Source organism: Medicago truncatula, chromosome 7 (assembly GCF_003473485.1).
Source record: "Medicago truncatula cultivar Jemalong A17 chromosome 7, MtrunA17r5.0-ANR, whole genome shotgun sequence".
Classification (NCBI taxonomy): domain Eukaryota; kingdom Viridiplantae; phylum Streptophyta; class Magnoliopsida; order Fabales; family Fabaceae; genus Medicago; species Medicago truncatula.
The window spans coordinates 6,774,519-6,898,985 of NC_053048.1; the positions used below are offsets into that span (position 1 = coordinate 6,774,519).

Consider the following 124,467-nt stretch of genomic DNA (forward strand, 5'->3'; position numbering starts at 1 on the left):
ATCACTCGCGAGGCGAGGATCATCACTCGCCGTGGCGAGCGATGAACAGAAGCACGGGCAGACTAGGGTTTTTCTCAAAAATCCATCACACAACATGGTTCAAAGCCTAATTTTGATTCCATAATCCATCCTAAACATGTTCTAAGGTTAAAGGACGGTTTCTACATCAATCTAAACAAGTTTTACCGTTTGATCATCAATTTTTAGGGTTTTGACCTAATTCCAAAACTTCTCTAAATCAATCCTAACTTTGTCAACTAATCATCAGAATTACAGTAAATAACATTATTGAATTATTAGTCTCACCCTTACCTTGTTTGAAGAAAATCGCAGCACTCTTGGTCTCTTGCTCCTCTCTAAGCTTTTCTCCTTTTTTCCAAAAGTTTTCACGTACAATGGTTTTCTAAAGATATTAGGTCTTCCCTATTTATACCTCTTTCTAATAACTTATCTTATCTCACTTTCTCCCCCAAAACTATCTAAAATATCAAAACAGCCCTCAACTAAATATTTTATATTATTTTCAAATCTTTATTCTATTTAACAATAAAATAAATCTCATATCATAATCAAATCCTCCAAAACTCATAACTTATCACGTCATCAATCAAATCATCATAAATCATCAAAACATACCAAAATCATGCACATATTATATAATTATAATATAATCACCTAAACTTGAATAAATAAACGATTAAACGAAAGTGGGCGTTACATGGCGGGTGGCAGTGGCGTAGGGCTTTGTGGGTGTGGGAGGAGGAGCTTTTAGAGGAGTGTAGGTTGTTACTTACTAATGTTTCTTTGCAGCCTCTTTCTTTTGATATGTGGCAATGGCAACCGGATCCTGTCACTGGTTACTCGGTTCGTGGTGTGTATGATATGCTCACTAATCAGGAGATTCCGCAGGATATGCGTTTGGACGATTTGGTTTGGCATAAGCATGTTCCGATTAAGGTGTCTATTTTTGCTTGGCGGTTGCTTCGTGATCGACTTCCCACTAAGTCTAACTTAGCAACCTGTGGTATTTTGGATTTTCAGGTGTGTTTATGTGTATCAGGGTGTGGCTTGATGGAAGATGCACGACATCTATTTTTGTCTTGCAGCTACTTTGGTACTTTATGGCCTTTAGTGAGGTCTTGGATTGGCTTTGATGGGGTTGATCATTGTGATATTTTAAATCATTGTGCTCAATTTTTACATTATACAGGTGGTTTGAAAGCTCGGAGATCCTTTCTTCAGCTCATTTGGTTACTCACGACGTGAGTTATATGGAATGAAAGAAATCATCGGATTTTTCAACACAAAGAAAATTCTATTGATCAATTATTAGATAAAGTAAAATACTATTCATTATGGTGGTTGAAAGTACATAAGGTTGTTTTTACGTTTGGTGATCATTTGTGGTGGTCGAGCCCTATGTCGTGTTTAGGCATTGGGTAACCACTTCTTGTAATTTCTTAGACCAATTTGTATCTTTTATAGTAGTCTTTTCGGTACATCTTGTGCTGTGAAGATTGCTATGACAGTGTTAATATATTCCATTTTTGCTTGTTCAAAACAAAATAAAATAAAATGGAGGTATCGGAGTTCGAATCCGGTCATGACCTCCAACCTAAAAATTTTGACATTTTTACCAGTTGAGCTAGGACTTATGAGATTAGTAAGATGTTTATAGAGCGGAAATGGATTTTTTTTATATGGAGTTGGATGTTACTATATTTGTAGGAAAGAGAAATAAACTAACTCATGCCATGCATAAATGACATGCGTAAATAAGTTTTTATGGAGCGGAAATGAATTCTCTTGTTTGGCTAGTTATTTAAGATGCCATTTGATAAAAACGTTAAATATAAATCATTTTCATTTTAAATTCATTGGAGAGTGACTCTTTTGAAAAGCAAAAACAAAGCGTTGAAAAATAACTTTGCAACATCTTGCCGGGCACTGACCCAATTTATACTTTGTGGGACACATGACGAATTAAACGTTTAATACGAATATTTATTTATTTAATATTTATGTTTCAAGTATAAAACGGGTTCTACAAACAACAATTACAAACAGAATAGTAACTTCAAGCACATCAAGTCACAAGTTGGCAGCCTCCAATCCAAGGGTATGTGAAATGTAATATACACCGTCGATACATTCGTCAGTTTGAAGCCTTGATTGTTCTTCGTAAATATTCATTCTTCATATTATTTTAAATTTGGTTTTGCGCTCGTACGAGGATTCGCTGAGTTGTGCACGTGATCAACAAATTTTGTTAGGATTTGTTAGGCCACTTGGTCTGTTTATCATTGTATATTCCCGTTTAGGTTGTACCTGATTCAGGTCTAATATCCTCCCGATCTCTATATTTCTTCCTTTTTATTTATTGGGTTAAATATGTTTTTGGTCCCTATAAATATACCAACTTTTCATTTTAGTCCCTCTAAAATTTTCCTTCAACTTTTAGTCCCTATAAAATTTTCAATCACTACTTTTGGTCCCTATTTTTAAGTTAATTTTAGTATTTTTTTAATGAAATTGTGCAGAAATGTGTAGAATATTGTAAAAATATTTTCTAAAAAAAATTAATTTTTTTTAACAAAACATAAATTTAATATGAATTTTTAACCATAAAAAATATAAAAATTCATATTAAATTCATGTTTTGTTAAAAGCTTCTAAAATTTTTTTGGAAAGATTCTTATAATATTATGAATTTTTCTGCAAAATTTCATTCAAAAATATGCATTCTACATGAGTTTACTTTAAAGGAGGGATCAAAAGTGAAAATGGAAAAATTTTGAGGGACTAAAAGTTGAAGGGAAATTTTAGAGGGATTAAAACGAAAAGTTGGTATATTTATAGGACCAAAAACTTATTTAACCCTTATTTATTTTAATCTTCCTTTTGCCTAAAAAAGTGCAATCAATTATTTGAAAATACTCATTACAATATGTTATAAATTTCAAATGAACATTTTACAACAAAAACTAGAACTTGATTTAGCAAACAAACAAATTGTTCTAAAGCAAGCTACCCATACCCAATTTTACTTGGTTTATTGAAGGGTTTCAAACGTATTAAACCACACACAAACGCGTCTGTCTTTTATCATATGCTGACATGGAAAACACCCAAATACTAACTAACTAGTTATATAAAGGTGAATAACTTGTAGATAAAGAAAGAGGATTTTGCACTTATTAATTTCAAATACACACTTTTTACCACAAAATAAATAATTTATCATACAGAAAAAAAGACTTCCACTTCCACACACACTTATCAAAATCAATTCAGCAAGAAGAAAAGCATGCAATTAATTATTTTACAATAGCTATTATAGTTTATTTCAAATTTCAAAAGAACATTTTACATATTACAACATCATGATAAAAAATAGAAACTCATTTATCAAAAACAATAACAACAAAATAAAAATACAACATATAAGCAAGATACACATAGAAATTTTACTTAATCAAATGCAAATAATTTCTCTAGACTGGTAACTTTGAATTGCCACTTTGAGTCTCACCCTCAAAAACATTCTTGATCCTTTGTGGAATCATTTGATAGAGTTCTTTTTTATTCTCATAGCACATCAAAGCAAAGAGTAAGATCCACAAGCCCAAAAAAATCCAAGCAATTGTAGGAGAAATCATCATCAAAGCTAGAACTGAAACAACACTTCCAAGTAAAACAATAACCATCATGAATGGAAGGAAGTTCTTGATGTGAAGCTGTAGCATTGTCACAAGCACCAAAACCAAGTAGTAAAGAGCAACCATGAAAACCAAAGCCATCAGAAGTGGTGATTTTTCGATACTTGTATTCGTTGTTGCAAACCCAATTATTGCGAACAATAGCTCAAAAAATTGGCTTAATAGTTTTCCAACTTCATTCAAGCTAGAAAGGGTTGAATAAATTCAAGAAAATAAAATGTTAGCAATAGTATATTTAATAACTTGAATGTAGAAGAGTTACCAAATAAAAAAGAGAAACATAGCAAGTTAATGTTTTAGTAGTGAATTATGAGCTGAGAATTGAACTAATTTACCTTGTTGAAGTTGAATTGAACACGGTTGCATATGATGTTGTGGTTCCTTGTGCCATTGTTCCTCTTACTGTGAGCTCAACACAAATTTCAGTATTGTTATGAAGCATGGCATCCATGGAAGGAAAAGAGAAAAGCTTGTATTGATAGTAATGAGAAAGTATATTACAAAATGAGAAATTAAAGTTGGTTACAATGTGACAGCTTAAACCTATTTATACAAGACTTAAGGTTTGTATTACATTGGACTGTCTTTGTTGAAGAAAAAGCATAGAAAAAGAGCTTTGACATAATTTGGGTTAACTCATGTGATAGTGACCCATAAAACGTTTAATACGAATTCGTTTTATACGTCTAAGGCTGGCTATACTTTATATGTACACAGAGAAAGGGAAGGTTTAGGACTTTTATATTTAAATGCTTAGAAACTTCGAACATTGAAGCTATGAGATGAGACTTGGAACATTATCACTGAAAGTGACACCATAAAAACCGTTTAATACGAATTCATTTTATGCTGTATATATATATTCAGTTGAAAAAAAGATTGAACTTGCCCTACCCAATTTTTATATTCAGAATATTGGTCTTTAATATTTTAAATGTTTGATATTTTTCAACTTGTGAATTTGATGCGGATTTTTTTTTATTAAGGTAAGGCGAGTTGCGAAACACATCGAAGAGAAGAAAATATCTACAAAGCGGAAGCACAACCACAACATAAATAAAAAGAAAAAGAAAAAAAAAAAGCTTTTAAATTGATTGTGGTTCAACACTTCATGCATAAATCCACAATTTCAACATAAAATTGTATTCCTCAACATGTAATTTTTGCACAAACAAAATTGCTAACTCTCTCAAAAAAAATAAAAATTGCTAACTCTTTCAACTACTCATTTTACCATAAGAAATTGGTTCTTTTTTTAAATCAGACCTAATGAGCTCAATGTAATGATCCGACTTAGCGAGGATCTCACTCATGGTTTAACATTGCTATCAGAGTCATGATTCAATTTGATTGATGAGTTGGTGTGGGATCAAGAACATAGATAGTTTCACACTTGAGAGAGACGATGCTATGATAAGTATGAGTAACAAACCCACATTGAATGAAAAAATTATGATTGAACAACACACAATTGAGAAGACTCATAAATTCAATGTCTTACGATTTGAAGTTAAGATGTGTTGATCATTTTACACCATTATATGACACATTTTCTAAAATATGTTACATCATAATATTTTTTTTTAATCTTTTAATCAATGCGATAGACTAAAGAAAGGTTAGACAAGTTCACAAACTAAGAGATTAGACAATTTCATTGCTGTAAAAAAAATTGTGCTGACCAACTTGTCTAATCTCTACTATAAAGAAAATGACAATTTCATTGAGGACCAGAATAAATTGACCTTCCATAAATAATAGTTTAACCAAAAATTTAAAACGTATAAAACCCCGAATTGAATTGAGTGTATATATATAGCACAAAGTTCATATTAAACGTTCAATTGGGTCGGTGATTCACAAAACATAAAATGCGTATTGAATCAACAACTGGGTCATTGCTTGACAAAGATGTTGCTAAGTTATTTTTCAACGCTTAGAATATGCTTTTTCAACAGAGTGAGTTTAATGCAAACTGAACACGCTTTATATATTTAAGATTTTTTTTTTGACGCAAATATATTTAAGATTTAAATCCCTTTAATATTATAAAAATATTTTTTATTTTCATATCTTAAAAATTGTATTAATTTTATTTGTTAATATTAGACTTGTTCGTGAGTGTTGTGAAAGTGACTAAAAATTGATGTTTTAGAATTTGTCAAAATCGAGCCTCGATTTTGGGTGTAGTTTTGGGAGTTTTGCTTCTGGAACAATCGAGTTTCGATTGGGAGAAATTGAGCCTCGGTAAACAAAACGTATTTTCAGCACATATTTGTTTCAAATTTTGAGGGTTTTATTTCTCTATAAATATAAACCTTGTATCAGATGTAAACATTGAGATAGAGAGGACTGAAAACAAGGGTTTAGAAGTAAAAAAGAAAACTAGGGTTTGTATCGAGTTTGCTCTTGGCAACAAACATTAGGGTTGAGGTTGATTGGTCACGGGAAAAGATTGAGACTTTGGGTAGAATTAGGCGGGAGACTTATTATTGTAACCCATTGATATCTCTTTTGTAAAATTACTCATCATTACAGTGGAACGGAATCATTACAGTGGAACGGAGAGTTGCTCTCTCCCCAACTAGGTTAGTATTAGATCGAACTGGGTAAACAAATTTCCTGTTCTCTCTTTCTTTCTCTCGCTATTTTCTACTTTTGCTTGTGTTTATAACTTCCGTACACTTTGTTTTGGTTGCTTGATTATTACTTGCTCCATACGTCAAGTATTTATTGGTGTGAGTTTTGAACGATTTCACAACAATTGAATCCCGAATTTTCTGTTTATTCATTTTAAGAGTTAAATTCAAATCCTCTAAAATTTCCATTGTAAATACTTACACAATTCAATCCCTCTCCGATTGTAAATTCTTCCACAGACATCCGTTTCCCATTGTAAATACTTCCACATCTAGTCTTTTTCTATATAGGAATTTTGATTCACAAAACCTCTTCCCATTTTCTCTTGGAATTGTACTTCTAGCTGTATTGTGCATCCACAAATTAGTCATGACATTGTCACATTGACTTATGGCTTTCCAGTCCTCTAATAATACTCTTAACTTTGGTGGCATATTTGTTGTGTTTCTTTGACTTCCCCTTTTGGGAAATGTCAATTGGTTTGCTAACCAATCTTTGGTCATCAACCCGTGTTGGTTTGTTATAGTTCATTCTATAATGTCTAACATATTCATCACAATGAGGCCGCAACAAGTTTCATTTTGGAGTCGACGGAAAACATGAGATTTTGTGGTGGCAAGTTTTGTTGCAGAAAGATTAACATATTAATAGGTAAAGTATAAAGACCATGAACATGAGAAATCCCTTGTTCAAAGGGGTTCTGTGTTTACATTCATACCTTACTTTGGTTTGTTAGAAAATTTTAATCTTCCTTCCATCAAATATATTTGAATTAAATTCTTGAAACGCGCACATTTATTAGTGACATAGCAAAACATGCTGTGAAATTTACAATATTTGCTGGCTTGTCTATCTTCATGCTTTATGATTTTATGATCTTCAGACAATTTTAACTATTTATATGTCAAATATCTTATCAACCTTAGTTATGTCAAATATATAGATTTTGGTGTTAATGTGATTTAATTTCTCTTTCTTTCCACGTCGACATAAGGTTTGGTATGTGATGATAATTAGTCATACAAAGTTTTTAGTGTCCCTGAGTAATTTTGTGAGTCTTTGGGTGAGTTTGTGCTTGTTTGATCTTTGCAACAAATTGAAGAATTTTCTCTATGTGAAAATAGCTTGAAACCATATCAAATCACCCAAACCAAACAACTTTGTGGTCGCGGTAAGCTTTCTATAAGATGTGTCAAGTGACCTCTAGAGGTATAATCACTACAAACGTTAGAGTGATAAGAAATGGACAAGAAGTGAATAAAAATTCGATTAATTGTTGAAATTGACTCTATAATATACACGAAGTCTGAACAATGACTCTTTAAAATTAAAAACACATATTCTAAACATGTAATTTGAGATTCTTATTATTTATGACCCTATAATATACGTAAAGTCCAAGTGATATCGTTGTCACCTTAAATTTTCCTCAACTCTTTCTATTCTTGTGCGGGTCATACCATTATCATCATGTCAATTATGCAGGTTGCATATATCTCTATAACAGAAGAGGGAAAACGATGGAGAAAATGGAATTTCTTTATTACTAACTCTCTCTCTTTAACCTCTGTTGTAACCGTTAAGAATGGAAGAAGAAGAAAGATTACTTGAGAAGCAAGTAACTTGACATAGCTCTAACTAACTTGCCACATAAGCTTAGATTCTGTTATGGCAGTTAGAGAGAGTTATGATAGAGTGCAGTTAGTCTATGGTAGGTAAACGCTTAAGCATTTTACCAAACTCAGTTAGTGAAATAATGAATTTTCCCTCTTCTATTCTCTTCATTTCTCTCTGTTTTACTTTCTTATTAATAGTAACAAACACAGTGTTAATACCAACTACTCATTGAGCACAGTGTTCATAATCTTAGGATTCAGATCCTTTTCATCGGCTATGTCCCGTGCAGTAAGCTTAAAAAATGGTAGCTACCATAAGAATAAAAATCATGGCCGTTGGTATTCAAATAAAACTAGTCAGGATGATCAACTTCATGGAAATCAAGATAACCAGGCCAGCAAGAAAGGGGATAACTAATCTATTTATTAGAAAGGCAGCAGTATCGAAAGCAAGAACCCCGGCATACAAGAAGCAAGGCAGGTGAGCATAAAGATAAGTGTTGGTATTTAGTCTCTCTCTGTAACTATATTTTTGTTATGTTTTTTCAGAGCTGAATGTGATCTAAATTTTTAATTCTTCTCAAATGATAATATTTTTAAATTGTATATTCAAAGAGCAAGTAATGTTCGACCAGTCTCAACTCTCAACTATCTGCCTTTGTTTCCTATGGATCGTACCATTTTGATGAGAGGGATGAGGACAGGTTATTCTATATAAGATACCTATATCGGTTAGCAATTTAGAAAAGGACCTGAACTCACCACCCCCATCAGATTGAACTCATTATATAGTTGTAGAAAATTGGTTTTTGACTAAGGCTGGGAACTGAGAAAAAGCGCATAATGCATCAGATTTGTCTATGAGAAAATATAGCAAATTGAACTTTGTGGAATCATATGGACAAACCAAGTCCCACTTATCTTAAAGATTATAAAGAGACACTCCTCACTTTACAAGTAGATATGCTGAATATATAAAAACCTAATATGGTATAGAGTCTATCAATCCGGACCACCCACAATTTATATCCAGTATCCACGGACGTGAGTGGGTGTATTGCAAAAAACAAGTTCCACATATTTTAAAGATAAGACCTGACTGAAGTTTATAATTAATGAGACGCCCCTCACCTTACAAGCCGATTTTATAAAGATTAGTTTGACCCAATATATAAGAACCTAATAGCATCTACAAAGAATATACAAAGGTGTAACTAAAATGTGATGGCTCAGGAGTAGGGCTCCGTAATTTTGTGTGAATTACTTCAAATAATTTAGAATGAATAGTAATGGAAAGTGGAGTATGTAATCGATGTGATTTACCAACACAGCAAGAATTACAAAAACCATAAAGTTCTTTACTAGCAATTGGTATATTACAGATGGAAATTACATTTTTGACAATTGACCATTAGCATGGCCTAGCTAGCATACCAAATGGATTTACTTGATACCAAAGTAGAATCATAGTTTGCATTTTATTACAAATGACAGAATTATTATTTGACGTAACGCCTAAAGTATAAGGAGATGAATGCAGTGAGAGCTTAGTCACATGGCAGGAAGATCCTTTGATAACATTGAGATGTGAGAAGTATACAAGCCATTGCACCTAGGGATCCACGAGCGCTTGCTTTGTTGCGTGTGATTTCACAAACACACTGCATTATTCTTAGCAAATTTAGACATTGACATCAAATTTTTGGTAAAAGAAGCAACATGAAGATAAAGAAGTTGATTTAAATAACACAGAAATATAAAAAAAATTAAATCGAGGCTTTAATTGCGGTCATGACTGCAATTTAAAACCATGTTGAGGTCTACTTCATTTGCTTTGCGGGTGGCGTCGCATGTAGTAGCTGTAAGCCTGATAAAGGATAGTCACCACAGCAACAACAAATCCGCAAGCAGACAAAAACATGGCGGTGAAGAGAAAGAAAAGTGTCGCGGTTGGAATCCATATGGGACTAGTTAGGATGATCAATGGCATAAAAATCGAGCTGATTAAGCCAGCAAGAACGAGAATCACTGTGAAACGGAAATACCATGAAGGCGGGAATGTAATCTGAGTTGAACCAAGGACAAGCTGTTGAACCTTTCGAAGAAACGATGTTGCAAGAGATATTGGGTTTACAAGATTGTTGAGTGGATTTACTAAGGAGTTTGTGATTGTGGTGAGTGGTGATGAAATGTTTGAGGAAATGGATTTGATAGTTTCTAACGGATTAGCATTTTTGATTGTGATGAGTGGTGATGAAATATGTGAGGAAATGGTGTTGAATGTTTCTAAAGGAGTAGTGTTTATAATTGTGCTGAGTGGTGATGAAATGTTTGAGGAAATAGATTTGATGGTTTCTAATGGAGTAGTGTTTGTGATTGTGGTTAGTGGTGATAAAATGTTAGAGGAAATGGATTTGATAGTTTCTAATGGATTAGTGTTTGTGATTGTGGTGAGTGGTTTTGAAATGTTTGAGGAAATGGTGTTGTTAGTCTCTAAAGGATTAGTGTTTGATATGATTTTGGAAGTGTTTGAGGAAATGATTTGAGAAACATCTTGCAACAAAGAGTCTTGTGAGGATGCAATATTGGTTATGACTGGAATGGTGGAATGAACTGCTGTGGTGAGATCTTTTGTTAAGTTCTTCAACATCTTTGTTATGATTGATAATGTGGAAGGAGAAGAAAGTGGTTAAGGTTAACTACAAGAATCTAAACATAGGATGCTAGCTAGATGTTGGAGTTGGTTGGAACTACCTAGTATACTTATATTTAAACCATTTATCAAGTAGCTAATCCATGTGTTTTTTATGTTTGAATGAATCTTTTTATAATGCCTATTTGTTTATCACAAAAGTTAAATTTGCCATTCTAATAAAAACAATTTTCTTCTTTTGTTTATAGGGAATCTCGTGCAAAGAATAATAAGAATTTGTTAAGGTGTATGGGATTTATTTAAGATGCCAACCTCTCACAAAAGTTTATGGCATATTCTATTGAGAAATGATATTTGTACAACCATTTTTTGACAATTTTGTGATAACTTTCTCTCTCATATTTATATTATACTCTTATTCTCTTTTTTTTTTTTTTTTCTCTCTTCATTGTTTTTAACCAATGAAAAAAGAGAAAAAAAGAAATTGTCACAAAAGTTGTATCAAATAGTTTTTCAAATATCACTACTCTATTCTATTAGGTGCTCGTTATTCAGAAAAAGGGGACGACTGAGATATGGGAAAGGAGGAGGATCAGTGTGGTGGTAGAATTTTAATATGATCATGGAAGGTGTAGGTGTGGGAGAGTTAGGGTGGTTGCCCGATAATATTAAGCGTGTGGGGAGGGATGGGTCCAATAATTTGTTTTGGCGGGACTCTTGGTTGGATTTATTTCTTTTAATGTTAGGTTCAAAAGGTTTTTTGAGTTAGATGAAAATAAATTGACAACTGTAGCTCAAATGCATTCTCTAGGGTGAGGAGAGAGTGAGGGGGCGTGATTCGCGAAAATGGCGTATGAGGTTGTTCGCTTAGGAGGAGGAGTAGACGGGGGAGTGTGTTGAGCTGCTACCATAAATTTTTTTTTTGCAGGTTGATGTGGAGGATCGTTGGATTTAGAAGTTACATGCTTTTTAGTGTTACACTGTGGGTAGTGTTTATAACAATTTAACTACAATTCCGCAATCATCTTCATACTAAGGACAATTTGGCAAGGCGAAGGATTATTACTACTAAGATTCAATTGTTTAGGTAACTGCAGTTCTCTTGAAGACAATGATCATTTATTCGTGAGATGTGATTTCTATGGTAACCATTGACCTTTAATATCAAGCTGAATAGGATTCTCATCGACATTTCACGACACTTTATTAGACCATCATTCTCAATTTTGTGGTTTAAGGGGCTTCTCGAAAACGTTCGATTGGTTTTTCATATTGGTTGGCTATTAGTTGTGTGGGTTATTTGGAAATAGTGAAATAGACATATTTTTTTAGAACAAGGAGAACCATTTTCAATCTTTAAATGAAAAAGTTAAGCTTCAGTGTCTTTTTAATGGTTGAAATCAAAATATGTTACGTTTAATTTGACTATCATTATTGGAGTTTTAACCCTATTTCTCGTCTTACAACAGTAACTTAGCTAATTTCTTCTTTTTTGTCTTTATATTTGTTTTGATACATCTTGTGTTGGAAGGACTTGTTTAATTTAGTAATATATTTCATTTTCACCATTAAAAAACAAAATAAAATGCAAGGTGGGCAAAGAAAGAGAGAGTTGTATTTGAGAAATCCAATTCCAATTTCAAACAATGTTGATTATTGAAAATTAATGAGTGTGTCAATTTAGTCGGATTTAGTTTGTCCCATTAAATCATATTGCAATTGGTTACGTTTGCATGGAAATTGATACCTATAATTATTGAATCTTCCACCTAACACCAATGTTTTATGTACCGAGTCAGTTGTTAACTTGGTAACGATATTGGATTAAACCACTAAATTATTGGTTGAACTGTTAATTAAATTGAATGATTGAATTAGATGACTTGATCATATTATTCACTCTCTATAACAAATTTGTCTTTGTATTGAACAAGGTGACTCGATCTCAAAAGAATTCAAAAAATTAATGACAATAAAAGAAAAATATCACCACATTTTTTTTAATAATTCACATAAAGTGTATCACCACATAAATTAATATAACTATATGAATTTCATACCTAATTTTTTTTTTTTAAACAAGGAAAAATGAGATATATTATTAACTCAAAGGTGAATCATTGCGCACAAGACGTGCTACGAGATAGAACACCACAAAACAGATACAAAGTCATCGGTGCCGAAAAAAGACAAGCACCGTCAAAAAACAAGAATAATTAGATGAAGTCGTTAAGCTACGACCCCCATACATAATAGAGGGTGTCACCACCAATCATAAGGCACAAACAAAAGATGATAAGTGAGCCTTTAACCACAAAAAGGATTGCAGCTCTACTTTGTCAAGAAAAATAAGAGGATCGGAAGTCTTGTTGTTGAAGACGCGATAATAATTCACATCATAGTTTTAGGATTCATTTTCGAATACGTGTCTGTAATCAAGTAAAATGCTAATAATTTTATATTTAAAATAGATATAAACTTTATATATAAGTCTAATATTGATACCCTAATTAAGAAAGTTTTTTTTTGCTTACTATACCCTAAGAAAAGTCAGATATAAATAAATATTATTATATTATGTAAGTACATTTTTTTATCTGTCTAGCTAATAAATTAAATTTGTAAATGTGCAATAGAAAACGTGGCATAACTAGCATTTTATTTATAGAAAATTGGCGCAAAATTTTGGGAGTTGTTGTCTCCAAATATTAATAAGTATTACTCGGGGTATACAATATCAATATGTTTCAACGTTCAAGAACTATCCACTGGCCTAGTGGTTGCTCTTGTACTTAGGCTAATCTTGAAATTATAGAATACATCACTCGTGTACTGCGTGGGTTATCGTTCGTCTTTTTATTAGTTACATGAGAGGAAGATAAAAATTCGGCTTTTTTAAATTAGGTTTAATTACCTTTTTGGTCATCTAACTATTTAATTGGTATCGGATTGGTCCTCTAATTAAAAATTGATTTATTTCGGTCCTCTAAGTTTTTTACCGTTACTACATTTAGTCATTTTTGTTAGTTTTATTCAAATAAAGTTAGATTTTGTGTTATATGGGTCCTCTAACTTTATTTATTAGTATCATTTTGGTCCTATATCTCGTTAAGATATTATGATTAAATAGTGACTGATATTATTGGTAATTGTTATGTTTCATTTGTATGTGTGAAATAGGAGGTCAGACACCCACATAGCACAAACCTTGACGTTTATTTGAATAAAACTAACAGAAATGACTAAATATAGTAACAGTGAGAAACTTAGAGGACCGAAATAAATCAATTTTTAGTTAGAGGACCAATCCGATACCAATTAAATAGTTACATGACCAAAAAGGTAATTAAGCCTTTAAGTTACATGAGAGATAAATAAATAAGGCTAAATTACCTTTTTGGTCCTCTAACTATTTAATTGGTATCAGATTGATCCTCTAACTAAAAATTGATTTATTTCGGACCTCTAAGTTTCTTACCGTTACTACATTTAGTCCTTTTTGTTAGTTTTATTCAAATAAAGTTAGATTTTGTGTTACGTGGGTCCTCTAACTTTATTTATTAGTATCATTTTGGTCCTATATTATGATTAAATAGTGACTGATATTATTGGTAATTGTTATGTTTCATTTGTATGTGTGAAATAGGAGGTCAGACACCCACATAGCACAAACCTTGACGTTTATTTGAATAAAACTAACAGAAAGGACTAAATGTAGTAACAGTGAGAAACTTAGAGGACCGAAATAAATCAATTTTTAGTTAGAGGACCAATCCGATACCAATTAAATAGTTATAGGACCAAAAAGGTAATTAAGCCTTTAAGTTACATGAGAGATAAATAAATAAGGCTAAATTACCTTTTTGGTCCTCTAACTATTTAATTGGTATCAGATTGGTCCTCTAACTAAAAATTGATTTATTTCGGTCCTCTAAGTTTTTCACCGTTACTACATTTAGTCCTTTCTGTTAGTTTTATTCAAATAAATGTTAGGGTTTGTGTTATGTGGGTCCTCTAACTTTATTTATTAGTATCATTTTGGTTCTATTCCTTGTTAAGGTATTATGATTAAACAGTGATTGATATTATTGATAACTGTTATGGTTCATATGTATGTGTGAAAGAGGAGGTCAGGTATCCACATAGCACAAACCCTAACGTTTATTTGAATAAAACTAACAGAAATGACTAAATGTAGTAACAGTGAGAAACTTAGAGGACCGAAATAAATCAATTTTTAGTTAGAGGACCAATCCGATACTAACTAAATAATTAGAGGATCAAAAATGTAATTAAGCCAATAAATAAAAAGGTCTTGTTAACGGGTGATTAGCTTTGGCAAAATAAAGCTACACTACATATTAATGGAGACTTCTAATGTATCAGATAACAACGCCAACGAAAGACAAGACAATGACTCGTGTACCATTATAAGAGATTTTGTATGATTAGCTTTGGCAAGAATACCCACACAAGAATGTGGTTAATGGAGATATTTCAATCCTCAATCAAAGAGCTTTTGAATTAATTTCAAGAGGTTACCATATTGATGAAACCTCAGAGTTTCCTTCGCCACTAATTGTACGACATGAAAGGTGTAAGAAAAATCCGAGAGTGATTCATATTAACAACACTTGAATCTTTGTATGTAAAATATTGAAAAAACTCATACTATCATAAAAATCAAACTGAAAATGTCCATCAGAGTTGCGCACCAAACCAAAATAATATGTTTGTCCCAGGTTCCTTAATGCACTACCATTAACATTTAGTGTCAAAGTATTGTTGTCAACATGTTTCCAACAAACTTGGAGTTACCAAATGCTCGTTGTGAGATATAGAGCTGGGAAAAGATCGAATCGATTGTAGAATCAGTCACAATCTTAGTTTCTTCAAAAACAAATTTATTCATTGTACACCACAAGTTCCACATAATCAAAGTAGCTATGTTTCCTTCTTCGACAACCATATTTTGCAAGGCATCTAAAATCTTCAAACTATCTGACTCAAGAATTCTTCGAGGAACTTTCAAGGAACCACATGTACGCAAAATAGACACAGTTCGCAGGCAAAGCAATAGGAAATGAATATTAGTTTCGATGTCACCAACACATAACGGAAGGTAGAAGAAATTGTTGGAACATGTATATTGCAATTCCAACAGAAATCTTAACACCTCGACGTTGCAGAACATATTTAGTTGGAAGATAGTTAATATTACCACACACCAGCCAAATAAAAAATTAAGCTGCTGATGTATGCACATATGACTAATATTGTACACTTAAATATTACAATGGCAAGACATAAATATTTTTACTGAAGAAGCTGAACTTGCCCACCTAAAGACATTGAGGAGAATCGAACTTGAGACATTGAGGAGCAACAGAAATCAATATTAAAGAGATTGCAGATTTTTTTCCAAAGGTTTATGCTTCAAAACATAAATTAGTTGATAATGATATGGGGATTACAGACCACTCACAAGGTTAAGCTTATGGGGATTTACACATTTTGTTTTAGATACGGTTATGATGTTTTTGTGGATTTGACTCTCTCGTAATGTATCTCTGAAGTAAGATCTCTTTGTTCCTCCTGTTTGCATGTAATGCTTATACCATTTGTGACGTCTTATTATCCCATTTCTTTGTTATTTTTCTAATCATGATTTTATCATATAGCTGCATGCTTTGCCCAATTCAGTGTTGGCTTTTGAGGGAAAGATAGCATCAGTAGGTGATTTGCAGCATGTACCCAAAGGAACTGAGGTATGTGTTTTTTTTTTATTTTTTTTATCTCGTCTAAGTAGAAGTTACCATTTGCAATAATAAGTTCACTTATAGAGCAAGAAATGTCATTCAAAGATTATTTATGCATACTCAGCAAAACTTGGATTCGAGACCTTTTTTTTTTTTTTTTTTTCTTCTTGATCTGTCTAAACTGAAGATGGAAAATCATTCCAATGCCAAGAATGTGGGTTAGTTAGGTACAAGGAATAGATAAAGCAAATTTCAACCGGAATAAAATCACTTTCAAAAGAAGCTTCTAATCCTTCTTCTAGTAACAATATCATTTAACATTTCTGACTATAACTTGTACCTGCTTCTACTCCTTTTTATGTCTTACCCTTTCTGTATATTCTTTGATCCATGTACAAATGAAATTGATTTACAGTTTATGTCGATGAAGTCAGATCCTTGAGTATATGCAGATTATCAAGAAGCTATATCCATATATAAAAGGATTGAGAAACTGCAAATCAATTGATGCAAACACGAGAGACGTTTTGAATTTAAGCTCGTCCTTGTAATTCTCTCTATTTACTACTGTTATTATTTCGTTATTAAATATATTGTTTGATACCTTCAAGCATTACAGAAATCTCGATCCAATAACCTAATCCCTTCGTTTTTCCACTCATAATCGTTGTACATCAGCTGCCTCCAACAACACCAGCAGCAATACCTTCGTTGTTGGCACCATCATTGTGATTGTCATCAGCACACACCAGTCACTCAAATTCACAAGTAAAATTTATCCTGCCTGGTGTATTCATATAAACGCTTTGTTCCTTGTATATGACCTGACCGGCTTCAATGACACAAAGGCTTGTCCCATCAAAACTGATCAAAATTTCAATTCTTAGATTAGGCAAGATCAACTTATATTCAACTAATATTCCAAGCTCTTTCTAGCGAACATTTTTGGAATGACCTCCCATGCTTGATGGGATGTTTTCACATTGCCTAAGGCAGTGCAATGATAATGCTAGGATCGACTAAATTGAAAATTGCATGCAAGAAAAGTTGATCTTGCCTAATTCTGTTGTGAATTCGGTCAATTCCAAACTTCACATCAATACAAACTATGATGTGTGGAGCAAGTATCAATGGGAACCAACAACCAAAGTAAACCACAAGCAACAACAATAATATATACCTAGTCTATAAACCAAGTGCATAGCAAAACCACAATCCAACTTAAGGAATAAACAAGATAAAGAAAGCAAATGAAAAGATAACAACACCAAGAAATTGTTGACCCAGTTCGATCCAACTTGACCTAATATGGGGAAGAGATTGATCTCTCCAATCAACTATCAATGAGTTCTTACAAAGAGATACAAATGGGTTACAAGAAATTAGCTTCAACAAGCTCACCAATGAACAAGTCACTCATGATTTTCATTCTCCCAAGGTGTTTAAAATTGTTTCCCAACTCTAGAATCTAACCCCCAAAAGAGAACCAACCCTTAGCCTTTGATTTCACTAAGGATCTTCTCTTTTGATTTCACAAGACTCACCCAAGTTGCTCACAAATGACTCTCCACTCATGTGTTTTCCAACCCCATGAATCTTCTCCAAAAGGCACCAACCCTTTTCACAAGAGCCCCCTCTTTTGGTTCTCCAAGATTCACATCTTGAAACTTTTAACCTCACCCAAAGACCCTCAACCTTTAATATCTAAAACCCTAAAAGTTCTCTCCTTTGGTTTCCATGAGATTCACCAAGCTTACCCAACAAATGGGTCAAAGAATGCTTATAATGTGTTCAGATCCGGACAAAATCGTGTCACAATTTCCCAAATCGTGACACGTTTGGTGCGTACGACCCAAGATACGACCAACATTATCCTGAAAACTTGCCCAACAAGCCGAAAATCGTGTCACGTTTCCCCAAAATCGTGTCACAATTGGGCACCCTGCAAAACAGCTCTCGACATTGCAAAATTGCGACACGCTTCACAAATCGTGTCACTATTCCAGGTTTTTTCCAAACCTTCATTTATGAGTCACATCTCAACAAATTCAATAGTTGAAATTTTGATCAGTTTTGATGGAACACGCCTTTGTGCCATTGATGAAGCTAGTTAGGTTTCATCTGAACATCAAAGGTGTTGCTGCTGCTGTTGTTGGAGGAAGTTAATGTCCTCGTGATTATGAGGGGAAACAAATGAAGGGAGTAAGCCACTGGATCAAAATTGCTGCAAAAACCTATGCGGCTGAGACCATATAACAGGAACAATATTTCAGGTTTGAACGAATTGTATTGCTAAACATAAGGTTACATATATTCTGCCTTCCAATACTATAATCATGGAGATATCTTACCTACTCTAGCTGCAAGTGAGTTGGCCGTGAGTGTGCACAATCAAGTATACAATGTTGATCTGCTTGCAAGTGTGCTAACATTAATATTGTGAGCTAGCTGCAGTGTGCTATGATATCATTGAAGTGTGCAGGTGCTAACTAAGTGTAAATATCTGTACATTAATTACAAATAATATTTGTTAGGATTATCCAATATATCAAGTAGAACCTCTACATACATGTTGTTACTTGGTATAACTCCAAATTGTTGCATCGAAGGCACATGGAAACAATGAAGTGTATAGTTCATTCATGCAATCGTTGATGTTTCAACTGTGAATTGAATTAATGAATCTAAAGACCTGGTATTTTGTTATTTTGTCCTCTGCAGTCATTAATGAAGCTGGAATATTGGAGAAGCATTAGAATACTGTAAATTGACCATACCATTCTATAAAAGTATGTCATATTGAAACTTCTTCTATCAATAATGATGCAATAATAAGTTTCCTTCATGTATTTGCTAATTTTTCTTTTTTCTTGATTGAATTAAAAAATGAAAATTCCTGAGTTTATCAAAAGGGATGTAAGGCATTTGGAATTAAAGAAGATTAACTTCATAATGAAAAGGTCAAGGTACCAAGTCAGGTGTTAAACGTCCCAAAACGTTTCAATTACATTAGTGCTATGCACAATATTTTGATATAATATCTAAATAGAGTAATGTTTTTAGAGGGAAAAAGAGCAAATAGAATGGAGAATTCTAGAAGAATGATACACAATGAAGTCTTCAAACAGAGACAATTTCCTATATTTGCCGCGCATTGTGCTACATATTGAGTGATCTAAAATTGTAGCCACAGTTTCCTTCAATAATTTACATGGAATCTTGAGACCTTTGGGTTTAACCAATCGAAAGTAGCTTTATGTTGTGAATTTTTACTACCTTCTTAGTCGCGTCTACAAAAAATCATTTGTTCTACTATGTTCTATTCAATACAAAAAGAGTGACGATTAAAGAATTGACACCAAAACTGCTTCTAAAATATACATTCTATAGCCTAAAATTTTCTAAAATTTTGTGTTCTTTAAACTCGGGTGATTAGAATTTTCTGAATTGTAAAATTATATAAAGCAGAACAAACCATATATTCAAAGGAAGAACCACATTTAACAATGTAAGAATAACTTCAGTCAGGAAAAGATTATAAAACGTCAAAATGGTTTTGGCATAAGGCCGCAACTAAACGTCTTCTGAGATTAGGGAAATGGGAAGCAGAAACTACCGAGCAAATGCCACCTATAAGATCAAAGAGGACAAACACTCTAAACATAATCTCATCATACCAAATGGTGATAACATTATTTGTTGATGTTGAACCAATAAGCTATTACAAGAAGTATGGCAAAATGCTATAGAGGAAGAAATTGAAGCAATAGAGAGAAATAATACATGGAATTTGGCTACTTGTCCTGCAAGCAAGAAACCAATAGTTGTCAAACAGGTCTATAAAGTGAAGCATCTTCCTGATGGATTTATTGCTAAGTAGAAAGCAAGATTAGTTGCAATAGGATTCTAGCAGAAACATGGTTTGGACATACATAGATCTTTGCTCCAGTTGCAAGAATAGAAATAGTACGATTAGTAGTTGTTATATCAAACTACTATCAATTGAAGTTTGTTCAACTTGATGTCAAGTCTGCATTTCTCGATTGCAAACTTGAGGAGGAAGTATATGTTGGAAAACCACAGGGCTTCATAGTCAAAGATGAAGAAGATAAGGTATTGAAGCCTAATAAAGATTTATATAGCTTAAAGCAAGCACCAAGAGCCTATAATTAGAATTGATGAGTTTCTCAAGGAAAATGGCTACTCATAATGCACAGTTGAGCATGGAATCTATGTCAAAGGTGCCAATCAGAACAATGTCAACATAGTTTGCTTATAAGTTAATGATTTGCTTATAATGCAAGTAACTAACCATGTGAGTTTGTTACATAGTATTTGGCCTATTCACATATCATACATAGGCAACAATTTTCTATATCTACACTTAATAGAAGAATCAATTTGTTTGACGTTAATCAAACTCAACGGCTATTTTACCTATTCACATATTTTAAAGATACCCAACCCTATAATTTTAGGGAGCGAATTGAGATCTAGTGCTGGTATGAATCTATGTTCAAACTCTCAATCATGCAAAAACAAAACTCTGCAAACATGATTCAATGAATACAAATGTGAAACCAAACACATACATGCTACAGCAATGTGCATATTTGTAGCGTTATTATTGAAGCTTATCCTAGTGGGGCACTTGAAGGGTAAGATGTTACATCAAGAATAGTGTATGAGGAAATTGTCAAGACAATAAAGACACAAATTTTGGTTTTATATAGCCACCAACTTATCATTTGGTTTTATTCGCCACCCATAAGTCCAATGAGTTTTTGTGAGAGGAAATAAAATGATTGTAATGAGTGTATATTAACGGTAAATCATTTGTGAAAATTTAAGTTTAAGTAGATAGTTAAATTTTATTTATTTTTAAAAGAACCTTAAATTGTTAGAACTTATTATTTATTTTCTTAAAGTTAGAGGGTTAAAAAGAAAACATCCATAATAAAGATAATTGATAATAACCAGAAAATATGTCGATTGATGTGATGGAAAGGTTTGTGGTGCATTGTAAATTTTTAAACAATAATTTACATAGGGTTCAAGACAGTTTTTTTTTTTTTTTTTTTTTGTAATTTCATGTCATAATATTTCTTTATTTAACATTTGCACAAATATTTATTGTAAAAGAACTAAATACTTGAAAGAAAGAAAATAGCTCTCTATATTAAAAACATTAATCAAATTTGATATTAAAGAGAAAAATGATTTACAATACATGTGCACATCATCATAGCTTAAAATTACAAGTCAGATGAAAATTCAGTTGGAGGAAAAAATCTACCTTATGTGTCACGTAAGTTCTTTAACAAAGATTACTTACGGTTGAACGGCGGTGAAAACATCACACCAATAATATAGTAAAAAATAAAAATTACAAGCCATAATACATATAAAATCGATAATTGATAAATGTATATAAAAATTATTTCATTTGTCAATTTGTGTGCAAATGAAGTCTTCTTTCTTCTGCTGATCTCACACCCTCCATCTTCAACATATCTAACAAGAAATCACTCCATGTGTCAATAGGTCCAGGCAAGCACCAATGCACACAATCATTATACAATGTCACATTCTCATTAGGCCAATGTCCATATTTACTAGGGTGCCCATCTGGCCTCAACATTGTTGCTTGTGTTGTATCATATAACCTAAATTTCAATCCCTTTTTTCTTGCTTCCTTTTCAGCAATTTTGAACTCTTCCAATTGAATCATATAAAACTCTAAATTAAATCCCTCTAATTGTGTTTCATTGCTTCTAAATGGCTTAGTTCTAACACAATTCCCACCTTGATTCCATAACCCATTTTCAAAATGTGAGGGTGAAAATGTCCTAAGAAATGTTATGCCCTTAAAATTCTGTAAATTATTTATGGCTTTAAATGCAGTCCTAAATGCTCTTCTATAACCATGGTACATGGTTAAATCAGGGACATTTTCTAAGAGACAATAATGACATCCAACAATTTTTTGTTTCTCATAGAATACCATTGATCTTGTAAACCAATGTCCTCCATTGAGAATAACATAGTTAAAATCTTCAATTTGAGTTATCCAATTTTCATCTGGCTCATCAATGTAAAGATCGAAGAGTCCAGTTGAACCTGGACCTTTTAAATCTGATTCTTTTGATCTTACCAAATGGGGTGTCCAAAAAGAGGCCATTGTGAAATTGTAGGTTGGGTAGTGCCACCTCATGAAATAATCATTTTGTGAGTGTGATACAACTACGGGCCATTCCACCTGAAAGTAATAAAGATTAATCAAAAAGATGAAATTTTGTGGTAATACTAATCATAATATATTTGTAGAAAAAATAAATAAATAACCAACCATATAAATATAATCTACCAAAAATATAAACAATGACATCTAAAGATAAAATGTGTAGATTCTCTTAAAAATAAGAGTAAATATGCAGATAATGAAAAGAAGAAAAGGTTAAGGAAATGCTTTAGTTGTTTGAAATGCTATTACTTGTCTTTTTCATTGTACAATAATAAGATAAGATATTAAAAAATAAATTAAAGGAAGATAATATAAAGTTATCAATCATGTAATTTATTTAATTTAGCTGAATTTATTTGTTAATTTTTATTCATTTAATAACAAACGACTAAATCTTGATGAATTTATGTATAAAGTTAGCTATATAAATTATGTTGGCTTTGTAGAAAAAGATATTAAAAATTTAAATTTGAAGTACTATTTGAAAAATTCATTAGAAAGTAATTTTTGATAAATAGAAATCTAATATATTCTCACGCAGCCTGCCACCCTTAATTAAAAAATTATAGTTTTTTTTTTCTTTTTCTGAATAATATTAAAATACTCAAAGTTTCAAATTAATATATTATTTTTCAATAAGTAAAGTAATTTATCAAATGAATAAAACATCACATGGAACATCAACTTGCTAGACAATCAAACAAGAAAGTGAGTACAAGCACAAGTTTTCACCACTCCAAAACAAATACACCACTTTCAAATTAGGATTGCTCTCTTTATTCCCAATCTAGGTACTGTAGCACCTTGAAACTCAAACTTGAGCCAAGCTTTTCAAATTATTTTATGATTAATTAACTGAATAACATAACCTTTTAAACAATTCCTTTTAGCCTACTTTATTATTTTAAGCCATGCTTTTCTGTTCCCAAGTGAAAAAGAAAAAAAAACCCTGCATGCATGTTACAAACTTGGAAAATCCAGCACATAGTATTGTTTACATGTGAATTTTTCCGCATAAGACACACAATATGATGACTAATCTCATTAATAATGCTGCCAATAATACATATCTAAATATCTAAATAAAATAATTGAGTGGTCCCCTCACGTAACATCTAGGATTCCTTTCAAACTAATTAACACTAATTATGTGGACTTTTGTTTTCATTTCCTTCCATGCAAAATAATATTGCATTAAGTACATGTACAAAGAAGAGATTAAATTTCTTATATTGTTGGTGTAGACAAATTTATACATGGATAAATCATAATCATTTGCATGTGTGACTTTAAAAATAGTTATACTTAAAGTCAAATATTTTTAATGATTTTATAGTTATGAATAGTTAATAGTAGTATAGAAATTTTTTATATTGGCTATGTATATAAATTAATTTATGCAAACAATGGTTAATTAGCATCCAGCTAGACATGCACAAAGCATATTGCTTATTGCTTATTTTTCTACTCTAAGGAATGTGACCTCTCAACCATTTCTATTAGTTTAGTTTAGCTATAATTTCAACGTTAATTGTTGAAGCCTCTATGCCAAATTTAGGTTCATTCTCATATGGAATTTCATACTACAACTATTAATAGCTGTATGATTTTATTTTCTTTGTTTATATGTATAGAATCAAACATATAGTATCAAACAAGAACTTAGCCATATGCAAATTAATAGGAATATTGTAAAAGACAATGATTTGATATAAAACTACAAAAAGATGGGCCATCTTGTGTTTTATTTCCCTGTATATAAAATATTAGCAAAATGTCTCAATTCTCAACTGTTCTACTTGTGGTTTAGTTAGTACTTTGTACAATTATAAACTTAAGTGCAAATTTAGGTGACGTTCATGTCTAGTAATTCAAAGAGGTGGCTAGTTAAATATTAAAATATTACTAACTACTACTACTACTACATCATATTTTAGTGAAGCATTTGAATTAGTGGTATTTTTTATCTTTTATTTTTTAGAGCTTTAATCCAACGGTGAATTTGTTGCATGGAATTACAAATTCTAATATGGTTCAAATTTTTAGGGTTTATAATATGGTTCAAATTCTATTTCACGTGGTGGATAAGGACGTGGAGGACAGGGTCAAATAAAATTAATGTGATGGGCACACTTAACAGGGAAAATTAAGATTCCTTTTACATGCATATGGACATGGTTGATGCTTTTATGCATGTTACTTTTCCATTTGATGATTTATTTACCTAATACGATTGGATCGAATTATGGGCTTAGGTGAACCAACCATGCCATTAGGAAGATGGCAAAATAGGTCTAATCCAAACAAGACCAAAGACAACGACTTTTGGAGCAAAGACAATATACAGCTGGTTAATTAGGACTTTTGTTTACATCTTAGTCCCCCATATTTTCACATGTATGATACAAATTAAAAAAAAGATATCTTATGTTTTATTTTTGACGGTGAGATATCTTATGTTTTTGGTACAAAGATAAAGATGTCTTTAATACTACTACTATATGAAACAAGTTGTTATAAGAAAAAGTAGAGTAAGATTAAACAATTAAACATGATGTCAATAAAATATTTAACTTATTGATCAAGTAATACGACACATATTTGTGTGTGTGAAAATAAGACTAAATTTCTGTCAAAAAAAGAAAATAAGACTAAACTATAGATTTAGAATAAAACAATACAGCTAGCTAATTGATCAAATATGTAAAAGTAGTAATTAATGATGGCTTTTTCCTAGTTTTGAAATCATGGTTTTTGACCAAATACATCAACAACACAAAATATTAATTATTGCTTATATGTTAGGGACAAAAGGGGTACAATTTTTCGCTTGGAACACTATGGCTTTTTTAGGATTCTCTGCATGTGATGTAACTTAAAAAATTAATCTCTTTGAAGATCTAGAGGGTATTTGAATATTATTATTCCACTAAAGTGATAAATATTTTGTACGCATAAATCAAAGATTAAATTATTGACCCTTTTTTTTAGGGGAATAATTGTTTATCACTTATTTGATAAATCTGAGCTATATACCTATAAAATTTATAAATTTTGCTTAAAAAATAATAGTAAAACAAACTTATAATAAATAAATAAATAAAATAATCACTTTCTTTTTACTTTTTTATTATTATATTTAACAAAATTTTAAAACAAAAATATAAAGTAAAAAATTAGAAACTTTTTTAGAAATTGTTAATAAAAACTCTAAAATAAAAACACAATTCTAAGAAAATTTATACAAACCCTTGTTTTTTTCTTTAACTATTTAATAAATATTGTTGGCTCTGAATTTAAGGTAAAGATAAAGACTTTGCATGTTAGTATCAAATTCTGAATTAAGGTAATCTAAAGGTGATGGAAACCACTCTATTTTTGAATATCTAAAGAAAGATAGATACAAAGAGTATACTTCTAGATGATTAAAAATTTAACAGAAAATTAATAACTAGTGTGATATTAACAAAAGCTATACTTTAAAATTTCAACAATTCACATCAATTATAATATTTAAACATTGAAAAGGTCAAAGGATGAAGTGTTACCCTTGATAGTAGGCAAATCATGGACTGCATCTGATTTCTACCAACTGAGTCTCCAACAAAAGCCATAGATTTTCCCCTCACAATTTCAAGAAATTGAAAAGGATTGAATATAGGAAGCTCACAACCATTAGGTTTCCACTTCCATTTCAAGTAATCAGAATCTGGTCTTCCATACTTCATACAATTTTGGTGTTCATGAATTGCCCAACATGTTTTATTTGTGTAATATGGTCCTTTTGGATTTGGAACCCACTCACCTGTGAAAATGTCACACTTTTTTATAGAAGTTGAAGGCAAACTTGCTGATTCATTTAAATCATCAAATGCAGTGGATGGTTGATTGGTTTTTTTAATGTTTTTCAAGGATGAAGGATTTCTAAATAAAGGGTAGGAAAGTGGTGTGACAGTGAAGACAAGTATTGCAAAAATTGCTAGTAATGTTACTTTTGGAATCATTTGTTTTGGTGTGTTTTTACCAAAGAGAAGTTCCATAGCTTGGAACTTCATTTAGAGAGAAAGAGTGACAAGAATATAAAAGGGTAAGGGATGAAGACTTGTGGAAGTTTTAGTTTTATATATATTGTGTTAGCAAAATAAATTATATAATGATATAATTCTCTTGATTTGGTCTAGATTATGGTTGAGCATTGATTTTTCTATCTATTATTAATATAATGTATCCCTAAGATTTTACCACCTGCATGGTATATAATTTGAGATTTTTTTATCTCTTTATCTCGTGACAACCCCACCATGTTTGATAAGTTGCTATATAATATATTGGAATTTTTCTGTTCTTTCTATTTGACATATTAATGTGATGGATTAATGCACAGATAAATAATTTGTTAGACACAACTTCAGATAAAAAATATATTAGTTCACACACAAATTAAAATTAAAATTAAAAGAAATAATTTATTCATACCACTTAATATGTTTTCTTTTAATTTCTATTATTTATGTGTATGTGTCAAAATAAATTTTATTTAGGGTTGTGTTTAAACAAGAGTTTCTCTATTCCACAAGTCCAATTGTAATGTGTGGCATAACATAATAATTGACTAGTTTATGTTGTAGGTTTATAGCCCAAAAGATCAAACCATTGAATTCAAATTATCAAACTCATTATAACCTATGTGTGTGATGAATCCTCATTATGTAATGTTTTTTAGTATGTTATCGCATCTCTTTCTTATCATTTGAGGACTTTTTAAATGTTTTAGAGTGAATTACTCGTGGTTTAAAAAATATTTTGTTTTGAGTTATTGTAATTCTCTTTCTTCCCTAACCAAAAATTATAGGCGTTTTAAATCTTTTTTGGTATAAATCATGAAAGTAAGTCAACCAAGATATCTCTTGAAAGTTATGGAAGCCAGAAGATCAATACAATGAAACATATGAAGACCAAATAACTTGGGGGAACTTTGTCCCTAAGTCCCAAGCTCATATCAAGGATGAAATAAACAAGAAGAATGAAGAAAACAATGGAAAAAGCCTCTGATCCATGCACCCCACACACAGACCCAGTGCGCCCCACACATGTTGAAGCTTACAGAGCATAATTTGCTCTCTGCTCCCCGCCACGCTGCTAAGGAAAAAAATGTTGTTGTTTTTATGCCATGTGCCCGGTGCATAGTGCACCCATTTATGCTTTTGCATGCCTTGTGCAAAAATTTGTTCTTTCAAATCGTTGTAAGAACCAATTATCAATTTTCATATCACAGCTCCCAACGACACAAATCGAAGAATCAATTTGTTTGACGTTAATCAAACTCAACGACTATTTTACCTATTCACATACTTTAAAGATACCAAACCCTATTATTTAAGGGAGCGAATTGAGATTAGGTGCTCGTATGAATCTGCGTTCAAACTCAGAAACATGCGAAAACAAAACTCTACAAATCGGAGCGTATGCTTTTTAGAATGAAAATGCCTTGTGAACTGTTTACTGTGTGCAAACATGAGTCTGCGATTATGAGATATCTCAAAGGTACAAGTGATTATGATGTGTTATATATCCTAAGGAAAATGACGAAGGAAATAAACTAATAGACTATTGTGACTAAGACAGGTCTAGAGATCGAGTTGAAAGAAGGAGCATAATGGGATACATGTCTTGAATTTTCAATTCAAAGAAATGAACAATTGAAGCATTGTCAAAAAAATAAAATTACAAGTCAGATTACATGTAAAATTGATAAAAAAATAAAATTAAAAATTAAACAATGTAAAATTGATAATTAATAAATGTATATAAAAACTATTTCATTTGTCAATTTTTGTGCAAATGAAGTCTTTTTTCTTCAGCTGATCTCACCCTCCCTCCATCTTCAACATATCTAACAAGAAATCACTCCATGTGTCAATAGGTCCAGGCAAGCACCAATGCACACAATCATTATACAATGTCACATTCTCATTAGGCCAATGTCCATATTTACTAGGGTGCCCATCTGGCCTCAACATTGTTGCTTTTGTTGTATCATATAACCTAAATTTCAAACCTTTTTTTCTTGCTTCCTTTTCAGCAATTTTGAACTCTTCCAATTGAATCATATACAACTCTAAATTAAATCCCTCTAATTGTGTTTCATTGCTTCTAAATGGCTTAGTTCTAACACAATTCCCACCTTGATTCCATAACCCATTTTCAAAATGTGATGGTGAAAGTGTCCTAAGAAATGTTATGCCCTTAAAATTCTTTAAATTATTGATGGCTTTAAATGCAGTCCTAAATGCTCTTCTATAACCATGGTACATGGTTAAATCAGGGACATTTTCTAAGAGACAATAATGACATCCAACAATTTTTTGTTTCTCATAGAATACCATTGATCTTGCAAACCAATGTCCTCCATTGAGAATAACAAAGTCAAAATCTTCAATTTGAGTTATCCAATTTTCATCTGGCTCATCGATGTAAAGATTGAATAGTCCAGTTGAACTTGGACCTTTTAAATCTGATTTTTTTGATCTTACCAAAAAAGGTGTCCAAAAAGAGGCCATTGTGAAATTGTAGCTTGGGTAGTTCCACCTCATGAAATAATTATTTTGTGAGTGTGATACAACTACGGGCTATTCCACCTGAAAGTATTAAAGATTAAACAAAAAGATGCAATTTTGTGTTAATACTAATCATAATATATTTGTAGATAAATAAATAAATAACCAACCATACAATATAATCTACCAATAATATAAACAATGATTTATAAAAGTAAATCCGTAGATTCTGTTTAGATGAGTTTATTACCTTTATGATTTTGTTTCGTTGAAGAAATAAGAAACAGTTTTAGAGAATGAGAAAGATAGAAAGAGATTAAGAGAATTAAGGAACTAAATGTATTAGATTTAGTATTCAACAATGATTTTTCATTTATTCACCTAATCCCTCAAGTAGTGGAATCTAGGCTCAACTGGTTTTCTTTTATCATGTGTAATAGGATTCTTAGCAAGATTAATTGTTGACTTGTTATCAATTATAAGAAGCTTGATATGGTGCTTCAGTTTGATCATTAGATCTTCAATTACATTCTGCAATCAGTTTTCTTGACAAGCTGTAGAGGAGCCTGCAACATACTCAGCTTCACAACTTGAAAGTACAACAATAGATTGTTTTTTCAGATGACCAGGAAATAGATGCTCCTTTTGTCTATTTTATCCCCACACCAATCAGCATATGAGTAGCCTATCATGTTGAGCTGCTCAGTTGCTTGTGCCATATGAAATAGAACAGAAAACATGTAGTGCTCCTTTTGTCTATTATATATCTTAGAATTTTCTTAGATGGTAAGAAATGAGTTTTAAAAGGGTTACTCATAAACCTGCTAACAATTCCAACTGACTAACTTATGGCTGGTCTGATTTGACATAAGTACCTCAATGAACCAATGAACATTATGAACAATGTTGGATTAACACCTTTTCTAGTTGTTACATATAAGTGATACATAGGCCAAACTTTTCTAGATGTTACTATAATTAATCTGATAGTTTCATGTTTTTGCAATTGGTGAGAAAACTTCAGTGTAATCAAAGCCTTCATTCTATAAGAAACCTCTAGCCACAAGTCTTGCTTTTTGATTCACAATCTTCCCGTCAGGGTTCAATTTAAACTTGAAGACCCATTTGACATCTATTGCTTTCTTTCAATCTAGAAGCTGAAACGGTTCCCAAGTCTTATTCTTCTCAATAGATTTTAGTTCATCTATTATAGCTTCCTTCCATTTCTTATCACATAGTGCAGCTTTATAATCTAATGGCTCAGTGTCTGCTAGCATTGCGAAATGCACCAATTCACCATCACTGCCTACTTCATCATCACTAGTTACCTAACAATCTTCCAATCTCCTTGGAACTTCTTAGATTATGGATCAAGCAACATATATGCTCCAATATTGTGATAACCAACTAAGATCATAACTTCACTCTTGTCCTCCAACTTCTTTCTTCTTGTATCAGGGACATGCTTATAGCTTATTGAGCCAAACATCTTCAAATGACTGATTGATGGTTTTCTACCCGACCAAACCTCTTCAGGAACTTGATTCTTCAATTTCTTTATTTAAGATATAAGCTACAGTATTCACTGCTTCACCCCAGAATTCATGAGGTAGCTTTTTCTCTTTCAGCATATTTCTAGCCATATCGAGTAGACTCTTATTCCTTCTTTCAACAAGACCATTGTGTTGAGGAGTGTAATTAGTTGTCACTTCATGAATTATACTCTAACTTGTGCAATAAGATTAAAAATCTCTAGAAGTATATTCACCACCTCCATCTGTTTTGAGAATTTTAAGCTTCAAACCACTTTGTTTCTCGGCTGAACTTTGAATTTCTGAAAAATTTCTGATTATGTTGTTGCTTATGTTATTAAAAGATGGTGAATATGTTGTTACTTATGTTATTATAAGATGATGATTATGTTGTGTTGTTTATGTGATTATGAGGAGATGATTATGTTGTGTTGTTTATATTATTATGAGAAGATGTTTATGATATGATGAATTATGATGTTATATGATGATGATTATGTTGTGTTGTTTATGTGATTATGAGGAGATGATTATGTTGTGTTGTTTATATTATTATGAGAAGATGTTTATGATATGATGAATTATGATGTTATATGATGATGATTATGTTGTCTTGTTTATGTGATTATGAGGAGATGATTATGTTGAGTTGTTTATATTATTATGAGATGATGATTATGTTGTTGTTTTTATTTGTTATGAGTTAATGATGATTAGAAGTGGATTGGACTATTAATGAAGCACTATATGAGGAATTATTATTATTAATTAACAATGTTTATGATGTTGAATTTAATTGTTGGATTATATGCTTAATATTATTGTTTGTGAAATCTCACCCCTTCTGCTTGGAAATGTTGTTCTTCGAATGAGTAACTTGCAGGTGATCAAGTTTAAGCTGTTGTTAGATTGCTGTCGTGAGTGGACTATCTCTCACGTGTGTCTTTAGGTGCTCTGATACATAACGGAATGAGAACTTTGTTGCATGCTTTTCTTTTCCTTACGTATTACTTTATGAAGTTTATGACTATGTTTTTAGACTGGATTTCTATGAGAAATTTATGATGAGGCCTCGTGCTCAAGACTACTATTTTTAGATGTTGAAATAAATTCCGCTACGAAGTTTTGAATATTTATGTTAATGAATTTTGAAGGATATTTAGTTAATTATTCCATTTATGATTTTTAAGAAAAGAAGTGTGACATTCCGTTTATGTCGATTACTCTGATTATTTTAATGAAATTTTTATGTTCGAAAAACGGGGTGTTACAATTGGTATCAGAGCAGGTCGGTCCGTCCGGCCAAGTAGTTGAGTCGTTTGTGTCGTGTGACAGTTGAATATTGTCGTTGCGTTTTTCTAATTAATGATTATGTTTTTTTTATGTGATCATGTTTGACTGACTAATTTAATGTGATTTTTGTGTATTGTTGAAGTTTCCATTTTGTTATATAGTTTAAGATATTTAAGTGATAACTGAATTCATTTTTCTTGTGCTTTGAATTTCGAGGACGAAATTCTTTTAAGGGGGTAGAGTTGTAACGCACTCTTTAGTTATTTAATTATTTTATAAAATTTAGAGTCCACTTTGATAATTTATGTGATTTTATATGATTATGTGATGTGTTGATATTTTATTTAAACTGAATAGCATTTGTATGATTTAGATGCAGATTAATAATGAGCAATGGACAGATGATTCGAAAAATCTAATAATTTCCCTATGTCAAAACCAAGTTTATTTTTCAGTTATTTATTTATCATTGCAATCAAAACCAATTTGCCTAGGCAACCCCCTATTTACATACATCTTGAATATTAATGAAATTGCCAAGTAGAGATTAGAACAGTCCCTTTGGATACGAATTAAATTATTACTTCGATATAAATTAGTATACTTGCTAAAATTGTATCAATAGGATTAGGAATGACACCATTAGAGAGAGAGTGGGGGTAGCACCTATAGTAGAAAAGTTGGTAGAAAATAGGCTTAGATGGTTTGAGCATGTAGAGAGAAGACCAGTAGATGCTGTGGTAAGAAGGGTAGATCAAATGTAGGAGAATCAAGTTAAAAGAGGTAGAGGAAGATCTAGGAAAACTATTAGAGAAACCATTAGAAAGAATTTAGAGGTCAGTGAGTTGGATCCAAATTTAGTGTATGATAGAACACTATGGCGTCATTTGATCCATGTAGCCGACCCCACTTAGTGGGATAAGGCTTGGTTGTTGTCGTTGTTGTTATAGTTATGAATAGTTAATAGTAGTATAGAAAAACTTTATATTGACTATTAGCATCCAACACGAGTCGTCACATCAATAGCTGGACATGCACAAAGCATATTGCTTATTTTTCTACTTTAAGATTGTGACCTCTCAACCATTTCTATTAGTTTGGTTTAGCTGGAATTCCAACGTTAATTGTTGAAGCCTCTAGGCTAATTTTAGGTTCATTCTCACATGAAATTTCATACTATAATAACCGAATGATTTTATTTTATTTGTTTATATGTAGAATCAAACATGTAGTATCAAACAAGAACTTAGCCATATGCAAATTAATAGGAATATTGTAAAAGACAATGATTTGATATAAAACTACAAAAAGATGGGCCATCTTGTGTTTCATTTCCCTTTATATAAAATATTAGCAAAATGTCTCAATTCTCAACTGTTCTACTTTGTGGTTTAGTTAGTACATTGTACAATTATAAACTTAAGTGCAAATTTAGGTGACGTTCAAGTCTAGTAATTCAAAGAGAAGAGGCTAGTTTAAAAAAAATTGAAGGAGGAAGAATAGTTAAATATTAAAATATTACCATATATCATATTTTAGTCAAGCATTTGAATTAGATGTATTTTTTATAATGTTTTGAGAGCCTTAACCCAACGGTGAATTTGTTGCATGAAATTACAAATTCTAATATGGTTCAAATTTTTAGGGTTTATAATATGGTTCAAATTCTGTTTCACGTGGTGGATAAGGACGTGGAGGGAAAATTAAGATTCCCTTTACATACATATGAACATGGTTGATGCTTTTATACATGTTACTTTTCCATTTGATGATTTATTTACTCGATATGTCTCTATATTTAAACACTGATTTGATTTTATTTTTGTCCCTAACTCTAAATTTTTTTTTAAATTATTAGATGTATTTATTATTTTTTTCCTAAACATACTCCTAATTAATAATATTAAACTTGTCTTAAAATTTGAAAAGTTAAATTTAATACACATACAAACAAATGACAATTTAGTAATATTAACACACAAAACAGAGACATTAATTACACTAACAATTTTTCTTAAGAAATGTGAAAAAAGTGGGCTTACATATAGGGACGGAGGGAGTACCTAATACGATTGGATCGGATTATGGCTCGGAATTTAAGGTAAAGATAAAGACTTGTATGTTAACAAATTCTGAATTAAGGTAATTTAATTTATGTTTAATATGTTTGGTCCTTTATGTTTATTTTAGGTTTTAAGTTGGTTCTTTATGTTTTAAAAGTTTTAAGTTGGTCCCTTAGGTTTTAAAAGTTTCAAGTTGATTCAAAACGTTTCTCACATTTGAATAAGTTAGTCTCTTTTGTCACTTGTCCGTTTAAAGATTTTGGTTGGCAATGTGGGTGATGAAATTTAACTTATTTAGAAAATCAATTTTAAAACTTTTTTTTTTTTTTTATCAAACTCAATATCATGTCGCGGAAGGGACTAACTTATTTTAACGTGAATAACGTTTTGGACTAACTTAAAAACTTTAAAACGTAAGATACCAACCTAAAGCTTTTAAAACATAAATGACCAACTTAAAACCTAAAATAAACATAACGGATCAAACTTGCAATTAAACATTTAATTTAAAGGTGATGGAAACCACTCTTTTCCTCAAAAGAAATGAAATTTTATACATCCAAAGAGAGATAGATTCAAAGAATATATTTATAGATGATTAAAAATTTACCAAAAACTACTACAGTGGTAAAAAGCATAGTTAGAGGATGAAGAGTTACCCTTGATAGAAGGCAAATCATGGACTGCATCTGATTTCTACCAACTGAGTCTCCAACAAAAGCCATAGATTTTCCCCTCACAATTTCAAGAAACTGAAAAGGATTGAATATAGGAAGCTCACAACCATTAGGTTTCCACTTCCATTTCAAGTAATCAGAATCTGGTCTTCCATACTTCATACAATTTTGGTCTTCATGAATTGCCCAACATGTTTTATTTGTGTAATATGGTGCTTTTGGATTTGGAACCCATTCACCTGTAAAAATGTCACACTTTTTTGTAGAAGTTGAAGGCAAACTTGCTGATTCATTTAAAAGATCAAATGCAGTGGATGGTTGATTGGATTGTTTAATGTTTTTCATGGATGAAGGATTTCTAAATAAAGGGTAGGAAAATGGTGTGACAGTGAAGACAAGTATTGCAAAAATTGCTAATAATGTTACTTTTGGAATCATTTGTTTTGATGTGTTTTTACCAAAGAGAAGTTCCATAGCTTCGAACTTCATTTAGAGAGAAAGAGTGACTAGAATAGAAAAGGGAATGGGATGAAGACTTGTGGATATTTAGTTTTATATATATTGTGTTAGCAAAATAAATTATAATGTTAACATGTCTTTACCCCCTCTAATATAGGTCATTTTCGAATTTCTCCCTTGTAAATATAGTTTTTTATTCACCTTCTGTAAAAACAAAAAAAGAAAATAATTTACCTCTCTAATAGGCCATTCAAAAACCAAAATTTCTAAAGGAAAAAAAAATAGTTTTTGAATGACCTATTAGGGGGTATTCTGGAGATTTTTTTTTACAGAGGGTAAATAAAAAAAAATTACAGGAGAGAAAATCGAAAATAACATATATTACAGATGGTAAAATCTACTGACCCTAAATTATATAATGATAATTCTCTTGATTTTCTTTAAATTATGGTTGAGAATTGATTTTTTTATCGTTATTTAAATCAGCCATCTATTATTAATATATTTGAGGTTCTACAGTACTATAAATTATTGTATCCCTAGGATTTTACCATCTGCATGGTATAGAATTAGAGATTTTTAACTAAAAGTTCTAACTCAACTGGTAAAATGCCGAAATTGTTAGGCCGGATGTCATGATCGTGGTTCAACCCCGATACCTCCACTTATGTGTGTGAGTTTATAATGGCTTTACCATTTCGTCTATCTATCCAAAAAAAAAAAAAATTAGAGATTTTTTTATCTCTTTTTCTCGTGACAACCCCATGTTTGGTAGCTTGCTATATAATATTGGGATTTTTATTTTCTTTCTATTTAACATATTAATGGATGGATTCTTGCGGGGAGAAATACTTAGTTAGACACAACTCTAGATAAAAAATATCAATCTATACGTAAATGAAAAGGAGTTAAAAGATAAATAATTTAGTCACACCACTTATCGTTTCTTTTAATTTCTATCATTTATATGTATGTGTCAAAATAAATTTTATTTGAGATTGTGTTCAAACAAGAGTTCTTCTATTGCACAAGTTCAATTGAAATGTGTGGCATAGCATAATAATTGACTAGTTTATGTTTTAGGTCTATAGCACAAAAGATCAAACCACTGCATTCAAATTATCAACCTCTTATGTGTGTGATGACTCTCCATCATGTGATATTTTCAGTATGTTATCGAGCCTTTTTCTTGTCATTTGAGGACTTTCTAAATGTTTTAGAGTGAGTTATTACTCGTGGTTTAAGAAATGATTTGTTTTTAATCGTTGTAATTCTCTTTCTTTCCTAACCCTACTCTATAGATGTTTTGAGTCTTTTTTAGTATAAATCATGAAAGTAAGTCAACCAAGACATCTCTTGAAAGTTATGGGAGCTAGAAGATCAATACAATGAAACATATGAAGACTAAATAATTTGGGGGAATTTTGTCCCAAATCCAAAGCTCATATCAAGGATGAAATAAACATGAAGAATGAAGAAAACAAGGGAAAAAAAACCTCAAGTTCATGCATCTCATACACAAACCCAATGCACCTCGCGCATGTTGAAGCTTGCAGAGCGCGATTTGCTTTCTGCTCATGCACCCCACCACGTTGTTAAGGAAAAATCTTATGCTGTTCTTATTCCATGCGCCTTGTAGCATGGTGCACCCATTTATGGTTTTGCATGCTTTGTGAAATTTTTTGCCTATTTAAAGCCTATTTTCATCTGGATTTATCTATTCAGAATCATGACGACTCATAGGCTAAGAAGTGTGACTAGAGCAACCAAAAGGGGTGTTTTTCAAACCCCTTTAACTTGTTATTGTGTATATACACTTTTATTTCTCTTTGATGATGTATTCAGTTACCATGAGTAACTAAACACTTTGGATTTAGATTTCGGAGATGAACCTCTATTGATCTGTTAGATATTTTTCTCGTGGTAAATTATTTTCTCGATAATACGTCAATTATGTTAATTTAATATCTATCACACTTAATGCTTTTCAATTCCTTTGATCTTGAAACGAATCTAGGTAGAAATTTCTATTGGATTAACCTTTCGAACAGGAACCGATATCTATTACTTACTAATGTAGTTTGCCGAGAGATCGGGAACTCATATTGCATGACTTTACTTAACGTGTCTTAACACATGTCTGTATATAAGTCCGCTACTAACCCTAGGGAGCATTATTGCACGAAAGGACCTTGAACCGTAATTGGATCGAATAGCTCTTACTTTTAGTCGTTGTGTGCATAAACCTCAAATATCAATTAAACTAGGAACATGTTCTATCTAGCAAGGAGTTATAGGGGATTCAAACAATCTTATTCTCTGTTATCACATCTGATTCATTGTTACTTTCATTTTCTTGCAAAACAATAGCTCTTGTGAATCTCGCCATTACTGTTTGTAAGTAGTTTAGTTTAACTTCTGAGTAGGGTCGTCCCTGTGAAATATGAGGCTCGGCTCACTTTTTAAAATAGGCCCATAGTAAAATAAAACGTAATTTTTTTGTGTAGTTAAACTTCATTAAAAAAAATCAGAATCGAAAGAACTTCTAAATATGAAAGGAATTAAAAAAAATTAAGTGAAAGAGGTGAAATTTATCCAACAATGTCGTTTGGATTTGTCACTCCTCTGTTGTGGAAAAGGGTAAAACGAATGGTTTATGCGAAGAAAAATATGATTGTTGTGATTCTTTCAATGAAATAGACTTCCAAATTGATTGATTAAGTGATTATACAAATTAGGGGTGGTTTGATAGGATCAGATTCATGTACAAAAAGAAGAACTAGAGTCTAGAAAAAAAACTCAAACGTGTACTAAAGAAATAAAATGATATAACATATATTTTTTTATTTAAGTAGGGAGTGGATATTAGACTTAATTTTTTGTTTGAGGCCTGTGGTATTTGGAGGCCCGGCCTGGTTAAGCACCTTGCGCTCCCTCAAAGCCGGGCCTACTTCTGAGTTGAAAATAACAATCAATGTGGAGACGATAATGTAGTACTTTATTACTTAGAAAAATTTGGTGCACTTGTTGAATTTGCCATTAAGTATTTGGTGTTGTTGTTACAAATTGTTGATCTTTTTGAACAAGGCAACTAACCTTACTTAATCTATCTTTATTTTTCTAAAAAAATTTCTTTCATATATTCAAAAACTCAAAAAATATTTCCTTGTTATTTTGTTTAGCTTTATTTTTTAGTCATACATTTGTTCCTAATTTCTTCTGTTTATATTTTAAAATACATAAAAAATACGTGTTTCTATTTTATTTTGTTATCTTATATAATAATAATAATAATAAATACAAAAAATATTTAATTATTGCTCGATCGTGTCAATTTTTCCGTGCAGTGTTATTGAAAGATTGTTTGTTGTTTAAGTTTTATTATAAGAGGTGTAGGTTCAGGTGTGTTCTTCTTTGACTCGGGGATCGAAAGAACTGATAGATTCATCCAAAAAGCTACTCAATTAGCCAAATATAAGGAAAAAAACAAGAGTAGCGATAATCCCACTTCCAGACGATAGTTATTTATCATTCGACGATTCTAAGATGGGAGACATCCAGCACATCACCTTATGAGGCTATGGAAGGCTCATAACATGGAAGAGGTGCCCTTCGATCGGCTCCGATTAGCGAATCCAGCTGTATTTTACATTAAAAAATTTATCCTCAATGCTTTGAAGGACAACCAGTTCTCCGGGAATTAAGGACTCAGAAGACTGCATGGAACATCTAACACATTTCTTGGAGGCTTGCAACACTCAAAACCCTGATGGCGTATCAAAATCAGACAAAAGGCTCATATTGTTTGGTTACTCACTTGCTGACCGACAAAAGATTGGCTTAAAGCACTTCCAACTGGCACTATCACTATCTAGGTCCAACTGAAGATGAAGTTTTTCGATTACTTCTTTGCAATAACCAAATATTTGGTGAGGAAGCAAGAGGGTTGCCAGTTTTAACCAGCAATATGGTGAGTCTCTTCTTGAAGCTTAAGAGATATTTAAAATGCTTCTCAATTGGTTTTTGGGGAACAACTATGACGAGATGGAGACCATGCAAATGTTCACTGTCGGTTTGAAGGCGTGGACATGCATCATCCTGTGGTACTATGACGATAAAAATCATGTAGAGGTAGGGCCGGCCCATAGCCCGTCGAGGCTGGGCTATGCCACCGGACCTTGATTTCTTTGGGGCCCAAAACATTTTTTTATATGTAAGGCACTTAATTGATATTTATATATAGGTAATGCGAAAATATGATAAACAAATCTTAATGCTTCAGTGGCGTGCCTCTCTAAGATGGAGTGCGTGGTTGAGCACCAAAGTGTTTTTTATTAGTAATTTTTTTTATATTGCCTTATTTAGTTTTTTGGGTCCAAAATTTAAAAATTTTGTCAACCCTTAAAATCTAAAACGGGGTCAACAAATTTGTTAAGACGGCCCTGCGTAGAGGTGAGGGAATTGATTGACAACATGGCCCTTAAGAAATATCAGTCGCAAAGTAATGATAGGGCTATTCCAAAAAGAATAGGTTTATTAGACCATGATGTGTTGCTAGCTAGTAACAAACTTATAAGCATCCTGCTGGAAACCATTACAATAAAATAAATTAATCAACGGAGTTAGCACAAATGTCATCCAATGGTCTAGTTTGTGATTTTTGCAAACAGGCAACTGTAAGTAGTGCATGCCTTCCAACAAGTTTGAAGTTATAAGAAGAACATGTGAAGTACATGGGCATGCACATACACCAAGCATTGTAAGAAGTCCTACTTTAACACTTATAGCATTGTAAATTATCTTGAAGAAACAATTATGACTTGCAACCAACTCCAACTATGCAGCAATCTCAACAAGCAAGGCCTACCTTTGAAGAAATTGTTGTTGGTACATGTAAGTTTGATAGAGACATGTCCCATGCTAGATTTCCAGGTAATACCTTTGACAACCCCAACAATGAGACTTGCAAGGTGATTGAGTTGAGAAGTAGAACAGTCCACAAACCAGTGAGTTCTAAGACCATAATTAAAGAAGAAAGAGTCTAAAGTAGTAGAAAGAGAAGTAGTTGAGGGAGAAGTTAAAAATAACTTTGAAGTTGAAAAAATGGGAGAAACAATATGGGAACTTATAGATAAAGACTCCATTTTAAGAAATTCTAATTAGTCGATTTCAGTCAAAATTTATTTTTTTGTTGTGTCGTAGGTATACACCATATGATGACGTACTGTTTTCTAATTTTTAATGTTGCATATTTGATTTGCAACAAAATCATAATATTTCCAATTCAAATTGAAATATATTTTTGTTCAGATAGTTGTTCATAACACCAAGGCGAAAGGCTAGGTTGCTTCCAAAAGTTCAAAAGTGTTGTGATTAAGGGGCATGATGCGCAACCCACATTCATAAAAATCACCAATTCTTCTATTATATAACAAAACCGGTGAGACTCTAATCCAATTATACTCCACTATCTACGGTATTTCTTCTGCATATGAGTGTCCATATTTGAATGTTTATTTTCCTCAAAGCATTACTTTTCTACGAACTATTGGTCATATTTTCATATACACAAGGGGCATTGTTAGGTACTCTAAACCTTTTTAAGCCACCCTAATATTATTTTATCCTTTTCTAACCCAATTTTATCCTAAAATGATTTATGTATCTTTGATTTCTTTAGAGTTAGATCGAATTTCAAGTTTACTTGATATATTGTTTGAAACTAAGTGTTGGATTGCTCTTTTGAATTAGCAACATCTTTAGTTTGAGGTGGGGTACTAGTAGAACTTGGTTACTTTAAAACAAAATGAAAAAATGAAGGAAAAATGTAGACCAAAAACATCTAAAAAAATTAGAAAAATAATAGCCAAGAAATCAAAAAATTTATCTCTTAAAAAATTTTTTGAATAATTTGTTCAGTTGGTCATGTTTTAACATTTAGGAATCCGTAGTAGATATCTAACTCCATGTTGTTTGTTAGCATACTTTTCCCAAATTTATCTCTTCTTAACATAAACCATGTTATAAATTCGAATGACTTATAAATTGTGTATTTTTATGCTTGACTTTCAATGAATATTTAGAATCTCTTTAATTTTATAGTAAAATGACATTAAAATGTTGATTTAGGGAATTAACCCACACCTTTATATATGAGATTTGGTGAGGAAAAGAATAGGGGATTCGAGTGTGGATGAAACCATGGATTATCTTCTTCAAATATTTCAATTCCTTGAAAATGGAAGTTACAAGTTAGTCGGAAGTGGGACAAAATGAAGATCTGAACACCTTGTCGAAAAGGTATGTTATTTCCTTGGTTGAAAATTTGAATGTACGGCCATTTCTTTACTTGAGGATAAACAACGGTATAAGTTTGAGGTTATGATGACTTCTCATCATATGATGTTTTTCAGTATGTAATCAAGTCTTTTTCTTGTCGTTTAAGGAGTTTCTAGTAGTTTTATAGTGAGTTACTCATGGTTTGAGAAAGTGTAACATTTTGTTTTGAGTTGTTGTAATTCTCATTCTTCCCTAACTAGGAAACTCTAGAAGCATATTGAGCCTTTTTGGGTGTATAAATGATTGAAGTAAGTCAACCAAGTCATCTTATGGAAGTTATGGAAGTTAAAAGACCAAGTACAACGAAGCATATAAAGACCAAATAACTTGGAGAAATTTTGTCCCAAGTTCATATCAATGATGAAAAATACATGAAAAATGAAGAGAACAAGGAGAAAAATTCTCTCGTCCATGCATCCCACGCATGAAAAATGAAGAGAACAAGGATTTTTATTTTTCTGTTTATTGCATCCATTATCATAAAAAAAGATTTTTCTTCTTTCTCTTGGTTGCATATTGTTTTTGTTCTTTTTTTATTTGTCTCTTTTTCAGTAATACCAAGGTTATAGATAAACACTTATAGCATAAACACTTATCATTGTAAATGTTTATGCATAAGCTATTTTTTGAGAGCTTATACATGCCATAAGCTTGTTTCCATAAGCTCTCTCAAAAGACTCTAATACAAATAGTTGTCTACTTTAATATGGCAAATATGGCTTGTTTGTATAAAACAACTTCATTTGCAGCTTATAGCATAACCACTTATTAGGATAGACGAAATGGCAAAGTCATTATAAACTCACACACATAAGTGGAGGCACCGGGGTTCGAACCCCGTCATGGCGTCCGGCCTAACAATTTCGGTATTTTACCAGTTGAGCTAGGACTTCTGGACAGAAATGCAAAATTTTATTCTCTTCTTTTCTTTTTAATATTTTGTTAATTTTCGTTGATTGTAATTAGATACTCATTTTAATTTTTTATCATATCTAATTTTTGCTTAAGGACATTGATGTCGTTTTATAAATACACATATTTATTTTCTCTCTTCTTTTTACTTTAATTTTCTCTCATATCAAACTACTAAATAATGTCTATGTGAGCTTAACTCAGTTAATAAGGACAATGCATAATATATGCAAGGTCTGGGGTTCGAACCCTAGACACCACCAAAAAAAAACTACTAAATAATATTTTATTTTCAATTCAATTTTTCTTCTTTAAATATATTTCATCATCAATCAAACAAAAAACATATGAAGTAAATTGTCTCAATTTATTTTTCTCATGAACTAAAATTTATTTATATTTCCTCAGCTCTTAAATTGGGTCTCATAGTTTTTCTCTTTGACAAAATTGAACATTACTCTAAAAATAAAGTATCTTTTTCGAATGAAAAAATAAAGTATCAAAAGTAAAATTTTCTAGCAAAACTATCATCAACATCCACCATATATTGCTCATTTCATTATCTAAAATGCATTATTTATTTGTTTAAAAAAAAAAGGTTTAGATTCTATATATTCCTCACCATATGCGTGGTCCTTTCTCCGTGCTCTTAATGCTTACCATTTCACACTCTCTCACATAGTCATAACTACTTAGACATCATTCATTTCCTCATCCGTACTTGTTTCCATTACCATATTTAATTGACTAAAGATCTTCTCCCTCTTTTAAAAAAGATTTAATTGCACTTTTGGTCCTATGTTTGAAGAAGTTACAATTTTGACCCCTTAACTAAATAAACTACAAAACCGTCCTTTAAGTATTGACTTTTTTGCAGTTTTGGCCCCCTAAGCCAATTTCGAAAAAGTCAATACACACATGGGCGCCACGTGTGTATTTATTTATTTTTAAAATATTTTTTTAATTAAAAAAATTATATATTTTTTAATTAAAAAATAAAAAAATTAAATATTTCTTATTTTTTCATAATTAAAAAATAAATACATATGTGGTGTCCACGTCATCTTTGACTTGGTCAAAATTGACATGGGGTCAAAACCGTAAAAAAGTCAATACTTAGAGACAGTTTTGTAGTTTATTTAGTTAGGAGACTAAAATTGCAATTTCTTAAAACATAGGGGACCAAAACTGCAATTAAACCTTTAAATAAATTAAATATGTCATTAAAAAATATATGAACACAAAAAAAATAGATATCGTATCCTACCACTAAAACCATCTCATAAATATTTTATTTTTAAAAATATTTTTATATCTTTACCTCTTTAAATAGAATAAATGAATAGATTATCTATCCTTCCAATTCTCTCTCTCAACACATAACAATTAACAACATTGCATACATCACATATTTTCCTAATATATATAGTCATCGCACACACACCTTTTATTATTTAACATATATTGTTTTACTTTTAGCATCCTTACTCGGTGGAGTGAAGAGTGTTTTGTTTCCAAACAGAACACTACAACAAGGTATGTTTCTCTTCTTTTCTCTTCCTTAATATTTTCATTTTTATCAATAATTTTTCTTCTTCTTACCCTTCATTGATTTTCACCAGAAACATCAAATCAAGAAAGGGATTATGGGTCTTGGAAGATTGGTAGGAACACTAAAATCCAAAATAAAATCATTGAAATTGAAGAAGCCATATGATAAGATGGAGAAGAGTGAGAGTATGAGAGTGGAGATAAAGAGCAGAAAAGCAAGAAAGCTTATTGAAGAGACTCTCAAAATTGCTGATTCACCAAAGACAAAATCTTTCAACTTCTGATGCTAGCTATATCTACCTTAATCATGTTTGATGTATGTAGCAAACATCTTAAGGTTCTTTTCTTTTCTTTGTAATTTAATTAAATTTCAATAAGATAAACAATTAGCTTTTTCTTTTTCTTTTGCTTTTAGTCTTTCCATCAAGAACATGCATCCACCAAGAGCTAGTAACAAACATAGTCTATGTTTTTTGCTTCTTCCATCAAAAAAGTAAATAAAAATTGGTCTATGTTTGGAATGACATCGTAATTTTGTTAAAGTTATTAGGGGTAAAACTTGCCAGAATTATGAATGCTCAATGTGATTCTGTAAAATTCATGGTCGATGTGAATATGAATTTTAGCATGGTGAATAGGATCGGTTGGACTATTATGGCTAAGTCAAAGAATAACTATTGATTTAATAGTAATTAATAAATGTAATTTTCAAGATTTAATATGACTGATATATTGATCATATTTGAGAGATATTGGTGCAATACAATCTCGGTTTTATACGAGACAATTTACTTTTTCAGTTTATTGAATAACCAATATATTTAGTTTAAACATAAACCAAATAATACTTATTGGGTGAATAGATAAAAAAAATTTCTAATATAATTATTTTTTGAAACAATTTTTCTTATATAATAAGAAACCGATGTATTATATGTTAATTTTGACACTTTTATATGTTTATGCTCAAATTAATGATTTTCTGGTCTATTAAGATTAAGCATCACACATGAGATTGGTACTCCTATTAAGCATGCAAAGAACTTGCAATACATGGCTAAATTGGGTGTGAAACTCCATATGCTTAGATAAAAATGGAAGCTAGTAAAAAATACTCCCTCCGTCTCTAATTATAAGACTCTTTTGAGAATTTTTTTTGTCCCTTTTTATAAGACCCCTTTGTTATTTCCAACTACATTAATTATTTCTTTACATACATGCCCCTATTTATTATACATTTTTTTCTTCAATCAACAATAAATAAAATGTTGAAAACATAAACTAACCTTCTTTCTTAAAGGATAAAATTGTAAAAACAATAGTGATTACAAACAACTTTAATACAAATATCTACTATCTTAATTCCCGTGATTTTGGCAAAAGGGTCTTATATATAGGGACGGAGGGAGTAGCATGGTAATAAAAATAAGAAAAATGTTAACAAATGTCGTTAGGGTATTGTTTAGTAACTTTAAATAGTACTTCCTCCATTCCTTTTCTTTTGATGTTTTAGCTCTTGACACAAGTTTTAAGGAGTAATTAAAGTATATAAACATTTGTGTATTTTTTACTTAAATGTCCTTATTTATCATTAAATTCACATGTGATAAACCAAATGTCACAACTACTTTAATAGTTTATTGTGTTTTCCAACAAGGGTAAACTTGATAAAACAATAACAAATTCACTAAAACATCAAAAGTTTTGGAATATAGTTGCAGTTCTAAAACATCAAAAGAAAAGGAATGGAGGGAGTAAGTATTTGTTAAAATTTATAAAATTAATGTATTGGAAATTGAAGTTTTTGACTTTTTTAAAGAATAATTTCTTTATTATGAATCCTTAAAGAGTGTCTTAAAGGCACTTGTTAACAAGACCCTAAAAATAAAATGGAAAAAAGAGTAAAAAATTGAGGGGGAAATATTTGTTTTTATTGTGAGTTGTGGATATTCATTGAGCACCGATCGTTTTCATATTTATTGTGTGTATTAACATCAGGTCTGTTTTGGTTGGACCATCTAGAAACAAGAGTACAAGGGTAATTATGTCACATTAACTCTTATTTTTGGTTTATATTCATCACTAGATGGAAGATAAAAAACGTTTAAATACTTTGAAAATAAAAAGTTTGACATTTGACATTACATCAGCAAGTGTAGACATCTTAAATTTAATGGCCTAGAAGTCTCATCAGTTTGGGAAGTGGTTAATGGCTTAATGCTTAGATATGAGAATTAATGAAGGAAAAGAATATCCTACGAACGAGGATTATTAGATACTCTTTTTTAAAATGGATTATTATGATTTTTAAGTTTTCTTTTTCATTAATTTTTTTGTCATGATAATGATATTAAAAATGAAAATTAAGTTAAAATAATTTAATTAAGAAAACTAAAAGATCGAAAGTTGTTGTTTTTTTTTTTGGTAGATAGTTGTTGTTTATTTTTATTAGTTGTATGGTTAAATATGTTTTTTTTATCTCTATAAATATCTTAACTTTTTGTTTTACCCTTTTTAATTTTTGGTCACCAAAATTTTTCCAGTTCATACTTTTAAGTTAGTTCATGAAACCCTAATTTTAACAAAAATTTTGAATTAAATATGAATTTTATGCCGACAACATAAAATTTTATATTTAATTTATGTTTTATTAAAAAAATAAAAACATTAAAAGCGAGATATGTCATACTGATGGATGTGAGGCTACGGCTTAGTTATGTAAGACTTCAGGGTCAGACCTTTTTTAATAATATATTTTTAGAAGTCAAATTTTTAAAATTAAAAAAAAGGAAATAAAGGACAAGAAAAATAAATTAAGAAGTCTTTTGCCTAAACACTTCGGAGGTATCCGTGAGTAGAATATTATCTAACTGAGAAGGGGAAGAAATCCACATATTCAAGAAATCAGTAACACTAAACATAACCAACCAATCAACACATTTGTTGTCTTCTCTTAATTTATTAGTAAAAGAGACCACCCAAGGAAAAAGAGAGAGCTTCACAATTGGGAAAGTAAATTTGCATGGGGATGAAAATCATTATGCTTAGTATCAATGATCAAACAAAAAGCTAACTAAAAGTCAAATTTTATGATAATAGATTGGTAACCAAGATCTCAAACCAATTAAAAGGCTCTCAAAATGACCGAAAATTCAGGTAATAAGTTTTGAGCTCTATCACAACATCGAGAAAAATTGTAAATTCAAATTCTCCAATTGTTTCTCAAGAAGCCTCCAAAATATGAAATAAGTGCGAGAATTAACGAAAGAAGAGTTGTTCACATTTACTTTAAAATAGTCTTCAAGGGGTTTCTACATGGCATGCTTTATAAAGTCAAATTAACTAAATATAAATAATACTTCCTCCGTTTAAAAATGAGTACGTCGTTTTAGCCAATTGCACATATATTAAGGATTAAATAAGGATAACTAAAAATTAAGGACGAGAGTGTTACATAAAATTATGTTATGAAACGAATTGTATAATTTTGTCTTTCTTTTGTGTATTCTTTTAACAATGTACTCCCTCCATTCATTTTGTTTTGATGTTTTAGAACTTCAACTATATTCCAAAACTTTTGATGTTTTAGTGAATTTATTATTGTTTTCTCAAGTTTACTCTTGTTGGAAAACACAATAAACTATTAAAGTAGTTGTGACATTTGATTTATCACATAATGATAAATAAGGACATTTAAGTAAAAAACACACAAATATTTATATACTTTAACTACTTCTTAAAACTTGTGTCAAGAGTTAAAACATCAAAAGAAAAAGAATTGAGGGAGTATTTGAAACACTTTTTAGCATTGATTCTTAAAATAAATTTATGAAGGACAACTAACAAATCAGATCTAAGCCTTTAATATTTTGACCAAGTCAAACTTAGTCTTTACAAAACCTAACTTATTTGGCCTATTACGACTCTACGCATGAGTTAAATATTAAACAAAACTGAAATATAGAATTTATCCATTTTATGGACCACATTTATCATTAAATGAATGAACCTAAAAAGTGAATTTTGCTTATATTTTGAAACGGAGGTAGTAACTAATTTAGTGTAACTAATATTCTTTTCTTTTTTATGTAAATTCATTGTTTTTGAATTTAATATCTCTTATTAATACAATGAAAAACTGAATCAAGTGATTAACATGCAACTATAACTATTCATATCTCTTATTAATACATTTTTAAAAATACAATGAAAACTGAAAAAGTTAAACAGTTGTTTTATGTCTTGTTAATGATTGTCGGTATAAACATTTCTTTAATCTCATTTAAAATTATGAAACTAAAAAGTTCACTGAAATAAATATTTCATTTGAACAAGCTACATACTTTGTTGTAGCTAACACCTAACTAACTGTAAAAGATATAATTCAGATATTAACCCATCAAAATGAACCAAGCAGTCCATAACTGAAAAGAGTATAGGTTCAATAGTCAAGAAGGTATCAAACCAAGTGTGAAACATCCCATATTAGGAAGGATGAACAAAAGATTAATAAGTAGCTATAAAGGTCAAGTAAGAATGTTGATTGAATTATAGATTGTGGGGCTGCAATATTCTCATTGTTTGTCATTTAAGGTTATACACTTTGTAAGAAAATAAATATACTTTTTTGAGAGGAAGAAAATAAATATACTAATTTTTTGGTAAAATAAATTTGTGAATAAAATGTATGAACAATTTTCAATCTTACAAATTTTATATATATTGATGACTTCATGTGAAGGGGAGTATATTATTGTATTGACATTATTATTAAATAATAGAATTATCCATTTTAATGATAGTTCAAGATAATATTAATTTTTCAGTGATAATATTACTTAAATAAAAGTAAAAATATTATATAAACAAAAATTAGTTAAATGTAAACGATAATTTAAAAAATAAATGGGGGAATAGTTAATTATAAAGCTAAAAATAAAATACCGTTATTAGCAGTTAGTGTAGTGGGTAGCCACCACACAAAGAGAAAGTGAGAGAATAAGGTTGAAAATGTCTGATGTGGAAATTGGCTACATGTGAACCATATGAGATGTGGGGATGACGATGAAGATAGGAAATTGTTTCTGATTTGGCTATTATTTGCACATGAAATTGAATTCTACAATGCATAAGGACACTTTGTAGAAGAAAATGACTTTTGAGAGAGTTGCTTACTCCAAAAGTAACTAAGTCCAAATCATTATACCTGCATCACATATTATTTTTGTTTTTTTATTGATAATATTTTTCCAAGATTGTGATTGGTTACTAAATTTATAAGGGTAGATAGATATTTTAATTTGACAAAACTTACCTATATGACCTAGGACCGTATCTAAGGCAGGGCGAAGAGGACAACCGTCCTAAGGTCCAAAAAAATAAGTATAAAATTTAGGCCTCAAATTTATATTTTAGTGTCTATTAGACCTTAAAAAAATTGTTTAATTTTTTATATTAAATTTGATGTTTATATATTTATTAGTTATAATCAAAATTATAGGTTTGCTTTATGCCATCAAAATTTCAAAAACGGCCCTAAAGGTAAGTGATTTTTTGGAATATAAACGTTCTTTACGTAACTGTATTAGCATCATTGTCTTTGATATTTCAACATGTATGCAATACCATTGAAATATGTTACTTTTTTTTTTTTTTTTAAGGGGTTGAAATATGTTACTTCTATGAGTTTAATTTTGATAAGTTTCCTCTCGAAAGAAAAAAAAATTATGATTTTATAATGACAAAATTATCTTTCAATTTATTTTAGGCTTATCAAATGAGTTCCTTCGTCAAATCTAAACGTTAGACACGTCAATATGTAACGTTGTAATATGGTATGCTTGTCCACATCATGTTTCAAGTTTGCATAGACCAATTTCATAGTGAAATCTCTTGTTGTAAATACCTAACAACTTCATTTCTTTATCATCTTCTTCATCAATATATTTTTTTTTTGTCTTGTTAACTCTTTAAGCATTCTAAATTAAGAAATTATTCTTTCAAAACTTAAAAGTTTTCAATTTCCGTTGCATCAATTACACAGACTTTTATAAAAAGATACTTCCTCCGTTCCTTAATAAGTGATCTATTTGTAAAAAATATTTGTCCCACAATACTTTACCTTCTCAGATTTCTAAGCAAAATTTGACAGATTTACCCCTTATAAATACTTTTTGTGGTCCCCATGTTAAAGTTTGTAGTGGAACAAAGAAATTAATCATTACTTAAAAGTGAAAAAGTTTCAAAATAATGACAAGGGCAACTTAGTAAAAGTATCACTCTCTTTCTTTCATCTTTACACTTTTCTTAATCTGTGTGAAATGGTAAAATATGTCACTTATTCAAGGACGGAGGGAGTATTATTTAAGGCTCTTAACCAGTATTCCAGAGGCACTAGTTAACATTTCCCTTTAAAAAAACCCAACAACTTTTTCTCTTTATCATCTTCATCATCCTCTTCTTCATTTTGTTCCAAACACCTAATTAAAATTGTAAGAATTAATTTATTTCTCGTCTTTTAGAGTTTTCATCAACCCAAAGAATTAAAATCCAGAAAATCTCAAATTCAAGGATTTTAAATTGTGTTGATGAATGGTGTGTTTGGAACAACGGTGGATTTTCCACAAACGCGCGTCTAGCTCGATCCTACAATTTTTGGCTTCTTTAAATTCACTTTTTACTTGCATAGCGACGCGAGAATATATGGCCACACGCCAATCCAAATACTGCAGAAGACTATGAAGAGAAAAAAAGCTAACTGTTACAATTTAAATTTAGGAATTTTGAAGAAGAGGAGGATGATAAAGAGATGAAGTTGTTGAATTTTTGAAATATATAGTTTAAGATTAGCATATATATATATATATATATATTTGAAGAAGAAGATGAAGAGATGAAGTTGAGTTTTTATAACAACAAATTTTGCTATTAAATTGATCCTTGAAAATTATGATGTAGACGAGCACATCAGAGTCTAACGTTACACGTCAGTGTGTGCAATTTTTAGATTTGACGGAGGGCTCATTTATTGAATGACATCTTATCTATTTAAAAATATTTAATGACAAATCAAGTTGACAGATGGTAACAATTTCTAGGACGAAGTAGCTTATTCACTCCAAACCTTTCATTGTATACAATAATATGGTATTTTTATGAAATTAAGTTTGATACAATACCATTGTCAATGTAAATACTTTTAAATTGTCAACAAATCACAATCAATCGTATTCGTAACTTTAGAATTGGTTATGATCAAAGTGAACTATTTTTAAATTTTTTTTGACAGTTGTAATGATTAACAATAGTGTAAAAAAATTTACACCGACATGTATATGAATTAAATTCTATTTCTAAAACATGTCTTTTCTTTTTTCTATGGTCCAGTTTACCACACATCTTAGCAACAAGTCAATGTGCACAAAACCAAAGACCGCTTAAATACATCCAAGACAGAAAGAGAGTTTTATTACAACCATAGGCCAAATACCAGGGTACTTTGTGAGGGCAATTGGCAAACCAGAAAACCAAACTGGGTCCTAGATTATGTCCTCCCCGTGACCCCTTGAATTTCTTTTTGAGGCTACTTTCTCTACCTGCAACATCAGTTCAAAGTTATGTATCTAGAAAAATCAACAATTTTTGTTCTTCCGAATAATTTGTACGTCTCGGATGCACACTTCTGAAAACATGAAGGGTTTTTTAGTAGCGAGGGCGTGGAGAAAGAAACCGACATTTCTTTTACAACAGGGTCGTTAGAATTGTCGACTTTGATCACATTCTCAAAAACGAATTCATAAGATTCTTTTTCAATTGAGTCGTTAGAATTGTCGACTTAGATCACATTCTTAAAAACTAAGTCATAAGATAGTGTTATCTAAATACAACTTTAATATCCACTTTCACGTCTAGTTTAAGTATGAGTCCATTTCTCACATGTTTTACAAAATCCGACTTTGAAATCATGTTAAAATACTTGGAAACAACTAGCTTGTGAAACCAAAATCCAAATCCATTTAAAGCAACCGTCACCAAATTCAAAACAATCAGCAAAAGAACAGACAAACAACAACATATTATGAACCAGCAGAAAGCAACTCTACAGAATGTAAGGAAACACATTTTGGTTGTGAATGTTCTCTTAAAATGAGACAGTGGGGGCCATGTGATCCAAACACATGTTCTCTTAGTTGGAATTTGAATCATAATTCAAAACAACAACACATATGTAAAAAGGAAATTATTTTTTTCCCTTTTAAAATTGTTCATTCCTTTGATCTAGCAGGAGTTAACTCACGCTCGGCATTTGTCTGCGATAGTTAACTCACGCTGACATTTTTAAGATCAATTGACCCATCTTAAAAGGTGATTGAACCGATCTAATACGTGTTAGCGTGAGTTAACTACCGCTAAAAAATGTCAAGCGTGAGTTAACTTCCGTTGGAGCAAGAGAATAAACAATTTTAAAAAGGAGAAGAATAATTTTCATGGAAAAATACTTGGTATTATCACTATGATGTAACTCTAATTGTACTAAGGCCCCGTTTAGATTGGCTTATTTTGAGCTTATGTGGGCTTATCTATTCCCATAAGCCTTTTTAAAGGTGTTTGGATAAATAAATAAAAATAGTTTATCATGGTTTCATAAGCTGCTTATGCCATATTTCAATAAGCCTAAATTTTCAGTTTACCCTCCGGCTTAACAAGGAGCTTATGAATTTATGTGACCTCCTTCGATTCTCTCTGGAGCCACTTTTTCCAAACATATATTTTAATTATAATTATCTTTGGCGGTGCATAAGTAACAAAATTGTTATATACTTATCTTACTAAAGTAACACACGTAACTAAGATTTTTATTATTATTTTTTTGAAGGAAGATTTTTATTATTTTTTGTTACGTAACAAAATTAAACTGAATAGAAAAAACAAACTTTTCGTTTTTTTTTAAGGAAGATTTTATTATTATTTGTTATCTTGATATTTTTTTTAAGGACAAATATTGATTATACTATATAGGGTTGAATATGTTTTTGGTCCCTACAAATATACCAACTTTTCATTTTAGCCCCTCTAAAATTTTCCTTCAACTTTTAGTCCCTATAAAATTTTCAATCACTACTTTTGGTCCCTATTTTTAAGTTAATTTTAGTTTTTTTTTTTTAATGAAATTGTGCAGAAATGTGTAGAATATTTTTCAAAAAAAAATTAGAATTTTTTAACATAACATAAATTTAATATGAATTTTTAACCATCAAAATATAAAAATTTATATTAAATTTATGTTTTGTTAAAAAATTCTAAATTTTTTTTGCGAGATTCTTATAATATTATGAATTTTATTCAAAAATATGAATTATACATATGAGTTTACTTTAAAAGAGGGACCAAAAGTGAAGATGGAAAATTTTAGAGGGACTAAAACGAAAAGTTGGTATATATATAGGGACTAAAAACATATTTAACCCTACTATATATATAATTATAATTAATATATTATAATATTGTTTTTTACATCTTGATTATTTTTATCAAAAAAATCTTGATAATTATGGTTCGATTCTCTGATTTTTATGTGAAATTAAAAATATTTAAAATTTTGATAATTGGTTATGTAATGTCACATCCAAACACTTCAATTTATGTAAGTACTTTTTAGTGTATATATCCAAACATAAATAGCTTATCAAGTATAAGAGCTTATGATGTAATCTCTAATGATATAAGCTCTAATGCTATAAGCATCTATATAAGCTGTTTATCCAAACGGGACCTAAATATATTATCACATGAGGAGTTTACACTGCCCCAACTTCAATTCATTGTGGTGACATGCACACTTCAAATAGTGATGAGGAGTCAGACTCAACCTATCAACAAAATTACAAAGACAAATATACAACATATTGGAAGATTCCAATAATAAACAACTTGATACAACTACTATACCTTCTTGTACCTAATTTCCTAAAGTTCTTATCTCTAAGATTTTAAAAACTTCACTTTTGAGTAATTATGTTAAATTATATATTCGTAAAAAGAAGTGTTATATTATATGCTCAGTAGCATTGGTACATGGTCTATGAATGTCCAAAATCTTTGCCTCTGATGCAGACATGTGAAGCAACAACCTCTGTATTGTGTTTGTTTTGTAAGCATGTACTTACAGAGGAACACCGAACAGTTGCAATCAATTGGGTAACATCCTTGTCATAATTCACAAATAAATTCAGTTGGTTTTTCTTATTCTTGTTGCCTATTTGGATAAAAAAAATTAATTAAGTATTTATAGCATAAAAAATTATTATACAAGTGTTTATGTATAAAATATTTAATAAAAGATAAAATAAAGTAAATTATTTTCATATAATTATAAGTTTTTTTTACCGGATAAAAATTATAAGTAGTTTTGGATAGTTTATGGACGTGTCTGACTTTTATAAGCTCTTACAAAAATCTCACAAATGTTTGTCAGTAGACAACTTCTTGGAGAGTTTATGAAAATGTTTATGGACATGTCATAAACTGATTTTATAAGCTCTCACCGACATCTCATAAATGTTTATGTCAGTGGATAACTTGGAATACATAAATCTCACAATTGAATTGCTCCAAAATGAGAAAGCCTTTTCCAACAAGTTCAACACAAATGCAATCAAACCATTTCAGCTTGTCCATACTAATATTTATGGTCTAACCTAATCATTATCTTATGGTAAAAAAAAATTCTTGCAAAACTTGGGTTTATTTTTTTAATCGGAAGGATTAAGCACTTAGACATATTCAAAAAGTTCAAATCTCAAGTAGAAAATGAGAATGGGTTTGCCATGAAAGTTTGACAACTAATAGATGACGAGAGTTCACTTTCATGGAGTTCAACAAATTTGAGAAGCTAACTGAATTCACCCAATTCTCAAACTTCACTAAAAAGTCCTCAAGAATTTGGAGTAGCAATAAGGATAATGTCTCAAACTTCATTAAATGAGATAATGAGATTAGATGACAATGGTAAAAAGTAAATAATTTCGAGCTCGTACATATACCAACTATTATTAACAAAATTGTCGAATATATGATGGCAAAAGTGGATCCAAATCTTAGGAGTCTCTAGTTGGAAGGAGAAGTTAATTAATTTGCATAAGATCAATCATTTTCTTTAATATAGGAGTTACACGTCTTCCGAAATTATATAAATTACAAGTTAAAAGGAAGATATAGAAATACATAGGTGTTGATTGCTTCACACACAAAGATAGATGTCGATTGATACTTTCATGAGATTTACTCTCAAGTAGCACTAGACAGAAAGATCCACACATTCAGATCCTATCTGACTTGAGTGACCATATATATGATTGGCATGGCATTTCAAAACTCAATCTCATCTCCTAGCAGGGTTTACACCTCGAGCAGCATCGTATCCACCACCGCCTACATTACGAGTAGGAGGTGTAGTGGACCCATACTGCATGATGTTCATCGGAGGAACTTGTCCCTGTGGACCAGCAACACCTCTTGATTGTGCATCATAGCCAGCTGCTGCTCTTGATGGATCATAAGCAGGTCCTCTCTGTGCTTCATAACCCATACCTCTTTGTGGATCATAGCCCGTTCTTTGAGCGTCAAACATTTGTCCTCTCATTGTATCGTAAGCAGATCCTCTAAATGCATCGTAACCAGTCGACCTCTGTGGGTCATAAGTAGAAGCGCTCTGTGTGCTGTAAGTAGGCCCTGCTGATGCAATGTAACCGGGCCCTCCTCTGGGAGCCTCATAACCAGTCCCAGCAGAAGCTGGACCAGGTTGAGCTCCAGCAGGAGCAGTTGTAGTAGCACTGCCGCCGCCACCACTAGCAGTAGGTTGAGAACCACGTCCCTGTCAAAATATTTATGATGGAGCATTAATATTTTATTTTAACATGGACGATAAAGCATATATATCCCTTCAAAATGGTAATCCTTCAGTTCCAGCAGCACACTAAAATCTCTTTTTATGGTTGTTTAAATTATACTAGCAGTATATTTTTTTTAGCACGTTACATAACATAGCAATTGCCTTCAAAAAAAAAAAAATAGCACTCGAACATAACTTTAAAAATGCACAACTATAATCCCTCCAAATCAGACCAGTTTTATCTGTACATGCAAGAAATAGATCCCTGTATTGTCTCAAGCAAATCACATACCAGATATAAAATGGACATGATAACTCTACAGATTTTTTATTTTTTATCAAGGTAACCAACACTATGTTAGACCTCTTATTAGTACTATTATATTCATGCTGCCGTTATTTTATTATTAGGCAACAGGTATGTACTAAGCAGCAGTTATGGTTTTAGACAGTTATTGAATAAATATGAAAATGGAAGGAAAAGTCACGAGGCATTTATTTTGGGACTGGAGATTGGTCAGGAGAGAGCAAGCTCTCAATTTCTTGGACGGGAGAGACCAAGACTCTCAATTTCTTGGATAGGAAGTGTCTAGCTAAATTTTCCTTTGTTTTCTCTCATGTTTCTGTAAACTAGATTTCCTGTTGCAATCCAAATTCTAGCCACAATAAAAGCCAGTAATTTCCTTTATATTTCTACCTATATCTATATTTCAGTGTGTGGTACAAGTTTCTATCAATTACTATAGAGCTTGGTCTCTCCCTAACATAACCAGTAACAGTTCAAAAACCATCCAATAATCACTTTGTCCTTTCCTTTCTCTATTAATTCCTAAAAATAAACAACATAATAAAAACATAACTACCAATGAATTTTTTCCCTCTCCTCTAATAAGAAGTCTAGCAACTACTGTTGTATGTCAAATTTATACCATCGGAATGGTAAAAATTAATACTACGTGGCTATATTACACAAATCAGATAACTGTCAAATCCCTGTCAAACCTTATAAATCAGATCTAAGTCTGTTGAACTCAGGTATTCTCCAGATTTTAGGAGACATAAACAAACTAGTGCTAAACATTTAGATATTTAGGAAAAAAAACATTAGGTTGGATTTGAAGTATTGTAATCCCAGCAACATATCATTACTAGTTGACAATATACCAGATGCAGATAGTTCTTATCATCAACTTGTAATCAACGCAAAGATACATATTTAATTGGATAGACTTTATAAAAATAACAACTAAATAAGTCAACACAAACAAAATAATCCAGACATTAATTGTAATTGAAGAAACTTCAGGAATTAATAAATTAATAAATATAAGACAATGAACTATAATGCTGCACTCCCGCAAGGAACTTAAAACAACGTAACACATGGGGTCATCACACACCTGCGCAGCAGCATAACCATCTTCATATGCATTTTGTCCAACAGGAAGACCAGAAGCCTCGTTATTATTAGTTGCAGAGGTGCCACCATATGGCCCACCTAAATTTATTGCACGCCATGATCAATCCACAAAACATGAAAAATTGAAGACTAAGGACTCTAACGTAGAAAACAGGTAACAGGAGATACATACTAATTCGATCAATGTTAGCCGTGTTTGTAAGCTCTGCTCGAAGTTTCTCCACTTCCCTACTCATAGAAACATAGTTCTTTTCCATCACCTGAAGTGACTCAAGGTGGTCATTGTATAATTTCTTTTCATAGTCATAAGTGGCCCTGCATGACCAGAACAACAGAATATCAGGCCCACTTAACATGGTAGTCTGACGCTACACTAGCAAGCTGTAAGGAAAGCGAGAATAGAAATAATGGGTTGGATTAGGGTTGACATGAACAAATTACAGCTGGAATTTGGTGGATTGATAGTTCACTGAGTGACTCTGATGTAATGATCAATTGGAAGTCACGGATGGATTGAAGGGTTGCGTGGGTGGCCATTTAGATGCTAGATAGAATGGGAATGGACATGAAGAATGGAAGGTTCACCAATAAACCAAAACACAGACCCACCCATGGCTGCTAGACCTGTTTTTGACTTCTAAACCTAACATTTGCAACCAGCTAAACTGAACCAATCGGGCCTGCATAAAAAATGGAAGTATACGAAGGTGCCCTTGTACTACAGGATGAGTTTCATGCCCTAGCTATCAAATTGCTAAGCAAATCTATAGATTTTAGATTGAAGAGACTCCCATGAGTTTGAATGACTAAGCAAATGAAATTGTTCAGAATACAATCTGCATGGAGGGTATCTTTCAAAAACTGGGTATAGTTCAAAACAAAATGAACATTGGCCTTGATTCATAATAGAGATTCCAACTTTGGAGGTCATGAGGGAAAATTCTATACCCTCATAAATTAGGATTTCAGGTTCAACAGTATCTCGGATAAAATCAAGCTAAAGAAACCTACCAGGCTAAAGTAGAATTTTAATGACAAAAGATATAATGAATTCTGAGAAATTGATGCATTTTGGAGGAAAGAAAAATAATGAGAAAATATGGAAATTACAATTAAGGGAATTTCCAGAAAATATTGGTTAACATGTTAAACAGATAGAACAGGATAAAATGTTGCAACTCAGTGCAACTCTACACCCCTGTAGAACAAAAGGAAACGGGCATCGAAAGATGGTTTCCATTGATAAATCTAAACATCTAGGGGGAAAGTACTACAACAATTGCTATAAATCTTATAACTCAACTAACTAGAATGAAGAATAACTCCCAATCCTATAAGAATAAGTGGTGTAGAGAAGAACCCACACGTAAAAGCTAGGCTAATAAAAAGGGAAAGCCCTTGCTTTGAATGAAAATTTCTAGTGCCCAAATGATATTGGATCCATACACATGAAAAGTTAGTCAGGTTGGAAAGAACATCCATACTAAATAATAAACAAACCTCCCCTCAAAAAAATAAAAATAATAATAATAAACAAACCTGACTCTAATAATGTTTAATGTGAAGGATATTCCATTCTAAAAAATCTAAACTCATGACTTCCAAAGATATAATCTAAAACTTGGTAGCATAAACAAAGGAACCTTGTGAGGATATCACACTCACGGTCCCACGTCACAGATTCTCTCTAGTGTCAACTACTACTAATTACTTAGCAGTCCAAACTCACAAAGGAAAAGTGGACACCGAAATAAGACATGATTACACTTAACTAGCATAAACTCAATAAATATGCAATAACTTTTTCAGAAACTAAGTTATAGAGATCCAAACTCTCCGCCATCCTAGGCCAACTCCCTATTACAATTATCCCATCTAAGAAAGTTTCAGTATACATTAAAACCTTACTTTGCGAAAGGGGAGGATGCTTGAGAATAAAAAAATAAATAATTTCTGAGCATATAAGAAATGGAGTCCCCCTCATCATACATGCTGAGATGCCAACCTTGTAAGTGGTCTTTTCTATTTTATGACTTCAGGTTCTCTCACGTCACAGATTCTCTCTAGTTTCAACTACTACTAATTACTTAGCAGTCCAACTCACAAAGGAAAAGTGGACACCAAAATAAGACATGATTACATTTACCTAACATAAACTCAATAAATATGCAATAACTTTTTCAGAAACCAAGTTACAGAAATGCAAACTCTCCGCCATCCTAGGCCAACTGCCTATTACACCCATCTAAGAAAGTTTCAGTAGACATTAAAACCTTTCTTTGGGAAAGGGGAGTTTGCAAGAAATGGAGTTCGCAAGATATTGAGGGGGCAAAGTCACCCTCATCATACATGATGAGATGCCAACCTTGTAAGTGGTTTTTTCTATTTTCTCCGACTTAAAAAAAAAAAAAGCTTCATAAGTTTGTAAAATCCCCTAGTAATTCTACCATGTAAAAACAGGATTTTAAAGTAAGGGGAGCGATAATATTTCAATAGCTCCTTATATCAGTCACTGATTTTAAATTAGTTTACAGATATTCAGATTCTCCAATAATCCTGATGTTTAAGGAACAAATCCTTCACAATATTTTTCCCGAAAATAAAATAAATACAAGTAAATTCAAAGTTAATTCTTTTTCTTCATTACTCAATGGGAGCAAGTAGAAGAAATAAGAAAGAATGTATCAATTTTTCCCTTACACTCACATCCCAACATATAATTGATCAAGTTATTATTCCTCGTATCCCTCAAAAAAATAAAGATAAATGTTGCAGAATGCATTCAACTAAAGCTAAACTTGCCACATCTCCACATTTTTTGCAGTCTGCTCCTTCTCTAAGGCCTCTAAAACCAAACCAACAAAATACAAATTATTTCAGATACTGTATGATATGAAGCAATGTTCCTACAATGACATTGAATCCTAGTTATCTTGAACACATCATACATAAAGATATGGGTATGCATTTCTGCATAGTTTCAAATTGCAGAGTGCATCATGTAATGCATCTGCAAAACTGCAAATGGGATAGTGTCCACATCCCAACAACAATAGTGTTTCTGGGAATCACCAGAAAATCTGCACTGCAGCATGTGCAAAGGCCGCATTGGGCCGCAACAAGCATTATGGTCACCACACATTATTTTTCAATATTCCCCTTTATATCGTAGATTTAGAGGGAACATTAGAGGGCTGGAGATATTTTAAGATGATAGAGAGTTGAAAACGAGGAAGAGGTAACATTTCAGAGGGGAAGTCAGGAACAAGTGACGTGAGAATTTTAAGATAAGCTATAAAGAATAATACCTAAACATAAAATACTCACATTGTTACGACCACAATACAAATCACAAGAGCCACAATGCCTGTAATCATAGCAACCGCAACTGTGATCACATTCACAACTGCAACCGCAATTTGAAACCATGCAGTCCATCACATTTGACATTAATATCACAGTATTTTCTTTAAGGTGAAAACAGTATTCAACACAAAGGATAGGGTATTCGAAACAATGTATGCCTATTGAGAGAATCCGGTAACCATACATTACATGTGTAATAATGATAAGAAAGATGGATATTAATCACAGCAGAAACCTAAAATCTGCTAAGATTGAAAACGATCCTAGGAAAAATCATTATATTCTAACATAAGAGGAGAAAAGTCAGAGAGCTCGGCTAATGAGTCATAACCAATAAAAGTCATCGTCAGAATGACAATCAATGCGAAGAGAAGTCATCACTAATATGATTCATATATAGAAAAAGAATCGGCACCAAAATGATTGCCGGTGGGAATAAAAGCCTTTGATAATATATGACAGTGAGACAAAAATGGTATGACAAAGACTGAAGAAGAAGCAGCAAGACTATAACATAGCAATTTGTGTCTCGGAGTTACAATAGAACCAATCAAGGACAAATCTTGCTAAAGGAGACAGAAATTGCACTGGAAAATGGTTGTTTGCAAAAGAAACTTTGTCACCATGTCCAAGAATGCAGAAAAAACGGTTGGATCTAGAACCCGATTGCACTGCAACCTTTGCTTCGCCAGATGCACCACCACAAGCAGCGAAGCGGTGACTGATTGTTGAAATTGTGTCGTGCAGTCGGCTCTCGGGTGCCATTGAATAATATGATCTAAAAGTAAAAAATAAATGAAAAACTAATCCTAAACCTATCAGAACTGAGTGATTAGAGGATAACCCACTTCTAAAAGCTAGCTGAGAAAGTGAAGAGCCTCGGCATTAGGTGAGAATTTCAACTGATAGTGCACAATAGATATAGTATTCAAGACATGCATCCAGCTAGTCAAATTGGAAAGAACTTTTACACCAACAATAAACAAATCAAACTCTATAACACATTGATGTCAAAGACTCTACTCCTAAGTCATAAAAGCCAGACTAAGGTTGGTTACCTAGCTGATATAACACCCTTGCTTCTGCATAACACAGACGCTGTAGTATCACACAAAGCAGTTTACTCACAGAAAAACAGGACATTGAGAAGGAGAAAAAAAACATGATAACACTGAACTGACAACAATCCAAGCACAGAACCATAAAATCCTAGATCAAGAAATACAAAAGTATAATGACTCTAGTGTTGACAAGCAAGAAATTACATGAAGTGTAACTGACTTGTCCTAGTATCTACTACCATCTCTGGTATCTTTTTGCTTAAATTATGCTTGATATTTGCGAGGAGCTGAAGGATTGTAACAAGTTAGCCAATTAAAGTTAACATATATGAAAAAGGACAAGCAGGTCACCTCAATAAAGGAAACCTGAAGGAGCAAAGGGAAGAGACCAGAGAAAACCATTCAACTAGTTATCCTAATCATGAATCGAATATAATTTTGAATTGTAAGATACACGATCAATAAAGATATGACACTTTTAAGTAAAGAAAAGTGACACGCAAAAACATAAACTGATATATTTATATATGAACCCCTCCCATTATTTCAAGATTCAAGTCATAAATTAAATGACAGAAAGATCCCTAGCTACACAAAGTTGACTAAAAAAGTGACGGGCTACACAAAGGTCAAGGGCAAGTTGTGATTCATCAGAATGAATCGAGATGCATCATAATGAATCGACATTCATTTTGGATTCATGTTTAAAATAGATATGCAACAATTCATATCAATTGGATTCAGATTTCTTTTGAAGCGGGATACGGTCATAAGTAACAAATAACCATACCCATTATAACAGTCAGAAGGATGACAAAGCATCATGAAAATAAAAGAACTTCATGCTAACCAAAATCATAAGAGGACTGCAATAACAGACAACACCATTAGAGATTTTCCCCCCTATTTAATGGTAACACGAATTTAATTAGACTTCTAAAGAGAAAAGGGAATTACAACTTGAGGCGTGGTAAGAATCCCTCCAAAACAGATAAGATTAAGGGCCTATATGTTTGCGCTTCTTTAAAAGAAAAAGTGCTTATTGAAATTTAATTAAATGTAGGGATAAACAATGATAAAAATTATGCCCAGTTTTTTTATTAAAGCAGATACAAAAATAATGTTTTAGTGTTTTCTCGGAAGCTAAAAGCATTATCTTCTAAAATCATTAGTATCATAGAATCATTTAACAAAGACAGCCTAAATAGTTTGTGGATAAAACAACAAGTCTCTCCTTTCTCATTGTGGAAAACCCCTCAAGATAATCACACAATGCTGTTCCAAAGTCCAAACTCAGGGAACACGCTCTGCATCAACAAAAAATTCAAAAACTCTGGCAAGAAAAAGTAGTGGTAATACAATTCATGGTGGACACGTGGCATTAATTTTTAAATTAACAAACTACAGACATAATTCAGGAGGTGAATGAACCTGCAGCATGTTATTGCAAAAAATTTAAAGCATGGGAATGGAAAGGCACCATAATGAAGTCTAACATCCCAACTATGTTGGCACCCTAGACAGCAACAATCAATGAAATATCAAAACCTCATAAGTCTGTCAAAATTATAACCTCCTAGGTCTCGGTCCCTACAAATTCTACCCTGTAAAAGTCGACAGAGTGGGATCATTACTTTCCATACCAACCGGCTTAGTGATATTCATCTCCACCCATCATCATTCTTATGAATGAAAGGATAATCATCATTGCTATTGTTATTAGCTTTATGGCTTTAACCATGGCCAGCAATTTCCTATCTTAGGAGTGAGGAGCCTTAGACAGTTAGGCTCTGGATGAGGAGTAGAAGGATCACCTTCTTTTGTAATCCTTCTTTTATTCTATTTCCTTGGAATACATTCAATAATACCATTTTATAGTGAATTTTTGGTTTCCATGAAAACATAGGATATCAAGTTATATCCGTCTAAAAGCAAAGAGAAAGTCAAGGAATGCACTCAACTGCAGCTGAGAATGGCATTTAACCATATAAGTAATACTATACTACCACATAACCAGGTTTAGGATTAATTTGGATAAACATCCCTACAGGAGACTATGCACACAAATAAAAACTAAAAAGCATCGTGTAATAACTGAATTTTCTAGACAATAATAGTCTATAAGTTGAAACCAGCTTCTTTATTTGAAATTTTTCAGAAACGTAAACAGCTATATAAGCTTCTAAGCACTAAAATCTAAAAACTAACGGCAATTGGAAAGTTTCTAGAAATTAGAAATTAACCCTAACCTAAGGCTTAGTTGGTGAATATATTAACATAACTGTGTAACTATACATATAACCTACCAATACAAATATCAAAAGAAAAGCAACAAAATATTACCTGCAGTGCTGATACTCCTGTCTAAGACGATCAAGCTCCGATATAAGAGCAGGAATCTGCTGCACATCAGCATGAACCCTCTGAATCTCCTGATTTAAATGTTGAGCTTTCGCCATAAGCTCATCCCTCGCAACCACCAAATTTTGAGCCTCCCCACGCGCCTGCTGCAGCTCCATCTTCAACGGTTCAGCCTTCTTCAACTCCGCCTCCATCTTTGCAATCTTATCGATCACCCCCCTCATTTGCTGCTCCCTATCCGCCTTAAGTGACCCAACATGCGCGTGAAGCATCTGCAGCTCATGCTGTGCCCCTGCAAGTAGGGTGTAAGAACCAAATCAATTATCTAACGAACCCAAGGATCCAATCCAAACCAATTAAATTGGTTCGGTTTTTTGTTTTTTTTCATGTTTGGATCCAAAACCTACTAATGTTTGGTTTTTATATACTTTCTAAATAAGTTTCTAAAAATTTTAAATATGAGCCCTCTTGGATTGACTTATTTTTGAGCTTATGAAAAATAACTTATACAAATAAATAAGATTTTATGTTAGGTTAATTCATAGGTTCTCATTAGCGAAAATTGCATCTTCATAAGCTGTTTTTTCATAAACTACCTTGACAAGCCTTAGAATAATGCATAAAAGCTTCTTAATTCCCATAAGCTCAATATTAAGCTAATCCAAACGGTTCCTATGTCAACCTGATTGAACCAAACCAACTCGTTCTTCATTGGTTTGGTTCAGATTTCACGATAAAAGATTGCAAAAACCGAGCCAAACCGACCCATTACACCCTTACCTGCAAGCTCCTGTCTTAAAACACCGTGTGTGGCAGCGAGTCTCTGATTCTCAGTAGCCAACCGCTGCATTTCACCGTGCTGTGACGCCAGTTTCTGTTCCATCACTTGTGGTGGTGGCATAAGGTCAAATGGACCGGGAGGAAGCCCGTGGTGCATTACAGGACCTGGTGGTTCGTGGTGAAGCATAACAGGACCCAGCGGATGCGGTCGCCGGAGATGCTGTGGTGGTGGCATGCGGCCTTTGCTTCCCATCGCGATAGCGTAGACCTAAAATGCGAGATTATGCGAAATCGTGAAATTAGGGCACAAAAATTTGAAATTGGGAAATTGAATTTGGTGAAGGAAGAGAAAAGAGGATTTTTTTTTTTTTTTTTTAATACCGTAGAAGAATGTGGATCGATGAAATTGAGAAATTGAAAACCCTAATTTGAAGTGTGGAGGTTGAAGAGGAAGAAAATTGATACACTGCGAAAAAATTACGTATGTGAGTAAAAGCGTTGGGACATACTTTCTTCTTCTCCTTAAATAATTTTTCCAGTTTCAAATTTAATTTTAGTAAGTAATTTTGTGGCTAGAATTTAAAGTGAATAAGTGGGGTGTTTAGTATTTGAATCGATTATGCTTAGTTTCAAATTTAATTTCAGTCAATTAACTGAGTTATGTCGATTATTTAATTAGTATGAAAGAAATTGTAAAATTGCATACTTTATTAGTCAATTTAATCTATGATGTTAAATAAATTTATTAATGATGATGTGGCAATTTGATGACAATGAATCACCTATCACTCTAATAGCAAAACGTAACGTTCTATTTGTACATAGCCTTTCATATTTCCTCTCAAACATAGTCAAAGCATACAGAATCAAAATTCACCATTTTCACTTCTTCTCTTACACAACCACAATTGTACGATCAAAAACCCTTGTTGTCGTCGATCAAAACCGAAGTCATTGCTTGTTGTCGTCTTTGCTTCTTCTTCTTACTCGCCACCATTTCTTCTCTAATTCCTTCGCTAAATCTTTGTTGCCCGCGTCCGCTTTCAACCAATTCGGGGTGAGTTTTCCTCTCCTTTGTTGCTTGCAAGTAGTGATTTGAACATGTTAGCACACTTTATTGGTATTTTTGTGTTCTCATTGCAAACAGATTTAGTTTTCAACGAGTCCGAGTATGCTCCATTTAGTCTAAGCTCCATTTACTTCATTTAGGATTTGAATGGCAGATATGTGGCAAAAAAAATATGTAACGGTTGAGATTTTATATTAAAAAACAATAAAAGGTTGCTGCCATATGAGAGAAGAAGGGAATATGATTTGTTTGTTATTATTATGTATTTTTATTAGACAAATATTTGTTTTTTAATTTAAAATCTCAACCGTTAGATATTTTTTTGCCACATGTCTTGCATCCAAACCCTAAATGAAGTAAAAAGAAGTTTAACCTAAATGGAGCATACCCGGACTAGTTTTCAACATGTTAGGGTTTTATTTTTGTTGTTTGTTCGGGTTTTATCGTTGTTGTTAATGTTGATGAAACTGATATTTATTTATTTTTAGAAAACTCATGTTTTTTTGTTTATGTTGTTATTGTGGTTGTGATTGATGATGATGATGTTATTGTTGTATTTGATGTTCAAGTAACACTTAGATACAAATGTGGTTCAGTTTTGTTGTGTTAAATGAAACCATCAACAAGACACAAATGCACGTTATAGTAATTGGGAACAGCAGACCCCACGTAAGATTTTTTTTAGCCAAAAACTCATTTATTTTATATGTTGACCACACTTTAAATTAATAGTTGACCACACAAACCCTTTCAATCCATTAAAGAGAAAATGTTACACTAATATTAAACTATAATACAATACCATTGGATGGAGTGTTTTCCAAAAACAAAAGCGAATGATCATGGTGACGGGAAGTTTTGCCTCCCAAAAAAACTCTAATACTAAAGGCTAGTAATTACAACCGACAACACACTATAATTATTATAAAAACTGACAAACTTATTTTATTTATCATCCTCTAATTACAACCAAACTAACTTTGAAGAATTCTTGAAGGTGGAATCTTTTTTTTTTTATTCTTTGAAATGAAAGAAGAGAAACCTCTTTATTTTTTGTCTCTGCGTTGTACTTGTGTTATCGAAGTTCCAAATTTTATTATACTTATGCACTCATGCTTGTATTAGAACCAACCAATTAATTAATGTAACCTTTTTTTTTAACAAGCTAGAAATAGAAGAAAAAAAAATTCAAAAAGGATCAACATTAAAATCTCAACAAGCTAATGAAGTCAAAAATACACTGACACTACAATTAGATCCATCCTTAAAAATTGTGAAAAATTACAACAACATATATTAGTTGGTTTCCGAGAGTGATGCCTAAATTGAATTGGTTGATGAGTAGTGGTTGTCTTCTAACACTGGTAAACACAATGGTTATAAAGTGCATGTTTACGTTGAATCTAAAATATAGAGCCAAGAAATGTTGATGAAGTGGTTGTTGATGCTACTTACGTGGCTCTTGAAGAAAATAATATTGTTCAGGATGTGGGAGTTCAAAAAAATGAGGTGGTTGAAGATAGCGATGCAGATTCTAAGGGGTTGAAGATAGTATTGAGCATAAGATGGACAATGTATGAAACAATAATTGTGAGGGGTTTAACTCAAGTATTCTGAAATACCGAGCGAAACTGACTATGACCTTATTAGAGGAGATAAGGTCCTACATAATGAGAATTATGGCATCAAACTGATTGAAGTTGGCAAACAAAATTGAACCTTTATGTCCAATGCAACAGTCTAAGCTGGAGAAGCTGAAGATTCAAATCAACAAATGGACAATATTGTTTGCTGGTGATGGGAGATTTCCAGTTTCAAATTCTTGGAATTCTCATGTAGATGTTGATATCATGTATAATACTTGTACATGTCGTATATGGCAGTTGACATGTACGTTTACCTTTCACTTGCATTATGTTAAACAATATAAAGTTGTTGCAAGCCATTTTTACTTTTGTTATTGTGGCTAATTTTTATACGGACCAACTGATATCCGTTTGAGTTTTCTTGTCATGTGGTTTATGTTAAAAAATATAAAGTTGTTGCAAGCCATTTTTTCTGGCTAATTTTTATACAGACCAGCTGACATGTTTTATAGCAACTATAGATTAATGCTATCAAAATGAAAAATTCTCAACTATGATATAGTAGACAATACTTCCAAGTTAAGTACTATATATGCTTGTTGTATTTAGATGAATGAGAGAAATCGTTGTTTACATAGATGCAAAGCTAACAGGTTTTTGCTGGACGTTGTTGTCAGCTCAACTATTTAGTTATATTTTTTTTACTAAAATGCTAACAGGTTATGTTATTTCACTAATGGCATATAACATCTAGCACACAAAAAGTTGATAGCTTAGTTTGTTGAAGAGTGAGTTAAACTAGTTACTTAGATGTTAGTTACAGAGAGGGACCATAAGCTATAAGTATAACATACATTTGTGAAATTTACATCATTCATATTCTAAGTTATGCACCTGACTAGAAGTTATAAGTATAATACACATTTTATTTTTTTTATTTTTGTAGGCATGCCACGTGAACATGCATGTTCAACCATTGCATGCGAGAAAAACCAGAAGATTATTGTCATGGGTGGCTCACATTGAGAGCATACAATGTGACATACAAATTTTATGTTAGACCTACTGAAGGTCAAGAATATTGGGAACCAACTGACTATATTAGACCGATTCCCGCATCAATCAGGAAGCGTCCAAGAAGGCCCAAAAAAGCAAGAAGAAAAGATGTACATGAAGAAGGAACATCTTCTAGAAGAACAAAAATTAAGAGGGCATGTCAAACCATGAATTGCTTAAGGTGTGGTCTTGAAGGTCACAACATGAATAGATATAGTGGTCAAGGTGTAGACGATATGCAATGCAACTTGGTTTTCATTTGTGAAAGGTGTGGTCTTGAAGGCCACTACATGTTTCAAGGTTGTAATAGTCAAGGTGTGGATCTTATGCCACTAAACTTGATCTCGACGCAACCTATGGAGAATGTACCTCATTGATATGGATGACACACATGACCTCTACCAACACAAGTTACACTGTAACACCCTGTTACCCAAAAATCAATTAAATAATAAATAAACATACATCAGAGTGATTAGTAAACGGGCATGTCACACTACAATTTCAAAATTTCTTAAATAGAATATAAAATCTATTTAATTAAACATCCTTCAAAATCATCATTTAACTTGCAGCGGAATATTTTCAACTTTAATTAACAACAACATCGAATATAAATAATCTCCAATAAATATCCATTGCATGGAAGCCTCATCAAGGAAATCCAAACATCACTAGAGCTACAACATCAATATTCAAAATTTGATACATAGGAAAGAAGTTAAGCAATAAAATCTCATCCCACGTATCAGAGCCCTAGACACTTTGAGCCACCACCTACTACTCAGGATCACCTGCAAGTTACCCATAGGAAGGACAACATTTTCAAGCAGAAGGGGTGAGATTCACAACAAAAATATAGATAAATAATTCATCAATTTGAATCTAGCACCCTACCATAATAATAATTCATCAACATATTTAAACATCATCATAATCAAAATCAAAAGGTAATGAACCAACACCATCGACTCATGCAACACTCCATCACTCCACTAAGACTCCTCTAACAACACTCATGCATGTGGTACCATAATCAGGGCCGAAGCCCTCACCGCTGTAGAATGGTTAAAGCATTCATTTTCAGGACATAAGTCCTCACCGCTATACACCGCTTTGAACAACTAGTGCTCCACCGCTTTGAACGACAAAGCGTTCCAGAGCCGAAGCTCTCCCGCTTTTATGCTTATGCAACTAACCCTCTTGTGTATATCTACATACAACTCAACCAATGCATATATATGTATATGACTTACCACTCCAAAATGCAACATCATGTATAACTTAATTAAATGAAAGCATACATTACAACCAACAACAACTCATTATAAACATTTCAGACATCCCAGAAAAATACACCATTTATAATAGTCATGCTTAAACACCAAGATAAACTAACAATCATCAAAACAGAACCAACAACTCAAAGTCTGGGCAACTCGCCTCGCGAGTACTTCTACTCGCTATGGCGAACTCAAGGAAAGGGTCACTCGCCACGGCGAGTTCAAGGCGAACTTGAGGCGAACAGAAAAAAGCTGCTCTCAGGAGTTTTGACATTTTTCTCACTAAATCTTCAATTCTAAGCTCCCTATTCATCTTTTTAATCTAAAACTTGCTCCAGTCCTCTCTAAAACCATCTAGGTACCTAAAACTATCCATTTTACAGCTTATAACAACACTTCAAAAATCATGATCTCCCAGGTGCTTGCTCGCCGTGGCGAGTGGTTCTGCTCGCGAGGCGAGCCATGAAGATTGCTCACTCACGAGGCGGGAAGGTCTACTCGCCTAGGCGAGCGATGAATATAAGACGACCAGAATCCAGAGTTTTACCCAAAATCCCAATTTTCTCAATTTCACTCCCCAAATTGGTTTACATATGTGATACTAAATGCTGTATGCACTCTGGCTCTATTTCTAACATCAAAACAGCACTCTCTGCACTCAAACCCACTAATTCAACATAAACCTAAGAATTCCCAATTTCTACCAACACCTGTTAAACTCAAAATCAGAATACAATATCTATACTAATGAAGCAAACCTCACCCTTACCTTAGAATTGCAGAAAGAAATGCACAGCAATTGATGAACTTGGCTCTACTTGCTCTTCTCTCCCTTTTCTCCCAAAACTGACAGTTTTCACATAAAACGTATTCTGACTCTTTCTTTCTTTCTTAACTCCCTTCTTAACTTCCCTTTATTTTAATTATTCCCCTTAATTCTAATAAATTCTAACATAACCCCCAAAACTCCAATTAATTCAAATTCTCGCTTATTCTAATTATTATTAAAATAAACTATATAATAAAATATAACACACCATAAAATCCACAAATATTATTTAAAATCATACAAAAGACTCTAAATAATCCATAAATAAATAAATATCGACTAGGGCATTACAACTCTCCCCAAATTATAGAATTTCGTCCTCGAAATCTTACCTCAAACAAACAACTCTGGATAAGAATCCCGCATCTTACTCTCCAGCTCCCAAGTCAAACTTTCACCAGTCGCTCCGTCCCAAACGACTCTCACAAGGGGTATTTCCTTGCCCCTCAACGTCTTCACTTTCCGATCATCAATCCTCACCGGTAAAGTCTCTACCGTAAGGTTGTCTCTAACTTGGACATCATCTCTCGGAATAACATGCGAAGGATCCACTACATACTTCTGAAGCTGCGACACATGAAACACATCATGCAAGTTCGAAAGATGTGGTGGCAAACCAACTCTATATGCCACTGTTCCAACCCTCTCTGAAATCTGATTCGAACCAATGAACTTTGGAGTCAACTTTCTCGACTTCAATGCACGTCCTACACCCGTCATAGGAGTAACCCTCAGAAACACATGATCACCCTCCTGAAACTCAAAGGCCTTTCTCCGCTTGTCATGGTAACTCTTCTGTCGACTCTGCGATGCTTTCATGTTTTCCCTTATCATCTTGACTTTCTCAGTAGTCTGATGAACCAAATCCAGACCCAACACAACACTCTCTCCTGATTCAAACCAGCATAAAGGAGTCCTGCACCTCCGACCATACAAAGCTTCGAACGGTGCCATACCAATACTCGAATGGTAACTGTTATTGTATGTGAACTCTATCAACGGTAGGTGACTATCCCAAGCCCCACCTTGCTCAAGCACACACACTCTCAACAAATCCTCCAATGATTGGATCGTCCTCTCCGACTGACCGTCTGTCTGAGGATGATAAGCCGAACTCAACCTCAACTTCGAACCTAAAGCATCTTGCAAACTCTTCCAAAATCTTGAAGTGAACCTCAGATCCCTATCCGACACAATACTCGACGGTACACCATGTAGCTTCACAATGTTATGAATATAAATCTCTGCTAACTGAGCTATCGGATAACTGATATTGATCGGAATAAAGTGTGCCGACTTCGTCAACCTGTCGACCACAACCCATATAGAATCATGCCCTCTCGGAGTGTTAGGTAAACTCGTCACAAAATCCATAGAAATACTATCCCACTTCCACTCCGGCACATCCAACGGTGTCAACAACCCTGCAGGCTTCTGATGTTCATACAAACATGCTCCCTCAAAATACCATTTGAGATTTCCAATCATTAGATAAATAAAAAAAAAAAATGATTGTCATCAACAATAGAGAATGGAGTATTCTGAGCTATTAACTCCAACAATGTCTGAAGATACCAATATGCGATGAAATGGAATAAACAAGATAAACTATCATTCTGCAACACAAATTCACAATGAAAACGCCTATTGTGTCTTTGAATTTCTTTGTTTGTTTCTATGCGTGGTTAGAAGAATTCAAACAATACATAGTTTGAAAGCGACGTTCCATCAAAAGAAGACAAAATTAGTCAAAGTCTCCCAGACTGTTAACGTGTCCATCAGAACTTGATCTCATCAGAGTCTTTAAGACTTGATGCAACTTCTGATCATAGCTTTGATTTTTTGTTGACCTTACTTCATATAATCTTGTAAGTCTTCAAAAGTTTTCTTAGCTTTTCTTGAGTACCAAAATGTTTTTCTTTGCGTTCGGAGCTTGATGTTTCAAAACCAATAACTTAACTTTGAAGTCATAATTTAATTATATCGTCCTGCACACTTGAATGCATATTAGAGTACCCAATTATTCTTTCATACATTGTTATCATAAAAAATTTAAAGACATTGTTCTATAACCCACTTTGATTCAACACCATGATCTTCTTCCATATCTAGGATTTTTTGAATCTCATCTATCTCTTTGTTCGATTAATATAAGTTTCCTACTAACTATGACCAAACAATTATATAAACGACGACTAAAGTTCGTGGCACCAAGATTTACCCTTTAGACATTCTACCTTTTTTCCTTAACTAAAGTAAGACTTGCATTCTAATAAGATGACTCGGAACTTAACTATCATACCTTAAAGATCCCTTATAAATTAAAGACTCTTAAAACAAAATTCATATGTTCGTTAAAGCAAGGTCGTTAATCTTATACCCTAGCCTAAAGATCATAGGGCCGTGACACCCAAGGTTGAAAAGCATTACAATGCTCGAAACATATGAAAATTAAATATACTTAGATCATAATAGAATAGAGAGAGAAATTGCATGTAAGAAACTTATAAGTTATTAGAGACGTAATTCATTGCCCTTTTTTTACTAAATTTATTGCCTTTTTTAAAACTAAATTATCTCCCTTTTAAAAAATAAATGTTTGTCCAATTTTAAAATGATTGCCGAGCTTATTAAGAAGGGACACTATGCTCAGTCAAAAAAGAAGACACTTTTTAAGTTTTATCACTGTTGATTGATCACACAAGCAAGACATGGAATCAGGACATCATGCAATAAGTATTTAGTTAAGACATAGTTTCCATAATTCTGAAAACTCCTCTGCTTGCTCAGGTATCTAGAGGATGACTTTTTATTTTTTTAATGACAAAGGGTTGTAATTAGCTGTTATATTATTTTTAATTCGGGTTTAAAGCTAGGGTCTCCAACTCAAAACAGTTGAGTTACCCACCATCCATATAAATAAATTAGTTTTTTAAGAGTGATTATCAGCTATGTGTTGATGAGTTTATCGACACCTCCCATGTTAGACGACCGGGGTATTGGTCGGATATATGACAATTTCAGGTTTCTCCCAAGATTAATTTTTTTTAGTGGCATGTGTCGTGGCTGCTTCCCGACAAGAGTACGCTTAAAAAGAAAGGAGTTCATTTCCCCATCAACTATGTTAGTTGCAATTCCAAGTACGAAGATCTTGCACATGTGATTTTTGAATTTTCTTTCTCCATCGAAGTGTGGCGTGCAATTGATCTATGTGATGAGATTAATAAAGAAATATTGGAAACCAATACAGCAGTTAAAGCCGTTTTCTTGTTATTGCAGCAGCTGAACCTGAATCATGCTAATCGAATGGTTGTCATTTTGGAGTATTTGGAAGCACAAGGTGAGGCAAGATGTTAATGAATTAAGTTCGCGGGTAGTGGAGATGACACATTGGTCGATGGAGGATTCGTTGGCAGCGAACACCACGACTAACATATGTCGTCTTGTTCATTCTAAACCTTAAACTTAGCGGATGCAACAGTAGCCATCAGTCCTCACGAAGCAAACAACAAGTATCGTGACAGTAGTGGCGGGGAACAATGTGGCAACATTGAATTCACCGCAAGTGCAATTGCAACGCCCACGATGAGGGAGGCTTAAATGCATCTTAGATGCCTCACTCTCCATCCAACAAAATACAACAAGCATGTGGGTGTGTTTGCGGGATGATGAAGGAGATTTCGTGCTTACAAAATCCATGTAGTTTTCTTCGATGTGTACAATAGATGCTTCAACAAAGATTAAGAGGATGCTAAAGAAGTAGGACATGTTAGATTAGCCTATATACTTTGTTTTGCATCTCACTTCACAAACTCTTGTGTTTTTTTTTTCCTTTCAGGAAACTAAACTAGTTCACCTAAGGTCTCAAGCCAACACAACGAATTTAGTCGAAGACACGCAAATGAGAGCGCTCATGTATTAATAGGGGTAGCCACATTTTCAACTAGCTACATTACTTATTTTGATGTACCAACATGTATAACTCTACTTATTAATGAAACTATAAGCATCTTTCCCAAAAGATTGGCTTGATTTCCAATAAGGTTGTCAAATTTGAGAATTTAAGTAAACTTGCTTAGGTATAATCGACTTATAAATCAAAATTTCAACTTAATTATAAAACAAAAATATACCAAATTATCCGACACCAACCCAATAACAAGTATACCAAAATTTCAACGTGCGTATTTATAAATGAAACAAAGTCAGTATAAAAATAGTCTCACATTGATCACTACTACACCCTTCAGCTTATACTTTCAAACTGATAAATATAAATAGTCTCACATTGATCACTACTACACCCTTCAGCTTATACTTTCAAACTGATAAATATGAATAGTCTCACATTGATCACTACTACACCCTTCAGCTTTTACTTTCAAACTGATAAATACAAATACCAAGTATTAGAGAGTCCCAGAAGATTATAAAAAAAATAGAAGGGAAGAGTAGCTATAAATGAAGTGTATAAGGGGAGGCTTTTAAAATTTTATAAACTTGGTTTGTACAAACGACTTTAAGGGAGGGATCCGTTCAAAAATTGTCCTAAAATAATTGTACAAATATCAAATCTCTTTTAAATATTGATTGAAGATTGTAGACAATTAACAACAGTTTATTATCGTTTTGCTATTGTTTTAATGAAGTTAAATGAGAGGGGGGAGAGAGATTTTTAAGGCATCATGGAGGTGGAAAATAATGAAAAAAAATCAGCTATTTAGCACTACTAATAATATTACACAGAAGTAAAACACTATTTATCTAATTTATGAACAAATAAATGAATTGATGAACTATTGATACATATACTTTTCCTCACAGGTATGAGAGCTTCTAGTTACCTCTGTTGCAATCATGTCCTCTTATTAAGTATATACGATTCTCCGACAAAACTCAGACCCACCAACTAGATGGACCCATTTTTTACAGCTTCTATGCACAATGCCGAAAGCACAAGCACAGCCAAATCCTTGTAGTAAAGGATTTGTATGCAGATAAACTGTACCAAGTTGTCAGTTCTTCACTTCACATGTAGAGCTACAAGTTGTCGTCCATCTCATCCGGTACATGTAATTTCTCTATGGCAGCCTGTTAAAAATGAAAGTAGATAAGTCGAATAAAAAGTGACAATAGCCACTTCACAACACGGTATTCAACAGTATATGGACATAGTAAATAACTCGACTTACACTTCTGCACAACCAATCAGACGGAATAAAGATTTAGATAAGTAAATGTAATTGTGAACATTATTGACCAGTTTAGATAAAAACGACTGCATCACCTTAATAGCAGCAGCATCTGTTGCAGAAGGTTTCAAATCCAAAGCAATACCATAATGAAGCATTGCTCTCTCATGCATGTTACGCCTTTTATAGATCCTTCCCATCAAAGCGTAGACACTAATTTCGCGGGGAGCATACTCTTTAAGCTCCTCTAGGACTTCCAAAGCCTCATCGAATTTTTCCAAGCTCATTAGTATATTGGCCTTCTGATACATTGGAACAGGATTTTTCTTATCTGCCAAAATAGCCTTCTCCATTACCACCAGTGCTTCCTCGCTTCTCTGTCAAATTATGGAAGATAGCACCAGTTTAGAATACAAAACGAAAGCAGAAGAAATGTAATTCTTATTTGCAGTATTACAATCAGTGCAGCAAGAGATCAACCTTTAAAGCGTGCAAAGCAGTACCAAGGTATGACAATATAACAGATGACTGTGGATTAATTTGGAAAGCCATTTGAAAATGGTGTTCGGAGAACTCAAACTTCTCTTGGCGAAGATACACCATTCCAAGTCCATACCAAGCATTGTAATGCCTTTCATCAACCCTGAGTGCACTCTGGTAGCATTTGATTCCATTTTCAAAATCTTCTAGAGCAACATACCTGTGAGGGGCAACAAATTAAAAGGTCTTACAAAATTTTGCTGATAAATCAAAGATGAGAATTGAGAAAACAAGAAAGGAAAATACAAAGAATGCAAAAACTGTAATCAGTGTTTATTCCCTTTCTCAAATACAACCAGAGCCTAAAAAACAACCATGAATAATGGTTTATGGAGGCACTTCCCCTCTAAAATTTAACCAAGTCCTACATCCTTCTATGTCTCTTTCCCAGTTTTAAACTGCAAATTATCCTCTAAAATAAAACCTCTATCTGAGTGATTTACAATTAATTTTCCCCTCGAAAATCTAAACAAGTAGTAAAGTAGGATACTAGTAGTACTGGACACCAATTCTCATGAATTATAACATTTTGGTAAGATGATGTTCATACTCATGTCCACAAAGGGTGTGCGCATATGCAAATCTGGGATTTAGTTGCACGGCTCGTTGAAAATTCTTTAGTGCAGTTTCATGATCTTTCTGCAGGCTGTAGCAATTGCCCATCGCGCACCTGCCAGAGCATTCAACAATAATGATAAACCAGGATAAATTGTAATAAATAGAATAGAACACCCAAGTACAGGAGAACTTCTAAAAAAAACTAAAACGAGTTTCAACTGAGCTCTAATTTTCCAAAATGCTTTGAAAGCAGATAGCTCAGATATGACAAAATACTAAAATTTACAAAAGGGCAACCAAAGACCTTAAAAACTAATAATTAAATAAATAGATAGAAGTAGGTAATAGGTCTATTAATGTATCACATATAACTGGTATGTGATATCAGCCTGAAAACAAATGCATTAATTTGCAGACGTACAGAAATTTTGGCTCACAGCACAAGCACTCATGGATATGCACGCACGCGCACACACACACACAAAGAGATGTAATTTTAGGCATTCAGGAAAAGTCATGAATAATAATGAGTGAAATTAACTTTATGGGTAAAAAGTTTATATCTTGGAATCCAAAATTCAGCTTAATGAATAATCACAAAAAAAGTTTCATAGAAGCCTACCATGATTGAGGAGCTAAGCGATCAGTTTGTATCAGTTCCTGAGCCAGGTAACTTAACTTCATATCTTCCTTTAGATGCTACACCAAAGATAAACGAGTCTTTGGTCAAGCAGTAAGATGGCAGGAAAGCATTTAAAGTTTAAGCATAAAACGAAGCAGGGAGCTAAACAAATGCCACAACGAAGTATAGCTATAGAAGATTATTGCCACACATTAATCTTACAAAAATATTATGTAGACTACTTTCAGCAAATCATTTTTTATATTTAAGAATATCTTTCGTATCTAGAGGCTTTAATAGCCACATCAACCATATATCCTAAAGGCTTTATAATATAGTGAGTGATTATTGATGGAATTCTAAGTCCTAAATTGTTGCAAATATATCTATCGAGTGCATGTCTCATAATGAGTTACAATGTATCCGATTTTTTTCCTTCAAGAAAAAAATTTAAGTTTTGGGGTATGACAACAACTCCTTGAGTAAAGGAGAACTTTCCCTAGCTTAAGCTTTCACTGTCATAAATATATGCATGAACCACTAGATCAATCATAAGTCCTAAAGGCTCCAGAGAAAAACACATCACTTGCGTTATTCATTTTTTATGTTAAAGAATATCTTCTGTGGTCTTTTAGGAATGGTTTTCACATTTCATCACAATTCATGATTTGTTTCCTTGTTCATTTAGGATTATTAGCCTAAATAGGGGTTAGTCATTTACACATCAACAAGAACAACAATCCCCTCAAAACAAAACACAAACAAGAACAGCCATTCCTTAATAGTATCTCTTATAGTTTTTATAGGTCTACCTCTGCCTCTAGTGATCTGACTATCATTCATCTGATCTACTCTCCTTACTACAGTATCTACAAGTCTTCTCTCTACATGCCCAAACCACCTAAGCCTAGTTTCCACCAACATCTATCAAAATTACATTCTATTATACAAACATTGTTCTCACTCTTCCTCTTTCTGTAAGTACGTGCAAGTTAAACAGTTAAGGAAAAAAATAGGTATTAGTGTTTTAAACTTGCACTCTCTAAAAATAACACTAAAGCTGAAAAAATATAATATAAACTCACATAAAGGACTGTTGAGTATACATCCATTCCTTCCAAATTATAAGGTGTCATCTGACGAGCAAGACCAAAAGCCCGATCAGCTTCTAAATAATCAAATTCATAGTACATTTTTCCCACCTGCTTAAAACACCCAAGTATCATAACAGATTGTTAGTGATATGCACCTGTAAGAATCTCTACTCTAGCACACAGACCATATAAAATCATATCATATTATATAAAAATATTATATTTAGCTAATAGCTTAAGATTTTGGAATAGTTAGTTCATGACATGTAATATATGCCTCTATGGGCTATGGCTAAATGGTCTAGAGTACAATCCTTACCATTCTTATTTTTCTGATAAAAAAGTTGAATTTAAGCATTAGTCAAGTGAGACAACACATTGCATGCACATAATGTTGGACAACTGGACCAGACTACGAGCATGAAAATATTGGACAACTGGACCAGACTAAACTTCCCTCGAATGGAGCTGGATCCATCTAGGAAGAGCTAATTTTCAACTCATTAGAGTTGGGGTGCATTCATCACTTTGACCTGTTGGGTTTATTACAAATTTGCAAAGATTGGTGAGTTCATGTTTTCTGGTCAGTGACTTCGTTCCGGTTGGGAGCTACGAGGTTGAGACTAATACAACTTTGTTCACCTCCTTTGCAGAGGGGTTCACATTCGGATGTTAGATGCATCTGTGGAGTCCAGTGCTACAACTGTGAGGTTAATGTTTAATACACTACAAAGACTTATCATTTAGCTGTTGCATTTTGGGTTTTCTAAAAATCAAAGAATCACTCAATTTAGCCATTATGTTGTAGACTCTTTTAACCATTCACAAACGTACAATTCTATGCGAGTCTACTTGAGTTCACACACAAATTTGTAAGCAAACTTACTCGATTTTCATACTTAGGTCCTAAACTTGTATGATTCTAGGAGTTAAGTGAGAGTTTTGACAACCACGCATAGCAAGAATTCCTATAAAAGACCAGCGAATGCTTGTTAGACAACCAATATTACCTGGGAAAGAACCCAGCCAGTGTTGTAATGCTTATGTGGAAGTTTCTGATAAGTTTCCAGTGCATCCTGTACCAACAATGAAATCATAAACTGGATGCAATCAACAACAAAGTATTTAGTTATTTCATTTTACCCTTTTCATATCCATGATTAAAAAAAATAGTAAATTGTACATGAGTATAAATCATAAACATCTTTTCAACAGAAGCAATAATTAATTAATACCTGGCACCTATACAAGCAGGCAAGTCTAAAAGCTTCACCAAGAACTCTTAGAAGGGTCAGTATTTCAGAAGCACCAGTGATGACTTTTGAACTACTTAATACTTGTCCACCAACTGGAATATTCGCTGCTTCCTGTTCATAAGATTTAGCTTCCATGGTAGACGAGGAAGTCGAAGTTGTTGATGTAATATTTAAAAGAGAATCATCTAGAATGTCATTATGATTTCCTGAAGATAACGGAATGAGGACTCATTAAGTATTCGCAAATAGCTGCTGGAAATATTTTGTATTAGAATATTAGAATTAATACTATGTTAGGATCCTTAATAAGTTAATAGAGATTGCACTATTAGTAAGACATCGGTACTTTATTTAGATAATCAGAATACATGGTACAAGGTTAGAACTAATACTATGTTAAGTATCAAAGTGGTGTTGTCCTCATTAAGACTGGTGGCGAGTATATCTTAGGCTTTGGGCTTGGGCAAAGGGAATTCCGAATTCCTCTGAGGAGCACTGCTCTAGGGTTACAGGAGAGATCCTCTTGTATTGTAATATATTTTCTCTCGTTTTCCAATCAATAACACATTTTCTTCTTTTTAATTCAGTTTCCTATCAAATGGGTGTTTAGAACAGCGGTGTTATCAATCATGAATCGCAAAACGTAGCAGCCGAACCCCACAAACGTTGTAGGGAGATGGTGGATAACTGGATCCCAGCTATTTCGAAATTTTTATACAGTTTATATAATTTATTTTTACTATATACATATAAAATCACCAACGACCTATGACTGACCAGTGAAAGGTTGAAATATGACAGCGTGAGACAGAATGAGAAGAGAAGACCAATGCTGTTATGATGTTAATAAATTGCATAATTCCTAAAATACACCAATCAAAAGCCGTCACGTTTAAATTATTTGGATTTCTCTTATGAGGTGCAGCACTATAGTGGTCCAGACATGCATTTGGATGCTGCACTGAACTGCTTCACTCTGCTCTGCTACTGCAAGTTCTAGGCTAGGGGCTGCTCTGCTGCACTACAGTGGTTGACAACGCTGTAGAATACAACTTTTGAATATTAACGATATGCTTTTAATTTCGGGCAAACTTTTATTTTTAAGCAGCTATTGCCTATTTGTGTAGAAGTATAAATCATTCATTTTCTCCCTATTAATTATTTTACACAATAGCGGTCATATGAATTCCCCACTTGGTAGAGGCTATACAAAAATTTCGTTGTAAATCCACATTAAGACTGGTAGTTTTCCTTGGCCTTGCATGGAGTGTGTCTCCCCAAATCTGAATTTTTACTATATAAAAAATAAAATCAAGATAGAAGTCATCCTAATACAACATTTTTGGGGAAGACTACTCTATGCCGCTATTCAGGATTGATAATTATGGTTTTATAATCTTTTTTTTCAAAATGCGGCAACATAGAGTATTAGATAAAACAGATACAATTTCAGCAGAGGGATGCATCTTAAAACATATATGAAGGACAACATTCCTCAAAACTATAGTCTTTATGAAGTTTAACATCCCTCAAAGACAATAATATTAAACAGTGTTATAAATAAAGATTCATCACCTTCGTCTATGTTTTCATTGGCCCATGGTTGTCCCTTGCGAACTGTCACAGAACGAAATGCCCTTGAGCTAGGTTTTGACCCACCAAGATGCTTAGAAGAGTAATTAGTTCCATTTCCAGAGACAGCTGTTGTATTAGGATTTGCATTTACACTTGCATCGCCTGAGAGTCTCGAACTACGTCGAGGAGAATCAGAAAATAACCTTCCAGAAATCTGAAAGAAAACAAAAAAATCACAAGGAACATTAAAACCGAGAGATCTGAGATGTTGAGGAGATGCAGAAAATTTAGGAGCTAAACTATGTGTGTAACCGTACATATGTTTTCATCTAATAGCTTAAGTTTTTCATATGATCAGAGCCTCAAAATGCGAGTAGTCCCGTTCTTTCCAAATAGTAGTTAAATTTCAATACAAGGTTAGGTGGGTCTGTACATTATTGACACTTCAAGTCCAAAGGGATGCAGCATAGGAGGTGTGTTAGATGTAAAATTGTTTACTTTCTTTCAGCAAATAGCTTTGGCATTTGGGGCTATATTGGTTCATGACAATGCATATGTTTGGTTTTCGTTATTTCACATTTGCAAAAGGAAAGCAAGAGCTTTTTGGCCAAAAATTTTCTTGATCAATTTCAGCATAAGAATTTTTCTAAAAGCAAAAAAAAAAAAAAAAAAAAAACTACAAAATTGGTAACATGAAATCAAAAGGTAAATAAAGATGCCCAGTAATAAAACTCATGTTGTCAATCAATACCAACACTGACTCCCGAGAGAAAAGTAAGAGTCCAAGACTGTCACGGTACGCAGATTAAGTCACTAAATCAAATCAACCTATATACCACAACAAACAAGCCTTGTTCCACTAAGTGGAGCATTATACAAAGCTACTGGACTCTTTAAAATCCGAATTTCAAATTAGTGTCTATAGACAGGAAAAGCTAGAAACGGAAGTAAGTTTATTTAGTGATGCAATGGAAGCAGACAACAATAGATTTATAGCCAACAGTTTCCCAACCTTTCTTAACTTTCCTTCATCCACAAACTTTCTTCGAGCTTGAATAGTAGAGTTCACTGTTGATCTTGGAGAATTCTCAGCACTTTGTGTGCTCATATTTGAGCCATTTGGCTGCACATTCCTACACAAAGGTGGAGCAACACCTGATAACTGCAGAAGATTTGAAAAAAATATATCAACCATGTGAAAGAAAACTGGATCAAGCCCATGTTCAATAGAGCTGTATAATATTTATGAAATAATAAAACACTTCTTACAAATAGTTCTGAATTTAACTGACCATGTTCAAAATCAGAAAAACTGTGATTAATAAGTAGTTTAGCTTATTCACAATTTTTTAACAAAAAGTAACATATACAAAAAAATCTAAAACAAGATACAGTTAGCGAATTACTTGTGTCATCGTTGGAGCTGGCGTATTATAAAATGATATGTTAGAAAGACCACTATTAATAGGTTGACCCGAAGTTCCTCCCAATACAGGTGCTCCATGATGATTTCCAGAAATATCTTTTAGGCCTTGCATGAGTTTCGATTGCCTTGGACTCGCATCTTCAGACACACAGTGTCTAGTGTCAACTAAATTACAATCCTCAGTTGATGAATGCAACTTTGGAGAGGTTGAGAAATTTAGGTATTGCTTTTGTATGCAAAGAGCAGCTGCTTCACCAAAAAATGCAACTGCTTCTTCAGCAGAACCTAAATATTCAGAAAACAGTAAGCTGTTAATGATGATTATAAAGAGCAGCTTATGACAACTTTTAAGTCATGAAAAATCAAAGCATCTGATACATGCTACAAACTAAACACTTTCAGACTAACAAAACAAAGCTAGAAGTACACCAAATAATTGGCCTCAAAAAAAGCACAAGCAGGTGCATTTACTGAGAAAAATTAACAAGGAAAACTATATAATTGTTAAATATGCATTAATGTTCACATAGTTATATGTATGCATGTAACCATGCTCCTACTTATGTAAGCATTCTGATATGTAAAGATGCACAAAATGATGATAGCACCAACATTTGAACAGAAACACTATACTATCTTTCAAATTAAGAATATCACTTAAGCACACTACCACATCAACTCAAATTTCAATAGCTAAAAAATGAGAAAAAAAATCCAAAATTAATCAAGAACAGATTAAGATGCCTTGTAATTTTTTCTTTTGACAATATTGCAAAATTAATCAAATTTCATATATATAGACACACACATTGTTATCGATAACTTTTTTTTTTTAAGCTAACCTAGCCAACCGAAATTGGCACCGAGGAGAATCAAACCTGGGACCTTGAGCAGGAAAAGCATACTCCAAAGACCCAAGCCAACACCACCAGGCCAACCCAAGTGGGTTAAAGGGATTTAACTATTTTTTTAATCAACAATTTAAGTAATATTATGAAAATGATAAAATAGTAAATAAAAAACTTGAAATGAAAGGTAAAAATTGGAAAGAGCTCAAATCCATGTACTATACATACATATATATATATGAAGCCATTCAATAATGTGAATATATGAAAACTATAAATTCTCTTAGCATAAATTTTTCAACATGTCCTTTTTGTTTAAAGCTGCTTATCTAATCAAAACCTAAAGCACTCAATAAAATATGAACCACAACTTTATAGCCTTAGTTGCTCCAAAAACTAAAAACTAGGTTGTCTCCAATCAGTCCATACTTCATCAAATATGCCCAGTGAGCACCAGAAATCAGGTAAATATCATCATACATACCTAATATGCACAACTCTTCATATGCAGCCCACATTAGAGGATCCATTGACAGTGCCATCTTAAAATGATGGACGGCATTTTTCTTTCTGTCGGTGTATCTGAAAAGGAGAATATCAATCAAAGAGAATTTTAAAGGATGAACATGTGTCTCACTCACACGCACATGACATACACCACCCAATATATTTTAAGAATGTAACTTTTACCCATTCAATTGTTAAACTATAAGCATCTACCATGATAATATTTCATGTAAAATTTTAAATATCAATAAGAATATAATAAAAAAATCATATTTTCAACATGTGTTTTGACAATTGATGGTAAGACTAATAAGCAACCTGTAAATGAGCCCTAATAGATAATGACCAGCTGAACCATTTGGAACCTACACGTTAAGAGACAACAAAAAATAGTCATTCAACTTCTCCTAGTGCATACAACGACAAATTATAGCTTTAATAAAAAACAATTTAAAACAGAGCAACATATAGAACCAATGTCATATGTTATTCTTAGAATTTTGGGTTGAGCCTAACTCAATCTTACAAAACCAACTTGTAAGGTGAGAATTGCAGTCACTTATAAACCCATGTTCAAGCCATATCTCATCGAACTCTTAACAGTTATTAACAGCTAATAGCTGATAAGACTTGGAATGAAACAAAAAGATGAAAGATGAATTCTTTTACAAATTTGAGAAATGATATTTATACAACCACTTTTTGACAACTTTTAGAACAACCCTCTCTCTCATACTCACGTCACATGTGTTTTTATTCGCTCTCTTCTTTCTCTCTCTACTGTTTTTATCCAAGAGAAGAGAGGAAAAGTGCTTGTCACAAAAGTTGTCTAAAATTGATTGTACAAATATCATTCCTCTACAGATTTCACTAATAGTTCGGAAAATAATTATTAATTTGAAAAATATTACAAATTATGCTTGTACCTCAGCACTAGGCTCATTAGCAGGACATAATGTTGCCTCAGCTTCGTTAAGAAGATTCATCTGAAAGCATGATATTGCAAACAAGTACCGAGATTGAGCCATTTGTGTTCCTTCAATCAATAATAAGGACAAAATGAATAACTAAAGACATACAATAGAAGCACTACTACGAGATAATGACAAACCAAAGGGAAAATGATTATCTACTAAAAGGAAATTCAGGAAACAGAACATGAATAGTAATATTTAAAAACAAACAGAAGTAGGAATGTGACTCTAAAACTGGTTGACACAAAAATATGGAAAGCGGCATACCCTTTAAAATATGGTATGCAGAATGCGCTTGATTACTCTGCAAGTAACAGCCAGCCAACAATTGGAGATTTGTCTGCATAGCATACAAGAAATATAATTATAAACAATACCACCAAGAGAGTAAGGATAGTTATCAGCAAGTGACACTGAATATACAGTTAAAGAAAGGATCACCGGTGAACAAGAAGTAACAGTTGAAAAAGTTCCACATTAAAAAAAAAAAACGGAATCGGCGCGTATATGACGTGCCAATAATGACAAAGATGAGAAATACACATCAACCCATAAAGAATTTAATATGTTACCAAAACAAAAGAATTTAATACATAAGCACTATAAACAAACACTCTTACGCTGACAACTAATTATATTTCACTAATTCTCCATGTTATAACATCACTTATTAAAACAAGTTTATAATTGCCCTGGATTCTCCACTTATTCACCTTAAGGGGTGAATTTCTAGCCACTATGCTACTTGAACAAAAGAAAGAAAAAAAACGTTTATAATGCACTCTAAGGGCAAAAGCTAAAGCACTGACATGTATAAAACATTACAATAAGTCAATAACAGAGTTTAACTACACAATGGCTTTTTTCTATTCAATTATAATTTCTTCTTCAAATATGTACAAAGTAGTTGGTTCTGCATGGACTCTTCAAAATGGTAGAACCAAATATCCCCAATTCCTAAAGCTAAAAACTTTACAATTTGCAGATACAGTTTCATTTGTAGACAGTGAAATAACCAGCCAAATCATGCCAAAATATCTAGAACTGGCTGAACATAGTAAATAAACTCTTCACACAAACAACTTTAAACCTTAAACAACAACAACAATCAAGTCTTCCCTCAAAATAAAAACAACAACCAAGTTTTATCCCACTACGTGGGGTTGGTCACATGGATCAAACGGAGCCAAGAAAAAAAGCTCAGGTGGGCCACTAAAATAAACTACAATATATAAACACTAAATTTAAGTTGTAATCAACATCAATCACAAAGTTGACGTGCCGGAGTTTGACTAAAAAGCTTGGGAGAGTACTTTAAATAAATGAATTACATATTTTACAAATGCTATAAATTACGAAACTGTTTTTTTTATAGTACAACTATTAATTAGGGGAATTTATTAGTTGACAAGATTATATAAAGAAGGTTTAGAAACCCCTACAAATTAGAAGGTTTGTAAACCTTCACTAACCAACCAAATATACGTGTGACAAAAATCTTGCACACCACTTTGTTGGGGCTTGGATGGAACCGCCAAAAACTAAAACCGCTGCAAAATTGTTTAAACTCTCGCAAAATGGACCTATAGTTTTAACTTTTTAAGTTTTCAGCGTTGATCTCTAGGTACTCTCATTAATACATAATCTGTCTTCTCTCGGCATGCCCAAACCACCTAAACCTATTTTTCACCTGCCTTTTCTACTATAGGTGCTACCCTAACTTTCAAACCTTGGAAAATGATTTTCTTTTTCATAATATTTCAATTGAGTAATTTCACAAAACTCCAATGAAGACCACTTAACAAACTGAAATCTAAGTTTTATTACATATAAAAAATAAATAAACTTGTAGTAAAAAATAAACCAAAACAAACTTGAATTAATAATTTTTTCAGATTAAAGTATGATCTAAGAAAGCAATGAAAAATTGGATTTTTAGAACCTCGGAGGGGAATTGGGCGCAGAGACGGTGGGAGAGGAAGATGGCGTTGGAGTGAAGGAAATGGCGAAGACTGTTTTGAACAGAATCAACAAGTATTGCTTCCATGGATGCTGTTGTTGTTTTCACTGCTTCTTCTTCGATTGATTCGACGATTTTGGGATATGAGAGGGATTTTGAATCTTCGATTTTGATTTTGATTTGATTCAAAAATGGAATGAAAATGGTTGTTGTAGCATGTGATGTGTTTCTCAAATTTCAAATTAGATCACGTGATTTCGGAATTCAATCATCTCAATTGTTCCGTTGGCACCAGGTAGACATATAAAATAAATAAAAATATCAACCAACAAATACTATAAATCTTTTAAAAAATAAATACAATATTTGAGTAAAAAAATGCAACATAATATTTTAGTTAAAAAAATTATAGAAGAAATAATGTCCAGTTTAATGAACATATAATATTAAAAAAATATAGCAAATTTTAAAAAATAGAATATAATAATATTAAAAAATAATGTATTTTTTTTAAGAAAAAAATAATATATTCTAATAAGCTTAAATTATCGAAAAGATTAACAAATTTATAATTTAAATCAAAGTACAAAATATAATATAATAATATTAGTAATAAATAATTTTATTCATATTTATTTAAATTATGTCGGCCTGACAAACCTAAAAGACTTTTGTTATGATATGTGACTCGATCTTTTTAGTTAAATAGACTTCTAAAAAGATCTAAATCTTCTCTATTTAAACAAAATAATATTCTATACAAAGGACCTTCGGTTTGTATGGAATAAGTCTACAAAAAGGTCTCAACTTCCGCATTGCCCTTTATTATCAAAAATAAGATGCTAGGAGATTAGCCTCGTCTCCAATACTGTCTTGGTTTGCTTTGCATTTATCTCGGAGGCAAAACCCTAAGGCTGAGAAGATGGTTAGTAGTATCTATATATCCGATGATATTTTCTTCCATTGATACTTGCTCCACACATCATAGTTTGTATTGGTGTGAGTTTTGAGTCCGAATTCACAACAATTGGCACCCACCGTGGGGCAAGGGGAGAAGTTTGTCAAGTGTGCACCATGGGTACCAAAGGTTACATCTTGGAGATGGAAACAAGCATGGTTGAATGGAAGTGTATGAAAACATTAAAGGTTGAGACGGTGATGTTAGTCAACCTAGCACAATCAAAGAAGGTTAAGTGTGAAGAGAGGAGGTCATGATGGTGGTGTGATGGCGGTGCTGTGTGTGTTCTCAATGGGAAAGTTCAGCTTGGAGAGGCGGTGTGAAGAATATTTGTGATCAACCTTTGAGGTGGAGTTGCAAGGTGAAGGCATAGTGTGTGTACGCGTTTGGAAGTTGAGGTGGAGAAATCTCAGCTTGAGGTTTAGTGTTTCTCTAGCGAAACTAGGAGGAGACAAGTTGAAGACACCAAAGCGGTACAACTATGGAGGCCTTGGTGTTTATGCTCTAGTAGCGAGCATGTGAATTCTTCATGAGCACGGAAGACATTTCGAGGGTTGAAGAATGTTTGGCATGACTTGTGGAATTACCGAAAAATACCAATGGTAATTGGAGGCAAGTGAATCTTCGGGAGGCTGAGTTTGATCACTCTGGGGGCCAAGAGGTTATGGTGTAGGCTTGCGGAACTACCTAAAATCCTAGTGCAGTTGGATGCAAGAAACTTCAAGAGGGCGGAAGGCATTCCGAAGTTTGAAGAGGTAAAGGTGAAAACTTGTGGAACTACAAAGTGTTGTTGGATGCAAGGAATAAGACTTGGAAGCTTGTGGAACTACCGAGGGTGGTTGGATGCAAGTGGAGGTCGGAGTATGGATCAAGGTTCAAGCGGAGCTTTGGACTTGATTGGTTTTGTCTTGAGGGATTGTTCAAGGCAAGGATAAGGAGAATGGTGGTTGATGGTTAAATTAGTATCATCATCATTTTAGAGTCAAGGTGGAGAATTGTTGAGATGTGGCTCAAAAATGAAAATTGAGAAAGTGTTGGAATCGTGACACGATTTTGGGATCGTGACACGATTTTCAAGGCCGTGAATGGGTGTGCTCTGGAAGCCAAATCGTGACACGATATGGGAAAACGTGACACGATTTTGACAGATCTGAAACACGTTTTAAGCGCTCCATGACCCATTTATTGGGTAAGCTTGGTGAATCTCATAGAAACCAAAGGAGGGAACTTTTAGGGTTTTAGATACTAAAGGTTGAGGGTCTTTGGGTGAGGTTCAAAACTTCAAGATGTGAATCTTGGAGAACCAAAAGAGGGGGCTCTTGGGGAAAGGGTTGGTGCCTTTTGGGGAAGATTCATGGGGTTGGAAAACACATGAGTGAAGAGTCTTTTGTGAGCAACTTGGGTGAGTCTTGTGAAACCAAAAGAGAAGATCCTTAGTGAAATCAAATGCTAAGGGTTGGTTCTCTTTTGAGGGTTAGATTCTAGAGTTGGGAAACAATTGTAAACACATTGGGAGAGTGAAAATCATGAGTGTCTTGTTCATTGGTTAGATTGGGAAAATGGGTAGAAATTAGGATTGTTCTTTGTGAGCTTGTTGAAGCTAATTTCTTGTAACCCATTTGTATCTCTTTGTAAGAACTCGTTGATAGTGGATTGGAGAGATCAATCTCTCCTTCAGAGTAGGTCAAGTTGGACCGAACTGGGTGTTCCTCCTAGTCCTTCTCAGTTTGTACCTTTTGATACTACTAGGTGTCGTCTTAATGGATATGGTTATGACCATGTCAATGACGATGTTAAGATCATTCGACATTTTAATGTTAGTAAATATTACCATGATGATGATGAATTTGACTGGCCTGATCTGCCAGCAACACCGAGATCTTTTTGGGAGGTTTACAACGTAAGAAGTGGCTCTTGGAAGAAACTTGATTATGATATGGATATTCCCAGAGGTGTAAGACGTAATGTGTACTTGGATGGGGTGTGTCATTGGTTTGCAGATATGAAAAATATATGGTTTCGTTTAACTTGAGCAGTGAAGTGTTTTCTACTAAACTCTTACCTTTTGATATGGAAGATAGTTATCTCGATGAGTGGGTAGAGAGCTACTTGGATTTGACAGTGTTGAATGGATCCGTAGCTATGATCTCAAAGCATGCAAAGACGACTTCTTTTCACATATATGTTTTGTGTGAACTTGGTGTCAAAGAATCATGGACCAAACTCTTCATTGTCGGACCCTTACCTAGCGTAGGTCGTCCTATTGGAATAGGAAAGAAGGGTGATCTATTCTGTCTTAAGAATTGCAAAGAACTAGTCTGTTTTGATTTAAACACCCAAACAATTGAAAATTTGGGTGTTGTGACTTGGCAATTTATAGGAAAAACTTTCTTCCAATTGGTCGAAAGAGGAGTTAGTTATTTTTGCATCTCAAGTTTAAAGCTTTTTCTCAAGAGGGTTATAAGTATAATTATTAGAATTTAGGATTTTATTATGAAGTTGAATGTTATGAAGTCATTACAATGCAAGTAGGCATTTCAATTTCACATATTATGCGTACTATCTTGTGTATGAGCAAGAAACATTTGGCATATGAATCTTTCTTTACCAATGTTATTTCCATGCTTTCTGTTTTTTGTTTTGCATATTGTTCTTCTTTGGATTCCAGTTGTATGTATGCATGGTCTATTGTCTTTTTTGAACGTTCTCGATTTTCATATAGAAATAGCTTATATTTTGGAAACATTTGCCGGCGATGTAATTAAAATATCTCTGTTTGAACCTCTGTACATTCTTCATGCCATATATCTGCAACCATGGCTTTAGATGTATGCTGTTGGCTTGTTTTTCCTCATTGATCAGAAGTAAGTACAGAAAAAAACACATAGACTGAAAGAGTGTGTTGTTTGATTTGCAATCAGAATTGTGTTAGTCGTGTCATGTTGTTTGTTTTTAGAAATTTCATTACTTCTTGGAGGAGTTATGCTGCTGATATTCCATTGGAAAGGGGGGGTGCGTCCTTTAACAAGATGAATATGGTATAAATATAGTGAGGGATGGGAGCTATTGAAATGTATGTTCCTTTTTTCAGTGTTAATTACTGGTTTTGTTCTAGTCTTCTTGATAATTGGTCTTTTCTCCTTATGACTTGTTGCACAATATTGGGACAAAGCATGTATTCTTTTTTAGAATTGAACTGTGATTTTTTTTCACTCAGTAGTTTTGTTTAATTTAGTTATGTCCTTGGTGTATCTAGTATTGCACATGTAAATTTTCTCACTAAATCTGTTATGGCAGACCACTTAATCCTTTTCACCAGTTGACTTATGACTCAGTTAGCTAGCAACCGTTGAGTATAGGGGTAGGTACTGTGAGATTTGAGTAGGGTTCACGTTTCAAGTTTAGTGTATTGAAGTAATTGGCTCAATTGTAGTTTGAGTGGTTGTGTGATGGTGTAATCATTTTGAAAGCTGTGTATAGTAAACATTGCTTTGATTTTGTCAGGCATATGGAAAATGTGTGATTAATCTCTGTGGTATAGTAATAGACTCCTGTGATTCTGTGTTTGATTAGCTTTGTCTACAGACATGAGTGTCTGCTTGCACTTATATTCTTTTTTTTTTTTTACATATTTGCACTTCATGAGTAATGTTCTCTTGATAACCAATGCTTGAACTATCCCCATTTTCCAATTCCATACTTGTGTACTGGCAAATCAATTGGACAGGCTTTAGACTTGTCAAGTACAGTATCAAGTTCATTGTTACTATCATGGTTGTTAAACCATCAAGATAACTCTTAAACGTTCATGATGAGTTTGAGATTCTGCGTAAAAAAGATCAAGGTAACTCGCATATAATAAACTCTTTATTTGATAATCTCTTGTTCATTTAAACTCAATAAAATCGGTAAACTGTTGATTTTACTAGCGAGTTTACAATTCTACATCGGTTTGGTCTTAGAATGTAAAAGTTTTGTCAATATTATCAGGTTTTGTTATTTATGTATTGCAATATATATTGGTTTTAATTGTTCAAAAATATATATATATATATATTGGTTTTATGTCTTCTTGTGAGAGACAACTTTTACAACATTCATTACTACCAAGGCTTCTCCCAACATGAGATGGCTGACTCTTCTCTGAAAACTCTATTGTCACAAATTTAATATGAGATTTCTCTTTTATTTTCCCGCCCAATATTGCTCCTAACACATCGTTAATGTCACCTACAACATTGTAGCAAAAACATAAAGAAAACTGTAAATCATAAATTTTATGATTGTGAGAACTGGTTATGATGGTTCAAACTTCAGAGAACGGGAGCTAAGAAATCTAGTCTAAACACAAATCAAAATTTGAGGTTCCCTCTTTATGTCAAGAAAAAACATCAATTATGAAAAATTAAATACTGGAAAATCCAGTCACTATGCAAGCCTTCAAAAGAAGAGTGACCTTAAAAGTCACTGGCCTTTTGCTGACAAAATGTCCTTTAAAAAGGTGTCAAAGAACATTAGCTTTCCATCTAACCACAAAACTGACACTTTCATCTCTATCTAGTTAACATAGTAGAAAACCCATTGCATGATAGTATCAGTTATTAAACAATTGTGTGAGGCATGATTTTTTTTTCTTTTTCATTGAATGAATAGTACACCCGATAATATGCATCAACACTACTAATGTAATGATAAAGTGGATGAATGACTTTTTCTCTACGTTACTTGTTTCTCATTGCTCTGAGGCATGCAAAAATTGAAGTACAAATTCCCTAAACCGCTTACATTTGGTTTTAATTCTTCTGGCCGGGCAGAGAAGCAAAACTATACGACATGAATTTGTAAAGAAAAACACATCTGATTTAATTACAACAAAGGAGTAATTCAATTCCATAAGGATGCACTTGGAGGCAGAAGCGCAAAAACCAGGTCGTTGACGAAGAAACTCACATTTAGATGCTTGAATTTGAACACACAAAGAAGACTATGGTTTAAAGATTAACATAGTCACTTATTTTTTATATCTAAGGATTGAAAGATGCAAGCATACAATGAAAAACTGATTCTGCACATGTAATTGTATATACTGGTAGCACAGGTTAAAAAGAGAAGCACCATAGTATCAACATTTGTGACTTTTGCACCACTGTCTGCCATGTGCTTGTTTTCTCTTGCTAATCTTGTTAACAAAAGAAAAACAACAGAGTGAAATTTATTTAAGCGGAGTATACATTGTTATTTGTAGAAAAGACTTGCAGAAATATAAAAGCTCAAAATTTGATTTTTTTGGACCCATATCACTTGCTTTCAGAGTAAGAGCAAAAAGTGTTAACTTGGAAATCTCCATGATATTTCCTTATTTAAATAGTTTCTTCATCTAGGTTAAGGAAATTCTTTATGATTCCCATCATTTCTGCTCCAGGGAAACGCCCCAAACATCCCCTTGCAGCTGCAATTTCATTTAATTCATATACTGAATCGCCGCTATAAGATTGAGAGCATATATCTCCTCTCTCTTCAGTTTCCAAATCAAAAGTCAAGTCTTCACCAGACTTAACACTTGGAAGAGGAAATGGATCAAGAGAAGTTTGGCGAACAACGGATTCGCCAATTGCACCAACAAAGTCCTTCAACCGACAAATAGCAAATGGAACCGGTTCAAAGCTATGATCTCCATATTCTACTGGAGTAGAGTGGTCTCCTGTGACACAAAGGAAAAACTGAAAGTTTCCGGTTGATTCTGCTTCCCAGAGTAATCTTGCCAATTGCCCTATAGCAGTATCAACAGCTTCTAATGCTTTGACTTTAAGAATGCTTGCTTTGTCATGGCCTGCATCATCTATTGCCTGTAGTAACATATGAGATCCAATCAAAATTGAATGATTCAAAATTATAGAAATAAATAAAGCTTATAACAATCTAAAAGGAAAAAGTAACAAAAGAGAAGCGTTCTCCATAAAAGATGAACAATTCAACCCTTAATTTTATATTAGAGTTGATAAACAATTCAGTTTTAATATTAATTTTGCTAGATTCCGTTCTTGAAGGTTTCAATCTCCAAGAGGACCATGCAGCCGCACCACCTCATTATTTACGGGTGAAGGAAAGAAATGGTAAACAACTCTTCATCTTTAAAGTGGGATTCTCATTTTGCTATGAAGTTTTCAGACAAAGTGCTGAAAAGTAAATCAGACAAAGAAACGAAAAGCTCAAAATTTTAACCTTAATATGAAGGAATCCAAAGTCATAGCCATCTGGGCGGCCTGCTTTATGCTCATCCTCTCCAGGTACAAAAACTTGGGGGCAAGACTGCGAAGGAGCCGAGAGTGCTTTAGCTATTGCTGTTGCTTTTGATGTTAGTAGAGTTCGATAGTCACCAGTTGCTCCAGGAGCTTCTAGAATATCAATACCAAGTGACAAACCCAGACCAGCAATTATTTTCGTCGGAGCAACCATGCATGGCTGCAAACCATGTTTTTCTAAAAATGGCGTAACCTGTAATATATATTTTTAAAACAATAAACGCAATAGTTAGTACATGGACAGTTGAACACACATTTAACAATATCCAAATAAACAACATACCATGAAACTCAAGAGACGTAACCTCAAAATTGCAAATCATACAAATTAAAATCGTTAATTTTGTTTCTAAGTAGTCTATATTAATTTCTACATATTTGACGTGTGCTTGCTTTTCTTCAAAGTAGCACAATTGTAAATGTATTAAAAAGTACCGAAGAGTGATTTTAGTAAATGTTACTTTAATATTTGTAAGAAAAATGTGTAAACCATGTTATGAACATACCTCAATTCGAATGCCACATCCTCTTAAAAGGACTATATTTGCAATATTCTTCCCTTCTGCAGCACGTTTAGCATTCACAGGATGAGAAACCAAAATCTTTGTAATTTCCTTGGACAACTCATTAACAACAGCAGCAGTGTTCCTTGCTTCATGAGAATCATCTAAAGCTTCTGCTTTCAAAAGTAAGCGGTTGTCCTTTAACGGGTCTGTTCCGGATATATTTCCACTCAAATTTGGTCCTTTAACAACCACTCCACATCTATGTTCAGTAGCATATCTACAGAAAGAATTGCAAAAACATACAGAACTGTTAATATTAGTCCGCTGAAATCTTAAGATCCTGTCTTCCTGAACTTGTAAACATCTACATATCAGCTTTACTTTGAGAGTTGAATTATAAAAATTTGTATTGAAATCTTTAAACTAGATAAAATAGAGCCAGACCGTTGAAGATCATCCTCCAACAATTATGATATGACTAACATAGAGATTTATTTAAACAATTTCTCTAACAAGAAGCCTGTAAAACTCAAGACTGCACCAACAAATAGGAGATTGCCAAAACGTTAGTGGTTACCTACATTATAAACTAAGCCTTAAATGTAATAGCAACCTTAGACATCTTCACCTGACTCTGACTTCATATTCAGGGAAAGATGGAAGCTTCATTCCATCAAGGGCAGCACATAGTATGGGACCTTCTTCTTCAAAGTGCCTGTCAGCTCTTCTGCTAGTGACAACTCCAGTTTTCTCATCAAGAGTTGCAAAATTTGACTGCAGGAAGAAATTTCATCGAGCCATTAGCATGAACAATGCAGAAAAATATTTGAGGCTTATCTCCATTTGAAAAGTAAAGTTAAAGGAGATATTATTTTAACACTACATAGGAATGACACACAATTTATATTTGTGTTCTAAGACTTTCTACCTCTCCTAAGACCTTAAGGCCAGCATGCAACAGTATATTCCAAATGAAATCACAATGTTAAACACTCTCTCTTGTAAATTAGTGATAATAGAGATAAAGCCAAATCGAATACAAGAATGTGAGGATAGCGACTGATTGAGAAATATATGTTCCTTATCTAAAATATTTGATCCTTTTTTCTCGAAAAAACAGATAGCAGACAAACAATAAATGTTTTTTTTCTCCTCAAAATAAGTGATAGCAGACAAATAATAAATGTCTTGTAGTCAAATCGTAGAATTTAACACAGAATCTTTTACAAGAATTATTAAGTGAGAAGCTACCATTATGCTCTGTAGTAAGCGAATCCAGGAATGCAAGGAATGAAGAGAAAACAAGCACAGGGTTGCCCGTCTTTACTATTATGTGTTGAGAATGAAATATAGGCTACAAGCTTCTGTATGAGAATGAAATATAAGCTACAAGCCTCTCTATATTACACAAGGAATTAAGAAAAATATCTAATCTAGGGTGATTTAATATCAAAATTGACCCAAATTGACAATTGAAACAAGCCACTCAGTTAATTGTCTAGGAAATGGATAATTACTTTAGCTGAGTTTAGCATGTAGAGTCTACCAGTTCCAATCCAAAAACAATGCTTTATTAAAAAAATATAATGACAAACCTTAAAAGCAATATCACCAGGAGACATGGCCAATCCAGCCCCCATGGATTCAAAAGCCCCTCGTCCGCGATAATAAACTCGAGGATCATAACCCAACAGAGAAAGATGAGCAGTGTCACTTCCACAAGCTAAGCCAACCTCAACAGGGTCCATCAATCCATTAACCCCAGCAGATGCTATACCATCCAAATTGGGTAACTTTGCTGCCTGAAGAGGTGTCTTGTATCCCAACCTTGGCAATGACACGTCACCCAACCCATCAATCAGCACAAAGGCCACTCTTTTCTTTGGAAACTGTGGACTACCCATTTTCCTCCTTTATTTTTTTTCTTTCTCAGGTTACACAATAAATAGCAAACCCTAATATATATATTCAGCAATTTCACTCTGACGGTTCCTTCACAAATAGCACAAGCAGCATATTACCAATTTCCTGCCACCATTCAATATATACAAAGATGTTATATTTGAGTAATTGGATTTTACAATTTACAAGACAAAATCAATAATATTCAAGGGATCAATCCCACCGTCCACTAGTAGGTGGCCAGAGCAAAGCTGTATATGAACTGGCCCAGCACAGGAACTTTTAGCACCTGGGGGATTCGAGCCTTAGACTAGAGAGGAGCAAACTCCTAGGTCTCAAGCCTTCACCGCCAGGCCAAACCCATGGGGAATTAGAAACCAACAAAATTGAAATACAATTTCAATTACGTCATCAGCATTCATTTGGGAAAGTTGGGTGTAGTCCGAAATCGTGTCAAATCTTACGATGTGCGGCTGCATCCATTATTCCATTTTTGAGAAAGGGAACATGCTGATAAATCATATTCAATTTTGTGAATTTGAAAGAAAAAAACCTTGTGTGATTGAAAGAGATGAGTAATGTAGCAACGATACAACACAAATCTAACAGTTTAATTATTAAAAAAAGTTAATTTATTTCATTGAAAAAAGTTATAACACAAGATACGATAGTATTTGACATCTATTTATTCAACTACTATCGAAAAAGATAAAAATGTTGTAATCAACTTTAATTAATGTCTATAACTCCTCAATGATCAACATTTCTCAACACATGTAACTCATGCATCTATGGTGTGCGGAAGTAAGAGAGTAAAACAAAATATGTTTCAAACATTTGTCTGAGTTATCCAACACGTCTCGTATGAGTATTATATAAATGTCGGACACAGAGTGTCGAAGTAAATAAAAAAACAATTTTATTTAGGACACTTGTTTTAGATGTACGACACGTGTCGTACGAGTGTCATAGCAAAATTTTAAAATTCCAATTCCACTTTTGTAACAAATCATATATGATAAGTATAAGAGGATTTATAAACATACCCCAAGCAACATTGCATTCCTCGCTAGTGGCGCTAGTTTCTAAAATACCGAAATTCCAAACTTTGTAACAAACAAAACAATTCATAACAAAAGCATCAACTTTCTAACATTCTAAAATTCCAATTCTAACTAACTGACAAACAACTTGTTCATAACGAAATTCTGATTCCAATTATAACAAAATTCCATTTCCAATTCTCAATTTTGAAACCCTAAAACAAGCAATTGGAGAAGGAAAGAGAGATTGGAGAATCAACTGGCTTACCTTAGAGTTGAGACCCGAGAGAGAGAGTGGAATAAATAGTGAGACGCGTATGTATTATAATTTAATTTTTTAAAAATTAAAAAATGGCTATAGCCACTGGCCACACCATGCCCTACCTACTGTAGCTCCGCCCCTACTACGAAACAAGGATGCATGTGAGATTGTAAGGGATTTCTAGAGGTCATGAATTCGAATCCATGCATGAAAATTAAATCTCTTTTAGGAGAGTTTTGCAACCTATTGTCATTTTTATCTGACTCAATTACGAATAGAATTAACAATAAAACATAACATGCAAATTGGGCAAAATAGGGTAAGACAACAAATGAATCATTAACAATAAAAAACAAAACGAAGGGAGTTGTTGTATTTAACTAACTGATTAAAGATGCAATCATTCATCATTCAATATTCACAAATCAACAGAAGGGTAACAAAATTGTATTTGAATATGATTTAGAGAAGAGAAATAGTAACTCACCACCAACGGAAAATGAGAGAGAGAGAGAGAGAGAGAGACTTGAGCAATCGGTTCGTCGATCGAATCAATAAACTTCACCAGTCTTTATTCCATCTAAAAATGGTAGTGCATTGTAGTTTATTCTTTTTTCTTTTTTTTTCGTTTTATAATATGCACCGTACTTTCACTTTTTTTTAAGAACTTTTTTTTTTTTTGGGACAAACAACCACTTGTTCTTAATCTCTTTTTTGGAATAAACCACAACTTGTTCTTAATTTTGTTAGAGAGAATTAGCCACTTTATTCCCTCAATACAAAATGAGTTGTCAATTTCCGTGAGCTTATCTAAGTTTCTAAGGATATTGCATATTATATATAGTGATTGGGGTTCGAACCCCAACATCTCACTTCTCCATAATTAAATTGTGTGAGCTTTAGTCACTATGCTACTTGACCAAAAAAAAAAAATAGTCACTATAGTCCCTGAATGCAAAGAAATTGCAAAACAGTCCCTGAATGTAGACTCTTTAGTCAATTTCAAGGACAAAAGTGACTAACGGAGTCTACATTTAGAGACTAAATTGACTAACAGAGTCTGCATTCAGGGACTAAATTGACTAACAAAGTCTACATTCAGGGATTATTTTGCAATTTATCTGCATTCAGAGACTAAAGTGACTAATATCCCTCTTGTAACATAGCTCTCAAATATTTATTTTTATTTTTTATAAATAGACGAAATTACAAATAATGATTAAACTCACAAAATTGAAGATATTGGAGTTGAAACCCCAATCACGACATACAATTTAACAATTTTGACATTTTGTCGATTGAGCTGTAACTTCTAACCAATATCATCTTTTTATTTTATCAAAGTTTACTTTTATATATATATATATATATATATATATATATATATGAGTAATAATCATTTTGGTTCATGAATGTGTAGCAAATAACTACGATAGTCTCACAATGTGTCGAAATTCTAAATTGTGCATCCCGATAATCAAAATTGTACACGAAGTTAAGATACTCTCTTATTGTTGACAATAACCTTTTTCTATAGGGATTGATATGATAACAAATAAGTATTTATAAAGATTGATATGACAATAAATAAATAAATATATTGAAGAGTATCAATCAAACATTTTAATCACTACCAAAAAAAAAATCGAACATTTTAATGCGAGCAAATATGTAAATTAACATGGAATGCACAATTAAATACTATTTTAAAATTTGAGGAATGTTAACAACACTCATTTTTCAACACTCTCTCTATCACTCAGTCATTTATTGTATGAAATCAATGTATGTTCCACCATTTTGTGGGGATTCAATTTTCAAAGTGTAGACCCACAATGATTTAAACCAATAAAAGAGTGAGTATTAAAGATAGTGTTCAAAAGAAAGTGTTGCTAACATTACTCTTAAAATTTTGATCTATTCGGAGATCAAAATAACTATTATCCTTTAATTTTTGAGTCAGGAAGAGACTAAATTGAGGATAAATGGTTAACCATAGATATCAAATTAATAAGTTTGTTAGAATACAAAGACATAAATAATTAGGGAGCTTCTACGAAGAAGTCAGGAAAATGACTTCTTTGGTGCAGTCGTTTGAATGGGCCAATCAGATTTTAATCCTATACACGTCAGAAAACTGCATCATGTTACAGTGTAGGCGGTCTACAGTACCGTAAGTAGAAGGACATGATCTTAACAGTTAGATTTAATTGGTCTCTATGTTATTGTGGTATACCATCTACACATGATTTTTCTTCTAATTTCAATTCTCTCTTCTCTCTAATTATATTTCTTTATTTATTCATTTTCATATTCTCTCTTACATATTTTTATTAAATCACTCTTCAACATCTTCATCATATTCATCATCTTCACGAGAAAAAAAACCCAAATTTAAAAAAAATAAATGAAATTACATAATTAAAAAAAAAATATTTCAATCAATAACATTTCCATAAAAACACTTCCATTTTTACCAAAACCTACCACCACACCAAAATGTCAAGAACAACAACATAGAATTGACTCATTTCACCAACCACCCCAAAACGTCCACAAAAACAACAACGACGAGAACTATTTCATCCAAACACACATCAAATCTTCTTATTCCATGATATCAACGATTTGTTAACCTCTCCTTTGCAAATTCGTTTTCTCCAAATTTGGGTATTTTTTGTTCAAATAAAAAATTATTTAATTCACTTTGAGTGTTTAAAGTTGCAGAAAATTGTTTGTAATCAAAAGGATATGTTGTTTTGTTCATGATTATGTGTTCGAATTGAGTTTTTGGTGATAAAATGAATTAAAGGTAACGTTTTTTAATTTCCGGTCACATGGGTTGAAACCGGGTCGTTACGACCCGTTTGGAGCTAGAAGATGAAGCATTAAAAAAATAAAAATAAAATAAAAGATTGATCGTTTGCAAGAATCAAACCGATGACACCTATACCCACAATAGATTCCTTTACCATCACAGCAGCAGGTTAATTCATAAAAATATATGTCATAAATCTATTTAATTGCCACGTAGCTTTTAAATCGTAATTGATTAATATAAATTATCATTGCATATTAAATATGTTGTATGATTTTATTTTATTTTGAAGAAATGCTATATGAAATATCTTAGTTAAAGATTGCCAGTTGCGCATTAATTGATTCTTTATGGCATATCAAACATTTTTAATGCTAGTTATGAGTATAATTTTTTTTACATAAGAAATAACGTAGTGTTATTATTACCATTTTATATATATTTTTTGAATAAATTATTACTATATTTATATTTACATAATTAGTAATAGATATTACTTAAAAAAAATAGTAACATATATATATATATATATATATATATATATATATAAGTGTAAATAATGTCATTTTCATCAAAATAGTGTTAAATGATGAAGGTATGAAGATGGTGATTATGTTCATAATTTTCATGGATTTATTTATTTTTAATAATGAAATATTTTTTTATAAAAAGGATTATCCTATGTGGTGTTTTTTTTTTGACAAGATCCTATGTGGCTTTTATAAAAAGGTTTATTTAAATATTTTTTGAAATAGAAGGAAGAAAAAGTCAAAAAGGAGAAAAGAAATAAATATAGTGTGAAAGACAACACAATAACACTAGTGAGGTGCTTAATTTGATGGTTAAAAAATTTAATAAAGTTAGTTTACGATGAAACATATTTAGCAGGTACATACTACATACCATTCAACAATCAACACACATGACATGTGGCGCATTATTATTGAATGTAGGATAACTTCACCGAAAAAGTCAATTGAATGACTTCACCATAGAATTTCCCAAATAATTAATACCATCACTGTTCTGATCTTTATTTGTGGACAACTCTCTTTTATATAACAATCAATTATTATGAGCACCCATCCCTCTTTCACTTCCATTGGAAATCCATTGCCAAAAACTTGTTTTTTTTTTCCCATTTATTGGTTGCGTCACTAATCTTTTTGTTTCATAACAAGAAGATATTAATGACATATCTTCGTGTGTTGAAGTGCAAGAGAAGCATGAGTTCAACGTGCTTAAGGAGAAGGTTGTTGAGTATGAGCAACAGAAACACCTATTGAGGTGCTACCATCAAATCCAATCTTGAGCAGCAATGCACAAAATGATCTTGAGGTTCTTAAGGAAGTTTTTTTATGCTAGGGATGCCAGAAAGGACGTTGATCATATAGGTTCCATGCCATATGTGTCGAAAAGCCACCACAAGAAGATGAAGCTTAACAAGTATAACACCTGATCGAATGGTGATCAATCTAAACCTTCAGCATGAAGTTCCTTTCTCATTTTTTCCAGGGTAGGTAATTCTCGCATAAATCGACTTATGAATCATGGGCATTCAATTGTTGGTACTTCTTGGTGGGATTATTTCCCACTGTTTATTATTGTTGAGTTTTTCAAGGATATGTTTAGATTACTGATAAGAGGACAATATACTTGTTATGGACTGGCCCAACGCCTAATCCGACTAAGCTCAGGTCTGACCCAAGGAATACAAATGATTGAAATTATCAAGAACAAAATGACATCGGATGAAGAGATTCATAAAACACCAAATGGATTGATGAAAGAAACATGGCCAAGATTCACAAGAAGATCAAGTTAGTAAGAGATCAAAATGAGGGTTTAGAGAGAGGTTAGATTCTACCTTGGGGACTGCAAAGAGTCCCCTTTATATAGAGGTGAGTGTTTGCAGAGCCGTTGTAAGGCACACGCGTGCTCATCGGTTACAAATTCGTAGGAAGTGTCACCGCCAAGAAGAGATTCGCGGGAGCCATGATGGTGACCGTTATGGACTGGTCCCTGTTTGAACTGGTCCCTGTTTCCCCGAGCACCCCCCTCGCGGGGAGGGGTGTGTTGCGAGTAATATTACCAAATGCAGAATTTGGGCTGTATTTGTATTGGGCCTAAGTGTTTTAGCCGCCCGAGCACAAATAATATCAATATCATGAAACATAACCTAACTTTAACCTAGCATGCGGTCATCCCCATATAAAAGTGACCACGTTATACCTCTGTGACAAAAGTAACGAGATCCAGCGTCGCTACATACCTCTGACAAAAGTGGCGAGATCCAGCGCCGCTACACCAAGAGTATAAGACTCCCTTTATCAGGCCGCATTTCTTTCCTTTGCTAGAGTTATTAAAGAGGTTCTCCCTATTTATTCATCACTCATTCATATAAATGAAATGATCAACAAATGTTTTTTTTTTTATTATTGTTTTGATTAGGATGATATGCTAGGGATCAAGGGGTAAGTTGATTTTAAATTCATTTTACTCACATCAAAGTTATATATACAGTTAATTGCATATCATTCAATTTCTTATGTTAAAAAATATCATCTACTTTTTATTTGTTTTCTCGTATTTAATCGTGTTATTTTTCTCTACTCACCAGATTTATGAGCGTCGGCAAAAAACTCGATTCATTGACCATCATCATGGGAATGATTGAATGGAAATCAACAATGATGTCTTGTATTTCAAGCCCTTATCCGTTGTCCCTTGATCTACCTTTCTTTTCAATAATTTACAACGAGTGTGATTTCCTTGATTATTATGTGATTATCTTCTTATATTTTAAAAAGAAGGTAATAATTATTAAATTTATATATTTCTACTTTCATTGTAAAAAAAAAATACTTTCATATATTTCCACTTAAAAGGTTTTTATTATTAACGAGGACTATGTATTTTTTATTTGAATTTGCAGGTAACCCAGTCCCCTCAACATCGTTGTGTCAGTGAGAGGTAATGGTTTATGTAATTTTTAGATGCATAATATGTATATTATATAAATCTCTTTTTCAGAATTTGCTTTTATTGATGTTTAGTCGTCAAAATATTTTCCGTCGTCGCTTTTAGTCTCCAAATTATATTAGCTTTTGTGATTTGAAGTTTTGACCGTTTCGACGTAACTAACTGAATATCTTTTGGAATCACTGCATATTTTCTACGTTGAACTTAATCTTTAGTTGTCAAAATATTTTCCGTCAATGCTTTTAATCTCCAAGTTATATTAGCTTTTGTGATTTGAAATTTTGATGGTTTCAACGAAACTAGCTGAATATCTTTTGGAATCACTGCATATTTTCACCGTTGAACTTATTGATTTTGTGATATGCCTTGAAATGTTCTTCAATTTTAATTGATCAACTTTGACTTTGGACGTGCTCACTTTTAAAGAAGAGAAAATTTGTTATCGATGAAAATATTATTTTCCAACATTCTTTTCAACTATTTAAATAAAATACATCTCTTGAAACAATTGCAAGACCAAATCTTTGATTTCATTTAAATCCAATTTAAATGAAATATATCTCTTGAAATAATTTCAGGACCATATTTTTGCTTTTATTTAAAGATATCTTTTATAAACTTTGATTGTATCATCATAATAACGCAACTCTTGCATGCAGCTGCAACACACCAGAAGAAGATGAGTTGGAAAACTGGTTAATGGAGGCAGTGAACTTGGCAGAACATTACAATTCATCCTTGTGGTGATGATTGGTGTGATTTTGTTGGGGACAGTAATGTTATTGATGAAGCAATGAAGATTCACTAGAATCTATATAAATGAGAGTTAAGATGAAAACTGATAAATCATCAAGGATCTATAAATTTTTCAATGTTTCACAAGACTAGTTCAAATAGATAATGTTATATATCTGAAGTTCTTACATTTTACATATTTATAAAATGCAATTCTTACATGTTGGAATTGTAATCTGACGACTATTCACATCATATTTGATAAATATGTCACAAGTATTTGAGATTTTGTTTTGTTTTTGTTTTTTATTTAATTTTTCTAATTGTTAAGACGTTGGATTTAAAAGGTCTTCCTATAGAGGAAGGAAAAAGAGAACTTGGTAATTAAATTATTTCAATATCAGTGTGAATAATGTGATATGATTCTTTACATAGATTAAGCACTGGTATAACGTAGTACACGACATTGTTTGCGCTCCCCTTTTTTTCAATGTGGCGAGAACCAACATTGTTTTTCATGCACTTGTTGAGAGTTCTAACAAGATTTTTTCCTATATATCCACCACTCGTTCATATAAATGATTTATTTATCGTATAGTCTTTTGTTTTTGAATTGATTAGGATGATATGCTAGCGAGTCAATTTATCTTCTTAAAGTCAATTACAAATTTATTTTACTCAATTAAAGTCATATATACAACGAATCACAAATCATCATTTATCTTCTTTTGTCAAATTAAGTTGTCATCGTCCTCGTGAGTTTAGCTTAATCGGTTCTTAGGACACATCCACATGATTGATTTCGTTAATTTAGGTAAATTTTATCATAGAAACTTTAATTCTCATCATTCAATATTGTATTAATAAAAATATAACTAATAATTTGATTAATAAAATATGTGTTAATAAATCAGAAAGCTTCCACGTTATTAAAAAAAGTTGTTGTGACAAGTGATATATGAATTTTTGTCAATAGCATATGACGAGATTTAAAGTACAAACTAAAAGTGTTGACATAAAATATTTTGAAGACTAAAAGTGTTGATAATTTTATAGACACTAAAAATACATTTAACCTTCTTCAAAAAAAAAAATATTTAACCTAAAAATAAGATTTGTCGTTTTTGATATTTTTCCTTATAAATGATATATATAGAGTGGTGATTAATTTACTCTGGAAGTAACTCTGAGATAAGTTACCTCGACTAATAAATAATTTTTAACATTGAACTTCACTAATCCTACCGTTAATCAAAAGTTCTTATTCAGTAGATGAACTCTACGATTTTTTTATAATTTTTTTAAATGGTTTGATGCATCATTAGATAATTTTAAATGAACATGTAATAAGGTTTTAAAAACATAAGATAATAACAATGGCTAAATTACATATCTATGAATTTGGGATTTTATATAAAATTTGTTTGGTTGATGATCATTAGTATAATATGACAACAATAAATAATTGAATTCGTGAAACTCTTAGGTTACAATGATAAATAATAAAGTATGATTTTCATCAACAATAGAGAATGGGGTATTCTGAGATAATAAGTCTATCAATGTAGGAAGATACCGTTTGCGGAGAAATTTAAGAAACATAATAAACTATCATTCTTCAACACAAATTCAAAACAAATACACATATTGTGATAGTTTATGGAAATGAAATTGGCAATATTCATCATTTGTTCAACCATGAAACCCAACAAATAAATTTCATATTCATACATACGACATTAGATATTATAGGAGACATAAAAATCATTGATTTCTAAAATGAGGGTGCCTCATTTTTAAAATCAATGGCTTTGTGCGTCTCCACCAATATCCAAGCCAAATCTATGAATATGAAATTCACTTGTTGGGTTTCATGCTTGAACAGACAGTGAATATTTTCAACTTCATATCAAAAGACTATTACAATAGGCGTTTTTGTTGTGAATTTGTGTTATCCCGTTTCTTTCGTTTCTCAGCATATTGATATGTTTATACATTGTTGGAATTATTGGCTTAGAATAGTTCAATCTCTATCATTGATGAAAATCAAACTTGTTTTTATTTCTCTTTTGTTGGAAATCCTAAATGGTACGTTGAGGGAATATGATTGTATGAACTTGAAAACAATTCTTACACGACAATGAGAAGTATAGAAAAAGATTGTTAAGAGAAAGATCGTTAATCATGACCTCTTTCATCCATGAGAAGTTGTCGTCGTTATGACAAGTTTGACTAACATTTGTTGCTTCAACTTCGATGAAGAGAATAATTGAAATCCCACCATTTGAATGATTTAATGAAAGTGAAAAAAAATATGCAACATGGAAACTTGAGATTGGGAGTTTCACATGATTCTCTTTATGTAAGTTATGTAAATTGTTATGCAATAATTTTAATCTATGGGTGCTACAAGATAATAACAATGACAATCTCTATACCCCAAAATTGGAAGGAGTATAGAGATTTTTCTATGGTTGAAGAAAATATGGATGTTATAGCTGCTGCATATTATAAAATCATAGAAGAAAATTGATCCTTTAGTTGATTGTTCATCATATTTAGAAAGACCACTTTTGTAACTAAGTTTTTTTTTTTTTTTTTTTTTTTTTTTATTTTTTTTATACCGAAAATCCCTAATACTTCAAACCTTTTTGAAGTTAACGATATTGAAATAAACATTATACCATGCAACTCAAGAGAGTTAAGCTCAAAATTGCAAATCATAAAAAATTAAGATTTTTATTTTTATTTTTATTTCTAAATATACTAAATTAGTATTTACATACTTGATGTGTGATTGCTTTTCTTCTTTAAAAGTACCGAAACATGATTTGATTAAATGTTATCGAAACATAATTTGACTAAATGTTACTTTAATATTTGAAAGATAAATGTGTAAACTATGTTATGAACTTAAAGAACATACCTCAATTGAAATGCTACATCCTCTTAAAAGGACTACATTTTGTATTCAAATGATGATAACAAGTAGAAAATTATCAGTTATCACATTACAACATACACACAAAATATAATTTTACTAAAATATAATATTAAGAAGTTCGGGATGTAACATTGTTCCTCCACTATTTTGATGGGAAAGAAGAGTTCAAAGTTGATCTTCAACTTAATGACTTTGTCAATAATAAGGTTGAAAGTTGATGTCAGAAACTAAACTCTAGCAAAATCAAGGCAAGATTTTTGCTTCATTTAATCATCAAATTGGACAAACATGCCTATCAAATTTGTTACTACGTAAAAAACTTGATCCAGTTGGACTTAAGATGATGTTTGGCTAGGTCAAGATATGATGTATAATATTTAGCTTTTGTAGTCCACCACGAGCTACCTTAAGCCATTCTCCAATGGAAGGGGGTGGTGTACCTAGACGTGCTCTGACGCCCAAGTCAATAAAGGGGTTCAAGAGAGAGTGTGGCTAATAAGATGGTAAGACATGTTGGCTTGAGACTTTGGAGTGTGATCCTTCTCAAGGTCTGAGGTCTGATTCTCCCTAGTGTCAATTTGGGTAGGCTAATTTAGCTTCTTAAAAAAAAGGTAAGAAGTGTGATCCTTAACCCAATGTTAAACATAAGTATATATTATGAACAACTGCTCCTTAGGGACAGGTGTGACCATATGTTTGGTCTGCTAGCTAGGGTCGTGTCTATTGTAAGGTGTCGCCTGTTCTAGGGTCTTGCATCGGGCTCGAATCCACCCGGAGTCAGCCTTGGCCCAGTCCAGAACAATTGACCCGAAAGGCCAAAGCTATATGTTGAGGGAGTTAGGTTGTAGCTTGTAAAATTCTTAACTGATGGAGAACTCATCTTCCACGATGAGGGTTCTACTGCTCAGACCTCGTTGGGTCCCGTCGAGCAGGTTGTGAACAGTTCTTCGAGGTTCCCGGTTCCCCGCTCCTAGGGCATCTTGGCCTACTTCTAGCGGCGTGAATTATGAACCTTCGTTGAAGTGTCTTGACGGTTTTTTGTAAAGAGTTTTAGTTTTTACATCCACATGCTTAAAAGTATTCTATCAATGACATTGTTTCTTTTAGTTGAATGACCTGTTGTGAGGAAATGTTTATTGATCGGTCGACTTCCCAAGTGAAGTCACTACTGGTCCAGTTGGACCTGAGAAGATGGTCGGTTGGGTCAAGATATGTTGTGTGGAAGGATTGAGCTTTCATCGTTCACTTCGGGCCGCCTTGAGTCCTTATCCACCGAAGGAGGGTGGTGTACTTGCACGTGCTTTGACGCCCTAGTTAGTATGGGGTTCAATAGAGAGTGTGGATAATAAGATGGTAAAAAGTGTGATAACTGACCAAATTCTAAGAATGGGTATATATATTGGATGAGTAGGGTTTTGGTTGTCAAGCCTTCACATGGACAATTGCCCCTGATGGACAAGTGTGAGCATTTGGGTGGTCCTCAAGCATTGGATCTAGATTGGATGGTCATAATCTATTTCTCTAGACCATTATCAAGTGAAATTTAGGACATGTCCATAAGTCCATCATATGGTGTTACCTTCTCTCGAGTCCAGGAGCGGACCTGAGTCCACCCGAAGTGGGTCTTAGTTCAGTCTAAAACAAAAATTTACCCTCCAAACATGGAATCGTATGCCAATGATTCACATACATTCGTCGTGATCCCACACAGTCAACTTCGGTTTACAATAAGCTAGTGATTCAAACAGAAAATCAAAAATGTCTTTGGCTTTAACCAAGACTACCTTTAAATCATGTTTCTCAATCAAATTGATAAATACCTTCCTACCACCCATTGAGACAATTTGTGACGCAGTCGGAAGCGAAAGCTATCAAGCGCTAAATCTAGATTGAAAGGAAACAAGTTTGCAAGCGACAAACCTGTGAAAATAAGGTTTCGGAATCCAACAAAAATTGAAAAAACTCTCTAAAATATTATTGAATGAATTAAAGTTGTCTCTTAGGCTACAACTGTTAAGTTTAAATAGGGAAATAACAAACCCCTAATGGTTAAAAATAACAAACTGAAAACAAAACAAACAAATAATAAAATTAGGCTGAAATAATAAAATACTCATAAAGTACTAAGGAAACCATCCTACATCAATTTTAATCATTAATAAACGAACATCCATAAATGTATGTTGTACTTGTATAATATAGATTGAAACAACTTTGCATGTAACTCCGAAAAATCCTCTCTTTGCCCATTCTTTGTCCACCTTCCTTGTTTTGAAGTGAATATCACCTATTTCACCAATGTTCGAATGTTTTACTTCCAAAGGTTGTTATGATGCATTTTTTTAGGGAATGATGCATTTATATTTCGAGAACACATTGCTTAAACCTAAGGTATTTTAACATAAGGTGTTAATTTTTTTGCATTTTTGTTTTGCTTTCAGTTTTGATAATTCTTTGGAGCACAATCAACCAATGATTGATTAAAGTTTTAAAGCAAGAAGACTCTTTTTGTACTTAATTTGGTTTACTATTGTGTGGGTTATTTGGCAAGAACGTAATGATAGTGTTTTTAACCAAAGGAAGAAATCGATATCACATTGCTGGATAACGTCAAATATGTGTCTTTATGGTGGCTGAAGCATAACGTTGCATTCGTTTCTTTTGATTTTGATGGTTGGTGGCAGCATCCATTTCAATGTTTGAATGTTGGCTAATTAAATTGTTTTGTTTTCTTTATATCAGCGTCATTGTATTTAATGAACATTGGTTAGCTGTTTTTGTATTTGAACTATTTGTTTCTTCTTGGCACACCTTATGTTGTGAAGTAGGCTTTTTTGGTGATTAATATATTCCATTTTCACTTATTAAAAAAACATAAAAGTAAATATAGCAATCTGTAAAGGTCCATGGATAGAATCTCACCTATCATAACAACAAAGGCACAAGAGGCTTTTTTGTCATATGATGATACTCCAAGTGTGTGCGTGTATATTACCTTGAAAATTCTTATGATTTAAATATAAATAAATAAATCAGGACAAATATTGGGATAAAATTGTAGTCTCTCTTATTTCAAGCAGGTGGTATACAACCAATCATATAACACCATCCGAAAAGGATAAACAAAATTACTAAAGGGTAAAAAAACAACAAATCAATGCATAAAAGCCCTAAAACAAAAATAAAATAAAAAATTCAAAAGTTGCAAATAGCTACTTAAGACTTAAGAGAGCTCCCCGCTACATAGATTCATTTGTGAGCACCAACTGTAATCTTTGCAGCATCAGCAACCTCTTGTGCATCTGCCTTCATTTGCTGACCACCCTGTCCCTAAAACAATAAAACAATTTCATCAGTCACCAAAATTGATAATTTACAAGCATTTCTACTGTACTGTTTTTTTATAAAATTTCATTTCTCCATAATCTTGAGAAACATTTTATATACAAAAATGTTAGTATGTATTTGTTACAAATGTTAGTAGGGGATACGAATCCACATCAATCTATCTCTCTGAATCTTATGTTATTTTTAAAAATTATTGATTATCTATATGTAACATCAACGCTTTAGATTAAAAATGTGTTGGGTGTTCGACACTGAAACATATAGTAATTTACGTCGAATCACTTTCATTTTCTCAAATTTATGTGTCTAATCTCTTGAAAAGATTGAGCGAATATAACTAAATTGTTTAGTTAAACGTTCAAACCTCTTGCACAGATGTTGTGGCATCTTGGGCAGCATTGTTTGCCTTGTCCATCATGTTGCTTCCCTTCTCCTAAATCAGCAATAATATTGTATCAATCTATGATGCTACAACAATTTAAAATGATATATACAAAATAATTAAAAGGATATTAATGTATCCAATTCATGTTGTGACTAATAAAAATTCACCTGAGCTTGTCCAACGGCTTGGCCAGTTTGTTGGCTTGCATTCTGGGATTGATTCATCTTTGTTTTCTCTTTTAGATTTTGAAAAATAATAATTTAACTCAGCAAGTGCTACTTTGCTTGGTGAATATAATTCATAATAATAATGATGTGCATATATATAGCTTTTCAAATTTATGAGTTATGTGACACATGTAATTATTTCTACCATTTATCTGAGATGCTTTAGTTTTGGCTTAAGACGAGGAAATTTTGTTCATCTTTGCTTGTGGAATTGACGGTTATTAAACCATAGCTTGTTAGAAGGCTAAAACTAAGAAAAGAATTGTATTTAAGATCTACCAAATTCCCCTGAAAAAAAAAATAAAAAATCTACCAAATTAATTATAACAGAATGAAGGTTTTGAATCCAGTTTCAAGTTAAACTTTATTTTGAAAATTATTTTTGTTGTAGTACGAAAAATAAGAAATATTTATGTTTCAGTACGAGAAATCATTGTCGATTAACTAATTTATAATTTCTCATTATTACTAGGAAATTTTTCTTAGGGACGTTCAAATATAGTTGGGTATCGATACTTGTAGATAAACCGACGTGCAAAATTCAATGGTTATTATTATGTTCACCTTAATACTTCGATACTTTTTTTTTAATCTAAATATCAACTAACATACATAACTCTCACAAAAACAAAAAATACTGCATAAAAAGAATTATTTAGTATATAGTTAGCGATCCTAGTTTTTTCTAAATCGCTACAATATGCATAACAGAACAGTAAACCCTAGATTATGTTTATGTACAGACATATGGCGGTCATAGGAAAGATGAAACTCACTGATACATCATGTCTCACCCCATGCTTTTATTTTATTTCAAATAAGCAGGTTGATCGAGATGAAGATAAGCAGAAGAAACTAGATTATATACATGTTCATGCCATGTTTCAGACGTAGCAGGTGTTCTTTTGTATTTGTATACTAGTTAATTAGTATACATGATTCAGATGAAAATTCATGTATTATGTATGTCTGATAAAATGTATGTATATGTTTAATATATGAAATCATGAATTTGATGTAATTCATTCAGAAGAAATTTGCTTATGTTGTAATTTTATTGTATCAAGTACTAAGTTTAACGCGTATGCTAAATATTCTAGATAAATTTAGTATGAGGTATATCACATGAGAATGATATGTATATATGAGAATGGTAGGAATAAATTGTAACCATCCCATTAAAAGCAAAGTTTGAGATTAAAAGATGGATTAATGAGTCATGTGCCAATTTTCATGGTTTCTTTCACGTGTTCGACCGTTCTCTTTCTTCTCACACTCTGTTTTAACCTTTCTTCTTCCCCTAACCATCCACCATCTCTTCCTGCAGACCACCACTTCTTCCCACCAAGGGGTATCGATTCACAACGCTGAAACTAAAGCAATCGAATTTGTTCCTTGTGAAACAAATAGCCACCACCAGTTTCGACGCCACCATCAGTTGCGGCGCCTTCACCGATTCCGGCTCCATCATTAGTTCTAGCGTATTCGTTATTCTATCTACGTGAATCCCTCCAGCTTTAGGTTAAATCCAATATACGGGGTTTGCTAACTTAGACCAACAAAAAACATGAAAGTCCAAATTAGCGAAAGTACACCTTTTTATTTGGACAAAAATATCCTTCATCTTTATTATTTAAAACTAATAGCTTGAGGATTACTTTAGTAATTTTCATTAAAACATACACCCTCCGATCACTATTATAAGCAAAAATTTACATTTTAGATTCATTCATTTAATGATGCACATGGTCTTTATTATAGACCACATACATCATTAAATGAATGAACCTAAAATGTAGATTTTTGCTTATATTAGTGATCGGAGGGTGTATTTGTTAACTTGCACCAATTTGCTTAACTTAGACCTACTTTTATTTTATTACAAATAGCTTAAGGGTTACTTTAATAATTTTCATTAAAACATATTTGCTAACTTGTACCAATTTGTTAACTTAGACTGACTTTTATTTTATAACAAATAGTTTGATGGATATTTACTAAACTAGTGGATATTGATTTTTTTGTCCAAATGAAATGGGGCACTTTTTCTAACTTAGACCTTCATGTTTTTTGTTGGTCTAAGTTTGCAATATATATATATATATATATATATATATATATATATATATATATATATATATATATATATATATATATATATACACCGAATTTTGTTATTTTGTTTTCTTTCAAAAGTTACCCTTCACTTAAATTCTGGTAATTTTAAATTTCATCCTTGTTACCCTCATAAAAAAAATTGAATTTAATAGTAATCTCATCTCTTATTCAATTATGACATAACCATAATTTAGATTTTAAAACAACCTATTGGTCAATTCAATCTTAATAAATCAAATATAAAATAATAGTTTATTTAATTTGGAATTTAAAATATATTTATAAAAATAAAAATAACAATACTCAATAATATAATCCCGTGAACAACTTAACCTTAATTTTTTTACATGATGGAGACCTATTTTATGATATTCATATGAGAAAATCAAACATAAAAAGGTATTAACGTGTTTGTCGCTGCAGAGAAAAAAATTGTTCGTGTGCTAATTCCAAATTTTTCCATAATATGATGTCAAGCAGACAACGTAGGAATTCTTTTCACATGATTCACGACAATGGAGTGCTAGTGGAAGGGGTACAGAATATTCGTACGGCTGTTTTTAATCACTTTGCGAGACATTACAGTGCTTCAGATGTCGTTCGGCCAGGTGTGCAAGGGTTGAATTTTACAAAATTGTCATATGCTCAAGCTAGTAATTTGGTCCGTCCTTTCTCTTTGGAGGAGGTTAAAAAGGCTGTTTAGGAATGTGAGAGTTTTAAAAGTCCAGGGCCGGATGGTATAAATTTCGGTTTCATTAAAGATTTTTGGCATGAGTTGAAAGATGATTTTATGCGATTTTTGGTGGAGTTCCATCGAAATGGGAGATTACCAAAGGGGGTCAATTCAACTTTTATTGCGTTGATTCCAAAGGTGGATAGTCCTCAAGTGATTGCTGATTTTCGACCAATATCTTTAGTGGGTTGCATGTATAAGGTGTTGGCAAAGATTCTTGCAAATCGATTATGTTTAGTAATTGGTTTGGTGGTGTCCGATACTCAATCAGCTTTTGTTCGTGGCAAACAGATTCTGGATGGCATCCTTATTGCGAATGAAGTTGTGGATGAAGCTAAACGCATGAAAAGGGATTTGTTATTGTTCAAAGTTGATTTTGAAAAAGCATATGATTCAATTGATCTTAATTATTTAAATTCTGTGATGTTGAGTATGAATTTCCAACACTTTGGCGGAAGTGGATAATGGAGTGTATAGGAACGGCTATGGCGTAGGTTCTTGTGAATTGTTGTCCGACGGAGGAGTTTCCTATCAATAGGGGGCTTAGACAGAGGGATCCTCTATCACCTTTTTTATTTTTATTGGCAGCAGAAGGTTTCAATGTTCTGATGAAGGCCTCGGTGGAAAATAATCTATTTCGATCCTTTGATGTTGGAAACCAAGGGGAGGTCAAGTTGTCACATCTACAGTTTGCAGACGATACTCTCATTATTGGTGAAAAATGCTGGTTGAATGTGCGTACGATTCGGGCTGTGTTGTTATTAATTGAGGAAGTATCGGGGCTGAAGGTAAATTTCAATAAAAGTATGCTGACAGGTGTTAATGTTCCTCCAACTTGGTTGCCAAAAGCGGCTTTGGTGTTGAATTGCAAGACTAGTGCTATTCCTTTTTTATATTTGGAGATGCCTATTGGGGGAGACTGTAGGAAACTAAATTTTTGGAAACATGTGCTTGATCGTCTTACTGTCCGTCTGTCGTTGTGGAATAATAAATTTTTGTCGTTTGGTGGCCGCCTGGTTCTTCTGAAGTCTGTCCCATCATCTCTTCCGGTTTACTTTCTTTCTTTCTTCAAGGCACCTACATGTATAATTTCCTCTATCGAATCTTTATTTAAAAAAATAATAATAATAATTGGGGGGGTTGTGAGGTCTCTAAAAGAATTGCTTGGATAAAATGGGATTCTATTTGTTTACTTGTGGATCGTGGTGGCTTGGGGGTTCGGAGGTTAGGGGAATTTAATTTATCTTTATTAGGAAAGTGGTGTTAGAGGCTGTTGGTCGATAAGGAAGGGTTGTGGTATTGTGTTTTAAAGGCTAGGTATGGGGAGGTAGGTGGTCGAATCTAGGGAGGGGAAAGAGGTGCTTCAGGGTGGTGGAGGATGATGTGTCACGTTAGAGAAGGGGTGGGAACGGGAGTAGGGAGCTGGTTTGATGATAATTCTAGGCGGGTGGTAGGTAATGGTCGTAACACTTTCTTTTGGACTGACAATTGGCTAGATGGAGTTCCTTTACACATTCGGTTCAGCCGCCTATATGAGTTGTCGGTGCATAAGGATTGTTTGGTGGAGGATATGGCGAGAATGGGGTGGGAGGAAGGCGGAGGTGGGTGGAGATGGCGACATCGGTTGTTGGCTTGGGAGGAGGATAGTGTGAGGGAGTGTGTGAATTTATTAAATAACGTTATTTTGCAGAAAAATTTACAAGACCACTGGCGTTGGTTTTTTGATCCTATTCATGGTTACTCGGTTAGTGGGACTTACCGTTTCCTAACATCAGTATAGGATCAGGTGGCTGTTGCTACAAGCACAGATGTGTGGCACAAATTGATTCCTACAAAAGTTTCTCTTTTCACGTGGCGTCTCTTGAAAGATAGAATTCCGGCAAGGTCAAATTTGGCGCGTCGACATGTTCTCCAAGCTAATGACACTTTGTGTGTTGGAGGATGTGGCTTCATTGAGACGGCGGAGCATCTTGTTTTAGGTTGTGAATTTTTTGGGAAAGTTTGGTATTTACTGTGTCACTGGATTGGTATTTCTTATGTTCTTCCAGGTTCGGTTGTGGATCACTACTACCAGTTTACTCATTTGGTGGGTATGCCACGAGCTTCATATTTTTATCTTAAGGTTATTTGGCTTGCCTGTGTATGAGCAATATGGAAGGAGAGGAATAATTGTATCTTCAAAAATGCGGTAATTGATCCTTACAATATTGTCGAAAAGGTGAAGTTAAATTCTTTTTTATGGCTTTCGTCATATTTTGTAACGATGGCGTTTGGTTTTCATGATTGGTGGAGGCACCCACTTCTTTGTATAGAGGTCGTCTAATTTTTATTTTTTAGTTTACGGTGACGTGTGCTTGTGTCAGTCACCTAGTTTCTGTATCAGACATTGAGTGATTCATCGCTTTTAGCACACTTGTGCAGGGTGAATCACTTTTCTTTTGAGCAATATATTTCATTTTGATTTGTTCAAACAAAAAAAAAATCTCCCTATAAATCCCTACTCTCTGATGTAAATTGTCATCCCTATATAGAATTGTTTGAATGTTTATGAAATTTTTTAAATTGGAACATATTTTTAGAATTCATGTGGTTAAATGGTATTTTTAAACTTTACACTTGACATAGGTATATATATGGCAATTGGAGCCCACATGCCAGCATGCCCTGTGTAACAGTTTGTTTTTAGTTAGAATTATTTTATTTATTTATTATATATGTTTATATGTGCTTATTTGCTTATGTGTGTATTTGATTTGGGATTAGTGGATTTTTAGCCTAGAAGGGTATTTTAGTCATTTTGGACGCATAGGATATTTTGGTCATTTGGCGAGTAGGGCTACAATAGTAATTTTATTGGGAAGGTTATTTTTGGTGCTTCAGTGAGAATAGTTATTTTTACTAAGTTACTAGCAAGTTGAGGTAATTATTTAGGGATAGTAATTATTCGATATTTTGGCAAGTTAATGAGCAGCAACTTTTTAGAATTTGTTATTAAAAGTTTTCGGCCCATTGTCAATATTAGAAACCTAGCCCATTGGAGAGTAGTATATATACTTAACTCATGAAGGAAAATTAGGGTTAGAAACATTTCATTTACATAACAAAAGTTAGAGATACTAGAGAGAGAAAGTGAGAAGATAAAGAGAAGGAAGAGGAAATACTTGGAGAAGAGGAAAGCTAGAGCTAAGGAGTTAGAGAGGAGAGTGAAGTCATAACTAGTGAATTTGAAGCTTTGAGGTAAGGGGGATAATTATACTTCATCGAATAAACTATAATTCTTTTTCTACTTATGGGTCATAAGTGCTTTCGTGTGAATTATGATTTTTATAATTTCTTATGTGGATTTTCATGCTTCTAATTGATGGGTAGTTATAGGTATGTTGAATTTTATGGAATTGAGGTATTTATATGTTCAAGTTCATGGTTGATGTTTGAAATAAGTTGTTTTGGTGATTTTTGCTCAATTAAGTGTAAACCATGGATTTGTGAGTGATTATTGTTCAAACATGTTATTGGGGTTTGAATTGTTGTGTTGTGTGATAAGTTTGGATGAAATGGTGAAAATATGAGTTTTTGGTGAAAAAAAGTTTGATGTTGAATTTGTGTCGAAACGATGTTATGAATTCATGTTTGTAAGTGTTTGATTGCTTTTTAATGTATGTTAACTAATAACAAAGTTTGGGAAACGATTTTGGGTCAATGGGGATCAAAATGGGGTTTTTGTGAAAATTTTGGGTGAGTTCCCAAGAGGAACCCAAAATTTTGGGTCCTCTATTACTGGTGAGCTCGCCTGGCGAGCTAGGCTGCTCCATGACGAGTTACCCAGGACAGAACCCATGATTTTGGGCATCCTGTGCAGTTAGGGTCGTTTCCGGACATCCCTAAATGCTTCTTTTGATGTGTTTAATTGTTGTTTTCACTTAGAAACCTACTGGAAACATCAATTGGATTGAATTAAGATGATTTTGTGAAATTAGAATGAAACTAAGTTGAAAACGATCAAGAACTCAAATAAAATGAGTGTTATGATTTGTTTTTTTGTAACAATGAGCTTAGAATGAATATGTAAGGAGTATATGAGCTTTAGACTTGGTTTTACTTTGAAAATGAATTTCTTTTTGAAAAATGAAAAAATGAGACGAACTTAGTGAATTTTTGGATATAACCGGAATTGAGCTATGTTGTTGATGTGTATGGACTACTGTGATTTTATGTGATATATGAAAATTCTTTGTTGATGTGTTTGAGCATGAATGCCTTGTTTTGGTGAATTATTTGAGAAAAAAAGATGGTTTTTGTGAAAATACACGAACTTTGTCAAAATGAGGTTTTATGGTCGGATAACTTGCAAATGGCTTTGTATTCTTAATAATAGGATAGAATAAGAATGAAACAATGATGGTTGGGTGTTTAATATGATGATAGTCATGATGTGGTTAGTTGTCCGTCTTTATGCAAAATGTGATTGTGAAACGTTATTGTTTCTTTGAGGTGATAATTGTTGATGATGATTTCGGAGATATTAGTTTGGTGATTTATGCATTATCGAGCCTTTGCCTAAAGTCCATGCATTTATAGTCATGTTGAGTCTTATGAAGAATGTAAATGGAGATGTACTTTTACATTGCTTTGGTGAAATATGTAAGTGGAGGTGTACTCTTACGTGGGCGTGGATTCAATACGGCAAAATTATCTTCGGAATCGAATTGGTACCACATGCATCTTGAAGAGTCTAAAACATTTCATGCATTTGATAGTTGGTGAAATGTGTCATACTTGACTATGTGAATTGGTGATTATGTGCATTGATGAGATTTGTGAATGTTCGTGAATATGTGAAAAGGTGAATTTGTCCATATTGTTTTATTATGCTTGTATGCTTGACGATTAATATTGATGTGGAATTCATTGTGAAAGATTTAATTAAAGGTTTATTGATCATTGTAAAATGAATATGTTGCTTTACTTTCATTTGATTATATATTATTTGTGGAATATAATCTAACCTCTAGTGGTCGTTCGGTTGACCACCGTGTCATTTCATTGAATGGTGTAGGTGATTTGCGGGATTGAGTTGATTGCTTTTCTTTGATGCTTGAGGACTAACTTGGATGCTTCCTCGTTTTATTTTTTTTCGTTTAGAGTCTAGATAAGCTCTGATGTAGGAGTGCCGGTCTTATGACCTTGTCTTTTGATACATTTTGATGAGTTATGTTAACTATATTACGAGGATAATTGTATCATGGTGATGAATTTTATGTGGAAGGACATATGGCATGTTGAGATTTATTACCATTGATTTTGAGGATTATTACTTGGTGATGAGATATTATGTATGTTGAATGTCTTCCGTTGCAAATTTTTATGGAAACCAAGTTATGCATGTTTTGGAAAAAAAAAATGTAGACATAACATTTAAATATCTTGAATTATTGAATTTATTGCATGATTATAGCTTTCAGGGTTTAGAAACTAGAGTGTTACACTCCGTCCCATCAAGACCCATTTTTTCGACGGGTTAAATGGGGGGTGGTCAATTAGAGGGGTGGGCTCCAAACCTCAGCTAAACATGTCTAAAATAGCAGGTTAAAAGGGTTGGGCCGGCATGTTAGACCCGTTTTGCCACGCCTTAGCAATATCACGCTAATGAAAACATCAAATGACACGAGTGAAAAGAAGGACTTGGACCTAAGGGAGGAAAAATCTTGGAGGATAACGCAGTCAGAGACTTGATTGAGGATGTTATAAAAAAAATGGAAGACAATAAGAAAGCTGATGAGAAGGAAGAACTAGAAATGGAACAAAGTTGGTGACGAGGAAGGAATGAAAGAGGATAAGAAAGTTGACAAAGGGAAATAATTAAAAGAGGATGGGAAAATGTTGGTAGGAAAGAACCAGAAGATGATAAGAAATATTATTTTGTGAATAAAACGGAAGAAAATAAGAAATGCGATAATGGGTTTGAGGATGATAAATTGTGAGAAGAAACTTAGGTTAAGGAAACTATGAATGTAAAGAAGAGAGAGAAATTATTGAAGCTAAGAAATCCGAATTAGAAGTCATGGAAGAAGAGAGTATCCCTCAAAACATAGATCGGGACAATGAAAAGGAGAAAAATCAAGAGAGGGCGGATTATCAGGTTAAGGTTAATGATAAGTCAAATGATGAAGATAAGGTACAAGACAACTTGTTCAACAAAAAAAAATAGTTAAAAACGGTGCGTCCAAGGTGCAAGTTGAATTGAGTATAATGATTTCAAATTATTTGAAATAAATGATGATACATGGAAAATAACTCACTCGATGTGCAAAAGAGACAATTATTTTTTTGTTAATGAGCGTATCTCCTATGATTGTGATTTTCTTGTTAAATATGGATACATATGTGTTTGAAAAATATGAAACGATCTTGTCATACTTTTTATAAGGTGTAATAATTATGAAACTCACATTTGTGTGTGATTTTCTTGGTTTGAATTGATTGATTTTATTTTGAAAAGTTCTATGTTTTATTTGAATATATGCAGGTTTCATCTCGATGTTATCCTTTAGTGAGTGGCGAGTAATGTTTTAATAAATTTGAAATAAAAAGTTCATTTTGATATCTCCATCAAGCTATTCTTTAATCATGTGTTAATATTTTTTACAATTTTGTTTTGCTTTCAATTTTGATAATTATTTTGAGTACAATCAGCCAATGATTGATTAAAGTTTAAAAATTATGATAATATAGTGGAAGAGGTTTTAATAATGAAACTTAACTCACCACAAGAAAATATCAAAATGGTGGTAGAAAAATAGACATAACTTAGCTATCGAGATTACTTAATTACTCAAGATAAAAGCAAATATAGCAATTTGTAAAGGTCCAAAGCAAATGTACTCCAAGTGTGTGCGTATATATTACCTTGAAAATTCTTATGATTTAAATAAAAATAAATAAACCATGATAAATATTGAAATAAGTTTTTGTCAAAAAAAAAATATTGAGATAAAATTGTCGTCTCTTATTTCAAGCAGGTGGTATACAACCAATCATATAACACCATCCGAAAAGGATAAAAAAAATTACTAAAGGGAAAAACAACAAATCAATGCATAAAAGCCCTAAAACAAAACAAAAAACAAAAGTTGTAATAGCTACTTAAGAGAGCTCCCCACCACATAGATTCATTTGTGAGCACCATCTGTACTCTTTACAGCATCAGCAGCCTCTTGTGTGTTTGCCTTCATTTGCTGATCACCCTACACCAATAAAAAAAAAAAAAAAATCATTAGTCACCAAAATTGATAATTTACAAGTTTTTCTACTCTACTTTTTTTTGATAAAATTCTATTTCTCCATAATCTTGAGGAACATTTTATATACAAAAATGTTAGTATGCATTTGTTAGAAATGTTAGTAGGAGATACGAATCCACATCAATCTATCTCTCCGACTCTTATGTTACTTCTAATAATTATTGATTATCTATATGTAACATCAACGCTTTAGATTAAAAATGTGTTGGGTGTTCGACACTGAAATATGTTGAATCACTTTCATTTTCTCAAATTGTTACATGTATGTCCACTATGTCATGTCTGATTTATGTGTCTAACCTCTTGACAAGATTGAGCGAATATAACTAAATTTCTTAGTTAAACATTCAAACCTCTTGCACAGATGCATTGGCAGCCTGAGCAGCATTGTTTGCCTTGTCCATCATGTTGCTTCCCTTCTCCTAAATCAGCAAAAATATCGTATCAAACTATGATGCTACAAAAATTTAAAATGATATATACAAACTAATTAAAAGGGCATGTCCCATTGCAGGTTGGGACTAAAAAAAACTCACCTGAGCTTGTCCCACTGCTTGGCCAGTTTGTTGGCTTGCATTCTGGGATTGATTCATCTTTGGTTTCTCTTTAAGATTTAGAAAAGTAATAATTTAACTGAACAAGTGCTACTTTGCTTGGTGAATGTAATTTATAATAATAATGATGTGCATGTATATAGCTTTTCAAATTTATGAGTTGTGTGACACATGGAATTATCTCTACCATTTATCTTAGATGCTTTAGTTTTGGCTTAAGATCCGGAATTTTTTTTCCATCTTTGCTTATGGAATTGATGGTTATTAAACCACAGCTTTTTAAAAGGCTAAAACTAAGAAAGCACCTTAGACTGTTATCAAAAAGAAAATGATAACAAAAGAACTGTATTTGAGATCTACTAAATTCCCCTTAAAAAAATCTAAATAATGAAGATTTTGAACAGTTTCAAATTGAACTTTTTTTTATTTTGAAAATTATTTATGTTGATTAACTCATTTATAATTTTTCATTTGTTACTAGGATTTTTTTTAGAAACATTCGAGTATAGTTGGATACAATACCCGTGGGTAAACTAACATACAAAATTCAATGGATATTATTGTGTTCACCTTAATACTTCGAGACTTCTTTTAAAAGAGATAACAATGCAAAATAAAATATACTACATAAAAAATATTTTGAATTGTCACGATATGGGATAAAATATACTACATAAAAAATATTTTGAATTGTCAAGGTATTGGATAGCATAACTTTTCAAAATAAAAGAGATAACAATGCAACTATTTTTTTTTTTGTTTAACCCTCCGATTTTCAAAGGAAGAAGATCGGCGATTGTTTTAATCAAGTTTCAAACTTAAATCCTCTCAAAAAATTCATCCTCAATTAAAGTCCACTAATCACCTGAGCTCATTCATTTAGATACTATAATTTATCTAAAAGATGTTGTAAGTATATATATTTAGTTTTTATTTTATTTTTATAGGGTGTGTATATATCTAGTTATAGAATATAATATTATTTACAATTTATCCTTGTTTTTATTATATTTCATAGGTCTAATTTGAAAAATGTCCATCAGATTTCGCAATTTTTACAAAAAGAGGGTGTAAGGTACCCACTTTCTTGGTGGTACACAAAACTCTGAAGGATACCAAGACTGACTACACTGTTCTAAAACTAACAATTCATTCATTTTACTGTTAATGATTACATTCAACAATTCCCTTTTCCCCAAAAATAGAACAATTCCCTTCTTATAACATTGACATATTCTAACAAATTTATCAATGACTACTCATCACAATGAATTGATCTAGAACCTTTTAAAAATGGGTAAATATCTTTTTTCGTCCATGTAATATTAGCGAATTCCGGTTTTAGTCCCTGTAAAAAAAATATTTAGATTATGTTCTTGTAATTTCAGATTCTTCCACTTTTGGTCCCTCCTTTCATCACGTCAGAAGAATCTGCATAAATTATGTCCCTGTAATTTCAAATTCCTCCCACTTTTGATCCCTGTAATTTCATATTACTCCACTTTTGGTCCCTCATTTCAGAATCCAAATCTGAAATTACACGGACAGAATCCAAATCTTTTTTTTTACAGAGACTAAAACCGAAATTCGCTAATATTACAGATACAAAAAGAGATATTTACCCTTTAAAAATTAATGCATCACCTTAAACATCTAGCGCAATTTTGGTTTAATGTTTTAACATATTTTGGCCATAACATTCCACCAATCTTGAAGAAATACTTTGTCCTCAAGGTGGAACTTTGGTGGGAGTTAAAGATGGATGCTTTCAGCTGTTCACCTCATTAATTTTTTTGGTGTGAATTGCCCCTCATGTTTTTATGCATTCTAACGGTTTTGGTTTTTATTTTCCGCTTTTGTTCTTTTTGAGGCTTTAGTTCAATCCTCTATTTCTCTTTATACATTTTTCTTTCTTTTAATATATGATATGATTAGAATATTGCAGAAGGCGGCCTCTCTACACTCCATTTTTAGCCTTCACAAAATAAGTGCAACTTGAGAGTCTAAAACCAAAATATATCAATAGAACTATTACTTTTTTCATCCTATCCATTTCTCGTGTGCCCTTTTTTTTACGAAAAT

At 32.6% G+C, this 124,467-nt stretch overlaps 6 protein-coding genes and 2 long non-coding RNA genes across 10 annotated transcripts; 2 read left to right on the top strand and 6 right to left on the bottom strand.

Annotated features, from left to right (window-relative positions):
- Nucleotides 1-3,494: 3,494 nt before the first annotated feature.
- Nucleotides 3,495-4,219, bottom strand: LOC120576841 (uncharacterized). Its single transcript, XM_039827387.1, has 2 exons — nt 4,055-4,219; nt 3,495-3,903 (listed from the first exon to the last, which is right to left on the bottom strand). The coding sequence occupies exons 1-2, from the start codon at nt 4,168-4,170 to the stop codon at nt 3,495-3,497; spliced, it is 525 nt and encodes a 174-aa protein (XP_039683321.1). The 5' UTR covers nt 4,171-4,219.
- A 17,372-nt stretch (nt 4,220-21,591) lies between these two features.
- Nucleotides 21,592-26,820, bottom strand: LOC25497679 (protein trichome birefringence-like 19). The gene is made up of 2 exons (XM_013592303.3): nt 26,180-26,820; nt 21,592-22,646 (listed from the first exon to the last, which is right to left on the bottom strand). The coding sequence occupies exons 1-2, from the start codon at nt 26,684-26,686 to the stop codon at nt 21,837-21,839; spliced, it is 1,317 nt and encodes a 438-aa protein (XP_013447757.2). The 5' UTR covers nt 26,687-26,820; the 3' UTR covers nt 21,592-21,836.
- Nucleotides 26,821-28,306: 1,486 nt separating this feature from the next.
- On the bottom strand, nt 28,307-35,290 carry LOC25497681 (protein trichome birefringence-like 19). The gene is given in 2 exon segments (XM_013592305.3): nt 28,307-29,269; nt 34,736-35,290. Coding segments are annotated over 2 exon segments (1,278 nt in total). The 5' UTR covers nt 35,243-35,290; the 3' UTR covers nt 28,307-28,498.
- Nucleotides 35,291-43,814: 8,524 nt separating this feature from the next.
- Nucleotides 43,815-44,538, top strand: LOC25497682 (uncharacterized). The gene is made up of 2 exons (XR_003007212.2): nt 43,815-43,999; nt 44,086-44,538. It is a non-coding gene; the product is annotated as an uncharacterized lncRNA (long non-coding RNA).
- A 10,524-nt stretch (nt 44,539-55,062) lies between these two features.
- LOC25497683 (protein FLX-like 2) lies at nt 55,063-65,423 on the bottom strand. Of its 2 annotated transcripts, XM_024771177.2 has the most exons (6): nt 65,274-65,423; nt 64,893-65,160; nt 64,095-64,404; nt 57,497-57,639; nt 57,305-57,402; nt 55,063-55,886 (listed from the first exon to the last, which is right to left on the bottom strand). In XM_024771177.2, exons 2-6 carry the CDS (start codon nt 65,143-65,145, stop codon nt 55,395-55,397), a joined length of 1,296 nt encoding a protein of 431 aa, XP_024626945.1. In that variant the 5' UTR covers nt 65,146-65,160; nt 65,274-65,423; the 3' UTR covers nt 55,063-55,394. The 2 variants fall into 2 exon arrangements, with proteins under 2 accessions (XP_024626945.1, XP_039683509.1); XM_039827575.1 differs by lacking the exon at nt 65,274-65,423 and having other exon boundaries at nt 64,893-65,267.
- Nucleotides 65,424-75,414: 9,991 nt separating this feature from the next.
- On the bottom strand, nt 75,415-87,546 carry LOC25497685 (cell division cycle protein 27 homolog B). The gene is made up of 16 exons (XM_024771435.2): nt 87,250-87,546; nt 85,575-85,647; nt 85,260-85,369; nt 84,652-84,698; nt 84,311-84,408; nt 82,959-83,263; nt 82,565-82,714; nt 81,553-81,766; nt 79,957-80,183; nt 79,732-79,797; nt 78,713-78,829; nt 77,628-77,704; nt 76,998-77,117; nt 76,388-76,607; nt 76,003-76,284; nt 75,415-75,806 (listed from the first exon to the last, which is right to left on the bottom strand). The coding sequence occupies exons 1-16, from the start codon at nt 87,352-87,354 to the stop codon at nt 75,756-75,758; spliced, it is 2,262 nt and encodes a 753-aa protein (XP_024627203.1). The 5' UTR covers nt 87,355-87,546; the 3' UTR covers nt 75,415-75,755.
- Nucleotides 87,547-93,210: 5,664 nt separating this feature from the next.
- On the bottom strand, nt 93,211-98,883 carry LOC25497688 (probable 2,3-bisphosphoglycerate-independent phosphoglycerate mutase). 2 transcript variants are annotated; one of them, XM_024770650.2, is made up of 7 exons: nt 98,728-98,865; nt 97,159-97,408; nt 96,629-97,061; nt 95,662-95,807; nt 95,034-95,310; nt 94,448-94,720; nt 93,211-94,071 (listed from the first exon to the last, which is right to left on the bottom strand). In XM_024770650.2, exons 3-7 carry the CDS (start codon nt 96,935-96,937, stop codon nt 93,586-93,588), a joined length of 1,491 nt encoding a protein of 496 aa, XP_024626418.1. In that variant the 5' UTR covers nt 96,938-97,061; nt 97,159-97,408; nt 98,728-98,865; the 3' UTR covers nt 93,211-93,585. The 2 variants fall into 2 exon arrangements, with proteins under 2 accessions (XP_024626418.1, XP_013447768.1); XM_013592314.3 differs by lacking the exon at nt 97,159-97,408 and having other exon boundaries at nt 98,728-98,883.
- An 18,735-nt stretch (nt 98,884-117,618) lies between these two features.
- LOC120576939 (uncharacterized) lies at nt 117,619-119,841 on the top strand. The gene is made up of 2 exons (XR_005643076.1): nt 117,619-117,767; nt 119,587-119,841. It is a non-coding gene; the product is annotated as an uncharacterized lncRNA (long non-coding RNA).
- Nucleotides 119,842-124,467: the final 4,626 nt, after the last annotated feature.

Coding starts and splice junctions, on each gene's coding strand:
- LOC25497679 (XM_013592303.3), bottom strand. CDS start 26,686: ATGAAGTTCCAAGCTATGGAACTTCTCTTTGGTAAAAACACACCAAAA. Junction 22,647..26,179: donor TGATTTGCCTACTATCAAGG/GTAACACTTCAT, acceptor TATTACTTTCAG/GTGGAATGGCCCGTAGTTGT.
- LOC120576841 (XM_039827387.1), bottom strand. CDS start 4,170: ATGGATGCCATGCTTCATAACAATACTGAAATTTGTGTTGAGCTCACA. Junction 3,904..4,054: donor TTCAATTCAACTTCAACAAG/GTAAATTAGTTC, acceptor AACCCTTTCTAG/CTTGAATGAAGTTGGAAAAC.
- LOC25497688 (XM_013592314.3), bottom strand. CDS start 96,937: ATGGGTAGTCCACAGTTTCCAAAGAAAAGAGTGGCCTTTGTGCTGATT. Junction 94,721..95,033: donor GATGTGGCATTCGAATTGAG/GTATGTTCATAA, acceptor TATATATTACAG/GTTACGCCATTTTTAGAAAA. Junction 94,072..94,447: donor TTGGATTCCTTCATATTAAG/GTTAAAATTTTG, acceptor ATGTTACTACAG/GCAATAGATGATGCAGGCCA.
- LOC25497685 (XM_024771435.2), bottom strand. CDS start 87,354: ATGGAAGCAATACTTGTTGATTCTGTTCAAAACAGTCTTCGCCATTTC. Junction 84,409..84,651: donor CTATTAGGGCTCATTTACAG/GTTGCTTATTAG, acceptor TCTCCTTTTCAG/ATACACCGACAGAAAGAAAA. Junction 75,807..76,002: donor CAGATGCTGCTGCTATTAAG/GTGATGCAGTCG, acceptor CATTTTTAACAG/GCTGCCATAGAGAAATTACA.
- LOC25497683 (XM_024771177.2), bottom strand. CDS start 65,145: ATGGGAAGCAAAGGCCGCATGCCACCACCACAGCATCTCCGGCGACCG. Junction 57,403..57,496: donor GGCTAACATTGATCGAATTA/GTATGTATCTCC, acceptor CAATAAATTTAG/GTGGGCCATATGGTGGCACC. Junction 55,887..57,304: donor ATGGTTATGCTGCTGCGCAG/GTGTGTGATGAC, acceptor ATATTTTGACAG/GGACGTGGTTCTCAACCTAC.